The 144,179-nt window shown below is 47.6% G+C and overlaps 2 protein-coding genes across 2 annotated transcripts; one reads left to right on the forward strand and one right to left on the reverse strand.

Moving 5' to 3' along the window:
• Positions 1-5,153: 5,153 nt before the first annotated feature.
• Positions 5,154-87,403, forward strand: LOC306968370 (5-hydroxytryptamine receptor 2A-like; the record flags this gene model as incomplete). The annotated part of the gene is made up of 5 exons (XM_079563714.1): positions 5,154-5,472; positions 55,332-55,597; positions 55,648-56,082; positions 56,136-56,505; positions 86,596-87,403. The coding sequence occupies 5 exons, from the start codon at positions 5,154-5,156 to the stop codon at positions 87,393-87,395; spliced, it is 2,190 nt and encodes a 729-aa protein (XP_079419840.1). The 3' UTR covers positions 87,396-87,403.
• A 26,631-nt stretch (positions 87,404-114,034) lies between these two features.
• LOC306968371 (E3 ubiquitin/ISG15 ligase TRIM25-like) lies at positions 114,035-115,692 on the reverse strand (the record flags this gene model as incomplete). Its single annotated transcript, XM_079563715.1, has 1 exon — positions 114,035-115,692. One exon carries the CDS (start codon positions 115,690-115,692, stop codon positions 114,046-114,048), a length of 1,647 nt encoding a protein of 548 aa, XP_079419841.1. The 3' UTR covers positions 114,035-114,045.
• Positions 115,693-144,179: the final 28,487 nt, after the last annotated feature.

Genomic DNA, 144,179 nt, shown 5'->3' on the forward strand with positions numbered 1-144,179 from the left:
ACACCTCCTCCAGCTGTTCTGACCCCGAGGCCACACCTCCTCCAGCTGTTCTGAACCCGAGGCCACACCTCCTCCAGCTGTTCTGACCCCGAGGCCACACCTCCTCCAGCTGTTCTGACCCCGAGGCCACACCTCCTCCAGCTGTTCTGACCCGAGGCCACACCTCCTCCAGCTGTTCTGACCCCGAGGCCACACCTCCTCCAGCTGTTCTGACCCCGAGGCCACACCAGGCCAGCTCAGAGACATAGTCCCACCACCGTGTCCTGGGTCCACGAGGCCTTGTCCCACTAGGACATGCCTGGAACACCTCCCGCGGGAGGCGACCAGGAGGTATCCGGAACAGATGCCCGAGCCACCTCAGCTGCTCCTTTCCACGTGCAGGAGCAGCGACTCTACTCCGAGCTCCTCCCGGGTAACTGAGTTTCAGGTTTCAAGTGTAATGGTTTTGTAAAGCCCAATATCACAACAGAAATCCCTCACAGCTGCACCGAACATCAAGGCAATAAAACACAGCAATAAATATGACAATGAAAAGTTCAGGTGAATCCAGGCAAATATAATGTCCAAAGGTAGCGATGAGCGGCGTGGGCGTCCCCCGTCCTTAGACTCTCCAGTACGGCAAGGAAAAACTCCAAAACCCGGTAGGAGAAAAGAGAAACCTTGGGGAGAACCACAGAAGGAGAGATCCACTCCCATGGACGGACAGGCTATAGAGACCCAGGGCCGAAGGATCCCTCAGCAGACGGGCCAAGATCACAGACCGTCCAGTCCTCAGATTCCAGAATGCAGGTTCCTCCGTTCGATCTAGACAGGCACTCCCGAGGGGGGGGGGCAGGAGACAGGCACTCCCGAGGGGGGGGGGCCAGGAGACAGGCACTCCCGAGGGGGGGGGACAGGAGACAGGCACTCCCGAGGGGGGGGGGACAGGAGACACCATGTGAATAGTGATGAACAGACTACAGATAAATTAAGTATTGTATCATGATAAGACAAAGTCTGCAGTAAGAAGAAGAGGACAGCGCTCAGTGGACCGTACTTCCCACAGCAGTGTTTCTCCTGAGGCAGCTTTACTTCAGGCTGAGGGTCAGAGCTTTACTTCAGGCTGAGGGTCAGAGCTTTACTTCAGGCTGAGAGTCAGAGCTTTACTTCAGGCTGAGGGTCAGAGCTTTACTTCAGGCTGAGGGTCAGAGCTTTACTTCAGGCTGAGGGTCAGAGCTTTACTTCAGGCTGAGGGTCAGAGCTTTACTTCAGGCTGAGGGTCAGAGCTTTACTTCAGGCTGAGGGTCAGAGCTTTACTTCAGGCTGAGGGTCAGAGCTTTACTTCAGGCTGAGAGTCAGAGCTTTACTTCAGGCTGAGGGTCAGAGCTTTACTTCAGGCTGAGGGTCAGAGCTTTACTTCAGGCTGAGAGTCAGAGCTTTACTTCAGGCTGTGGGTCAGAGCTTTACTTCAGGCTGAGGGTCAGAGCTTTACTTAACTGACCTGATTATAAGCTCATTCTCAGAGGTACGTTTTGACTGAGCTCCTCACCCCCAGCCACCCTGCGAAGGAAACTCATTTCAGCCGCTTGTATTCGCGATCCTGTCCTTTCAGTCATGACCCAAATCTCATGACCATAGGTGAGGATCACATGACCATAGGTGAGGATCACATGACCATAGGTGAGGATCACATGACCATAGGTGAGGATCACATGACCATAGGTGAGGATCACATGACCATAGATGAGGATCACATGACCATAGGTGAGGATCACATGACCATAGGTGAGGATCACATGACCATAGGTGAGGATCACATGACCATAGGTGAGGATCACATGACCATAGGTGAGGATCACATGACCACAGGTGAGGATCACATGACCATAGGTGAGGATCACGTGACCATAGGTGAGGATCACGTGACCATAGGTGAGGATCACGTGACCATAGGTGAGGGTCACATGACCATAGGTGAGGATCACATGACCATAAGTGAGGGCGGGGCCGACTCAGCTCCCTCTTCACCACGACAGACCGATACAGCGACCGCATCACTGCTGACGCCGCACCGATCCGTCTGTCCATCTCACGCTCCATCCGTCCCTCACTGAGAACAAGACCTGAGATACTTGAACTCCTCCACTTGAGGTAAGGACTCCCCACCGACCTGTAGAGGGGAAGGAGAACCATGGCCTCAGATTTGGAGGTGCTGATCCTCATCCCGGCCGCTTCACACTCGGCTGCAAACCGCCCCAGGGCAGCTGAAGGTCCTGGTTTGATGAAGCCAACAGAACTGTATTGTCTGCTGTTGGTTCTGAAGCTGCGTCTGGAAGTCAGCTTGGTTCGTGTTGCCGGCGTTAGTCAGACCTGTTCAAGTGCAAGTCATTCCACACACTTAATATCGCGAGTTTTTTCATGCAGCCCTGGTTCATATTGTCTGTGGATGTGGATTTCACCCCTTCAGCAGCACATGGTGAAACCTGAGCAAGAAACCATGATCTTTGTCAGGAAAACCTTCCCTGAGGATGAACCTATTCCCATTGCTGCATTCAAAAGCCATAACGAGGAGTGGATTCAGTCTGTTATTAAATCTATATTCCTTGGATAATAATGTCATTCACTGTAAACTACAAAGAGAATCTGGTAACAGCACATTCACGTTCCTGTTGTTCGTTTTGCTTCTGAATATTGAATTTTCTTTCATCTGTTTGGAGGTTTGTGGATTTAGAAATGTAGTGTCTGGAGGAAATAGCATTAAGGAACATTACATTTGCCTTTTTGCTGCCGATTTAAGCTGTTATTACTGTATTGTGTCTTTGCTTAAAATATGCAAAAACCAAAACAACTCACGGCTCACACGGATCCGTCTGAAGCCGGAAGACCAAAGAGAGAGGAGAGAAGAAAGAGAAGAAAGAGGGGAGAGAGGAGAGAGAGAGGAGAGATGGAGGACAGAGAAGAGGAGAGAGAGATAAAAGAGAGAGGAGGGAGAGATGTGAGAGGAAAGGAGAGAGTGAGGGAGGAAGAGGACAGAGAAGAGAGAATGAGGAGAGAGGGCAAGAAACAAGAGTAAGAGAGGAGGAGAGAGAGAGGAAATGAAAGAGGGAGTGGAGAGAGAGAATGGTGAGGAGAACAAAGAGTGAGGGAGTAAGAGGAGACAAAAAGGACAGAGAGTGGGTGAATGAAGAGAGAGAGTGAGGGGATGAGAAATAGAAGAGAGAGAGAAAAAGACAGAGAAAGGAGAGGAGATGAGCAGAAGAAAGAGAGAGAGAGGGGAAAGGGAAGAGAGTTGAGAGAGAGGAGACAAGGAGGACAGATAAGAGAGAATGAGGAGAGAGAGGGAAGGAGTGAGCAACAGAAGAGAGAGAGGAGAGAGAAGAGTGAGGGAGAAAGAGAGGAGGGAAACAGGAGAGAGAAGAGGGAGAGAAATGAGAGTGTGAGGGAGGAAGAGGACAGAGAAGAGAGAATGAGGAGAGAGAGTGAAGGGGCAAGCAACAAGAGTAAGAGAGAGGAAATGAAAGAGGGAGTGGAGAGAGAGTATAGTGAGGAGAACAAAGAGTGAGGGAGTAAGAGGAGAGAAAGATGACAGACGAGAGAGTGAGGGAGAGAAATAAAAGAGAGAGAGAGAGTCAGAGAGAGGAGACAGAAGAGTGAGTGAGAAAGAGAGGAGAGATACAGGAGAGAGAAGAGGGATAGAAGAGAGAGAGGGGAGTGACAGAAGAGAGAGGGATGAGAGAGAAGAGTGAGGGCGAAAGAGGAGAGAGAGAGGACGGAGACGAGAGAGTGAGGGAGAGAAATAAGAGGGAGAGAGGGGAGAGAAAGGAGAGAGAGAGAGTCAGAGAGAGGAGACAGAAGAGTGAGTGAGAAAGAGAGGAGAGAAACAGGAGAGAGAAGAGAGAGAGAAGAGAGAGTGAGGGAGAGAGAGAGGATGGAGACGAGAGAGTTAGGGAGAGAAATAAGAGAGAGAGAGAGGGGAGAGAAAGGAGAGAGAGAGAGACGACTCGGAGGAAACTGGAGCCGCGGAAACAGAGGCAGTGAGGACACGCTGCCGTCCAGAGCTCTGGATACACATGTACCACTGAACGGCAAAGCTCTGCTACTTCTACTACTACTACTGCTACTTCTACTGCTACTACTACTGCTACTACTACTGCTACTACTACTGCAGACCGTGGATTAAAACTGCACTTTCTGAAGGCGAGGGGAGCAGGAGTCACAAAGACATGGCTATTTTTGGACGGACAGTGACGTGGAGCCGGGATTTCTTACCAACGTTTGCATCTTTCTCCAGTGACTAAAACCTGGATGTGGTAAAACCAGCTCGGACAAGGAAGGACGTGGCTCATGTGTTTAGTGAAGATTGAGAATTGCTGTGTTTTGCAAAATGTAGGAAATGAAAGACTTTGGCGGGAAAAGTGAATGAATCTTTGGACTCCTTAAGGACTGACAAGCTCCAGCACAAGTTGTAAAGACTCTGCCAGATCGCACGGTTTGTAACGACCTGAGACAGAGGATTTATATGAACAACATGGACGAGATGTGAAAGACAAGAAACCTGCCTCAGCTTTGGATCAATCGAACACAAAGAGAACATCGATAACTCAGTGGAGCACGAGAAACAACCTACCTCGTGGATGAAGCATCTCGATTCAAACGTTTACGCACAGATCCATCGAAGACTCTCGATCCGTTGACCTTCAAGCCCTGGCCTTTCTCCATAACGCGCTTTCCCTCCGCTCGAAATCCGCCGGGAAGCCTTCGATCGAGCCTTGGGAATTCCCGGCCCCGTGGCATTTCGAGGAGCCCGGCTTATTCCGTTATCCGTCTGAGGATCGGGGGAAAGGCTATTATTTACTTCTGGATCGACTCCGCTCCGCTCGGACATATCGAGCTTAGGCGGTGATTTATTTGCTTTCTTTTGAAGTTCCGCTTTGGGGAAAGGCGGCGTCTGGACCGGACTCTTCCTACTTCAGTCCAGGTTTGAAGAAATGTCAAGGCGATTCTCGTGTGGGTCAACATTTTGGATCAGAATGGATGGAAACGTACGTATTTGTTCACTTTTCTGCACAAATAATCCTCCTTCAAGACGAGGCGAAGTCTTGGTTTGGGGCTGGTGACAAAACGGTGCAGTTTTCCGTACTTCGCTTGCGTTTCTCTGTCTCTGACTCACCGACATGAGCTCGAGCGACCGTCCAGACTCGCCGAAAGACCCGCACAACGACACGGGTCCGCGGGTTTGCCACGGCGGTTTGGCGCTGACCAACGCGAGCTGGTACGGCCCGGCGTGCGGCGCGGTGGAGAAGAACTGGGCGGCGCTGCTGATCCTGGTGGTGATCGCGCTGACCGTGATGGGAAACATCCTGGTCATCCTCGCCGTGTCGCTGGAGAAGAAGCTGCAGAACGCCACCAACTACTTCCTGATGTCGCTGGCCGTCGCCGACATGCTGCTGGGGGTCCTGGTGATGCCCGTCTCCATGGTGACCATCCTCTACGGTGAGAGCGGGGAGTCGGTGTCTGACGTTTGTTTGGTTAAGCCCTTAACTCCCGCCTGAACAGAGCACATTACCTCTAGTTTGGCTTTACCCCAATCCAAAAGCTTCTGGGAAAAAGGTGTGAAAATAGCAACAAAACTGAGACGAAAACAATGATGGAAATGTGACAAAACAGTGAGAAAACATTGATGAAAAAGTTACAAAAATGTCAAAAGAAATTGACAAAAAAAATGACAAAAATGTGACAAAAATGTGATAAAATGTGACAAAAAAAGGACAAAAAAATGACAAAAATGTGATAAAAATGTGACAAAAATTTGATTAAAAAATGACAAAAAATGACAAAAAAATGACAAAAAAATAACAAAAAATGACAAAAATTTGATAAAAATGTGACAAAAATTTGATTAAAAATGACAAAAAAATAACAAAAAATGACAAAAATTTGATTAAAAAATAACAAAAAATGACAAAAATGTGACAAAAAAATGACAAAAAAATGACAAAAATGTGATAAAAAATGTGACAAAAATGTGATAAAAATGTGATAAAAATGTGATAAAAATGTGATAAAAATGTGATAAAAAAGGACAAAAAAATGACAAAAATTTGATAAAAATGTGACAAAAATTTGATTAAAAAATGACAAAAAAATGACAAAAAAATAACAAAAAATTACAAAAATTTGATACAAATGTGATAAAATGTGACAAAAAAATGACAAAAAAATGACAAAAATTTGATTAAAAAATGACAAAAAAATAACAAAAAATGACAAAAATGTGACAAAAAAATGACAAAAAAATGACAAAAATGTGATAAAAATGTGACAAAATAATGACCAAAAAATGACCAAAAAATGACAAAAGAGTTACAAAAATGAGTTGAACACCAACAAAAAAATGATGGAAAAAAAAAATGTGACGTGAGGAAAAAGATCCTCCCGGTTCAGGCGGGAGTTAAGAGGTTAAGCTATGTTTTGAGTGGAATATGGCTCTGGTAGAAGATGAATGCGATGAGGTCAGACGTCACAGTGTTGTACCTGCAGAGGTGGCGCAGTGGTTAGTGCGCCCTCCTCACAGCAAGAAGGTTCCTGGTTGGAAAAGAGTCTCTGAATTTCAACGGGATCCAGGAGCAACTGAAGGTCAAATCAACCTTTTTCTGCTGATCAACTATATCTGCTGATCTTAGAGTATTACCTGCTGTTCCCACTCATTTGTTTGTGTCGTTTCAGAGTAAACGAGTATATTTTGACCTTAAGGCGAGACACTTTAGGTGAAAGTATTGATGTTTCCCGCAGTGGTGGAAGTGGAGATTTGTATCTGTTTTCCTCCCTTTACATCTTAGTTTTCATGTCAGATATAAAAATGATGATGTTTATTTGATGATGTTTTGTCTGCGAGGTGGGGGCGACCCGGAAGTAGAAAGGCCGTCTTTCCCGCGGGTTTTCATTCATAAATATTGACAGATTTGACATCCACGTGTCCTGCTAAGGGGCCCCGTGATGACGCTTTCACCCAAATATGGTGTTTTTCCTCCTACGAGACGCTGGAGCGGAAAAGTGGAAGAACGGGCCGAGCATGCGCACTCGCTACAAAACTTCAGGGCTGGTTTTCTCTGAATGAGAGAAGCCGCACTCGGGCAGAGCCTGAGCCCTTATAGAAGCTCCCACAGACTCCACACTTTACAGGCTGAGACACAACAACATTCTGAAGGTTTTTGCAGAGGGATTTTTTAATATCTAATTCCTAGCCTGATTTATTCAGCTTTGAAACAAAAAAAACAGGCGGAATTTGAGTTTTTACAGAAATAAGTGAATAATTGGAACCGGACCGAGACCACCTGGAAAGTGGATCCCGCTCCGGTTCTTTGATCCGCACCAGGATTTGTTTGTTGTTTTCACACCTGCATAAAAGACCCAAACCTGAATACAGCCTTAGTTTGAGCTGTTTTAGATCTATCTATGTAAGACAGTGAAAAAGAATAACACGTTGCAATATCAAAGCTGACATTTCCACTGCCTCTGCGTGTTTCTTCTCGGCTGATCTGAACAGGTTTCGGGGCTTGTCTTGTTCCTTGGAGCAGTAGAACGACAGCATCATCAGCCACGTAGGAGAAACAGACGTTCCCGGCTGAGTCTAAACACGAGTTGGATTCCAGCGTGGGCGCCCGGGCTGTTTCGGGCTGTTTGTTTGGGGCTGTTTGGGGCTGTTTGGGGCTGTTTCGGGCTGTTTGTTTCGGGCTGTTTCGGGCTGTTTCGGGCTGTTTGGGGCTGTTTCGGGCTGTTTGGGGCTGTTTCGGGCTGTTTCGGGCTGGGCTGTTTCGGGCTGTTTCGGGCTGTTTGTTTCGGGCTGTTTCGGGCTGTTTCGGGCTGTTTCGGGCTGGGCTGTTTCGGGCTGTTTCGGGCTGTTTCCGGCTGTTTCTGGCTGTGTGTGGTTTGGGCAAATTGATTCAAAAAGCAGCGTCTTGAATTATGCATGGTACATGTTTCTGCAGTTACTGCGGCCCCGAGTTTGCCTTGGGCTCTGGGGACGTTCTGCTGTTGCTGTGAGAAATACTGACTGAGGAGCTTGTTTAATCAATGTTTTGGGGAAATTAGATTCGAAACATGTGAGTCCAGTGGAAATGAAGACAGAACCAACCAGGAGATCAGCCTCGACCTGTTTGAACGTCACGTTTTCTTTGGAGAATAAACCTAGTTGTCCTAAAGTCGTGAGCATGTAGCCAAACATCGCAAGTTATGAAAGATCCAGATGTTTGCAGCTGTTGTCAGTCCACCGACCACATTTAAGTGAGGTCAAAGCCTTGTTGGAAATCATTAGTGCAGCGATTCCCAAAGTCCAGGACATGGCGGCCCCCTTACCCACCCAAACATCTCTCAGGGCCCCCCAATAATAATATGTTTGTCATTATTTTACTGCTATAATTACATAAAGCAACATCTCGCAATGACTGTAAAGCAAATCCAAAGCTTTTTGTGGGTCAGATACAAATCCAATGGCCTGATTTAACCTTTGTCACGATTCGATATGTATTTCGATATGAAGGTCATGATTTTGATTGATGTCTCTGCCCCTCCTGGAGCCGCCTTAACGTGGTGGAGGGTTTGAGCCTGGATGATCCTGGAGCTCTGATGTCGTGGGGTCTGGTGCCCCTGTAGGGTCTCAGGGCAAACAGGTCCTATAGGTGACGGGTCAGACACAGAGCGGGTCAGAAGCTCCTCATGAGAGACCGACATCCTTCTGTGGACCCCCCATCTGCAGGGGGCGCATAGGGGCTGGTGCAACGTGATTTACGACCCGGCAACGGACAAGTGGAAGAAGATGGATGGATGGATGATGTCTCTGAGACCTGTGAAGATTAGTTTTCAGGTTAAGTCCAGTTAAGGGAGAAACTACTGAAAAAGGATGTTCCACTTTATTAAGCAGATCATCATTTTCAAGCAATAAGGGAAAGAAAAAGGATCTTTCTGCTGATGAAAAGCGTGAAATAGTTGAATGTCTTGGTCTAGGTATGAAAACCTTCGATATTTCAGTAAAGATGAAGCGTAATCATCGAACTGATCAGAGATTTGTGGATGATTCAGACACACTCGGGTTTGTGCAGATAAAGGAGATTTTAATGTAGATTTTAAAGAGTTCGGGATGAAAGTAACACTCTCAAAGTCTGTGGATTTGCTCTGCTCCTCGTGCCTCGTGCTCTGTTTCCTCGTCCGTCCGGGCTGAGAGGTAATTTGTTGTTGTCGGCAGGTCTCCGGCGCGTCCTCGTCTCCTCTCTGTCCTCATACATAAATCCACTTGACTCCACTGACCCCATCTCTGCCTCTCTCTCCACCTGTTCATTGTTTTCCACACGCTCACTTCAGTTTTAATAATGTCGCCGCGCAAACATCCAGGCAATATCAGCCACACGGCGCCCGAAATGCCCCGGCCGTCCGGTCCAAATGCCCCGGCCGTCCGGTCCGAACGCTCCGGTCCGAACGCCCCGGCCGTCCGGTCCGAACGCCCCGGCCGCCCGGTCCGAACGCCCCGGCCGTCCGGTCCAAACGCCCCGGCCGTCCGGTCCAAACGCCCCGGTCCAAACGCCCTGGCCGTCCGGTCCAAACGCCCCGGTCCAAACGCCCCGGTCCAAACGCCCTGGCCGTCCGGTCCAAACGCCCCGGTCCAAACGCCCCGGCCGTCCGGTCCAAACGCCCCGGTCCAAACGCCCTGGCCGTCCGGTCCAAACGCCCTGGCCGTCCGGTGCAAACGCCCCGGTCCAAACGCCCTGGCCGTCCGGTCCAAACGCCCTGGCCGTCCGGTCCAAACGCCCCGGTCCAAACGCCCTGGCCGTCCGGTCCAAACGCCCCGGTCCAAACGCCCCGGCCGTCCGGTCCAAACGCCCCGGTCCAAACGCCCTGGCCGTCCGGTCCAAACGCCCTGGCCGTCCGGTCCAAACGCCCCGGTCCAAACGCCCTGGCCGTCCGGTCCAAACGCCCTGGCCGTCCGGTCCAAACGCCCCGGTCCGAACGCCCCGGCCGTCCGGTCCAAACGCCCCGGCCGGTCCAAACGCCCTGGCCGTCCGGTCCAAACGCCCCGGTCCAAACGCCCTGGCCGTCCGGTCCAAACGCCCCGGTCCAAACGCCCCGGCCGTCCGGTCCAAACGCCCCGGTCCAAACGCCCTGGCCGTCCGGTCCAAACGCCCTGGCCGTCCGGTGCAAACGCCCTGGCCGTCCGGTGCAAACGCCCTGGCCGTCCGGTGCAAACGCCCCGGTCCAAACGCCCTGGCCGTCCGGTCCAAACGCCCTGGCCGTCCGGTGCAAACGCCCTGGCCGTCCGGTCCAAACGCCCTGGCCGTCCGGTCCAAACGCCCTGGCCGTCCGGTCCAAACGCCCCGGTCCAAACGCCCTGGCCGTCCGGTCCAAACGCCCCGGTCCAAACGCCCTGGCCGTCCGGTCCAAACGCCCCGGTCCAAACGCCCCGGCCGTCCGGTCCAAACGCCCCGGTCCAAACGCCCTGGCCGTCCGGTCCAAACGCCCTGGCCGTCCGGTGCAAACGCCCTGGCCGTCCGGTGCAAACGCCCTGGCCGTCCGGTGCAAACGCCCCGGTCCAAACGCCCTGGCCGTCCGGTCCAAACGCCCTGGCCGTCCGGTGCAAACGCCCTGGCCGTCCGGTCCAAACGCCCCGGTCCAAACGCCCTGGCCGTCCGGTCCAAACGCCCCGGTCCAAACGCCCTGGCCGTCCGGTCCAAACGCCCTGGTCCAAACGCCCCGGTCCAAACGCCCTGGCCGTCCGGTGCAAACGCCCCGGTCCAAACGCCCTGGCCGTCCGGTCCAAACGCCCTGGCCGTCCGGTCCAAACGCCCTGGCCGTCCGGTCCAAACGCCCCGGTCCAAACGCCCCGGTCCAAACGCCCCGGTCCAAACGCCCCGGCCGTCCGGTCCAAACGCCCCGGTCCAAACGCCCCGGCCGTCCGGTCCAAACGCCCCGGTCCAAACGCCCCGGCCGTCCGGTCCAAACGCCCCGGTCCAAACGCCCTGGCCGTCCGGTCCAAACGCCCCGGTCCAAACGCCCTGGCCGTCCGGTCCAAACGCCCCGGTCCAAACGCCCTGGCCGTCCGGTCCAAACGCCCCGGTCCAAACGCCCTGGCCGTCCGGTCCAAACGCCCCGGTCCAAACGCCCCGGTCCAAACGCCCCGGTCCAAACGCCCCGGTCCAAACGCCCCGGTCCAAACGCCCCGGCCGTCCGGTCCAAACGCCCCGGCCGTCCGGTCCAAACGCCCCGGCCGTCCGGTCCAAACGCCCTGGCCGTCCGGTCCAAACGCCCTGGCCGTCCGGTCCAAACGCCCCGGTCCAAACGCCCCGGCCGTCCGGTCCAAACGCCCCGGCCGTCCGGTCCAAACGCCCTGGCCGTCCGGTCCAAACGCCCCGGCCGTCCGGTCCAAACGCCCCGGCCGTCCGGTCCAAACGCCCTGGCCGTCCGGTCCAAACGCCCCGGCCGTCCGGTCCAAACGCCCCGGCCGTCCGGTCCAAACGCCCCGGCCGTCCGGTTCAAACGCCCCGGCAAAGTCAACGCTGAGATGATTGACTGATTAATCATGAATTGACCACAAAGCATCTCCTCATGCACTGCCTGACCCAGAAACAATAATGACAGATTGAGCTTAAGGTGTTTTTAAATCAAAGAGGGAGATTCTTTTGTAGAGTCAGTCTCATTCAGATCCACCACTTTTCTCTGTTTCAGCAGAACGGTCGCCTGCAGGTGCTTGTACAAAAGTGTGTTACCGGGGCTACATGGTCATTTTAAACTCACTACTGCCACCTCAGGTCGTGTGTGTAACTGCAGCTTCTGTATTAAAGGAACAGGCCACGGCTTTCACATACTGAGATGTTCTTACCTGAGCTTAGACGAGTTCATGTGTATCTGTCTGGTCTTCACGCGTGTCCTCAGTCACGTAAACACGGCACAGGCGGAGTTAACTGGATCAAAGCGTTTTGTCTTCCGGGTTTGAAAAATACCTCCAGAAAACACTTATATTTATCACATAAATGAGTGCTCCATAGTGGTAGAGGTACAATCATTCATATACATGCCTATACTTAACTTTGGAATGGCTAAAATAGCAGATACAGATCCTTTAAATCTTGATGAAAAGAAAACAGAGATGGCTTTATCTGGTCATTTTAAGGCTGCAGATGTTGCTCTGCTTGGCCCACTCGCTCCTTATGTTGGTCCATCTGTGAGGGATCTGGGCGTAATGCTGGACAGATCTTTTAAACTACACAAGCAAATCAGTTCAGTCCAAACCAGCTTTTTCCAGATGCACCTCTTAAGTAAAGTCAAATCCTACATTCCTCTAAACGAACTTGAAAAAGCAGCACATGCGCTCATTACCACTCGTTTAGACTACTGTAATGCTCTGTACTGTGGTTTGGACAAAGCATCCATTAAAAGGCTACAAATGGTCCAAAACGCAGCGGCCGCTTCCTGACCGGCACCATCACACCTGTGCTCGCCCGTCTGCACCGGCTTCCTGTCTGTCACACAATCAACTTTAAGATTCTTTCAATTGTTTTTAAATGTTTAAATGGCACCTTTGTATCTGTCTGAGCTGCTCTCTGTCCAGGCCCCGTCCAGAGCACTTCGCTCAGCTGACCTGCTCCTCCTGGATGTGCCCAAAACACACATGAAAACCAGAGGAGACAGAGCTTTTTCTGCTGCTGCCCCCGACTGTGGAACGGTCGCCCCTCAGCATCCGTTTGGCCCCGAGTTTTAAGTCCTCCCTTAAACCCACCTCTTTACACAGGCTTTTTAAGATGTTCAACTGTTCCTCCATTGTATTTTTGTTCATTGATTTTGACGTAAAGTCTTGTTTGTATTTGTATCATAGTTTAATCATCTGTTTGTGTTGGGAAGCACTTTGGGCAGCCGTGGTCGTTGTAAACGTGCTGTAGAAATAAACCTGACCTTGACCTTGCACTGTTACTGATCACATCGTCGCATCGTTGTTGTGAAAGCGTGTGGATAAAGGAGCAGCATTCACGTGAGTTGGCGAATTCAGAGCGAGCTGAGGCACAACAGCGAAAACAATGGAAAGAAAGGCCGGTCCTGCTAAGTATCCACAGCCTTTAACTAATAACATTGTACATACTCTCTGGTCCCGCACTGACCAGCGTGTTTGTCTGTCCCATGTAAATGTCAGCGATGGCGTCCCCAGAGCCGCAGATGTGTGCCAGGTCCCACAGCTGCTGCGTATGTGCACTGATCTAACAGACCCAGCACAGAGGGTTAGTGCAGGGCTGGAAGTTCATTTTCCTCTGAGTGAATCTGCAGCCTCACTGAGAGATGCACTGATCTAACAGACCCAGCACAGAGGGTTAGTGCAGGGCTGGAAGTGTAGAATCTGCAGCCTCACTGAGATGCTGAAGAGTCGTCACGTCGCGCTCACAGCGGGGACGGAGCGAGTCTAACGCCACAGACTGTGTCCCCCTCACACCCCACTGAGCGTGTGCAGAGAAGCCTCCAAACCAGAGCTAAACCAGAGCTAAACCAGACGAAACCCAGACTAAACCCAGACGAAACCCAGACGAAACCCAGACGAAACCCAGACGAAACCCAGACTAAACCCAGACGAAACCCAGACGAAACCCAGACGAAACCCAGACGAAACCCAGACTAAACCACCGGTCTCTCGTTTCCAGGGCACGTCCATCCACAGAGAGGAGACTCAGATTGTCAAACGCCCACAGTGCTTTGAGACGAGGTCAGGACAGGGCTCTGTGTCTGCGGTCCCTGCACTTCCATTTAGTCTCTTAACCTTCTGAAAAATGTGTATTTACTGCGAGAGGAGCAGGACAGACTTCAGAGGGAGAGGAGACACTGGGGACGTTATAAATATGGAGGTTTTCATGTGAGCAGCCAGAGCGATGTGCCCTGTGGTTCCTCTGGGTGATATCAGCTCTTTCACTTCTTTCAAGGCTGAGTCCACAATTCTGATACAAGTAAAAGCGTTTGTCATGATGTTTGTAGCACCACAGCGTGTTCTGTGTTACAGCTGTGGACTCAGGCTGTGGTGAGACTCTCAGCTCTCCAGAGGTGGAAACAGGTTCATTCTACGTCCGAGGTTCCTGAGAAATCTAAGCCAAACAGAAGCAAAATCACAGATTATTTTGTAGATTCTGAGATAATGAGTGTTTTATGAAACTCTCCTTTCTGACGGTGGCACAGCGGTTAGTGCTCTCGCTTCACAGCTGGAAGGTCCGGGTTCGATTCCCACCAGAGACGGGGCCTTTCTGTGGAGTTTGCATGTTCTCCCCGTGTCTGCGTAGGTTTCCTCCGGGTTCTCCGGTTTCCCCTAACACTAAAAACATGTACAATAGGCCAGGATGAATGATGTGAGTGAATGTATGGTGGTGTCAGAGGGTCCGTTGGCGCAGACGTGTGTAGTCGCGAAAGCGCCTCTGACAGTCTCCCCCAGGGGGCGCTGAAGATACAAACGTATTTTACACTGAGTGTGGAGTGAACGTACAACTGTCTCATGTAAAGCACTTTGTGACCATGTCTGTGAAAGGGGCTATATAAATAAAGATCTTCTTCTTCCTCTCTCCTCCTCTCTCCTCTCCTCCTCTCTCCTCTCTCCTCCTCTCTCCTCTTCTCTCTCTCCTCTTCTCTGGACGGACACTTTTGTTTTGTGAAAAGGGAAATGCATAAATATTTCTGTTTCAAGTACATTTTCAACGACATCATTGTTGACACGTTTTGAAACACGCGTGTTTTCGATCTCTTTTTTTAAGCTTTGATTAAAGACTTTAACAGGATGTTTCTCAGCCGTCTTTGGACTGATTTTAACCATTTAAAAACTCTCCACTGTTTGGATCTGTACATATGAACACTGGTCATAATGAGCGTCTCCTCTCACAGATATGATACAATGTGATGTAGAAACGTTTACACAAATGCTGAACAAATGTATCAGAGAAAATACGCTCTGTTGCCAGGTCCCAGAGCCGCATATGTGCGTTTATGTAAGGGACATATGGAGCTGTGGGGGCTCACATGTGCTCATCAGCACTAGCTCACATGTGCTCAACCATCAGCACTAAGACATGAAACACTTCCCTCACACTTACATTGTTCCCCCATGTCAGAGTAGGTGTAGTTACTTCTTGTTACCCTTGTTACCCTCTTGTTACTTACACCTGGAACGCGGGCTGTATTCTAAAGCGGTACCAGCTTTTCCTATAGCTAACATTTGTTTTAATGTAACATGTTATTTGCATAGATAGATTCACATAAACATGTATCGGCCACCAAAACATAACATAAAGTAACTATAACTATGCTAATAAAGTCATTATTATTTGCAGTGTTCACTGACATGGCTTTGTTTGGTCCGCGACTCTCGGGCACTTTTTCATTTTGGCCTCGGAGACGAACTGTTTGGGCCCCCTGCTTTAAAGGGACTATACGGAGTTTAAACGTGTTAACATTGTGTATGTTCCTCCCCCTACATGTTCCTCCATGTCCTAATGTGAGACCTGTTCACCACAACTGCCTCTAAATCCTGCTTACTTTGGGCCGTCATTCACGAGTTTAAAGGGATGTTTCAGGATGTTTGACATAGGGCCTCATTTCCTGATTTCTGGAGATATTTTTTTGTAATTCATGCAGTTCTTACATTTGAAGAGTTTCGTGGCGCTAGGCTAGTGCTAGGCTAGTGCATGTCTATGGTATCAGCTAGCCTGCATTAAAAACAGTGTGACCCACTCCACAGAGCACCTGAGTCACTGATAACACCAGACTAACCATATACATGTCTGTGTTAGTGATGCGCGGGTCGACCCGAAACCCGGGGGACTATTTTCTCTCAGATCACTCCGCCGCCGCGTAGCTTATACAACCACGAAGCTGCTGCTGCTCAAATATAAGGTCTTTTAAATGCAAAATGGTTAAAATTTTTAATGCAGGCTAGCTGATACCATAGACATGCACTAGCCTTGCACTAGCCTAGCGCCACGAAACTCTTCAAACATAAGAACTGCATGAATTACAAAAAAAACATCTCCAGAAATCATCAACGCTCTGGATAACGAGGAAATGAGGCCCTGTGTCAAACATCCTGAAACATCCCTTTAATATAGAAGGTGCAGTTACACGTAAGACCTGAGGTGGCAGTAGTGAGCATAAAATGATCAGCTTGTATCTAGTCCCTTTAAGTAAAGTTTTGAAGGACCTGCACTTAAAAGGCACCAAAGTAAAAAGTACATGTTTTTATTTCAAGCCCCTGATCATGTTCACTCCAGGGCAGTAGGTGGCGCTGTGCAGAGGAAAACGCCACTGACTCACAAGGAAGACAGTTTGCTCCCGTCGTTTTCTCATGTTTTTCAAGCCGCAAAGCAATGGATTTGTACTTTCTAATTCTATTTTACTGGAGTATCTGTACTTTTACTCCAGTGTAAGCTCCGCCCTTTACTCCAGTGTAAGCTCCGCCCCCCTCCTCGGCTCTGGTTTGTGGTTCATTTCTCTGACACTTCACCCGTGGCCTCTCCACTTCTATGTAAGTCCACCCCCGATCATGAGCGGATAAACCCCCGTGTTCCGCCCGCTAGGCGGCGGCGGCGGCGGCGGCGGCGGCGGCGGCGGCGGCGGCGGCGGCGGCGGCGGCCGGTCCCCCGTGCGCTCCTGTCGGTTCCGCTGGATGATGGAGGATAAGTGGTTGTTTGTGACAGCTCCAAACAGACGTGAAGCTCGGGGGAGTTCGTGTTTCCAGAGGAGGGTCTGCACAGAGAGGAGCAGGTGTTCTGCCGGCGCGGGGCCGTGGACGCCATTAGGGGGGGTTTAAGGCCTGAGTGATCATTATAAACATGGCACCTTTATAATAGAAAGGAATGTTGTAGTCAGATAGTAACGTGTCCGGATGTTTTCTTCGACTAAATGAAAATAGTCGAAGAGGGACTAAAACATTCCTAAGGCACAGTTTGAAGAGTCTTATATCGTTTGTATTTAACCCCAAAGGAACAGGTGTGTGTTTGATCGTAGCACATATTCACTGTGGCCTTGTTTCAATAAACTTCTGCGATGTCAAAGATCCAGAGCCAGATCTGGTGGTTCAGAGCGCAGGCTGTAGAGCAGACGACTGCGCAGACAGGGGCGCAGACGACTGCGCAGACAGGGGCGCAGACGAGGGTGCAGACGAGGGTGCAGACAGGGGCGCAGACGGGGGCGCAGACGAGGGTGCAGACAGGGGCGCTCATTGCAATCTTCAGTGTCATACCTAGAGCAAAAAGTGGGCAGGACAGGAGGGGGCACAGACTCGCGTTGCGATGATGTGGTGCCCCCTCCCCATGTTTCCCCAGACCTGTGGAGGGCGGTGGGTTTGCAAGGGGGGGTTTCTCTTGTACACGCGTAACATGCTGATGCAGCGCAATGTTTAATAAAGATGAAATAAATAAAAGTGTCCCTCCACTGCTGCAGATCCAGGTGAGCGGGCGGGACAGAGAGGCCTCGCCTGGACACCGCTCCAATGCACAAAGTTACAAAATGTACAGGATTTACCTGATCAGAAACTGTCATATCGGCTGTGGAGGAGTTACAGAGTCATGCAGCAGCTGTAAGAAAACTGTAGCGTTTTGGAACATTTGTGCTGCAGCTGCAGGATTCAGGAGCGACTGAAAAAAAAAGTTGCTCTGTCCCCTGTGAAATGTGCTTCTTTCTTTTGGACTGAGCTGTGGCTCCAGGAGCATCATCAGGAGGTGGAAACGTCTCCTTAAAACTCAGATCAGACCTGGTGTTGAGGCACTTGAGGCACGTGTGGTTTATTTATGGAAAACTGTTGTTGTTTTGGTGTGAGGGGTGTGTTTGGTGTGAGGGGTGTTCGTGTTGAGCCTGTGCGTAACCGACGCTCAAACAAGGCGATTTCGCTTTTGTTTTCAATCTGACGTCGATTCTAAGGAAGACGAGGCAGCGCGATGTGAAGAGGAACATCATGTGAAGGTTAACACAGAAGAGCTGCTCGTGATGAACCAGCCTCAGTCGCCTGTTTTTCTTAAATAACGCACCCTCCCGAGCGCAGCCTTTAGAGCAGAACCTGCCTGAAGATGAACATTAGTTTATTATTGAACGCACCTCATGATGAGCCCCACCCAGAAAAAATGATCAAGATTTGTATTTTTTTTTTCATAAATCGGTCTCGAAGCCTCAGCTGTTCCGAGTGCATTTGAACGTTCCGTCATCACACGGGAAAGACTGGACTTTTATCTCCGTGCACGTGGCCGACAGGTACATGTACTTTTATTAAGCGTGTTACCCGTGTTCAAAGCTGCTCTGAGCTCGGTGAGGATGAGGCGGAGGAGCGAAGTGACACATGACACAATATTCAGCATGAACTGCACGGTTTTATAAGCCACAAGGTTCAAAGAAAAATGATTCTTCAATGAAGGTGTTGGAGTCGTCTTCTGGACTCAGTGGTTGGAGTCTGGAATGTTTCGTCTCTCATCCAAAAGGCTTCGTCAGCAAACTACGGTTCTGTTCAGCCCGCAGCCTGGATAAAGACCAAAGGGGAGGAGTCTTGGTCGGCCCGGCTCCTCCCCAGAAACTGCCTTTACTCTCACCTGTGAGGAAACACCTGTGAAGTGGAGCGTCTCTAACGACCTACTCACTCAGAGTCTCGGTGTCCTGACACAGGAAAAAGATCCATTTAGTTTTGTAGGTCTTTCAAATGAGGCGTCACACTGGCCTACAGGATTTGGGTAAAGCTGAACTGGAGAAAATGCTCTTGGTTCAGGCGGGAGTTAAGAGGTTAATAAATAGGATTTCTGCACAGAGAAAGTATTTTGGGGGTGCATTTGTCCCTCAGCGCCCCCTAACTAAAACATCTTCCCGCGGCTCTGCCATTAACATCAGCCAAAACTTATCATGGATGAAGCAGTGGAGGATTTTTGCTCGTTCTGATCCTCGGCTCAGTCTCGGCACCGCGGACGCCCCCCTCCCTCGCATGTGAGCTGGGACTGTGCTCCTCCACGGTGCTAAAAACAGCCCGGCGCTCGCGTGGAGGCCGTGCATCGTCGTGTGTTTGGGTTATTTTGTGCTCGGCGCTCGCGTGGCGTGGAGGCAGTGCATCGTCGTGTGTTTGGGTTATTTTGTGCCCGGCGCTCGCGTGGCGTGGAGGCAGTGCATCGTCGCGTGTTTGGGTTATTTCGTGCTCGGCGCTCGCGTGGCGTTTGTAAAAGTCTGAAACAGGCTCCGTCCCTCTCACAGGGATGACTCACGATGCTTAAATCTGGCCCAGAAGCTTCAGACTTTACAAAGAAAAATAAAAGGCTTATGTCACACAGCTCCAGGTTCGTCTCAGGAGAAGAGGAGATGAAAAAAGGAAAAGAGAGAGTGTGGGCTCACATTATCCCATATGGACTTTAGACGCCTGTGAGTCTCATGAGGCGACAGAGTCAGGCTTTGAGCTTTGGGTTGGAGGATCTGCCCTGGGTTCACTTCTGGAACTGTTCGATGGAGGAGGAGCTACAAACAGCTACACATAGATACAGTATGAGCTAGTTAGTGAGTTAGTGTAAAGCTACGAAGAAAGCTCTGATTCGGACCGTTTTAACCGCTGGAAAGTTGATGATTTAAAGTGTTTTTGTCGTCGACGTGAAGCTTGTTACAGTATTAGCTTAAAGGGACTATGCGGAGTTTAAAAATGTTAGAATTCTGTATGTTCCTCCATGTCCTCATGTGTAGACTGAGCTCAGACCTGTTCACCACAACTGCCTCTAAATCCTGTCACTCAGAAAGCTGTTATTCGGGTCTGAAGTGCCGTCATGCACGAGCTTAATATAGAAGCTGCAGTTACACGCATGACCTGAGGTGGCAGTGGTGAGTAAAAAAATGGCAAACTTGCATCTAGCCCCTTTAAAGTCTATTTTTACAAGCAGGTCTGCGTACGAGACAGAAAACATGTGAAGAGATGCTTCAAAGTGACGCCCCGTCCTTTGAGAAAAACACTCGTCCTCTCGGGGAAACGACTCGGACGTTTTTTAAGTCCTCGTGTCAAACAGGAAGAGCCTGTGATGTAATGCCTTAAGGCTTAGTGTCCGCGCTGCCCCTGCGGAGAAAACAAACGCCCCTGAGTCTGAACTGACGTCATGTTTGCACTGAAGGATGTGAAGCTGGAGCTCTTTCTAACCTACTCTGGACACGCCTGTTCTTTATTCTTACCTAATGATGATGTCACGGAGTAAAGCGTGTTTGGCTGTGAGGGACAGGACTTTATTCACCAGGAGCTGGAATTTCTCTCCAGGATTCAGCGACTTTCACCAGAAAAGTGTTTTTCTGTCTCTGATGGAAGTTTGTGAAGCTTCACCTGAAGCAAAGTGGATTCACTTTAATAACTAACGCGAGTCTCATGATGTGAACACCTGATGGAGCGGCCAGGACAGAGCGGTGTGTCAATCAAAACACGTTAGCATGTGTATTAGCGTGTGTATTAGCATGTGTGTTAGTGTGTGTGTTAGTGTGTGTGTTAGTGTGTGTGTTAGCTTGTGTGCTAGCGTGTGTGTTAGTGTGTGTGCTAGCATGTGTGTTAGTGTGTGTGTGTTAGCTTGTGTGCTAGCATGTGTGTGTTAGCGTGTGTGCTAGCATGTGTGTTAGCCATACATGAAGCTGTGTTGCAGATGTTAACTCCTTATAGCTGCATAATGAAGTAACTGCATTTATTATACGGCTCTTCACAGCGTAAGTAGAAGCTCCGTTGATTTGAATGGGATTTCCCAACGTTCTCCCGGTCATTATTTCCTGATAAAGGACGTCTGAGTTGGTGTTTTCATATCACTCCACACGTACGTAGCAGCGACACTATCTGTCCCGTCACTGAGAGAGAAGTCGGGGAATCGTGAGTCTGACTTTCAACTTACCCAGAGATTCACCACCTCCTCCAACTGCACCTTCAGCTAAGTAGCTAGGCTAGCTGCTAGCCGTGCTGCTTCTAGCCTAGCCAAACGTTGCCGAGCAACGCGCAAACTTTTGGGAACTATTTGTCGCGGAAGTCATTAAATAAACCTTTCGACCTTCATAAAAGTGTACGAAGTTTATGTTGTGTGTTCAGTTGGAAAATGGCCGAATAATAAGCGGGAAAAGGCGAAACAAGACCCGGTTCGTCCTGGCGGTGCATATTTTACAGATAATGACCAGCGTTCTATACTTTATCCCTTACTTATTGCTGTGATATTTATATTTCTTTTACTGCTAATGTTGTATGGGCGGATCAACTCGGAGAGAGGGGGCGGAGTTAACTGAATCGAAGCGTTGTGTCTTCCGGGTTTGCAAAATACCCCCAGAAAATACTTATATTTCTCACAAAAAATAGTGCTCCATAGCGGCAGAGGTACAGTATATCATATAAATGCCTATACTTTACTTTGGGATGGCAGGATATAGATCCTTTAAACAGGAAGTGGCTTGAATGAAAAGCAGCAGAGAGAAGAGCCCCTTTTTACAGCTTTGCAATCACTTCACATCAGTTTGATCATTTAGTTTTATTTGCAGTGTTTACACTCGGCTGTGGCTCCATCTTTGCTCCACAGAACAACAGGAAACGTGCGTCTTGTCCCACGATGTCCTGCCTTTGAAAGACGCTCAGACGGCTCATGATCACATCAGTCACAGTCCTGATTATGAGGTGTGAGGTATCTGACATGTTCCTCTGTGTCTCCCCCGTCACCTGCCGCTCGCCGCCGCCGTGACGCCACTGAATGAAGAGCCCGTTAATGTAAACCGCGCCGCCCGGCCTGGTTACGGCGCCGCCCCGGGCTGTTTCAGGCACACTGTTTCAGTCCCTGAACGCACCGCCGCTCATTACAAACCAGTGATCGCCGTCTGAGGAGTTCTGCGCTCACGAGAACCAGCGAATCAGACGAGACGGCGAATAACGAGACACGAGACAGCTGTGGGAGAGCAGACATGTGTTTTAATGAGGAGACGACCGCGGGGGCTTCGCTTTTAGCTTCAATTATGTAAAACGAGGAGTGGAGGCTCTGGCTCTGTGTGTGCGGGTCGTGGGCGGACAGGGTTTGCTCTGGAGTTCATCAGAGCAACACTTCTGCAGATGTAAGATGTTTTATAGACCGGGTTTGGACGTGTGATCCAGGACGGAGGTTTGGACGTGTGATCCAGGGCGGAGGTTTGGACGTGTGATCCAGGACGGAGATGGTTTGGACGTGTGATCCAGGACGGAGATGGTTTGGACGTGTGATCCAGGACGGAGATGGTTTGGACGTGTGATCCAGGACGGAGATGGTTTGGACGTGTGATCCAGGACGGAGATGGTTTGGACGTGTGATCCAGGACGGAGATGGTTTGGACGTGTGATCCAGGACGGAGATGGTTTGGACGTGTGATCCAGGACGGAGATGGTTTGGACGTGTGATCCAGGGCGGAGGTTTGGACGTGTGACCCAGGGGTGCAGTGATTGTTTTCACGGTGCGGACGCCGTCAGCGCCGTGATATCGATCTGGAGCGGCTCCGGTTTGAAGACGATGGCTTTAGCGGCGCAGCTGATCGGATCAAACGCACACATTACAGTGAATTACAGCCGAGCCTCAGAACGACTGTGGCCACGTCCAGGCAGTGCTCAGGTGTTCTTCAGTGTGAGCAGTTTACAGTCTTCATCTTTACAGGATTCAGGAAGTAAGAAATCGCGTGTGCTCCTCCCTCCGTCCTTTCCAATCTAAAAATACTTTTATGCTAAAAACATTACACAACATGAGGACCGTGCAGACGATCACCCCGTCTGGGCCCAAACATGGATCTGCAGGAGGAAGAAGCTCCGGGACGAACTTCATTCACCAGGAGTGTCTGTCCAGCCCAGGTCCAGCCCCCGCTCACCCCCCTCACTGCGCCAGGTATGAAGCTGAAGAGAGACCCGTGCCATAGTCCAGAGGTCATTTAAGGGGGGGTTCTCGCTCCGGACCCGACCGTGAGCCCCCCCTGAGCGGCTGTGTGTGCTGTCCCGCTCTCTAACCCGGCTGAAGTACTCATCCTAACCCTAACCCATCCAGCGAATGGAAAACGGCGTCGAAGTTTTAAAACCGAGAAGACTCTGATTAAATATTATTATTACATTGGAAAAAATAATAAGAACAGGAGTCAATGAACTGCATTATTTTCAAATCACAGTCATTATTATTGGATTTAATAAACAACTGTGATTCAGCCCCGTAAGATCCAAACCTTTTGTATGACATTTGTTTGGACCTCCGTGAAATATAAAGCAGCACTAAGTAACGTGTTTACCTTAATAAACCCTCCCGTCGTCCCTGTGGGGGTGATACAAGTGTTAATGGGATGATTGGAGGGTCTTTCATCGCCCCCTGGTGTCTCTGGACAGAAAACCATGTTTGCAACTTCACTGCCACCGGACCGGAGTCACCAATACACAAGTGGGTTTGTCCCAGTGTGTGTGTTTGTTATTTTGCTTCTTTTGTTTCGTTTGCAATATACACCAGCCACAATAACCTCCGATTCATGTGTTAATAATTATATCATTTACCAGTATCACCTGGTGGGGAGAAAGGAAGGGGCGTGGTCTTTGTCGGCCATTTTGAAATCTTAGGCTGGACCATGTGGCCGGGGGGGAAACCGGTTTAACTTTGCTTTGTGTTTCCTTTTGTTTATGACGTTTGATTTGTATTTTGTCTTTGTTTTGATTTGAACACAGATCATTTCATGTTATGTAAGATGTGAATAACTTACCTGCTGAACTTTCATGTGGTTTCACCCATTGAGCTAATGGTACTTGCTGGTGGGAGGTCCTTTCCCGTTAGGAGGAAGTATCAAACCGGACTGCGGCTCAATCCGAAACCATCAAATTGTAGCCTCTAAGCACTAACACTAGCAACTAACTCCTTAACCTTTCATGGGTCGACTGTTAGATCTGTGCAGTTCGGGAACTAGAGCTTCAGCTGCATTTGCACAATCCGTCCTTAAACAGGGGAAAGGGAAGTGACATCACCAACAGCTGCTTTTCTTCTTCTTTAAAGTTATTGGTGGAGCGCAGGCCAAACAAAAGTGCATGTCGCCCCCTAGTGTCCAACAACAACATAGTGTCCAAACAAAGACATTTAAGGAGAAAAATAAATCCAAATGATCCAAACATTTCCCTTTAGTCTTATTCTATTTCAGCAGCTGTTTCTTAAAGCGACAGCAGCAAATGATCCATGTGGCTTAAATTTCTACTAAATGAAAACAAAAGCATTTAATCTGTTTCCTGAGTTTCCTCTTTAACACTGACATGTGACTGAGCTGTGGGGACGACAACATGGATTTATCACTTTATAAAGTTTGGCTTGTGCAGAATCTTATTATTTTAATATTATTATTTTTATTATTAAATGTGCTCCTGTCAATCAACAGTGGTTGTGCATGAATCACTCCAGGGTGGGGGCGAGGGGGGTGGGGGGATTTGGCGCAGTGGCTTGTGGGATGGCACATAGCTCCTAATCACTGGTTAGTTAGCATCAGAGGTCCCTATGCTAAAGTGGCTATGATAGTTAGCATCAGAGGTCCCTATGCTAAAGTGGCTATGATAGTTAGCATCAGAGGTCCCTATGCTAAAGTGGCTATGATAGTTAGCATCAGAGGTCCCTATGCTAAAGTGGCTATGATAGTTAGCATCAGAGGTCCCTATGCTAAAGTGGCTATGATAGTTAGCATCAGAGGTCCCTATGCTAAAGTGGCTATGATAGTTAGCATCAGAGGTCCCTATGCTAAAGTGGCTATGATAGTTAGCATCAGAGGTCCCTATGCTAAAGTGGCTATGATAGTTAGCATCAGAGGTCCCTATGCTAAAGTGGCTATGATAGTTAGCATCAGAGGTCCCTATGCTAAAGTTGCTATGATAGTTAGCATCAGAGGTCCCTATGCTAAAGTGGCTATGATAGTTAGCATCAGAGGTCCCTATGCTAAAGTTGCTATGATAGTTAGCATCAGAGGTCCCTATGCTAAAGTGGCTATGATAGTTAGCATCAGAGGTCCCTATGCTAAAGTTGCTATGATAGTTAGCATGAGAGGTCCCTATGCTAAAGTGGCCATGATAGTTAGCATCAAGGCTCCTTTTCCTAACTACTTCCTAACTGACTTACCAATTCGGAGGCAACTTGCCATGGCGGACGCTGACGCACATCCGGTTTGGCGTAAGAGCTCTTAGCAATCTGCCCGTTTCGGAAACAGCCTGCTTCTAGTCATGGGGGCCATTTTGTTTGTGACATGTTCACTGAGAGGTTCTGTTGGGCTCGCTCGTCAGGTGAGAACTCTACCTTTGTTAAGTCTGCCTGCCCATTTCAACCCCTCGTGGCCGGCTTCCTCACAAACGGGCTAACGGGCAAAGCTAACTGCGGGCTAGCGTCACTTAAACTGTATTTACAGCCAAGTTTGAGTGAAGAAAATGATCTCCATTGTATAAGTAAGGATTAAACAACGAGGAGCCGTGCATTAGACGGTTATAATGCACGACGCGGAGTCAAGAACACCACGACGCGCAGTGGACGCGTTACTCCGTGAAGTGCATTATAACCGTCTGATGTGGCTCCTCGTTGTTTAATCCGCTTATACCAGGGTCCCACAAACCTAACATTTATAATAAATGTGTTTTTCATTGACTAAAGTCACTAAATCTGCCAGACTACGGGACTATTTTGTGTGGGTTATTAGCCGGTCACTGAAGGCTGGTCTCAGAGCGAGTCATTCTCCGCAGCTATTACGAGGATCTCAGTCAGGCTCAACGACACAACATCAGCACAGAATCACAACACAACAGGACTAACCCGGAAACACTTTTCCCTGGAAGGAAACACCGATATGCGGCACTCGTGGGCAGGAGTTATTTACCTTTTACAAGGTTTAACCTGAAGCTAAAGCTAGCTCAACCAGCTCAACTGTTTATGGAAACAGCTGCGGTGGAGTCGCTCACACCTGGGCCCCCCCAACTCAAACTTTTATGTTTGACTTTACTAATCCAGACAAAGATGCTTCAATACAGGATCATTTTATGTACGCCTGAAAATGATGAATAGCCTTAACCGTTTCCAATAGAAATGTAAAGCTCATATGTTATTAACAGTAGCTAACCGAGCTGCTCACTCTCCTCTACAAACATTTAGCAAACACTAAATCCATCTCATACGTTCCTGTCAGTCACTAATTACGCCTTTATCTGACTCAGCTGTGTCAGGCGTTGCTATGGCGACGCCCACCACAGCGGAGTGACATCCCAGTGATTTAACTACCGGACTACGTGTGCGGTTACACCAAAATAATGCACCAGCCAATCAGAGTCCAGTATTCACCCAGACCATGGTATAATTGGATGTAAAATATCCCTCTGTCCCTTCGCCTTGTCTGTCAGCGTAGGATTTACTCTCACAGACAATTAATTTAATTTACAGGTCGTTCAATGCGGCTATGGCGGAGGGGACAAAACTTTTCCTGAAGCGTACCCGCTCCCACCGCGGCGTCCTGTCCCCGCGGCCTGATGGCAGCAGGACGACGTGAGTGTGGAGAGGGTGATCCGAGTCCATGGCTATCGTGCATGCGAGGCGTGTGACTGCTTTCTTATTGATGACAGAGGGGTCTGTGATGGGGAGATTAATCATTTTGGAGACTGTTTTTTTCTTGTTTTTGATGGTGAGCATGTTGAAGACGCAGGGGGAACAGTAGAGCAGGATGGGTTGGATGATGCTGTTGTGCAGGAGAAGCAGGAGGTGTGGGGAGACATGATGCTGTTGTACAGGAGGAGCAGGAGGTGTGGGGAGACATGATGCTGTTGTACAGGAGGAGCAGGAGGTGTGGGGGAGACACATAGAGCGCGGAGTTTGCGGATGACATAGAGTTTTTGTTGGGACCGTTTGTGAATGTCTGTAACATGTTGATCAAAGGTGAGCATGTTGTCCAGAGTGAGTCCAAGGTATTTAAACAAGCATCACAAAATGCACATTTGGGCTGCACTATTTTGCTCTGACATCAAAACGTAGATGTGAAGGTAGAAAACGAGCTACAAATGTCCACATTGACGACGGCCATGTTTTCACCTGCAGCGTCTGGATAAAAGTGCTCTGACTCAGCCGTCTCGCCGCTCACTCCAACTCAAACACGTGAACTCTCAGGACTAAATGTTCCTTTGCCTCTGACAGCCTCTGACAGCAGGAGGTTTCTCTGTATAGAAGTCCCGCCCTCTGACAGCAGGAGGTTTCTCTGTATAGAAGCAGAAGATTACAAAGACACGGCCATCTTGGTCAGGGCGGACGGATGATAATCAAACGGTGATTATAGATAATGAGGCAGAGCTGACATGGGGTAATTTACAGCCAGCTCTGAATGACTTATTCTTATCACAATGTTGGAGAACAGAGTGTCCACAGATTTAAATGTAGGGCTTTTATGTCAATATTTCACAGAACATTCCTGATCTTTGTCCACAGATTAAGCCCAGGTCTTTGTGGAGTTTGCGCCTCCTCCTCTGCTCAGCCCAGACTCCGGAACATCCAGGGTTCTGCCGCCTTCACTGCCTGGAAAAGCGGAGCTAAGATTCAAGGCGTTTTTGGTGAAATGTTATGCAAACATATGCACATATTTACTTTCGCTTCATGCAGATGAAATTTCGTTCCCAAATCCAGCCGCTATAATTAGACCTTTGCTCCAAATATAGCCTCTTCAGCTGCGTTTCTCATCCAGCGCCGTCTCCGAGGCCGACGACTTCCAAGAAACGCTTTTCAAGGACGGAAAAGGCGGAAAAAAGGGATTGAACCGGATTGAACCAGTGAAGGTGATTTGATGGACAAACAAAAAACAATGAGGCTTTATAAAGAAACACATGACTAAATTCATCACGTTTGCTTGGATGGAGCACGTCTGGACGAGTGAGAGCTTACAGAACATGACTCAAACAAAACAATAGATGTGCAGTCAAACCTACTGCTCACATTATTGTCGGAGTAAAAACAAAGAGTCGCCTTTACGATGCTTGTAATGGCTGGTGTTTTAGACGTCACTTCAGGGTTGCCAGATTCTCAAAACCAATATATCGTACCAAAGCTTCCAGAACTATCGTACACTATAAATATGCCAATAGCGCCGTAGCACCTGCGTTAAACATGGCTCAGATCATCAGCACTAACTACAACACAGGCTCACACACTGTCCCATTCCTTACATCACGCACACGCATGACATGACGACACAGGCCTCACCTCCTCGTCGGAGTCGTTCTCCTCAGTGCACGTGCGGACGCTCGTGTACAAGTTTGCTAAAGTCATCGGGCGCAACAACAAAGCTTTTGTAGGTTTGAAATACGAAACATCCCCCTCGTTCTTCACACTCTGATGCTGGATGAGCTCATTAAGGTGCAGGGATCAGTCGACACACACTGGAGAACACACACTGGAGAACACACACTCACGTGAGGAAAGATAATGATCGAAGCCGTAATAAAGATAAAGGGTAAATTACCAACTCACGAGAGGTGAGCCAGGGCTACGTCTCACTGACCAATCACAGGCCACGGCTGCAGCCGAGCCAGGAGGATGATGGGATAGTGGAACTGGAAAACCCATCCAGCAGATATTACACCTGTGTGAACACGGAGGCTCAGCCTGACTCCAGATCAGAGCAGAAGCAAAGCTCTGCTGAGAGAGGATTAACCAGACTTTATCTGCCGCTCTCAAATATCTACATTTTTTAGAATTATTGGTCGGACAGGGGTCAAAATGATCGTACAAATACGATAGTTATCGTACGTCTGGTGACCCTGCGTCACTGCAGACGTGGGGATTATAATCATGTGCCTGAACACGTCTCCACTGTGCCATGGTTGAAGTAGATACGTGTGTTTAGCTGTTCCCTCCTGGAGCCGCCCCCTTAACGTGGGGGAGGGTCTGAGCCTGGATGATCCTGGAGCTCTGGTGCCCCTGTAGGGTCTCCCAGGGCAGACAGGTCCTATAGGTGACGGGTCAGACAGAGAGCGGGTCAGAAGCTCCTCATGAGAGACCAACAGGCCTGGTTAGAACCTGAGGCCGTCCTTCTGTGGACCCACCACCTGCAGGGGGCGCCGTAGGGGCTGGTGCAGTGTGATCTGGGCTCCAACAGCCCCCACGACCCGGAGACGGAAAGGTGGAAGAACATGGATGGATGGATGGTGTGTAGCTGTGGCGACTGCTGCTAGCAGGATCTATTTGTGTGGAAAGTGCAGGGACAGCCCTGTGAAATGCGGAGTCGGACGCGCTCAGGCCTGGTCTCTGTTGCTGATGACTGAGAGGTCTGAGCTGCAGTGCGAGGAGGCTCACTCTGCGAAGTTATTGTTTCAAAACATCAGATTATGAGGATTTGATCACAGACTCACAGAGGAAACACGTGCACGCTCGCGCATGGCGACTCCCGGGATGGGAAGAACAGCCGTACACGGACCACGTGGTCTGAAGCAGTTTGATCGGCGGCTAAACGCAAATATCAACTGCAATCAACTGGATCAATGGAATAATCTCCCAAATGAATTAAATTACTGCACTCTTACCAGGGAGTTGAAAAAGTGGCGTCTGAGAGGGGCTGGTTTTAGGTCCTTCATTATTCTATGACAAAATGTAGTTTTTGCTTGTTCATTGTGAACCACTGGGGGCAGCACTGAATTATTTTAATGTATTTTTCTATGTCTTTAAATAGGAATGGCGATTATTTTGATGTTTCCAGGGACGACGGATGGAAACGAGTTATTTAGCTCTAATCTGGTGCAGACAGCTGTACATCTCTGTGTCTTTGAGCTTCATGTGTCTGTACATTTAGAGGAGTACTTTCTGCTCCACTTCAGTGCACTCTGCTGTGTTTGTATCTGTTAAACCATTAGTATACGCCCCCCCCCCCCCCCCCCCCCATGTGCTGTGTGAGATCTGTCTGTCCAAAGCTTGATACATCCGAGAACTTATCGACCGAAACTACTTACTAAAATGTGACAAGACTAAAAAGCCTTTTCTTCCAAAAGACTCAAAGTGAAACTAAGAGGGAGCTGCCAAACACTGCAGTGAGCCGGTAATTATAGCACAAAGTATAATCACACTTTCAAAGGTTAGAAAGAATCCGGCTGCGTCAATTTAATCAAAGTTCTGAGCAAAATTTGCTCTCAGAGTTTTCTAGTTAATCCTTTAGAAAATCAATCTAAAAAGTCTTTTGAACGGCTCCTTTACCTCCTAACCGCCTCAACCGAGCACAGTTTCTCCAGCTCGACTCTACCCAAATCTAAAAGCTTCTTGAGAAAAGCTTTAAAATAGCGACAGAAACCAGGGCATGAACAGACTAGTGACTTCTGCGTCAGAGTCGAATAGTCGTGTGTTTATCTCTTTCTCCCTCTCTCTCTCTGCCTAATTTCAACATTAATTGTTTTTAAATGCCTAAATTCACTGGCACCTCAGTATCTGCTGCAGCTCTACTGTCCTTCCAGAGCTCTGAGGTCTGACCAGCTCTACTGTCCTTCAGAGCTCTGAGGTCTGACCAGCTCCTTTTTGTCTGTTCCTAAATCCAGGTGTGTCCAGAGGTGACCGAGCCTCCTCCACATGTGCTCGGCTCAGTCTGTAGAGGAGTTTAAAACCAAATTAAAAACTCATCTTTTTGCTTTGGCCTTCGGTTCCATGTGGGTTCCATATCTGACCTGTGTTTAACTTTTATTGTGTTCATTGTACATATTGCTACTGTTCTTGTCCAGCACTTTGGTCGACTATGGTTGTTTTTAAATGTGCTTTATAAATAAAATTGACATTGACGTTGACAACATTAATGTCAAGGCGGAACCCTTTTCCGTGTTTCTGTGGGACAATAAACAGCGTTACACCATAGCAGACCAGCGGACAGTTGTTTTTACCGGTTAGCGTTCACTTTGTAGTGTCTACACAGAGTTTCTCCTGCGCAGCCGGAATCGAGAGTCTCCACCGGCAGCGGCGCCGCGGGATTTAAACTTTTCTCTCTCACGGACTTAGTCACGTGGAATCCACTACGAGCAAACACTCTGGGACCGAAAACTCGTTTACTTCAGACCTTGGATTTACAAGGAAGATGATCCTACAGAACAAAGGAGAACAGATGAGGCCAGGAGGAGAGAGACAAACGGAGCAGGAGAGAGGAGGAGAGAGGGGAGAGGACGCGGATCTGCACAGTAAACACTGAGCATTGCCTAAAAATAAAGTTAAAACCTAGGAAATATTGTACATTAGCTGTAGAGCTGCTCACATGTGAGCCGACGCTATGACGGATTTGGAAGTGAACACATTGTACTTGTTGTTAATTAGGCGTTTTTCCTCCGTTGTTAATATGATGACGTCATCACACGAGTCGACTCTACGTCGACTTTCTTCACTGTAAAGTCGACTTCTAAAAACCAGTCGTCGTTCAGGCCCAACAGACACGAGACGTAAATGAGGAAAAAGGCATCAAGAAAGAATCAAAAGAGCGACAGAAACAAAACAGGCGACAACGTGAGCAGAGCCGTGGGAAGATGTTTTAGTGAGGGGGCGCTGAGGGACAAATGTACCCCCAAAATACTTTTTCTATTTATTAACCTCTTAACTCCCGCCTGAACCGAGAGCATTTTCTCCAGTTCAGCTTTACCCAAATCCTGTCGGCCAGTGTAACGCCTCATTTGAAAGACCTACAAAACTAAACTGATCTTTTTCCTCACGGCAGATTTTTTTCCAGCACTTTTTTGTTGGGCAGACGTCTCATTTTTGACACATTTTTGTGACTTTTTTGTCAAATTTTTGTCCATTTTTGTCAATGTTTTCTCACTTTTTTCACATTTTCATCCTTGTTTTCGTCTCAGTTTTGTCACTATTTTCACACCATTTTCCAGAAGCTTTTGGATTGGGGTAAAGCTGGAGAAAATGTGCTCGGTTCAGGTGGGAGTTAAGGGATTAATATTGCTTTCAGTTCACAAACTATCCACCAGGGGGCGCTGCAGAGCCCTCAGCACCCTGGGTTCCCACGGCCTTGAACGTGAGGAAAAATCTTGGATCCGTTTTGTCTGTTTTTTCTGTTTAGATGCAGCTCCTGTTGAAGGTTCTGTCCCGGTTTACCCTGAAAGTGCTGAGCGGTTCCTCTCGTTTCTAAACGTGCTCAAATCGACGCCGACATGTTTCTAAACGTGTCAAACTCTCAAATTAATTAGCGCCTCCAAAGAGATGAAGAGCTCCGGCAGCGGCGGATGATTCCGTCTGAGAGCTGCCGACAAACATCTCTTTCTAAAATAGTAATTGCATTTATTAATATCCCTCTGTGTCTGTTATCTTCTGTTATCTCCTGGTGTCGGCGTCGGAGCGAGGGCGGCGTCAGACAGATGTTTATACAAACCAGAGACGATGGGTAATGTGTAAAAATAATCATGTAAACAAAAGCCCAGATTGACGGGAGGATTTGGAGGTTTGCGAGTGGAATTCACAGCCTTCCTTTGACTCGCGTTATTATGGTTTGTTTGGAAAGTTATAAAAATGATTTGGTTTTATTTGTGAAAAATCTGCTCCTGCATCGTCCAGTGTAACGGACACGGAACAGAGTTTACTCTGGTGTCAATAAGCACGGGCCGCTTTTAAAGGGATGTTTCAGGATTTTTGACATAGGGCCTCATTTCCTCATTATGCTAGTGCTAGGCTAGTGCATGTCTATGGTATCAGCTAGCCTGCATTAAACACAGTGTGACCCGCTCCACAGAGCACCTGAGTCACTGATAACACCAGACTAACCATATACATGTCTGTGTTTGGAACATAACTGACCTGCATCACATGAACGATCGCATTCTGAGGAACTATTTTCCAGCAGATCACTCCGCCGCTGCGTACAGTATATGTAGTTAACACAAGTGCTTTTCTCTCAAAGTGTGGCTCAGATACAGGAGTGAGTTTATGATTCATGAGGGTTTGATTCATGATTAATGCGCTCATAGTTGGTGAGTTAAAGCTTTAAACCTGATTGTTGTGTTGATTCTGTGTGTGTGTGTGTGTGTGTGTGTGTGTGTGTGTGTGTGTGTGTGTGTGTGTGTGTGTGTGTGTGTGTGTGTGTGTGTGTGTGTGTGTGTGTGTGTGTGTGTGTTTACTCGAGCGGCTGATGTTTCAAACTCACTAAATCGATGTTGTCAGGCCGTCGCTGAACAGTTTGGTTCCACTGAGACCGGCAGGTGCACAACAGCCAGAGGTGGACTCACAAAGACACACACACAGACACACACGGACTCACAAAGACACACACACACACACACACACACACACACACACACGGACACTCACACACACACACACGGACTCACAAAGACTCACACACGGACACACACACACACACACACACACACACACCTCCACCTGAACAGTAATACTGAGCAGAAGTCGCGCTGCCTTCATGTGTTCTTGTAATAATAGTGATATTTACTATAGTTCCATGAATGCCACAGCAGTAACACATTCATATGTTCAGCTGGTTGTTATGAAGCCGACACTTTGCATTTAGCTGTTTAGATTCTCAATTATAATTGTGTCTCTTTATCCTCTTATTGTCACGCAAAAAATAATAATAACGCCAAACTTTATACGCAGCCACACAGACAGAAGCAGAAGAGTTACTGTCATGTGTGTTCGTTTCAGCGATCAGATCGACATCAATGAAAGTCAGTGTAGAGTTTAGCTGCTGCCTTTCACTGCGTTCCAAGTTATTATGCAAATGACATTTTTCTCTGATTTTCTAAATTGTCGACTCAAATGAGAGTCAGCATCATTTTCAAGTCTTTACCTGGTAGAGGATCATTTAAATGTGGTGGAAAAAAATCTCCCAGTGAAAACAGTATTTTTTTCAAAAATAAATATAGTAAAAACCTCAAAATCCACTGTTCCAAGTTATTCTGCAACTCATCGTTTCAATACATTTTAAAGCTTGTAATTAACTGAAAATGGTTTTGTTGTATCTGTAGCATTAAGAGGTCACATTTACTGAAATCAAAAGTTATTTCAATCAAAAAAATATTAACAGGTCAAGTTATATTTGACCATAGGAGCCCTTGTGTGATAACGGCTTCAAAATTCTTAAATCCATTAAACTTGTGAGTTTTTGGACAGTTTCTGCTTGGATTTCTTTGCAGGATGTCAGAATAACCTCAGAGCTGCTGTTTGGATGAAAACTGCCTCCCACCCTCAGAGAAGTGTTTTTCTTGAGGCTCCAAAGGTTCTCAACAGGGCTGAGGTCAGGGGAGGAGGGGGTCCACATCATGAGTTTCTCTCCTTTTCTGCCCATAGCAGCCAGTGATGCAGAGGTTTTCTTTACAGCAGGACATGGTGCGTTGTCATGATGAAGAGGATTCTGTTCGGGAAAACACGGCTCTTCTTTTTGTAGCATAGAAGACAGTGGTCAGTCAGAAAGAGGTCATTTTCACACCTTCAGGGATCCTAAAAGGGCCTAAAGGGGCCGACCAGCTCTCTCACCATGACTCCGCCCCCTCCTTACTGACGTCACAGCCTTATTGGGACATTGTGGCCATTCACCTCCATCCATTTGACCATCCAGGGTCACACGGCCTCATCAGTGAACAAGACTGTTTGAAAATGAGTCTCATGTATTTCTGAGCCACTGCAGCCGTTTCTGCTTCAGCTTCAATGAACAGTTTAGGGGAGGCCGGAGAGAAGGTTTATGCACAACTGCAGCCTCTGGAGGGTCCTACACCTTCATGTTCGGGAGACTCCAGAGGCACCAGCAGCTTCAAATACCTGTATGCTGCTTTGTAGCATCTGTTCTCTTAATCTGATGTGTTTGTCTGGCAGAAACCGTCCTCATTGTGCCTTTATCTGCACAAACCCGAGTGTGTCTGAATCATCCACAAATCTCTGATCAGTTCGATGATTACGCTTCATCTTTCATGAAATATCGAAGGTTTTCACACCTAGACCAAGACATTCAACTATTTCACGCTTTTCATCAGCAGAAAGTCCCTTTTTCTTTCCCTTATTGCTTGAAAATGATGATCTGCTTAATAAAGTGGAACATCCTTTTTCAGTAGTTTTTCCTTTAACTGGGCTTAACCTGAAAACTGATCATCCCAGGTCTCAGAGATTAATGTCAGTGATTCAAACAGACCCAAGACACGACACCATCCATGAGTTTCATTATTTTTATTATTATTTTTTTTAACCTTTTTGACACAAAAATCCAATTTGCATAATAATTTGCAACGCAGTGTGTTAGTGTGGCCTTGTTTTAAAGAAAGGCATTTGGGGAAAGAGAGTAATAAAGCCTGCAGAGCGAGGCCCGAGTACAGAGCGAGGCCCGAGTACAGAGAGAGGCCCGAGTACAGAGAGAGGCCCGAGTACAGAGAGAGGCCCGAGTACAGAGAGAGTCCCGAGTACAGAGAGAGGCCCGAGTACAGAGAGAGTCCCGAGTACAGCTGCAGCTACAGCTCTGTGATCGTACTGGAAATGAAAGAGGAGGATGATGCGTCTGCTCGACTTTATGATTCAAAGTCAGTGTTGTTTTCTGGAAACCCTTTTAGCTTTAGTCACGTTTATGTGCTTGGAGTCAGGCATGTCTCCCCCGGAGCCTGGACTCTGGTGGTGAAGGAGACTCTGGTGGTGTAGGAGACCCTGGTGGTGTAGGAGACCCTGGTGGTGTAGGAGACCCTGGTGGTGTAGGAGACTCTGGTGGTGTAGGAGACCCTGGTGGTGTAGGAGACCCGTGAAGATGCAGCAGGGATTTAATGCCAGTTTGAATCCAGTTTAATGCTTCTTAATGACATCTAAGGCCCTGATTCTGGCTCCGCCTCTCTGCCTGTGCTTGATTCTGGCTCCGCCTCTCTGCCTGTGCTTGATTCTGGCTCCGCCTCTCTGCCTGTGCTTGATTCTGGCTCCGCCTCTCTGCCTGTGCTTGATTCTGGCTCCGCCTCTCTGCCTGTGCTTGATTCTGGCTCCGCCTCTCTGCCTGTGCTTGATTCTGGCTCCGCCTCTCTGCCTGTGCTGGCTCCGCCTCTCTGCCTGTGCTGGCTCCGCCTCTCTGCCTGTGCTGGCTCCGCCTCTCTGCCTGTGCTGGCTCCGCCTCTCTGCCTGTGCTTGATTCTGGCTCTGCCTCTCTGCCTGTGCTTGATTCTGGCTCCGCCTCTCTGCCTGTGCTGGCTCCGCCTCTCTGCCTGTGCTGGCTCCGCCTCTCTGCCTGTGCTGGCTCCGCCTCTCTGCCTGTGCTGGCTCCGCCTCTCTGCCTGTGCTTGATTCTGGCTCCGCCTCTCTGCCTGTGCTGGCTCCGCCTCTCTGCCTGTGCTTGATTCTGGCTCTGCCTCTCTGCCTGTGCTTGATTCTGGCTCCGCCTCTCTGCCTGTGCTTGATTCTGGCTCCGCCTCTCTGCCTGTGCTTGATTCTGGCTCCGCCTCTCTGCCTGTGCCAGCTGAAGGTCGGACATGATTCAGCTCTCGCTCCTGTGTGGTTTTTGTGACGGTTTTGAGAGCAGATAATGCGGTTCAGTTCCAGGTCAATGGCCCGGCCTCGGAGGAGCTCCCCGGAGAGAGACGCCATCTCCTCCCGGAGAGAGACGCCGTCTCCTCCCGGAGAGAGACGCCGTCTCCTCCCGGAGAGAGACGCCGTCTCCTCCCGGAGAGAGACGCCGTCTCCTCCCGGAGAGAGACGCCGTCTCCTCCCGGAGAGAGACGCCGTCTCCTCCCGGAGAGAGACGCCGTCTCCTCCCGGAGAGAGACGCCGTCTCCTCCCGGAGAGAGACGCCGTCTCCTCCCGGAGAGAGACGCCGTCTCCTCCCGGAGAGAGACGCCATCTCCTCCCGGAGAGAGACGCCATCTCCTCCCAAAAACAAAAGCTTCGTCTTATCAGGAACGCAGACGCCTCCGTGAGCTAATGTTTACTCAGGAGAGATTCAGACGCAGACAAGTGCTTTACTGAGCAGATAAACGTGTCAGCGATGTCACGAGGCGGAGGAATGTTAGAGGAAACATCTCCTCAGTGATGTCACGAGGCGATGGAATGTTAGAGGAAACATCTCCGCATGCACACGGGTGGTAGTGAAGAGGAGGAGCCTGAGGGGGCTGCAGGTCCTGAGGCCCCCTGCCTATCTCTCATGCTGATCAACCTGACAACACTATATCACCAAGACACAATGCGTATTTGACCCATTTTTTGGGACTTGACCTACTTGACCAAAGCTCCAAAAAGACTTGACTTGACTTGCTGTTTGTGACTCGAGACTTAACTTGGACTTGAGGCTAATGACTCTCAGTGACTCGCTGTGACTTTATAGTTATTATTTCAGTGAAACTGTCGAAAGATCAGGATTCATTTTGTAAAAGCGGCGCATCTTTGTTCACATTGAAGCTTATGCGCAAAGACCTGCCAGCTGTGTTCATTCATCACCTCATCACCGGCAGCTCATCCAATCATCCAATCACGGACCCCGATCAAGCCGCACCTTCACAACAGCCAATCACCGCAGCTGCTCATCCCCTCAGCAGCCTGTCATCGCTCAGGATCCCCTTGTTAAGCTTCCTGGTCAGTCAGCCGCTCGCCAGCCGTGCTACGACCCTCCTCCACCCCTTTTCTCCGCCCGGCTCCTCCTCAGCTCCGCTCATCAAGTGGCCGACCCAGGTCTCCCCCACCCCCACCAGGGTCCAGGCTCCGGGAAGGTCATGGCTGTCATTCGTCAAAGCCATGCATTCATATCGTTCAGTCTGAGCCCCAATAATAATTCATGTTCGTTAATAAACCCTCACACTGTCATTCTGTTTCTGTGAGTCTGTTCAGGTTGAAATGTCATTATCCACATGCGTGTTCGGTTTCCCCACGGAGCGTCTGATCAACACAGCGCTAAAGGCAGGAGGAAATACCACGTGTTTCTTTGGATGCATTAAAAGTTTTGTAAAGACGGTGAAGAGGAGGAGATTTACAGACAGGAAAACGTTTGAAACAATGGGCTGGACCTGCAGCACAGACGGAGCCTCCAGAACCACCATGTCAGAGCTGATTCATCTACAGGAAACTCTGGGCTTTTCCATGTTTTAAGGCAGGACTGAAGGCTACACGGAATCAATCTGTAATCCTTTGAGCAGGGGCGAATCCGAGTAGGGGCTGGGGCAGTACAGGGGAACCACTGACAGAAAAACTGCCAGAGACAAAAATAAAAATATTATTTATATTTATATTTCCGACTGCAGGGGAAGCAGCTCATGTTTAAAAGACTAGACACGCTGGCGTTTGTGACTTGAGGTGACTTGCCGGCTAAAGCAAGACTTGACTTGACAAAAGCTATGACTTGACTTGACTTGACTTGACCCATGACAGATTGACTTGGACTTATTGGGACTTGGACCTTCACGACCTGGACTTGACTTGAGACTTGCCTTTAGTGACTCACTCCCTCCTCATAGGACCCAAAATCAGTCGTTGCATTTCAGACGTGCATTCCTCCAGTGGTTTACAGTATGTTGACCAGTGGTTCTCAACCTTTTGGAGCCGCGACCCCCGTTATAACAGTTGGGGGGTTCGTGACCCTCCACCCGGGTCACACCGGGAGAATCGGAACATTAACCGACATCTTAAAAAACAAAGAAAAAAACAAATGGCAAAAATAAAATGAATCAAATTCCGAACATATAACGGCTCTCTGGTCAAATAGCGACACATGCAACAGTAAAATATTATAATATCCGGTAACAAAAAAAGTATATTTTATCTACATGATCTGGCGACCCCCCTAATTTGTCTCACCACCCCCTCGGGGGTCCCGACCCGAGGTTGAAAACCACTGCTGTAAACAACAACAGTCCAGACAGAGTCTGTGGGTCGGGTTTGGTGGCGGTCGGAGGCGCCGATGGCGCAGATTGGCAGCCTCGCTCCCGTCAGTCTGCCCCGGGGCGGCTGTGGCACCGAGTTTATATTTTTTCTTAAAAGTGCAAGAGCAGTTTTCAGTTTTCAGTGTAACTTTTAGTGCCTCTGTCACATCTATAACCTTTATTATTATAATGTTTACACAAAGTCGTGCTTGTTTTAGCTGAAACCGTAAAATCCTCGTAAATGATCCTCACTGTGTTTTATGCTCTGCTATAAAACAGGCTCATAACAGTGAGTGTTAGGCTCTCATTGGGTCTTCCCTGTGTAAATACAGAAACAGTCTGTGGTGGTGATGTAGGTTCTGGACTGTTTTGCTGTTTTTAGTAAAAGTCGACTTGGGCGTGTAGAGTTTAGCTGCTTCAGTGTTAGTGTGGCCTTGTTTTAAAGAAAGGCAGTAATAAAGCCTGCAGAGAGAGTCCCAGTACAGCTCTGTGATCGGACTGGAAATGAAAGAGGAGAAGGATGTGTCTGCTCTACTTTTTGATTCTGTCGTGTTGTTTTCTGGAAACCCTTTAAGCTTTAGTCACGTTTAAGTCATTTCTATGTGTGATCAGTTTGTCCAGTTTTATTTCATTATTTTAGATCAATAAACAAAGACTTATTGGAAATTGGGATTAAGGTTGAGGTTATATCAAGCTTTTGATACACGGACAATAGGCAGAAACTTTCTCCAGTTCGGTTTTACCCAAATCTAAAAGCTTCTCCACTGGAGCTCACAGCCCGATTTGAAAGCTAAGACCTAAAAACTCATCTAAGCTTCGTTTTTGGTTGTGTTTTCATCACATCTTTGTGGCTTGATCAGAGTTACGTTACACACACACACACACACACATACAATCTTGTACTTCTATCTTAGTGCGGACACTCATGGACATAATGTATCACCCAGACCCTATAGGGCCCCTAACCCTAAACTTAAGCCTAGCCCTAAAACCACGTCTTGACCCTCACACAGTCCTTCAAATAAGTGACGACCACCCACAATGTGCTCACTTTACAACAATGTCCCCACTCTGTTGGTTAGAAACTCAAACTGGTCCTCACAATGTCGTAAGTACAAGAACACACACACACACACACACACACACACACACACACACACACACACAAATGTGATCAAGGTCTTAGCTTTCAAATCAGGCATTACACTGGCCTACAGGCTGTAAGCTCTCCAGTCGAAAAGCGTTTTGATTTGGGTAAAGCTGGAGAAAACGTGACTCTGGTGTGCTTTATTGTCCCCGTAGGGAAATGTGTCTCTGCATTTGACCCGTCCTTCGACGCTGCTGGGGCGACACATATGGAGCAGTGGAGCGAACAGGAGTCGTTCGAAATCCGCACAGTAATCTTCACTTTACTGTGCGGATGCCAAATTACTACCCGCCTTACAATATAGTCCCCCTTTTATCCACTTAGAAAATCCGATACTGCTTGTACTTGTACTCATTCATGAGGTCCCGATACCAGAAACCGACACCATTGGAGAATAGTTTAGTGTAAACACAATAACCCACATAGAGCTGACTTTATTACAGACGACACTCCCTAAACCAGAGTCTGAGCTGGATTTAACCAGAGCTTAATGTTGTTAGAGCTGCAGCGTCTGCAGTGTTTACAACATACAGGCTAACGATGCTAACTCGCTGCAGCGTCTGCAGTGTTTACAACATACAGGCTAACAATGCTAACTCGCTGCAGCGTCTGCAGTGTTTACAACATACAGGCTAACAATGCTAACTCGCTGCAGCGTCTGCAGTGTTTACAACATACAGGCTAACGATGCTAACTCGCTGCAGCGTCTGCAGTGTTTACAACATACAGGCTAACGATGCTAACTCGCTGCAGCGTCTGCAGTGTTTACAACATACAGGCTAACGATGCTAACTCACTGCAGCGTCTGCAGTGTTTACAACATACAGGCTAACGATGCTAACTCGCTGCAGCGTCTGCAGTGTTTACAACATACAGGCTAACGATGCTAACTCGCTGCAGCGTCTGCAGTGTTTACAACATACAGGCTAACGATGCTAACTCGCTGCAGCGTCTGCAGTGTTTACAACATACAGGCTAACGTTGCTAACTCGCTGCAGCGTCTGCAGTGTTTACAACATACAGGCTAACGATGCTAACTCGCTGCAGCGTCTGCAGTGTTTACAACATACAGGCTAACGATGCTAACTCACTGCAGCGTCTGCAGTGTTTACAACATACAGGCTAACGATGCTAACTCGCTGCAGCGTCTGCAGTGTTTACAACATACAGGCTAACGATGCTAACTCGCTGCAGCGTCTGCAGTGTTTACAACATACAGGCTAACGATGCTAACTCGCTGCAGCGTCTGCAGTGTTTACAACATACAGGCTAACGATGCTAACTCGCTGCAGCGTCTGCAGTGTTTACAACATACAGGCTAACGATGCTAACTCGCTGCAGCGTCTGCAGTGTTTACAACATACAGGCTAACGATGCTAACTCACTGCAGCGTCTGCAGTGTTTACAACATACAGGCTAACGATGCTAACTCACTGCAGCGTCTGCAGTGTTTACAACATACAGGCTAACGATGCTAACTCACTGCAGTGTTTACAACATACAGGCTAACGATGCTAACTCGCTGCAGCGTCTGCAGTGTTTACAACATACAGGCTAACGATGCTAACTCGCTGCAGCGTCTGCAGTGTTTACAACATACAGGCTAACGATGCTAACTCGCTGCAGCGTCTGCAGTGTTTACAACATACAGGCTAACGTTGCTAACTCGCTGCAGCGTCTGCAGTGTTTACAACATACAGGCTAACGATGCTAACTCACTGCAGTGTTTACAACATACAGGCTAACGATGCTAACTCGCTGCAGCGTCTGCAGTGTTTACAACATACAGGCTAACGATGCTAACTCGCTGCAACGTCTGCAGTGTTTACAACATACAGGCTAACGTTGCTAACTCGCTGCAGCGTCTGCAGTGTTTACAACATACAGGCTAACGATGCTAACTCGCTGCAGCGTCTGCAGTGTTTACAACATACAGGCTAACGTTGCTAACTCGCTGCAGCGTCTGCAGTGTTTACAACATACAGGCTAACGATGCTAACTCGCTGCAGCGTCTGCAGTGTTTACAACATACAGGCTAACGATGCTAACTCGCTGCAGCGTCTGCAGTGTTTACAACATACAGGCTAACGATGCTAACTCGCTGCAGCGTCTGCAGTGTTTACAACATACAGGCTAACGTTGCTAACTCGCTGCAGCGTCTGCAGTGTTTACAACATACAGGCTAACGTTGCTAACTCGCTGCAGCGTCTGCAGTGTTTACAACATACAGGCTAACGATGCTAACTCGCTGCAGCGTCTGCAGTGTTTACAACATACAGGCTAACGTTGCTAACTCGCTGCAGCGTCTGCAGTGTTTACAACATACAGGCTAACGATGCTAACTCGCTGCAGCGTCTGCAGTGTTTACAACATACAGGCTAACGATGCTAACTCACTGCAGTGTTTACAACATACAGGCTAACGATGCTAACTCGCTGCAGCGTCTGCAGTGTTTACAACATACAGGCTAACGATGCTAACTCGCTGCAGCGTCTGCAGTGTTTACAACATACAGGCTAACGTTGCTAACTCGCGGCTAGCAGTTTTGGCCATTCTGAGGCCGTTTTATGCCCAGGGGTTTATTCATCTGAAAAACTAACCCAGCGACTAAAAAGTCCTCAGAAAATCCAGATTAAAGACATACAGCATGTTTATATTGAGGGAAAATGAGCTGCAGCAGAACAATGAAAACGCTGTAGCTTCTCGCTAAGTTACTACAAACACACGAGAAAATCTACAGGAGCTGAAGTAAAGACGAAAAGAGACCATTTAAGGAACATCTCAATACTATTGTTTAATAAAAACACATAAATGAATAAAGCTCAGGCATTGGGAGCTTTAGGACATGGGCTTTTCTGTCTATGATGGACAGAGACATAAAAATAAAAAATTATATTGAATAAAAATAAAATAAATAACTAAATGGCTTCATAACCAACGCGAGTCCCATAATGTGAACAGTGATGGACCAGAGCGGTGTTAGCTTGTGTGTTAGCCCTTATAACTTATAACCTTATAACAGATACAGATCCTTTAAAGAATCTCAAAAAAATGCGTCTGTAGACTTCAAAGTCCTTAAGATGTGGGTTACGTTTAGGGTTAGCTTGGATTAGTTGAAAGCTCGTAGAAACTTTCTTTTCTCAGTCCATTAAGTGTAAAGTGTTGCTAACCCTTATTGTTTGGTGTTTGTGTAGTATTGTATTGAACAGTGGTCAGTGTTTTACTGTGAGTGCGATAGTTTGTATTTGATTTAGTCTGAATAACTAAAGAGTGTGCAGTGTTAAAGGAAACATGTGGATTGTGCAAAAAGAGCTAAATTGAATCATCTTTAAACATTCAGGACCCAAAATATCCCCGAAGAACAAAATGATCATTACGGTTAATCAGTTCTGTCCGATTCCTCCAGCAGAGTAATGTCTCACATGGAAACCTCTCTCTTCACGCAGATTTACGACCGTGACCCGGAATAGAACGGAATGAATTAAAAATATGTCTGAGCGGGTCTGCGGCGCGGACGCATTAGCAGGAGAAATGTTGGATTGAGCTAAATGTGTTGGGGGGGATAATAAAAGGTCTTTGTGAAGAGGAGAGCGCTCGGGGTCGTTACAGAGACAAACGAGCGTCCGCAGAACTCGCACAGAAGAGGAAGACGAGGCCGTGTGAGATTCAAGAGGAAGAACAATATCATGACTTTGTAAACTGAACAGGAGGCGCAATTCAAGAACAAAGTGTCAGAGAGACCAAGGCTGCTTTCTATAGCCACACCAGGGGGCGCTGTGGCTGGATTGTGTCACTGAACATCAAGTCCATGAAAATATGCTGTCCGCAAATCTAAAAGCTTTTTGACTTTTTGCCTCTCGGTCTCATTTGAAAGCTAAGACTGCGTTGTTTTCACGGTGTCACTTTTGTTGCTTTTTTTGTCCCATTTTAGTCGCTTTATTGTCCCGTCTTTGCTGCTTTTATTGTCCATTTTTCTGCTGCTTTTTTCTCCATTTTTTTCCGTTTTTGTTGTTGTTAAAAAAAACAGTTTTTTGTACATTTTTTGCTACGTTTTTGTGACTATATAGCTAAGATAAGATAATCCTTTATTGATCTCACAAAGGAGAAATTCACTTGTTACAGTCGGCGTTGAAGACGATCACTCAGAGTTAATAAAGTGCAGCTGATCCAGAGATTATTGCACATGTTACTTCACAGTCTTATTGCACAGTCTGACAGCAGTGGGGATGAAGGCCCTGCTCCGTCCTGCACTGAGGTTGTCTCAGTCTGCCACTGAGAGAGCTGCTCAGCTCCTCTACAGTCCCGTGCAGTGGGTAGGAGGTGTTGTCCATGATGGAGGTGAGCTTGGCTAACACCCTCCTGTCCCCCAGGGGGCAGCCCAGGACGGAGCTGGCCCTCCTGACCAGCTTCAGTCTGTTCTTGTCCCGCTCTGTGCGGCCCGGGGCCCAGCACACGGCAGCGTAGTGGAGAGCAGAGGCCTGGTCACTCCGAAGGACCTCGGTCTGAAGGACCTCAGTCTCCTCAGAAGGACCTCAGTCTCCTCAGAAGGACCTCAGTCTCCTCAGAAGGACCTCAGTCTCCTCAGAAGGACCTCAGTCTGAAGGACCTCAGTCTCTTCAGAAGGACCTCAGTCTCTTCAGAAGGACCTCAGTCTCCTCAGAAGGACCTCAGTCTCCTCAGAAGGACCTCAGTCTGAAGGACCTCAGTCTCCTCAGAAGGACCTCAGTCTCCTCAGAAGGACCTCAGTCTGAAGGACCTCAGTCTCTTCAGAAGGACCTCAGTCTCCTCCGAAGGACCTCGGTCTGAAGGACCTCAGTCTCTTCAGAAGGACCTCAGTCTCCTCAGAAGGACCTCAGTCTCTTCAGAAGGACCTCAGTCTCCTCAGAAGGACCTCAGTCTCTTCAGAAGGAGCTCAGTCTCCTCAGAAGGAGCTCAGTCTCCTCAGAAGGAGCTCAGTCTCCTCAGAAGGACCTCAGTCTCCTCAGAAGGACCTCAGTCTCCTCAGAAGGAGCTCAGTCTCCTCAGAAGGAGCTCAGTCTCTTCAGAAGGACCTCAGTCTCCTCAGAAGGACCTCAGTCTCCTCAGAAGGACCTCAGTCTCCTCAGAAGGACCTCAGTCTCCTCAGAAGGACCTCAGTCTCCTCAGAAGGACCTCAGTCTCTTCAGAAGGACCTCAGTCTCCTCAGAAGGACCTCAGTCTCCTCAGAAGGACCTCAGTCTCTTCAGAAGGACCTCAGTCTCCTCAGAAGGACCTCAGTCTGAAGGACCTCAGTCTCCTCAGAAGGACCTCAGTCTCCTCAGAAGGACCTCAGTCTCCTCAGAAGGACCTCAGTCTCCTCAGAAGGACCTCAGTCTCTTCAGAAGGACCTCAGTCTCTTCAGAAGGACCTCAGTCTCCTCAGAAGGACCTCAGTCTGAAGGACCTCAGTCTCCTCAGAAGGACCTCAGTCTGAAGGACCTCAGTCTCCTCAGAAGGACCTCAGTCTGAAGGACCTCAGTCTCCTCAGAAGGACCTCAGTCTGAAGGACCTCAGTCTCCTCAGAAGGACCTCAGTCTCCTCTGAAGGACCTCAGTCTCTTCAGAAGGACCTCAGTCTCCTCTGAAGGACCTCAGTCTGAAGGACCTCAGTCTCTTCAGAAGGACCTCAGTCTCCTCTGAAGGACCTCAGTCTGAAGGACCTCAGTCTCTTCAGAAGGACCTCAGTCTCCTCTGAAGGTGGAGACACTTTGGCCCTTCTTGTACAGGGCGTTGGTCCAGTTTATTGTTGAGGTGAACACCCAGGTGCTTGAAACTGTCCACCTCCTCCATGTCCTCCCCCTGGATGTTCAGCGGTGTGTGCGGTAGTGGCTTCCTCGTGAAGTCCATCACCATCTCCTTCGTCTTCCTGATGTTCAAGCACAGGTGGTTGCGCTCACACCAGTCCACAAAGTCCATGATGACTGACCGGTTCTCCAGGTCGTTCCCCTCAGACACAAACATAATGTTTAAGCAAAACCGTGTCTGAACCTGTGATCTCACTGAAACATGACTTCTCCTCCAGATTTCCTTTATTAACTTTTGTTCTGACATAAATGATGGAGTGATGTTTCCTCCTCACAGCAGACCTCCATCATGGACCCGCCCCCCGTGGGGTCCAGAGCCATGTGACCCGCCCCCCCGTGGGGTCCAGAGCCATGTGACCCGCCCCCCGTGAGGTCCAGAGCCATGTGACCGTGCCGCCTCCATCATGAGTCTGGCCCTGGCCCCGCCCCCCCCGTGGGGTCCAGAGCCATGTGACCCGCCCCCCCGTGAGGTCCAGAGCCATGTGACCCGCCCCCCCCGTGGGGTCCAGAGCCATGTGACCCGCCCCCCCCGTGGGGTCCAGAGCCATGTGACCCACCCCCCCCGTGGGGTCCAGAGCCATGTGACCCGCCCCCCCCGTGGGGTCCAGAGCCATGTGACCCGCCCCCCCCGTGAGGTCCAGAGCCATGTGACCCGCCCCCCCGTGGGGTTCAGAGCCATGTGACCCACCCCCCCGTGGGGTCCAGAGCCATGTGACCCGCCCCCCCGTGAGGTCCAGAGCCATGTGACCCGCCCCCCCCCGTGGGGTTCAGAGCCATGTGACCCACCCCCCCGTGGGGTCCAGAGCCATGTGACCCGCCCCCCCCCCCGTGGGGTCCAGAGCCATGTGACCCGCCCCCCCCCCCCCGTGAGGTCCAGAGCCATGTGACCCGCCCCCCCCCCCCGTGGGGTCCAGAGCCATGTGACCCGCCCCCCCCCCGTGAGGTCCAGAGCCATGTGACCCGCCCCCCCCCCCCGTGAGGTCCAGAGCCATGTGACCCGCCCCCCCGTGAGGTCCAGAGCCATGTGACCCGCCCCCCCCGTGAGGTCCAGAGCCATGTGACCCGCCCCCCCCCCCGTGGGGTCAGACCCGCCCCCCCGTGGGGTCCAGAGCCATGTGACCCGCCCCCCCGTGGGGTCCAGAGCCATGTGACCCGCCCCCCCGTGAGGTCCAGAGCCATGTGACCCGCCCCCCCGTGAGGTCCAGAGCCATGTGACCCGCCCCCCCCCCGTGGGGTCAGACCCGCCCCCCCGTGGGGTCCAGAGCCATGTGACCCGCCCCCCCCGTGGGGTCCAGAGCCATGTGACCCGCCCCCCCCCCGTGAGGTCCAGAGCCATGTGACCCGCCGCCGCCGTGAGGTCCAGAGCCATGTGACCCGCCCCCCCCCCCGTGAGGTCCAGAGCCATGTGACCCGCCCCCCCGTGGGGTCCAGAGCCATGTGACCCGCCCCCCCGTGGGGTCCAGAGCCATGTGACCCGCCCCCCCCGTGGGGTCCAGAGCCATGTGACCCGCCCCCCCCGTGAGGTCCAGAGCCATGTGACCCGCCCCCCCCCGTGAGGTCCAGAGCCATGTGACCCGCCCCCCCCGTGAGGTCCAGAGCCATGTGACCCGCCCCCCCCCGTGAGGTCCAGAGCCATGTGACCCGCCCCCCCCCGTGAGGTCCAGAGCCATGTGACCCGCCCCCCCCCCGTGGGGTCAGACCCGCCCCCCCGTGGGGTCCAGAGCCATGTGACCCGCCCCCCCCGTGGGGTCCAGAGCCATGTGACCCGCCCCCCCCGTGAGGTCCAGAGCCATGTGACCCGCCCCCCCCGTGAGGTCCAGAGCCATGTGACCCGCCCCCCCCCCCGTGGGGTCAGACCCGCCCCCCCGTGGGGTCCAGAGCCATGTGACCCGCCCCCCCCGTGGGGTCCAGAGCCATGTGACCCGCCCCCCCCCGTGAGGTCCAGAGCCATGTGACCCGCCCCCCCCCCCGTGAGGTCCAGAGCCATGTGACCCGCCCCCCCCGTGAGGTCCAGAGCCATGTGACCCGCCCCCCCCCGTGAGGTCCAGAGCCATGTGACCCGCCCCCCCCGTGAGGTCCAGAGCCATGTGACCCGCCCCCCCCCGTGAGGTCCAGAGCCATGTGACCCGCCCCCCCCCGTGAGGTCCAGAGCCATGTGACCCGCCCCCCCCCGTGAGGTCCAGAGCCATGTGACCCGCCCCCCCGTGGGGTCCAGAGCCATGTGACCCGCTCCCCCATGAGGTCCAGAGCCATGTGACCCGCTCCCCCGTGAGGTCCAGAGCCATGTGACCCGCTCCCCCATGAGGTCCAGAGCCATGTGACCCGCCCCCCCCCGTGAGGTCCAGAGCCATGTGACCCGCCCCCCCCGTGAGGTCCAGAGCCATGTGACCCGCCCCCCCCCCGTGAGGTCCAGAGCCATGTGACCCGCCCCCCCCCCGTGAGGTCCAGAGCCATGTGACCCGCCCCCCCCCCGTGAGGTCCAGAGCCATGTGACCCGCCCCCCCGTGGGGTCCAGAGCCATGTGACCCGCTCCCCCATGAGGTCCAGAGCCATGTGACCCGCTCCCCCGTGAGGTCCAGAGCCATGTGACCCGCTCCCCCATGAGGTCCAGAGCCATGTGACCCGCCCCCCCCGTGAGGTCCAGAGCCATGTGACCCGCCCCCCCCCCCCGTGGGGTCCAGAGCCATGTGACCCGCCCCCCCCGTGAGGTCCAGAGCCATGTGACCCGCCCCCCCATGAGGTCCAGAGCCATGTGACCCGCCCCCCCCGTGAGGTCCAGAGCCATGTGACCCGCCCCCCCCCCCGTGAGGTCCAGAGCCATGTGACCCGCCCCCCCCGTGGGGTCCAGAGCCATGTGACCCGCCCCCCCCGTGAGGTCCAGAGCCATGTGACCCGCCCCCCCCCCCCCGTGAGGTCCAGAGCCATGTGACCCGCCCCCCCCCCGTGAGGTCCAGAGCCATGTGACCCGCCCCCCCCGTGGGGTCCAGAGCCATGTGACCCGCCCCCCCCGTGAGGTCCAGAGCCATGTGACCCGCCCCCCCCCCCCATGAGGTCCAGAGCCATGTGACCCGCTCCCCCATGAGGTCCAGAGCCATGTGACCCGCCCCCCCGTGAGGTCCAGAGCCATGTGACCCGCCCCCCCCCCCGTGAGGTCCAGAGCCATGTGACCCGCCCCCCCCGTGGGGTCCAGAGCCATGTGACCCGCCCCCCCCGTGAGGTCCAGAGCCATGTGACCCGCCCCCCCCCCCCGTGAGGTCCAGAGCCATGTGACCCGCCCCCCCCCGTGAGGTCCAGAGCCATGTGACCCGCCCCCCCGTGAGGTCCAGAGCCATGTGACCCACCCCCCCCCGTGAGGTCCAGAGCCATGTGACCCCCCCCCGTGAGGTCCAGAGCCATGTGACCCGCCCCCCCATGAGGTCCAGAGCCATGTGACCCGCCCCCCCCCGTGAGGTCCAGAGCCATGTGACCCACCCCCCCCCGTGAGGTCCAGAGCCATGTGACCCCCCCCCGTGAGGTCCAGAGCCATGTGACCCGCCCCCCCGTGGGGTCCAGAGCCATGTGACCCGCCCCCCCGTGAGGTCCAGAGCCATGTGACCCACCCCCCCCCCGTGAGGTCCAGAGCCATGTGACCCGCCCCCCCCCGTGAGGTCCAGAGCCATGTGACCCACCCCCCCGTGAGGTCCAGAGCCATGTGACCCCCCCCCCCCCCCGTGGGGTCCAGAGCCATGTGACCCGCCCCCCCGTGAGGTCCAGAGCCATGTGACCCGCCCCCCGTGAGGTCCAGAGCCATGTGACCCACCCCCCCCCCGTGAGGTCCAGAGCCATGTGACCCACCCCCCCGTGAGGTCCAGAGCCATGTGACCCGCCCCCCCCCCGTGGGGTCCAGAGCCATGTGACCCCCCCCCCCCCCGTGAGGTCCAGAGCCATGTGACCCACCCCCCCCCCGTGGGGTCCAGAGCCATGTGACCGTGCCGCCGCCGTGAGGTCCAGAGCCATGTGACCCACCCCCCCCCGTGAGGTCCAGAGCCATGTGACCCCCCCCCCGTGAGGTCCAGAGCCATGTGACCCGCCCCCCCCGTGGGGTCCAGAGCCATGTGACCCGCCCCCCCCGTGGGGTCCAGAGCCATGTGACCCACCCCCCCCCCGTGGGGTCCAGAGCCATGTGACCCGCCCCCCCCCCGTGAGGTCCAGAGCCATGTGACCCCCCCCCCGTGGGGTCCAGAGCCATGTGACCGTGCCGCCGCCGTTGTTCGCGCGGTCGCCGTTGGAAACCGCCTCCGTCGCCCTGGAGACCAGTGAGTCATCGGCAGCGATCCATGGCGGAAACGCGCTCGCCCATTCACAAAAATATCAGGAGAAAATCAATCTGCAGGTGCCCCCCCCCCGCGCCCCCCCCCGTGCAGACGAGGCGGAAACGAGCTCTGGGAATAGTTCCAGGGACAGAGGCTGGTGACGTCTGTGCGGTGAACGCTGCGAGTCAAACCTACAGGAAATGTACTCAGTCCGTTTAAAGCCACATCTGTGGGGGGGCATCGACCTGTGAAACTGTGTCTCTGTCGTTTATTCTCTGAGTGGCCCCCACCTCGAAGCACTGCTGTTTACAGATCATTAATGAGTTGAACTCCTTCCAAATGAATTGATTTTATGGCAAAATGAAATGAAAATGAACTTTCCTCTAAAAATGACAGCAGGCTTTTCCTCTTCAGCTCGTGTTTGAATCTTAAAGAGATGTTTCAGGATGTTTGACACAGGGCCTCATGTCCTCGTTATCCAGAGTGTTGCTGATTTATGGAGATATTTGTTTTGTAATTCATGCAGTTCTTATGTTTGAAGAGTTTCGTGGCGCTAGGCTAGTGCAAGGCTAGCACATGTCTATGGTATCAGCTAGCCTGCATTAAAAACAGTGTGACCCGCTCCACAGAGCACCTGAGGCAAATCACTGATAACACCAGACTAACCATATACATGTCTGTGTCCATAGAGTCATGTCTGGAATATAACTGACCTGCATCACATGAATGATCACATTCTGAGGGACTATTTTCTAGCAGATCACTCCGCCGCCGCGTAGCTTATACAACCACGAAGCTGATGCTCAAATATAAGGTATTTTAAATACAAAATGGTTGAAATGATTCATGTGTCCGGAGTTCATAAACCAAATGGCATCTAACCTCTTAACTTCCACCTTAACCGAGTGCATTTTCTCCAGCTCAGCTTAACCCAAATCTAAAAGTTTACACAGGCCAGAGAAACGCCTCATCTCAGTGGATCTTTGTCCTCACACTGCCGCCACATTTTCAACACTTTTTCATAACAATTTTTAAATTTACAATTCGATTCCCCCCCATTTAAAACAAAATAACTGCGAACTGTAAATATATTTGGAATATATATATTTGGTGTATTTAAAAAAAAGGCAAACCCTTTCTCTAAGTGAAAAGTCAGTGCAACAAATCCATCCAAATTATTTATACTGTGGAAAAAAAATCTTAAAAAAATGAAATGTATTAAAATAAAAAAGTAAATAATACATATAAAAAAAAACATTATTATTATTATTATTTTTAAGTATGAATCGATTTGACCAGCCGTGCTCTGCTGTTGCTCTGTGGTGGATCCTGGAGCTCTGTTGTTGCTCTGTGGTGGATCCTGGAGCTCTGTTGTTGCTCTGTGGTGGATCCTGGAGCTCTGCTGTTGCTCTGTGGTGGATCCTGGAGCTCTGCTGTTGCTCTGTGGTGGATCCTGGAGCTCTGTTGTTGCTCTGTGGTGGATCCTGGAGCTCTGCTGTTGCTCTGTGGTGGATCCTGGAGCTCTGTTGTTGCTCTGTGGTGGATCCTGGAGCTCTGCTGTTGCTCTGTGGTGGATCCTGGAGCTCTGTTGTTGCTCTGTGGTGGATCCTGGAGCTCTGTTGTTGCTCTGTGGTGGATCCTGGAGCTCTGCTGTTGCTCTGTGGTGGATCCTGGAGCTCTGTTGTTGCTCTGTGGTGGATCCTGGAGCTCTGTTGTTGCTCTGTGGTGGATCCTGGAGCTCTGTTGTTGCTCTGTGGTGGATCCTGGAGCTCTGTTGTTGCTCTGTGGTGGATCCTGGAGCTCTGTTGTTGCTCTGTGGTGGATCCTGGAGCTCTGTTGTTGCTCTGTGGTGGATCCTGGAGCTCTGTTGTTGCTCTGTGGTGGATCCTGGAGCTCTGTTGTTGCTCTGTGGTGGATCCTGGAGCTCTGTTGTTGCACTGTGGTGGATTCTGGAGCTCAGTTGTTGGTCTGTGGTGGATCCTGGAGCTCTGTTGTTGCTCTGTGGTGGATCCTGGAGCTCTGCTGTTGCTCTGTGGTGGATCCTGGAGCTCTGTTGTTGCTCTGTGGTGGATCCTGGAGCTCTGCTGTTGCTCTGTGGTGGATCCTGGAGCTCTGCTGTTGCTCTGTGGTGGATCCTGGAGCTCTGTTGTTGCTCTGTGGTGGATCCTGGAGCTCTGTTGTTGCTCTGTGGTGGATCCTGGAGCTCTGTGGTTGCTCTGTGGTGGATCCTGGAGCTCTGTTGTTGCTCTGTGGTGGATCCTGGAGCTCTGTTGTTGCTCTGTGGTGGATCCTGGAGCTCTGCTGTTGCTCTGTGGTGGATCCTGGAGCTCTGTTGTTGCTCTGTGGTGGATCCTGGAGCTCTGCTGTTGCTCTGTGGTGGATCCTGGAGCTCTGCTGTTGCACTGTGGTGGATCCTGGAGCTCTGCTGTTGCTCTGTGGTGGATCCTGGAGCTCTGTTGTTGCTCTGTGGTGGATCCTGGAGCTCTGCTGTTGCTCTGTGGTGGATCCTGGAGCTCTGTTGTTGCTCTGTGGTGGATCCTGGAGCTCTGTTGTTGCTCTGTGGTGGATCCTGGAGCTCTGTTGTTGCTCTGTGGTGGATCCTGGAGCTCTGTTGTTGCCTTGTGGTGGATCCTGGAGCTCTGCTGTTGCTCTGTGGTGGATCCTGGAGCTCTGCTGTTGCTCTGTGGTGGATCCTGGAGCTCTGCTGTTGCTCTGTGGTGGATCCTGGAGCTCTGTTGTTGCTCTGTGGTGGATCCTGGAGCTCTGCTGTTGCTCTGTGGTGGATCCTGGAGCTCTGCTGTTGCTCTGTGGTGGATCCTGGAGCTCTGCTGTTGCTCTGTGGTGGATCCTGGAGCTCTGCTGTTGCTCTGTGGTGGATCCTGGAGCTCTGTTGTTGCTCTGTGGTGGATCCTGGAGCTCTGCTGTTGCTCTGTGGTGGATCCTGGAGCTCTGTTGTTGCTCTGTGGTGGATCCTGGAGCTCTGTTGTTGCCTTGTGGTGGATCCTGGAGCTCTGCTGTTGCTCTGTGGTGGATCCTGGAGCTCTGTTGTTGCCTTGTGGTGGATCCTGGAGCTCTGTTGTTGCTCTGTGGTGGATCCTGGAGCTCTGCTGTTGCTCTGTGGTGGATCCTGGAGCTCTGTTGTTGCTCTGTGGTGGATCCTGGAGCTCTGCTGTTGCTCTGTGGTGGATCCTGGAGCTCTGCTGTGGGGGCTTCGTGCCCCTGCAGGGTCTCCCAGGGCAGGTGGTGACGGGTCAGAAGCTCCTTATGAGAGACCAACAGGCCTGAGACCTTCTGTGGACCCCCCACCTGCAGGAGGCGCCACAGGGGCTGGTGCAATGTCCTCATGACCCGGCAACAGACAAGAGAAAGAAGATGGATGGGTTTTCTACTCGTTTTACCAAGAAGCTTTTGGATTTAGGTAAAGCCAAACTGGAGAAAATGTGCTTGGTTCAGGTGTTTATTTGGTGAGGCAGATAGACAGACAGACAGACAGACAGACAGACAGACAGACAGACAGATAGATAGATAGATAGATACATAGATACATAGATAGATAGATAGATAGATAGATAGATAGATAGATAGATAGATAGATAGATAGATAGATAGATAGATAGATAGATAGATAGATAGATAGGGCCGGTTTCCTCCTCTGTGTTTCTGGGCTGACTGAAGATCAGGCTCCGCTCAGAGACTCCTCTGAATGTGGAGCAGGGGGAGGCGAGCGGTGTCTGTGTCCATGGAGACCCCCCAGTCACGAGCGAATAAACCCGGATTAAACTGTCCATCAATCTGAAGAGAGCGAGGAGAGACTGTTCACAGCAGAGTCTTCAGCTTTTATCCACGCTCCGTCAGACCCGTCTCCCGCTGAACCCGGCACCTGGACGAGCAGATGATCGATCTGTGGTTATCGTCCGTGATTAGGCCGGTGTGTCACAGTGTTTACCTGTCAGCATCAGCTTCCATTGTTTTCACTGTATCTGAGGGACAAAGGACAAAGATCTTTGTAATGTGTCACAGTGTTTACCTGTCAGCCTTCAGCTCCATCGTTTTCACTGTGTCTGAGGGACAAAGGACAAAGATCTTTGTAATGTGTCACAGTGTTTACCTGTCAGCCATCAGCTTCCATTGTTTTCACTGTATCTGAGGGACAAAGGACAAAGATCTTTGTAATGTGTCACAGTGTTTACCTGTCAGCCATCAGCTTCCATTGTTTTCACTGTATCTGAGGGACAAAGGAAACGATCTTTGTAACGTGTCACAGTGTTTACCTGTCAGCATCAGCTCCATCGTTTTCACTGTGTCTGAGGGACAAAGGAAACGATCTTTGTGACGTGAGGCCTCGGGGTTTCTTTTATTTCATTCAGACGTTAAAGTGACGTGTCAGCTCAGTTTGAATGAAAAGGAGCAGGAATAGAAGATCAGTCGGGTTCGGAGCTCAGTTACCCAGGCCTGTCCGAGTGGGACAAGGCCTCGTGGACCCAGGACACGCTGGAGGGACTATGTCTCTGTGGTGTGGCCTCGGGGTCAGAGCAGCTGGAGGAGGTGTGGCCTCGGGTCAGAACAGCTGGAGGAGGTGTGGCCTCGGGGTCAGAACAGCTGGAGGAGGTGTGGCCTCGGGGTCAGAACAGCTGGAGGAGGTGTGTGTGGATCAGACAGCTGCCCCCGCGACCCGGCCCCGGAAAAGCGGAAGAAAATGGATGGATGGTGTCTTTAATATGTTTATATGTTTATGTGTTTCTTTAATATGTTTGTGTGTTTCTTTAATATGTTTCTTGAACACCAGGACAGTTCTTGAATCTTTTGCTTCTTTCTGAAGTTTATCCCATAAACTAACTCGTGTCTCTGTGACGTTTGTTGCTTTGGAAATGAACCTGGTTTATAACAACGTCTGTTCCTTTTAAATCAGAATGACTTTCTCTGTTTGTTCATTCACAATATTTCTTTATTTCCTCAATATAAATTACTACTACTACTACTATTACTTTATGAACTTGTATCATAAAGGTTTAGTGACTTCATCTCCATAAACACTGGGTTTGATGGATGTTACAGAACCATTTACTCTTAGTAAATCAGCTCTGGGTTTTGTGAACTTCCTGAATGACCAGGTTATTCCATCAGTGGATTTCTTCTTCCAGGATGACAATGTCAGGCTTTATGAGGCTCACATTGTGAAAGAGTTGCTCAGATCTGAACCATGTTGAGAGTCTTTGGGATGTGCTGGAGACGGCTCTGCGCAGTGGTCCCACTCTCCCATCATCATGATGCCTGAGTGAATGGTTAACGCCTCTCGTTCCCTGTGTCTCCTCAGATTACAGCTGGCCCTTCCCCCTCGTGCTCTGTCCCATCTGGATCTACCTGGACGTGCTGTTCTCCACCGCCTCCATCATGCACCTGTGCGCCATCTCCCTGGACCGATACATCGCCATCAGGAGCCCCCTGCACCACAGCCGCTTCAACTCCCACACCAAGGCCCGCGTGAAGATCCTGGCCGTGTGGACCATCTCCATCGGTAAGTTCCTCCTCATCAGGAGCCCCCTGCACCACAGCCGCTTCAACTCCCACACCAAGGCCCGCGTGAAGATCCTGGCCGTGTGGACCATCTCCATCGGTAAGTTCCTCATCAGGAGCCCCTGCACCACAGCCGCTTCAACTCCCACACCAAGGCCCGCGTGAAGATCCTGGCCGTGTGGACCATCTCCATCGGTAAGTTCCTCATCAGGAGCCCCCTGCACCACAGCCGCTTCAACTCCCACACCAAGGCCCGCGTGAAGATCCTGGCTGTGTGGACCATCTCCATCGGTAAGTTCCTCATCATCAGGAGCCCCCTGCACCACAGCCGCTTCAACTCCCACACCAAGGCCCGCGTGAAGATCCTGGCCGTGTGGACCATCTCCATCGGTAAGTTCCTCCTCAGGAGCCCCCTGCACCACAGCCGCTTCAACTCCCACACCAAGGCCCGCGTGAAGATCCTGGCTGTGTGGACCATCTCCATCGGTAAGTTCCTCCTCATCAGGAGCCCCCTGCACCACAGCCGCTTCAACTCCCACACCAAGGCCCGCGTGAAGATCCTGGCCGTGTGGACCATCTCCATCGGTAAGTTCCTCCTCATCAGGAGCCCCTGCACCACAGCCGCTTCAACTCCCACACCAAGGCCCGCGTGAAGATCCTGGCCGTGTGGACCATCTCCATCGGTAAGTTCCTCCTCAGGAGCCCCCTGCACCACAGCCGCTTCAACTCCCACACCAAGGCCCGCGTGAAGATCCTGGCTGTGTGGACCATCTCCATCGGTAAGTTCCTCCTCAGGAGCCCCCTGCACCACAGCCGCTTCAACTCCCACACCAAGGCCTGCGTGAAGATCCTGGCTGTGTGGACCATCTCCATCGGTAAGTTCCTCATCATCAGGAGCCCCCTGCACCACAGCCGCTTCAACTCCCACACCAAGGCCCGCGTGAAGATCCTGGCTGTGTGGACCATCTCCATCGGTAAGTTCCTCATCACGTGTGTAACGTGTTCAGGAGATCCTGGCTGTGTGGACCATCTCCATCGGTAAGTTCCTCATCACGTGTGTAACGTGTTCATCCTGGCTGTGTGAACCATCTCCATCAGTTTGTACCTCTGTCATCACGTGTGGACCATCTCCATCGGTATGTTCCTCGTCACGCATGTAATGTGTTCATGAGATCCTGGCCGTGTGGACCATCTCCATGGGTTTGTACCTCTGTCATCACGTGTGGACCATCTCCATCGGTTTGTATCTCTGTCATCACGCGTGTAGCGTGTTCATGAGCTCAGGGCCGTGTGGACCATCTCCATGGGTCTGTACCTCATCACGTGTGTGGCGTGTTCATCATCACGTGTGGACCATCTCCATCTGTTTGTACCTCTGTCATCACGTGTGGACCATCTCCATCGGTATGTTCCTCGTCACGCATGTAATGTGTTCATGAGCTCAGGGCCGTGTGGACCATCTCCATCGGTCTGTATCTCTGTCATCATCACGTGTGGACCATCTCCATGGCTCTGTATCTTTGTCTAGTTAGTTCAGTTTATTCCAGGCAGTATCTTCACACAGACACGATTAACTACAGAACATGAAAACACAGAAACAACGACTGAAAAGGGTTTTGGCTGAAGTGAAACACTTTTCTAAAGACAAACCCTTCATAGTAACTCAGAGTCTACAGCAGTTTGATCATCTGCAACACGAGGACAAAATGATTATGTTTCTGTATCAATTAGTTAAGAAATTAATTCACACAAGTCACACATCAATCAATAATGTAAAGACAGAATATAGTGAACACAGGAGAGTTTATATGTGAGTTAGCGCTAGTGCCTTATACCTGCTAATTACATCAGATTTGAACATTTTTTTGAAAGTGTTTAAGGATGTTGAGTTTTTGAAGGTGTCATTCAGAATATTCCAGACGTTTCCTCCTGTGACTGAGACACATCTGGCTTTGGTGTTTGTTCCTCTGAGATTATAGCCGGTCTCTCTGGGTTTAAACCTTTCTTTAAACATTCAGGAAGCTCATGGTTATGCACCTCATACAGAACAACAGCTGTGCCAAGATCAACTAAGTCGTGTAGTTTTAGTATTTTTAATTTAATGAACAAAGGACATAATAATCTGCATATCTGACTCTTCTGACCGCTGCTTTTGTAGGATAAAAATGGGTTGGATTGTACTTTTATAATTATTCCCCCAGAGAACCACACCATCAGTTAGGCCTGGGAGAATGAGAGCGTTGATTTTACACAATATGACAATTATGTTTGATACTTTTGATTTCACATACTTTACCTGCACTTTCATCAACATGTGCTCCCAAGTGGTTGGTGTTATCTCATCATGTGTGTGGCGTGTTCATCGTCACGTGTGTGGCGTGTTCATGAGCGCATGGCTGTAATGTAATGAGGGAGATAAAGACCTGGAGTCAGCGGGACGATTAACTGATAACTATCACTAACGGCTGCTAATGCTGCTCCTGTGGTGATGCGGCTGCTACAAACAAGACCAGTCCAGCATCAGAAATATGAAGCATCGAAAGCAGGTGCTGAAAAATATATATATTTTAGATCCATTTAAGGAAGTGACGCTTCATTTTTTTTTCCAATTTTTTTTTTGCCCCATTTCTCCCTATTTTCTTTTACTTTTTTCTTTTTTTTCCCCCCAATTTCTTCTCATTTTCCAAACTTTTGCCCTCACTTGTGACCCATCACGAGAAAGGGGGACACACTGGGCTTTGGGGCGCTGTGGGCGGGACAGAGCTGTGAATGGAATCTGATCATATTTGGAGTTGAATTTAGGAGCTGGAAATATGTCAAAGGCTGTTCTCCCCTCGGGCTGGACGATACGGACCAAAACTCGTATCCCGATATATTTAGGTTGAATGTCGATATACGATACATATCGCAATGTTATTTCCGCAAAGTGATGAATGTGAAATGAAAGTCAAAGCCAAATACGAGTATTTGAGTAGTTTTATTGAAAACTCACTATAAAATGTAAACAGTATAACAATACAGCTGTATAACAAAGCTCCGTAAGGTGCTTATTATTATCTATATTCTATATTAAAGGGGGGGTATTCTGCAAAATGGACTTCTTCAAGCTTTCCATCATGTTATTCTGTCACTCCCTCATTAAAAACATGGCTGAAGTGTTGCCTTGGCACATTCACGTATTTCTGAGTCATCTGTAAAAACTCTGATGGCGGCCATTTTAGGGATAGGTTTGCCTGAGTCCTCCTAGGAACGCCCCCACCTCCTGGAGACGCCTCCGAGCTTTGGTCACCAGCCGAGTAACCAACCACTGCTCCTCAGCAGAACCCCCTCCCCACTGATGCCACAGACAGCGTGTGGAGGGGGCGTGTCTAAAGGCTCAGAGGTTCTTAAAGAGACAGAGGCCTATTTCAAGACATTCACTACAGCCATTTTGAGAGAGACATTTTATACAAGGCAGTTATTCTAATTTACTGCATTTACAGACCAGCAGAAGGTTTGTCATCATTGTAGTGAGATATAGACTGGTGCTGTGGGACTGACAAAAGCAGAATACCCGCTTGTTTATTGTTATTGTTATTATTGTAGAGGCAGATGTGGTGAACAGGTCTGAGCTCAGTCTACACATGAGGACATGGAGGAACATGTAAATACTTAATAAAGTCAGACGGGGGGGCTACACGCTGCACGACCATGTGGGGGCTCAGGGTTGGAAAATCCAGGGTTGGAACCAGGCCTTTAGCTTTTCCATTTGATCTGTTCCATCTCAGAGGCAGAAGCAGAATCAACAATGCTTTATATTTATATGATCAGCAACATCATATAGTTACATCATAAACATCTGGACACATCATCTGCTAAAAGGAACTGGTGAGAAATAAGTCACCGTAAAAGACGGTGCAGATTCAGATTGTCGCTCGTCTTTATTGGAAACATCTCCGGAGATGAGGCGAGCGCACACGTCCTGTTCGAGGATAATCATGTTCCTGATGGTTTCTCTGATCGGCTCCGTGTCTCTGCGCTCGTCACACCAGGCCAGATGTGCAGCAGCTGCTCCTCTGCCACAAACACCACAGGTTTAAACTGTTTAAACGTGAATACTGAACATTAAAACACCAATGCAAGAATCCCAGGCGTCTCAGAGCAGTTTGTAGAGGCTGAACTACAGGGTTAGTGTTACTCATCAGCTGCTTCTGTGTGAGTGAAGCTGCAGCTCAGAAACACAATAACAGGAAGTGAACCAGAGGTTCCGCTAGACTTTTTTTTTGTCGGCCACTTTGGCCGACTGGGTCGTAAAATGTCGGCCATTCGCAAGAATTACCGGCCATTAAAAAATATCTACATTATGAATGTGGCTTATTATCCATAACAATCTACATTTAGACAGAGCTACACGAGTGCTTTAGTTGATTCCAAAACACGGCTATTTCTAATTAAAGACTGACGTGAGAAAAATGTATCAACAGCTAAAATCCAAACATGAAGTTGTGCTCGTGGAGACGGTGGAGCAGCAGGTGTCACGCTGATATACACCACTCATATGCACTTAACTCAGACAGAAAGTAGCCGATATCTACGACCCTCACGCCGTCCTTATCCAGGTCTGACCAGCTGCTCAGCGAGGGCTGGGCTGCAGATGCCCTTCCACGCTTTTACGTGGCTTCAGGTGTAAAATAGTGATTAAGTCCCTCAGCACTGAAATATTGTGGAGAGACAAACCAACTGCATTAAAGTCACAACAGTCAGTCTCGAGCGATTCAAAACGGACCCAGCTCTGCTGCGCTTTAGAGCGGCTTTTTCTGCGCCGTTTTCTTGGAAAATGTGACGAAGCACGAAAAAAGAGCGTTACGTTTCCAGACAGCGATGATGGCGCTTCCACTGCGCTTTGTAAAACTAGCTAAAGGCGTAAATCTAAACTTTTTTGATAGAAATATTGAACCTTTTTTAATATTTAGGCCTGTCTCGAAAACACTTTGTTATGTTAGTCACTGACTTAGGTGACATGTTTAATATATTTTTCTATATTCCATCTATATGTCCATCGGCCAATTTGGCCGCCATTTGCTTTTCAAACCGGCCGCCATTTGCTTTTCAAACCGGCCAAAAGCAGACTACAGCCGGCTACCGGAAACCCTGAAGTGAAATAACGTTAGACTGAAACACACAGACTCAGCTCGGAGCAATAATGACTTAAAGCTTTGTTTTTTTCCTGCGTCAGAGTCTGAATAATGAAGCTGGATTTTAGTTCTTTGGATTGTGTTGCGGGGCCGTGTTCTTCCCTACCACTAAAAACATGTACAATAGGCTAGCGTGTGTCGAGAGGGCGGGACCACAGATGGAGCTACAATGGTGGTGAGTTTACATGAATGGGCGAGGAGAGCCCTTCTCTTTGGTCCTCATGGCGGAGCTCACACTGCTGTAATACCACCCCCTGGTGGTAAACACACTTGGTGAACAGTAGGGCTGCAACTAAAGATTATTTTGTTATTGATTAATCTATGGATTATTTTTACGATTAATCGATTAATCACTTGGCTGTGAATGGTGTGAATTCAATTTTTTGATCACATTATAGCCTAAGTGGCGCTGTAAGGATGTGTTGATGGAGGAAACTAAAGGGAAATATTTGTTTAAGGCTCTATTAATGAAATTTACAAAACACTATAGACCCTAAATATAAAATCAAAGTAGGTTTTCATCAAAAATACTACATTTTTCATGTCATTTTTGCTCCATTTTAGTCTGTGAGAACCAGAAAACGATTAATCGATCACTAAAGTAGTTGTCGACTCTTTCAATAATCGATTAGTCGTTTCAGCCCTAGTGAACAGAGTTCTCACGAGCACTTTGTCCTCCCTAACACGGCTGAAAAGCTCCAAAGAGTTTTTCTCTTTCTGAAAATTGCTTTGACCCATGTGACCACACTTTTTATTTTTTTATTGACCTTTATTTAACCAGGACAGTCCCACTGATTAAGAATCTCTTTTTCAGGGGAGTCCTGGCCCCAGAGGTGAATCTATTGTACATGTTTTAGTGGTACGCAGTGCCATGCAGACACGGGGAGAACCTGCAAAGTCCACACAGAAAGGCCCCGTCCAGGTGGGAATCGAACCCGGACCTTCTCGCTGTGAGGCGTGAGCACTAACCGCTGCGCCACCGCGCCGCCACACAGAGTCGGGTGTTTTGTACATCAGCACTAAAGAATCCCGCCTTTTTGGCCTTTTCAGGAACTTCGCAGGAGGAGATCGAGCAGCCGCCTTAAAGGGATGTTTCAGGATGTTTGACACAGGGCCTCATTTCCTCGTTATCCAGAGTGTTTCTGATTTATGGAGATATTTTTTTTGTAATTCATGCAGTTCTTATATTTGAAGAGTTTCGTGGTGCTAGGCTAGTGCATGTCTATGGTATCAGCTAGCCTGCATTAAAAACAGTGTGAGCCGCTCCACAGAGCACCTGAGGCAAATCACTGATAACACCAGACTAACCATATACATGTCTGTGTCCATAGAGTCATTTTAAGTATTTTGTATTTAAAATAACTTATGTTTGATCAGCTTCGTGGTTGTATAAGCTACACAGCGGCGGAGTGATCTGCTAGAAAATAGTCCCTCAGAATGTGATCGTTCATGTGATGCAGGTCAGTTATATTCCAAACATGACTCTATGGACACAGACATGTATATGGTTAGTCTGGTGTTATCAGTGATTTGCCTCTCTCTTTGTGTTTTCTGTCAGCGTAGTAGGAGTAGTAGTAGTAGTAGTAGTGTTAGTAGTAGTAGTAGTAGTAGTAGTAGTAGTAGTAGTAGTGTTAGTAGTAGTATTTACTCTCACGGAGGAGAACGTCCTCAGCTCCAGCTCCCCGGTCCAGTCGACAGTCGTGAGGGAACTAAAGGCCTCGATCTGGAGCTCGTTCTCCTTCACGACTGTGTTTTCCGGAGCTTCTCTCGTAAACGCTGTGTTTGCAGTTCAGCGCTAACGCTAACGCTAACGCTAACCGGAGCCGACAGGAGGAGCACTTTACCCAGGCTGCCCCGGGGCGGAGACGCACACCTCAGCCACAACTACATTACCCACAAACCCGCGCTGCGCCCGTGCTCCTGAGAGGGAGGGAGGGAGGGAGGGAGGAGGAAGTTAGTTCGACATTACCCAAATCTATAGCTTCTTGCCTGGAGCTTGAAGCCTATAGGCCAGTGTAACGGCTCATTTGAAAGCCTTTATCACGTTCTTTTTGTTCACTTTTTTAATTAGTTTTTGTGTTTTTTTTGTGTGGCCCGACAGATATGGATTTGTGGGTCCGATACCGATATGAAGGGGTTGGCACGGCCGATATTGGCCGATATTGAACACATTGAGTTCCAATATTCCAGACCATTTTTCATGATATTTGTGGCACCACAGTGTGTTCTGTGTTATAGTTATGAACCCAGGCTATGGCTCATTTGAAAGCTGAGACTCTCTGCTCTCCATGAGTGAAAACAGTTTCATTCAGAGATTTCATTTCACAGATTTCTTTTCTAGATTCGGAGATAAGGGCAACACTCTCCTTTCTGATTAACTCCTCTCTCCTCTCTCCTCCTCTCTCTTTTATGAAGAGGCAAATTCCTAAATATTTCCTTTTCAAGTCAATTTTCAACGACATCATTGTTGACACGTTTTGAAACACGCGTGTTCTCGATCGTGTGCGTTTAAACATCCTGGTTCTTAGAGGTTCTTAGATTGAAGACTTTAACAGGATGTTTCTCAGTCGTCCTTGGACCGATTTTAACCACGCCCCCTCAGACTAACACCACGCCCCCTCAGACTAACACCACGCCCCCTCAGACTAACACCACGCCCCCCAAATTCACACATAAGGTGTATTAGAGGGTTTAGTTTCATAATAATTTATTCACTCAATGTGTTTTTATTTGTTTTTTTCATTTCTTCATCAGCCTCTTGTTAAAACATTTGTTATTATAGTAAAGGTTTCAATCATAGAAATATATAGAACTATATTATATCTGAGAGGCCGATTTGCACCAACGATATTTTGGTCATATTTTCTAAAATGTCTGGTCTCTGATCCCGTGTGTGAAGCTTCGAAACGCTTCATATTCAGTAGATACTTCAGAGGGAGCTCGGCTGAAAGACAGAAAATCAGTAGATTCCACTTAGAAGTCTCGGTCTCTTATGATTTTGAAATTATTCACAAAAGTCTCCAACCTAAAAGATGTATAATAGGTGCACAAAGTTTAGGCTTTTCTCCCCTGAGGCTGAGGACGTCGTGTGAGGTTCATTTCAAAGCTCGGCCGATATATCGACCGGGCACGACTTTCAGGAAGAAGTCGTTTTTTTCTTCTTCTTCTTCTTCTTCTTCTTCTTCTTCTTCTTCTTCTTCTTCTTCTTCTTCTTCTTCTTCTTCTTCTTCTTCTTCTTCTTCTTCTTCTTCTTCTATTTGTTGTAGTCGTAGTAGTTTTGTGATGGGCATCACATGTACCACAGGAGGCTCTGGACCCTCTGTGTCCTGTAAACAACACTGTGGTGCCTCCTGTTCCACGCTTTATAAACAAAACACGCATTATTATTAAAGAGAATACTTTGAGGAGTAGTAATCGTAGTAGCAGTAGCAGTAGTAGTAGTAGTAGTAGTAGTAGTAGTAGCAGTAGTAGTAGTAGTAGTAGTAGCAGTAGTAGCAGTAGTAGTAGTAGTAGTAGTAGTAGCAGTAGTAGCAGTAGTAGTAGTAGTAGTAGTAGTAGTAGTAGTAGTAGTAGCGTGTGTGTGTGAGAAGGTGGAGACCTGACATTTCCCGGCGCTGGTGTTACTGTAACGACCGGCTCTTTCTGACCTCTATTCTCTCTGTGATTAGCTTTTCCTTTTCCGCAGACTCTTGTTTCTGGAGGAAAATGTCGGCGTAAATAAAAGCGATTCATCACAGTGACGGTCGGGTCAGGGGGGGGGTCGGGTCACAGTGACAGTCGGGTCAGGGGGGGGTCGGGTCAGGGGGGGGTTGGGTCACGGTGACAGTCGGGTCAGGGGGGGGTCGGGTCAGGGGGGGGTTGGGTCACGGTGACAGTCGGGTTGGGGGGGGGTCGGGTCACGGTGACAGTCGGGTCGCGGTGACGGTCGGGTCAGGGGGGGGTCGGGTCACGGTGACGGTCGGGTCAGGGGGGGGGGTCGGGTCGCGGTGACGGTCGTGTCGCGGCCGCGCGTCTTTGAACAGAAACTGAAATAATCCCAGACTCCTCTTCGACTCTGACATCGCTGCTGTCAGGAAGAACCACCGGCTCTTTCTTAAAACTATTCAAGCTTTTTAATCTGTTTTTAGACTGAAGCCTTGGTGTTTGTTTGACATCTTTTAAACACAAAAATACTTTGTTCTTGTTCTAGAGCAGGGGTGTCAAACATACACGTAGTACACGAGTAGTTACACGATCCACGTATAATTACACAACATTAAACCTGTCGATTTTCTAAGCAGATAAAAAGGAACTACATTGTGAGGCTCAATAACACCTCAATCAATTTAAATAAAGGGACATTTCCTGGTGTTTTGCTCTGACTGGGACAGCATTTGATTTAGTCATTAAAGGTCGAATACAGAGTGATCCTGACGGCGTCTCACTTTGAACGAGGTTTTCTTCAGATCCGGACTCTCCTTCATTGTGGAGCGATGGGAGCAGGTCTGTGGATCATTGCTCACGTATTTCAGAAGTCAGGAAACATTATGTAGAATCAGCAGTCGTTTGTTCTGGTTCTCTGTGAATGACTTGCAGAATGTTAGTGAAAGTTTGAAAGGCGCGAGCAGGAGGATTGTCCCTAATCGCTCCAAACTCCTGGGTAAATCGACGCCTCAGCCGCATCGATGCCACATTGATTTCTCTACAGCACAAACACTCGCAGCTAAAGTCCTGCTCTGGGCGGCACATTTCGAGTCGTGCATTTATTCAGAGGCTTTTGTAAAATTCCATTAGGAACAGTTCGGACTCACACTTCCCGCAGCTCCACAAAGGCCCATTACCTAAATCCCTCTTCTTTGCCTGATGGGGCTCCGTAAAAACCTTTTCTCCCTAAATGCTCCGTGTTGCCTCTGTGAGAGTCATGCATTATTAAGCCCACGCCGCCTCTGGACACGAACACGACCAGTGGACCAGCCCCGGCCCCGCGGTGCCGGTACCACCTGTGATCAGACGGTCCCGCCGCACAGAGGTGAGGATGTGGAGGAGCTCTGGGGCTGATCTGCTGTGAGGTTTTTAAAATACTGGACCAGGGTCAGGGGAACCTCAGCCTGGAGGTGAAAGAGACGGATCAGCCGAATGTCCTGATGAAACAGGAAACTGAGTGGATTTCTTAGTTTAGTTCATTTATTTGTCTGAGCAGAAGCAAAGCCGAAGCAAAAGCCCCCCCGAATCATATAATAAAAAATGTTCATGTCACAATAGTACACGTGACATATTACAACGTATATAGTACAAGGAACCTAAGAAAACAACACATACACATAAACAACACAAACACATAAAACAACACAAACACAAACCCGATTCTGATCTTTGTCCTAAAGAGAAAAACTTCGTACAATCATACTTTGATTTGCCTTCTTGGCTAAAGAGACCTGTTACACTTCAGAGTGGCTGTTCTAACTCAGACTAAAATTACAAGGCATTGTTAATATTTTGAACATTTCATAATAAAATGTTCAAAAAATTTACATTAACAGAAGCAAAGCACAACCATGAGGCACAGATACAGCCTCAGTCTGGATTCGTGAGCGATGTCTCGTATAAACAAGTAGCAAAGGCGATGCTAGTTCCTCTCAGATGGATCAAACATAGTTAACACCAAAGTCACTCGTTTAATGTTACAAAGGCACATTAAACCTGTGCCTTTGTAACATTAAACGATATATAATATATTATACATTCTAATATGTATAATATGTATACATGTTATACATATTATACATATTATAATTTTTGTACATGTTATACTCGTGAACTTGCTGCTATTAAAGAGCGAACTGCAAACTCCACATTGCAGGACCGTGATCAAACACCAGAGAGAGCACGTGTGTGATGAAGCAGCTAAAGTGGTGCAGACGGAGCAGCTCGGTCGATTTATAAAGATCTAAACTTCGTAACGTTCACTGTGTCGACTTCTAGTGTCACGTTTTAGGTTCGTTTTGTCAGACACTAAGGTTAGAGATGTTAAAGATCTGTCACCACATGTAAAGGTAAAAGATCTTTAACATCTCTAACCTTAGTGTCTGACAAAACAAACCTAAAACGTGATATTACTGAAGATCTGCTCAAGATGCTAGCATGCTACCGGTTAGCAATTGTACTTCAATCAACTGTCAATGTGAACACTGAGGAAATGCTACAGTTACAGCTCTGACCCACATGTTGTATCCAAGGCCAGATGTTTGGAGTGTGGGTCAGGGCTTTGTCTGGGAGAGGTCAGAGCTGAGCTGTTGAAGCTAAATGCTAACCGGTAGCATGCTAACCGGTAGCATGCTAACACTGACTCCTGCGTTTCTTCACATAAACGTGTGTTTTTACTGTTACTTCTGGAACAATGATTACGAGTCAGAATCAGTCGTCTTTCATTCATATCCTAAGTAGAAATATTGTTACATGTTGTAGTACTGCATAATTCTACTTCAGTATTCAAGATGGCCGCCATAACAACAAAAGTCACATGACTGAAAGGCAGGTATAGGCTCCGTTTCTTCTGGTCGACTTTTGCTTTTGTAATGACTTCCCTTGAAAGAGTTTGGATTAGATTCTCCTCATCCCTCCCTGTATATGGTGAGTCTGGTGTTATCAGTGATTTGCCTCAGGTGCTCTGTGGAGCGATTACTGTGTGAATAAGTAATAATATAATAAGCAGCTTATTATCTATACACGCATGCTATTCATGGCCTATTCATCATTCATGCTTATTAATGCCTGCATAATTAAAGAGTTCACCTGAATATAGTCACCAAAAGGTCTAATTTGGTGTTCACAGATCAATGAATCAGGCTTAAATTAAAAAGACTTCAAACCACTGTTAAACCCAAGCCTGTAAAGTTTGTAAACGAGAGTAAACGGCCCTAAAGTTTAATAACCCGCTTTTGTAATGACTTCCCTTGAAAGAGTTTGGATTAGTTTCTCCTCATCCCTCCACAAGAGGAAACATACAACGTGCCCGTGTTTGTGTTTGTGCTTTGAAATGGAAATAAAAAGCATTAAATTTGACTTAAAGGAACAGGCCACCGTTTTTACACACTGAGATATGTTCTTACCTAACCTTAGTCGAGTTAATATATCCCCGTCTGGTCTTTGTCCGTGCGCTCACACATACGCAGCCTCTCCCACATGTCACATAGCTCCAAAAAAGCTCACGATAGAAGCTACCAAGCTCTTCCACGTGTTCCCTATTTAAATAAAGTTACGTGAAGTGTTTTCATGCCAAGTATATTTACACAGAAATGTAGCATGTGGATTTTATAAGCAGATAAAAAGGGGGACTATATTGTGAGGCGTAATGATACAGGAGCAGTAACTCCTAAAGACTTCCCCGCTCACTTCCGTCAATAGAAGCTGCGTGACTTGTACAGAGCCTTTTACAACAAGCAGAAAATATATAGTGTAGTAATGTTTCACAGATTTCCAACTCACCCCGGACGACGACACAGGACTCAGGAGCTCCACCATGAGGTAGGAATGTGCAGCACTTTCCCCAAATATATTTTCTGCTTGTTGTAAAAGGCTCTGTACAAGTCACGCAGCTTCTACTGACGGAAGTGAGCGGGGGAAGTCTTTAGGAGTTACTGCGCGGACGCTGTGCTCCTGTATCATTACGCCTCACAATATAGTCCCCCTTTGGCTAAAGTGAGGTAAGAGCATATCTCAGTATGTAAAAACGGTGGCCTGTTCCTTTAAAGGCTGAAGCTTCTGCGGGAAATGACAGGAGATGCAGAGACGAGGAGGACGTGGCCTTCTTGATTAGAGTTGAAGAGGAAAACACTCATATCTTACCTAAGCAGCTTTGTGAAGAGCTGTTCTAATAAAAACACATCTCTGAAAGCTCCTCACTCTCTCTCTCACTCGCTGACCTGAAGTTCTGAGAGGGGAAGGCTTCGTTGCGTCACCGCGTCACGACTCGACCGCGCTGCAAAAAAAACAAAAACGAGGGACATTTTCTGTCTGTGGCTGTGACTCACTGTCGGAATCCAATGTCCTTTTAGCGACGAGATCCAGCCACAGATACGAGAGAGAGAGGGGAGAGAGGGAGAGAGAGAGAGAGAGAGAGAGAGGGGAGAGAGGGGGAGAGAGAGGGGGAGAGAGAGAGGCCCGCGGCTAAACTCCCCCATCCCAGAGAACGGCCGTGAAATGGGGACGCTCGCGAGGCTTTAGCTGGATCAGATCAGTAACTTGTCGAAGGCTGATAAAAAATCTAACTTATCGTTGTCCAAAAACGCCCTTGTCGCAGTTTTCATCTGTTTATCTCCCGCTCGGGAGCCGTTCGTTCGTCTCCAGCTCTTTCCAAGAAGCTCCCAAAGGCCTTTTCTCAAATCCTAAACTTTGAAGAGGCTCATTTGGAAACAAACAACACAGAAGGACATCATGGACAAACTGCAAACACTGAAGCAAATACAGTTTTGTTGTTTAACCCCTCACAGAGCACCTGAGGCAAATCACTGATAACACCAGACTCACCATATACATGTCTGTGTCCATAGAGTCATTTAAAACACCTTATGTTTGAGCAGCATCAGCTTCGTGGTTGTATAAGCTACGCGGCGGCGGAGTGATCTGCTAGAAAATAGTCCCTCAAAATGTGGAAATCCTTCATGTGATGCAGGTCAGTTATATTCCAAACTCTATGGACACAGACATGTATATGGTGAGTCTGGTGTTATCAGTGATTTGCCTCAGGTGCTCTGTGGAGCTATGACTGTGTGAATAAGTAATAATATAATAAGCAGCTTATTATCTATACATGCATACTATTCATGGCCTATTCATCATTCATGCTTATTAATGCCTGCATAATTAAAGAGTTCACCTGAATATAGTCACCAAAAGGTCTAATTAGGTGTTCACAGATCAATGAATCAGGCTTAAATTAAAAAGACTTCAAACCACTGTTAAATCCAAGCCTGTAAAGTTTGTAAAGCTAAACGAGAGTAAACGGCCCTAAAGTTTAGTAACCCGGGTTTATGCGGCGCGTTTCTGCCACAAAGGAAATGACCATATTTGGATTATATGTTGTAAATTAAAAAGTGTCTTAATTTTTGCAAACTTATTACAATTACAAAATCAGCTCCCGTGTCTTAATCAGGCCCAAATGAGGGTCAGAATGAGGGTCAGATTACCCCAAAGTTTCCTAAATGAAGCTCGTGTTCCGGTGGAGAATCGATTCTGACCCGACGCCTCACGTTGTTCAGTTTCTTAATTGGAGTCGAGGCGCCGCCTGTTTGAGGTTAATGATTCCACAGCACGGAGGTAAACACTTTAATTTCTCTGACACAGACGGTCACTTTGACCAGAGTCAGTTTAATAATAACGAGATGGAAAGATGTTATCAGGCAGTTTAATGTCTTTGTTATAATTGTCGTAAATACTGTGATATTTCAGCAACAGTTTTATATTTTCCTTTTAAGGCGAGACACTGCAGGTGAACAGGGAAAAAATGTATATTTACAGATATCAATTTGAAACTGTTGCTGTCGATCACTGGCATAAATGTGAGAAAAAAATACATGGCAAGTTTTCTGTTATTCTATCTTTTCATATCAGAACAAGGTGTTTTATGCCTAAAAATGCCCCAAATTTCACATCTTTTCGGCGACGAAATCTGAATAATGGACAGAGCTACATTCAAACTTATGGTTTCATTTTATTGATGAATGATTTACCAAGACTTTCTCAGAGGGGATTTAGGATTTCTTCTCTAAACTGTTTTTTAGTGGAAAATTTTGTAAAAAAATAATTTTTGCCTTATTTTGTGACATTCAAAACTCAATAAATGGGGCTTAAGGGATTAAATAATAAAAAATCCTTCTGAAAAAACCTTCCAAATCTTGTTCAGTCCGAGGCTGGAAAATGTGAAGTCTTTAGGTCCGACTGACGTGGACATAGTGTCGCCACAATGACAGAAACATGTGTTTGGAGAAAAAGGCCTTGAAATTGTGTTCTCCCATATAAGCCTATGGGGGAACTTTGAATCAGCGCAATATTTAAACATGTTATTGTGAAGATTAGGCATGTTTTCTGTTTCCGGGTGAAAGTTTATATGTGACAGATTTGGCCCAAAACCTGAAAACTGAAAACATTGAGTTTTGCCTGTAGTGTCTCTCCTTAAAAACTGATGGAGACGTTAAAGCTTGTCTCACACTGACATTTAAAGAGTTTATTGTTTCGGGGTAATGTCCATGTACCCAGCTTTCCTCTGGGTACCCACCACTAAAACATGTACAATAGGGAGGATGTGTCAGTGTCCCTAATGCTCAAAAGTCTGGGATCTGTTGACTCTGTGCATAACTTCAGATCATAACAACGCCGCCCAAGAAGCGACTTCCTGTTTCGATCCAGCTCGCCAAAATAAAAGCACAGCTCGTCTCATTGATCAGTTCTGCAGGTACTTTACAGGAATATAATGAAATACACACGTTTTAAGTGTTTTGTCTGTTAATAGTTTGGCAGAAAGAAAGTTGAACTAATGAATGACACGGTGCTTTTATTTTGGCGTGCTGGATCGAAACAGGAAGTCACTTCTTGGGCGGTTTGAGCTTTGAGCTTTGTTATGATTTGAAGTTATGCACAGAATGCTGATTAGAGAAGCTCTAGAACCGGCCCGGGGGACTCAGACTTTGGAACCGTGTTGTATCTGTAGCTCACCCACCGTGTGTGGAGTGAGGAACTCTCTGAGACACTGTGTTAGTTAGTTAGTTCTTCGGTCATTATGAACATTTAAATCACATGTCACATGTTTTCCAAAGATCTTAGACATTATACAATAAGAAAACACATACATTAAGAATTTAATCTAAATGATGCCTGACCGAGAGGGGTTTAGGCTGAAGCTGAGACTTATTCTGCCTAAACCCCTTTTACAAACTGTGACTCTGTGTCCAAAGAGACACATTATACACTTTCTTTAACACCAACGATGGAAACACTTCAGCACAAAACTTAAACTTCAACGATCAGAAATGATGCTTTGTTTCCTCGATCGACTTCTTTTCTAATGCTCTTCATTCAAGTGTTAATACTTCTCTATCATGTTTAACATTTTCTTAAATGCTTTAATAGTTTTGGAGCCTTAAGTTGAATAGATAAACCGTTCCATAGATCAACGCCTTTAACTGATAAACACCTCTTAGTATTACTGAGCGCCAGAGGTTTGTGTAGCAGATCAGTTCCTCTAAGGTTGTTTATAGATTCTCTAAAGATTCTCTGTGTGAAGTGCTGTAGGTGACTTGTTTCATGCCATTTTATTGAAACCATCTTTAAATGCTTGTTCTCGGCTTCGGGGATCCTGAGTTGGAACTACAGTGTTGGTACAGCGTTCCAGTCGAAACTTCCAGGTCGAAGCTCAGAAATTCTGACCTCCGATGATCAAGTGGAAGCAAAGTCAGACTTCAGCGAACAACCACCACAAAGTGTTGAGAGTTCATGTCTCCTGAACTGATGGTAAATAAAGGTCTGCCCTGCCTGTCTTTGCAGCTCTACATGAGGACGTCACAGGTCACGTCCTGAAACAGCCCTGTAACCAGATGTGACAGGATGTTCTGAGGACTCTTAACGTCCCTTTAATTAAAGTGTAAAAACAGGAACAAAGATAGTTTTTGGTAATTATCACGTTGTCACTGTGAACTGTACTTAATGAGAATCAAAAAGAACTCTCTCCAAATCTGAGCACACGGCTCTGCTTCTGTTTGAGCGACGGGCCCGGATAATGAATGTTTCTGCTTCTCTCCTTAAGAACGGCTGCTGTTCAGAGAAAACAGAGAAAACAGAGAAAACAGAGCTGGAGACAGTGTGGACAGAAGGACGAGGCAGATGGAACAAACTCAAACTGTCAATCTGGAAATAAAGAGGAGAGAGAGAGAAACGGGCAGAAAACAAGATGTTATTCAGCCAAAAGAGAAGATGCAGCTACAGCTTTGATCTGATCCACGGGATTGTACAAATAAACAAAAGAAGAATAGTTAGATGATCATAATCATAATTGAATAAAACTAGGCATTTCCAAAGTGTGACTACAAGGACTGGTTTAGCAAAACATGAAATCTGAACATGAAGAATCAAGTATAAAGAAGAATAAAGAGGCTTCTCACCGGAGAGAGTTGGATCTGCTGACTGGCAGCAACGTCTCCACAGCTCTGATTAATCGCACACATACAGCGCCGGTCTCGCCGTTCTAATAACCCTAACCCTATTTAAAGAGGAACAAAGTAATCACTTCACTGGGAAGAATAAAAATGAAAAAGGGCAGGGAAATCCCAAAAAGAGGAAAAAATCCGAGGCACTTCGATGCCTTGAAAGTGCTTAACTTGTGGGACGTGCCGAAACCTAGAAACTAGAGACTCGAGTCACCGCTGGTCAGGGAGACGTCTCAGAGATGTCTCAGAGACGTCTCCTGGCTCTAAGGCCAGTCTCCAGGTCGTCTCTCCAGGTTTCAGTGCAGTGTCCGCGTGGTCTCAGAGAAGTCTCCTGGTCTGAAGCAGCTGTGGCGCAGCTGTGGCGCAGCTGTGGCGCAGCTGTGGCGCAGCTGTGGCGCAGCTGTGGCGCAGCTGTGGCGCAGCTGTGGCGCAGCTGTGGCGCAGCTGTGGCGCAGCTGTGGCGATGCTAACACTCTCTGTTGTCCTCGACCTGAGACGTTTCTGTGACGTCCTCTAGTTTTGGGCGATTATCGAATTTCAATCGAATCGTGATTTTAATAAACGTCGATCACGATCATCGCGTGGTGCGTTTTAATCGAGGAGAATCTGTCGCTGCAGTGCCTGTCAGGTCAACCCCAGGGAAACACTCGGCCCAAACAAACAGGAAGCACAGGACGGCACATGCGGCACCAAGAGGACCTGGTGATTTTACTGTAAGACCAGCTACAAAGTTGTGTTAACTCGTCTAAAGAGCAAAACAGAAACACTCGGAGCCTCAAAAAATGACAAAAAATGACAAACAAATGACAAAAAAGTTACAAAAATGAGTTGAAACCCCCCCCAGAAAAAAAGATAGAAAAAAATCTGATGACGTGAGGAAAAAGATCCATTTAGATGAGTTTTGTAGATCTTAGCTTTCAAATGAGGCATTACACTGGCCTACAGGATTTGGGTAAAGCTGAGCTGGAGAAAATGCTCTGGGTTCAGGCAGGAGTTGAGATGTTAATGCTTAATTCCTCCCCACGATCCTCCAGTAAAGGCAAAGAAATAATATTTGTAAATTAAATTCACATCATAAAACTCTGATAATGAAGCCTCTCCATGAAACCTTCCCCTCATTTGAATCCGCTCAGAGTCGGCTCCTTGCATCATCCTCACGCTCGCTTTTCAACACGTGCTGAATTATTCAAACTCGCAAAACACATAACGCGGCTCCGTCCACAGTGGAAACGCGAGCGCACATTTCCAGCTTCATGTTTGGGTTTGAAAGTTCCTTTGAACGCCCGCATGCATAATTCATCCTCCCCGTAACGCTCTCCGCCGCGAACGCTTTTCATGATGAACCTCCCGTCGTGTTTGTACATCAGCGCGTGTAACACAGGTTCAGGAAACAAGCGTCCTTTCAAGTGGAGATGAGGCGCACCCGTAATGATCTCAGAGTCAGGCCCTCCACTGTCAGGATGAGGCTCACCTGTAATGATCTCAGAGTCAGACCCTCCACTGTCAGGATGAGACTCACCTGTAATGATCTCAGAGTCAGACCCTCCACTGTCAGGATGAGACTCACCTGTAATGATCTCAGAGTCAGACCCTCCACTGTCAGGATGAGACTCACCTGTAATGATCTCAGAGTCAGACCCTCCACTGTCAGGATGAGGCTGTAATGATCTCAGAGTCAGACCCTCCACTGTCAGGATGAGACTCACCTGTAATGATCTCAGAGTCAGACCCTCCACTGTCAGGATGAGGCTGTAATGATCTCAGAGTCAGACCCTCCACTGTCAGGATGAGACTCACCTGTAATGATCTCAGAGTCAGACCCTCCACTGTCAGGATGAGGCTGTAATGATCTCAGAGTCAGACCCTCCACTGTCAGGATGAGGCTGTAATGATCTCAGAGTCAGGCCCTCCACTGTCAGGATGAGGCTGTAATGATCTCAGAGTCAGACCCTCCACTGTCAGGATGAGGCTGTAATGATCTCAGAGTCAGGCCCTCCACTGTCAGGATGAGACTCACCTGTAATGATCTCAGAGTCAGGCCCTCCACTGTCAGGATGAGACTCACCTGTAATGATCTCAGAGTCAGGCCCTCCACTGTCAGGATGAGACGCACCTGTAATGATCTCAGAGTCAGGCCCTCCACTGTCAGGATGAGACTCACCTGTAATGATCTCAGAGTCAGGCCCTCCACTGTCAGGATGAGGCTGTAATGATCTCAGAGTCAGGCCCTCCACTGTCAGGATGAGACGCACCTGTAATGATCTCAGAGTCAGGCCCTCCACTGTCAGGATGAGGCTGTAATGATCTCAGAGTCAGACCCTCCACTGTCAGGATGAGGCTCACCTGTAATGATCTCAGAGTCAGACCCTCCACTGTCAGGATGAGGCTGTAATGATCTCAGAGTCAGACCCTCCTCTGTCAGGATGAGACGCACCTGTAATGATCTCAGAGTCAGGCCCTCCACTGTCAGGATGAGGCTCACCTGTAATGATCTCAGAGTCAGACCCTCCACTGTCAGGATGAGGCTGTAATGATCTCAGAGTCAGACCCTCCTCTGTCAGGATGAGACGCACCTGTAATGATCTCAGAGTCAGGCCCTCCACTGTCAGGATGAGGCTCACCTGTAATGATCTCAGAGTCAGACCCTCCACTGTCAGGATGAGGCTGTAATGATCTCAGAGTCAGACCCTCCACTGTCAGGATGAGACTCACCTGTAATGATCTCAGAGTCAGACCCTCCACTGTCAGGATGAGACTGTAATGATCTCAGAGTCAGGCCCTCCACTGTCAGGATGAGGCTGTAATGATCTCAGAGTCAGACCCTCCACTGTCAGGATGAGGCTCACCCGTAATGATCTCAGAGTCAGGCCCTCCACTGTCAGGATGAGGCTGTAATGATCTCAGAGTCAGGCCCTCCACTGTCAGGATGAGGCTCATCTGTAATGATCTCAGAGTCAGGCCCTCCACTGTCAGGATGAGGCTCACCCGTAATGATCTCAGAGTCAGGCCCTCCACTGTCAGGATGAGGCTCACCCGTAATGATCTCAGAGTCAGGCCCTCCACTGTCAGGATGAGGCTGTAATGATCTCAGAGTCAGACCCTCCACTGTCAGGATGAGGCTCACCTGTAATGATCTCAGAGTCAGACCCTCCACTGTCAGGATGAGGCTGTAATGATCTCAGAGTCAGACCCTCCTCTGTCAGGATGAGACGCACCTGTAATGATCTCAGAGTCAGGCCCTCCACTGTCAGGATGAGGCTCACCTGTAATGATCTCAGAGTCAGACCCTCCACTGTCAGGATGAGGCTGTAATGATCTCAGAGTCAGACCCTCCTCTGTCAGGATGAGACGCACCTGTAATGATCTCAGAGTCAGGCCCTCCACTGTCAGGATGAGGCTCACCTGTAATGATCTCAGAGTCAGACCCTCCACTGTCAGGATGAGGCTGTAATGATCTCAGAGTCAGACCCTCCACTGTCAGGATGAGACTCACCTGTAATGATCTCAGAGTCAGACCCTCCACTGTCAGGATGAGACTGTAATGATCTCAGAGTCAGGCCCTCCACTGTCAGGATGAGGCTGTAATGATCTCAGAGTCAGACCCTCCACTGTCAGGATGAGGCTCACCCGTAATGATCTCAGAGTCAGGCCCTCCACTGTCAGGATGAGGCTGTAATGATCTCAGAGTCAGGCCCTCCACTGTCAGGATGAGGCTGTAATGATCTCAGAGTCAGGCCCTCCACTGTCAGGATGAGGCTCACCCGTAATGATCTCAGAGTCAGGCCCTCCACTGTCAGGATGAGGCTCACCCGTAATGATCTCAGAGTCAGGCCCTCCACTGTCAGGATGAGGATCACCCGCAATGATCTCAGAGTCAGGCCCTCCACTGTCAGGATGAGGCTCACCCGTAATGATCTCAGAGTCAGGCCCTCCACTGTCAGGATGAGGCTCACCTGTAATGATCTCAGAGTCAGGCCCTCCACTGTCAGGATGAGGCTGTAATGATCTCAGAGTCAGGCCCTCCACTGTCAGGATGAGACTCACCTGTAATGATCTCAGAGTCAGACCCTCCACTGTCAGGATGAGGCTGTAATGATCTCAGAGTCAGACCCTCCACTGTCAGGATGAGGCTCACCTGTAATGATCTCAGAGTCAGACCCTCCACTGTCAGGATGAGGCTCACCCGTAATGATCTCAGAGTCAGGCCCTCCACTGTCAGGATGAGGCTGTAATGATCTCAGAGTCAGACCCTCCACTGTCAGGATGAGGCTGTAATGATCTCAGAGTCAGACCCTCCACTGTCAGGATGAGGCTGTAATGATCTCAGAGTCAGGCCCTCCACTGTCAGGATGAGGCTGTAATGATCTCAGAGTCAGGCCCTCCACTGTCAGGATGAGACTGTAATGATCTCAGAGTCAGGCCCTCCACTGTCAGGATGAGGCTGTAATGATCTCAGAGTCAGGCCCTCCACTGTCAGGATGAGACTCACCTGTAATGATCTCAGAGTCAGACCCTCCACTGTCAGGATGAGGCTGTAATGATCTCAGAGTCAGACCCTCCACTGTCAGGATGAGGCTGTAATGATCTCAGAGTCAGGCCCTCCACTGTCAGGATGAGGCTGTAATGATCTCAGAGTCAGGCCCTCCACTGTCAGGATGAGGCTGTAATGATCTCAGAGTCAGACCCTCCACTGTCAGGATGAGGCTGTAATGATCTCAGAGTCAGGCCCTCCACTGTCAGGATGAGGCTCACCTGTAATGATCTCAGAGTCAGGCCCTCCACTGTCAGGATGAGGCTCACCCGTAATGATCTCAGAGTCAGGCCCTCCACTGTGGAGATGAGACGTTTCATCAGAAGAGCCGAGAGGAGCAGATTCAGGCACAGGTTCTGATCGTAGTGGTAGTAGTGCTACACAGTAAAAAAAAACAATACGAGACGAGTTCTTGGCGTCTTGGCGACGATTAGGCCTGTCACGAATCGCACAATGACAAAATGGAAAGGTTGAATTGGAAGAAGGATCTTGTTGGAGCGTGTTCTAGTGTCGGATCCGGGTCCTGTGCCAGAGCTCTGTTTGTCAGATGGTCTCGTGTCGAGGGCCTGGTCTTTCACTCCAGACTAAATGCAGTAAAGCGGAGTTTATGTGGAGACAAACGCACATGGTATTTTCTGACACCAGCTTCACTGAAGACTCTGGAGGAGGTGGTTTGAAGTCGTTTCAGCCTCATGTGAGCGAGAGACTACGATTCTGCTCTGCGCTCTGAACACGGGCTGAACTCACCATTGGAAACAACAGCCTGAACATAATTTGCTGTGACTTACTTTAGCTAAAGAAAAACGTTGGTTTGAATGCGGAGTCTGTAAAGAAGGAGAACCCTCCATGAAGAGGACTGCAGGACTTCTGTCTCCAGTGTACAGAAAGGCTCTGTCATGTTGATGAGGCTGAAACTCAGCCCAGGACAGATCAATCAGCAGGTAATTAGCAGAGATCAGCTTAGGTGTGATACAGGTCGTTAGCACATTGAATTACAAAGACTTAAAGGTCCTATATCATGCTAAATCGACTTTTTGGAGCTTTTAACCCTGTTGTTTTGCTATTTTCTCATCAAAAACACCCCAGAGTGGTTTGTGGCTTCACCCCCACAGTTCTCAGTAATCCTCCTGGATCCTGCTCTCTGAGGCTCCGCCCTCTGCTGGAAATCACTGAGTTGTGACGCTCTACGTCAGGGGTAGGAAACGTAAGGCCCCCAGGTCACAAACCCGGCCCTCCAGCACAGACTCTCTGGTCCTCAAGATGATTTTAAGAAACATCATTACACAAATCAGAGAGAACTTTTAACATTACTAGAGTTAAATGGGAGAGAAAAAAAGGTAGAAATACTGTCAATGCACCAAGTTAGGTCATATATTATGTACAACACTGGCATTTGAAAGAAATAAAAGAATAATGGTTTTAAGGAAGAAATGACATACTTGAATCAAGAGATTAAATCTAAGGATTGGACAGATTTGGTCTGGTCTTAGATGAGATAAACCTACAGCTATTCTCTTCATTCAGATAATAAAAAACAATGATTTGTCTGATTTCTAGTGAGTTTTATTCTTGTTCCGTTGGTGCTTTAGCATTTGTATCTTGGATTAGTTCAAACCGACTCAAATTCAACATAGAAGAACTTTAACTCAAGCTATTTTAAGTCATTTATCTCATTTAAGATGGTAATTTTTCCAGTGTTGTGCTTTACTCTGGGTTAATAATCAGCAGTTTTGGCCCTCGGTCTATTTACAATAAAGAAAATCGGCCCCTCCATCAAGAAGACCAACAGGAAGAGCCCGACGTCTGTAATGTAGTGCTTTACGGCCTGATTTTAATTTATAAAACAGCTTTTTCATTATTTCTGTTGCGCTGCCCCTGTGGAGAAAACAAACTTACCCCTGAGTCTGAACAGACGTCATGTTTGCACTGAAGCTGTGAAGAAGGAGCTCTTTCTAACCTACTCTGGACACGCCTGTTCTTTATTCTTACTCATTATGCAAAGTAATGAAGTATTAGTATTTCAAATGAATCATTGGATGAGTTGTATCACAGGGATGAAGCTGACAGGCTGTGCTGAGCTTTCGAAGGCCACACGAGAGTCTAAAGCTTTGTGAACGTGACTCTTCTTCTGCTCGTCCTCTGATCACGGCTTTGAGAGGATGATTTTACCAACAGCCCTGTCTGAACATTCATCTACAACATGCTTCTGCGTCCACACTTCAGGAAAACGATAAAGTCCCTGTGACATCGCAGTGAGTCGCTCTGGGCGCAGACGTGTGTCATGTGACCTGACGCCGCCGCTCTGGGTAGCAGGCGTGTTCTCCCGCTCTGGGTGGCGTGTAGCAGGCGTGTTCTCCCGCTCTGGGTAGCGTGTAGCAGGCGTGTGCTCCCGCTCTGTGTGGCATGTAGCAGGCGTGTTCTCCCGCTCTGTGTAGCGTGTAGCAGGCGTGTTCTCCCGCTCTGGGTGGCGTGTAGCAGGCGTGTTCTCCCGCTCTGGGTAGCGTGTAGCAGGCGTGTTCTCCCGCTCTGGGTGGCGTGTAGCAGGCGTGTTCTCCCGCTCTGGGTAGCGTGTAGCAGGCGTGTTCTCCCGCTCTGGGTGGCGTGTAGCAGGCGTGTTCTCCCGCTCTGTGTAGCGTGTAGCGTGTGCTCCCGCTCTGCACAGCTGTTTTTACCTCTTCATTGTAAAGGTGCGTCGACATACATCGTCATCATCCCAGTCCTGACATTTGAAACAAAAGGCAAAGATGTAAAGGCTTAAATGTGCCACTGTTAAACCGAGTCACTGCAGGTCATAAATATAAAGTGTCCTCAAAAGTCCAGTCAATCCGTCTCTGCTTTTGTTTGACTTTGTTCGTCACTGGAATAAATGTCAGCAGCACCAAAATTAAATATCTCCATCTGCTCAGAGCGGCGAGAGGAAAGGTCGGCGTTTTCCTCCGGCGTAATTTACTCGCTCTCCTTTAAACGCTCTTCAAACGACTCGGGAGAGTCACACGTCTGTTTGGGATGAGTCTGGCAGGAGACGGCGCGGCGGACGAGTGGTGCATGTGAGAAGGTCCCAGGTTCGATTCCAGGTCAGGGCTTTATGTTTGGACTGTACAGTATAGGATCAACAGAGGACAAATAAACCTGTGCCTGTGTCTCATCCGGAGTCAAACCAAGATCAGGATCGTTGCCTTTTTTAAACCCCTAAGAGCACTTACAGCGGGAAGAACAAGTATTCCCACATTTCTGCCTAAATCCGTCACTAAATGTGGTCCGATCTTCATCAAAATCACAAGACAGATTAAACAGTGTCTGCCATTAACTAATTCCACCTGAAGAGACTCAGAAAGACGAGAGGTTTTGTTGAACATGAATTGGGGCTCGGACGCGGTGGAAGATTGCACTGACCGTATGGAAGACATGGCCAGAATCGTCCCCTGGAGCTCGGACACTGGTGGTGGTAGAACGAGATCCGGTCGACCCGATGGGCAGCCTGAGGAGAGGCCGGGCGGAGGAGGGGCGGAGGAGGGGCGGAGGAGGGGCGGAGGAGGAGCGGCGGAGGAGGGGCCAGGCGGAGGAGGGGCCAGGCGGAGGAGGGGCGGAGGAGGGGCGGAGGAGGGGCGGAGGAGGGACCGGAGGAGAGGCGGAGGAGGGGCGAAGGAGGGGTGGAGGAGGGGCGGAGGAGGGGCCAGGCGGAGGAGGGGCCAGGCGGAGGAGGGGCGGAGGAGGCGGAGGAGGGGCGCAGCGCGGCTGGGAAATGGTCGAGTGAGTGACCGGCGGCTTAAGAAGGGGATCCCGGCTGATGAATGGCTGAGGCAGAGAGAAGCAGCTGCGATGATTGGCTGACGCGAAGGTGAGGCTTGACCTGGGGCCTTGATTGGATGATTAGTAAAGGTCGCCGTTGATGAGGCTGTTATTTATGACACTGGGTCAGGCTGTACAGTCGTATTCTCTCTGTCATAGCCTTGACTGTGGTGCTCAGACTCTTGTGTCTCAGTCTGACGCTCTGAGAGGATATTTATCCCTCTCCTGTGGAAGCAAAGACAGACTTGAATGGTAGGACTAGCACAATGTCTCCAGTTCATGTCTCCGGGTCCCGCACCGATGGTAAATAAACTTCTCCTGCATAAAACATCCAGACTGCTGCCTGTTCTTCATCTACCCTCTCGAACACCATTGTTACTTCTCTAACAGAGGCGATGAATGAAGGCTGCAGGTGCGTCTCCCGGTTCAATTTGCGCCGAAGTTTCATCACTTTGATCATAGTTTGAATGGCTATAACATGTAAACATTCACAGGACAGCGTGGAATAAGTAAGTGCACCCCCTGAATCTCACTGAACTGCAGCAGTTTTGTAAAGAGGAATGATCCAAGATTCCTCCTGATCGTTGTGAGCGTCTGATCAGCAGATATTTAATACAGGGGGTTCACTTACTTATTCCACACTGTTGTGAATGTCTCAGGTTAAACTTGTGAATTAATTTTTCAATTGATGACATCACGTTGTCCAGACCCTGAGCCCCACCATGATGCTCCTGCTCCTTCACAGGGAGGAGAGGGTTTGATGTGGATGTGCTGTTCCATTTCTCCTCCACACATGATCAAAAAAGTCCACAGTATATTTTTCCTGCAGTGCTGTGGAGCATCCAAGAGCTCTTTCACAAACATGTTGAATAGTGGGACAATTATCTCAGTTTTATCTGTATTGAACTGGAGGAAGTTACTTTTCATCCACACTGATCTGTTTGATATAATGACACAGTGAACCTCCAGGCCCATGTTCCCCCACTGTCAGTGAAACATAGATCTGAGCATCGTCAGCGTAGTTTCGATGGGACACATTGGAAATCAATTGACCCAATGGAACCGTGTACAGATTGAACAAGAGGGGCCCTAGAATCGACCCCTGGGGAACCCCACAGGAAGAGCTTCCATTACTTTCGTTTCCGCCGCCATTGCCAAACAACAACAGGGTGGTATTAGTTTAAGCAGACTCTGGGCCGGATCTTGTGCATCAAAATGCAGACGATAGCGTGACATTTTGCCTCAGTAGCAGCATTTTGTGATCTCACTCCAGACTGAGTGCATTTAAGTGGGTGGAGACACACATTTTCCTCCAACCAGATGGACTCCGCCTCCAGGAGAGTGGTTGTGTGGGAGTGGGGGGTGAACATGTGCTTTTGTTTTGCTTCGCGTTCACGCCGAGCGCGGAGGCTAATGGCACATATAGCGCCGCCAAGAGCCAGTGCCGCCCCGTGCGCCGCCACAAGATCTGGCCCAAAGACTCATTCCTGTGATTTTAATAGAAGAAGAAGAAGATCTTTATTTATATAGCGCCTTTCACAGACATATAGTCACAAAGCGCTTTACATGAGACAATTGTACATTCACTCCATACTCAGTGGTGGAAAGCTACGTTTGTAGCTTCAGTTTCCCCTGGGGGAGACTGTCAGAAGTGCTTTCGCAACTACACATGTCTGCGCCAACGGACCCTCTGACACCACCGTACATTCACTCACACACATCATTCATCCTGGCCTATTGTACATGTTTTTAGTGGTAGGGGAAACCGGAGTGCCCGGAGGAAACCTACGCAGACACAGGGAGAACATACAAACTCCACACAGAAAGGCTCCGTCCAGGTGGGAATCGAACCCGGACTTTCTAGCTGTGAAGCGAGAGCACTAACCGCTGCGCTACCGTGCCGCCCATCTCAGACCACATTTAGTGACTGATTTAGGCAGAAATGCTAGAAATTCCAAACAGTGCACTTCCTTTTTCTTCCCACTGTAACTCTAAAACAGGCTGTGAAGTGCATTAAAGAGGAAATATAGTTCCAATCGAAGGAGCACAGTTCGTCATCTTGCCCTAAATTCTTTGCTAATGAACTTTGCACAAAAGCACAAGCCCCCGCTGTGCACTTTATTCTGCATATCACTGAAAATGCAAATACCAGGAGTCTTCTGGAGAGGCCCATGATTCAACGTGGCCTAGTTCTACCATTAACCCCAGAGAGGGACATAAAAGCACCGTGATAACTGCGGCTCGGCATAAAACAGAGGAAGTCAATGGCCCGCGGCACATTAAAGAGACGCTAATGCTAAAACATAAAGGTTAGACTTAGCTTTAGCAGCGCAGGATTAGCGTAGCGTCACTCTGCTTCTTGGCCGACAATTTCAGTCCCACAAACTGACCCGGACAGACGACAAACTGGAGTGAATGAGGGAGAGAAAAGGTTCAAAGGTTGTTTTTTAAAGGGATGTTTCAGGATGTTTGACACAGGGCCTCATGTCCTCGTTATCCAGAGTGTTGCTGATTTATGGAGATGTTTTTGTTGTAATTCATGCAGTTCTTATATTTGAAGAGTTTCGTGGCGCTAGGCTAGTGCAAGGCTAGTGCATGTCTATGGTATCAGCTAGCCTGCATTAAAAACAGTGTGACCCGCTCCACAGAGCACCTGAGTCACTGATAACACCAGACTAACCATATACATGTCTGTGTCCATAGAGTCATGTTTGTAATATAACTGACCTGCATCACATGAAAGATCATATTCTGAGGGACTATTTTCTAGCAGATCACTCCACCGCCGCGTAGCTTAAAATGGTTAAAATGACTCTAGACACAGACATGTATATGGTTAGTCTGGTGTTATAAGTGATTCTCCTCAGGTGCTCTGTGGAGCGGGTCACACTGTTTTTAATGCAGGCTAGCTGATACCATAGACATGTACTAGCCTTGCACTAGCCTAGCACCACGAAACTCTTCAAACATAAGAACTGCATAAATGACCAAGTCCTGAACTGTCCCTTTAAACAGGTTTGCCCCGCCCCTTCACACATGCCATCTAAATGACACATGAGGCAGTGCAGGAGGCCACAGGTCACACGACTGTCCCGTGTTTCAGGAGGTTGAAGCTGGTCAGTGCACGGACATGGAGCCTCATCACTTACAGTTGTGGCTTTATGCTTAGTTAAATGTGCATAAATGACCGTGCGGGGTCCGGACCCGGAGAGCCACACCAACTCCACCCGGGTCAAGGGTCACCGGGGGAGGCTGGGTTTAGACTCGACACATGAACAGTCTGATGTAAAGCCACCAACATGTGCAATGAAACGATGAACGGTCTCGACTGTCGCACTTTTCCACCCGTTCACACTCATTCTTACGCTGATACACAGACACTGGAGGCAAGGGGGGAAGTGTCTTGCCCAAGGACACAGCCACAGTGTGCATGTCTGGTGGTGTCCTGGAGAGACCGAGGACATGTTTAAAGACTCCCCGACAGAAGACAGAGACTCTCACCCCCGCCTTAACCAAGCTTTTTTCTCACCGTTTTGACGCGTTTTTGGTGTTTTTTAGTCTCGTTTTCATCACTTTTCTTCGTCTCTCTTTAGTCACTCTTTTCTTGCGTGTTCGTCACATTTTCATTGGTTTTCCATTGCTTTTCCGGCATGTTTTTGATGCCCTTTTGTTGATGTTGTGTTTTTTGCCTCGTTTTCGTTGCCATTTTGATGCTTTGTCCAAGAAGCTTTTAGATTTGGGTAAAGCCCAACTGGAGAAAAAAGTGTTCTGAGTTCAGGTTGAGGTTTAGAGGTTCAAAAGCTTAGAAAACTCACGTAATGAAAAAAAGCCAAATGAGAAACTCTTTCTGTTCCACATCCTGGACTAACTAAGTCCATGAAACTCTAAAACTTTACGTTCATGACGCAAACTCCCCGGACTGAGACAAATCCCCTAAAAATCCTTCAGTTTCCACATGACTCTTCATACACTGCAGCTCATCATCACATACATGACTCTTCATACACTGCAGCTCATCATCACATCATTCATGTTTACACATTCCAGCCGGGCTGCCATGTTTAGTAGTAGTAAGTAGTAGTATCACAATCTGCACATTCAGGGACAGGTTTATCAGACCCGGAGTCATCACGCCTGGACTGATGCCCTTCAGTTATTATTATTTTAAAGACTCTTTCTGTGATAATAGAACAACATAGTAGTTTAGTTTATTTGAGTATTTCACAATCATACAGTTAATGGAAGCTCAAACTGAAGGAGAAGCTTAGAAGTGTCATGATGTTACAGTTCGACATTACTTTTACATTTACATCAGATAAACAATACTTCCTGTGTATTCTGTCAGTTTCACAACACAACTATAAACCTGTACATGATTGTGAGTTCACTTTGATCCTAATGTACAATTGTCAACGTACAATCAGCAGCCCTGGCAAACAAGGAGCTTTTAGCTGCATTTCACATAATTTCACAGCAAGATAATAATAATTATCCATCCATTTTCTTCCACTTGTCCGTTTCCGGGTGGTGGGAGCAGCTGTTGGAGCCCTGATCACATTGCACCAGCCCTTATGGCGCCCCCTGCAGGTGGTGGATCCACAGAAGGACGGCCTCATGGTTCTAACCAGGCCTGTTGGTCTCTCATAAGGGTCTGAACCGCTCTGTGTCTGACCCGTCCTCTATGGGACCCTACAGGGGCCCGAAGCCCCGACCACAGAGCTCCAGGATCCGCTCGAACCCTCCACCACGTTATGGGGGCGGCTCCAGGAGGAATGAATAGCTATTGTTGTTGATCAAAACAATTATCCTCATTATCAATGAATGAACATCCGATTTCACATTATAGTCACATTATATTCTGTCACCTCGCCTTGTTGTCATTACTGTCCACTGTTTATTATCCTTATTATGATGATGACACGCCCACATGATACACCTTATCTAGTGAGTGGCCTGTGGGGGGTCGCCCTCGCCCAGCTGCCCTGACTATACTACAATAATAATAATAATAATAATAATAATAATAATAATAATAATAATAATAATACGTCAAACTTGTATACGCTTTTTTGGACACTCAGAGACGCTTCACACGGGGGAAACAACAAAACAAAAAAGGTGTTTAAGGAAAAGCTGGTTTGAACAGGTGGGTTTGGAGGCTGGGAGTCAGAGTTTCTATGTTGTGTGAAGAGTTAAAAAGTGCCTGTCGTGAGGGGAGCGTCCCTCGCCCACAGATCCATGTCTAAGTTACTGTTGTTTAGTTGGGTCGTTATAGCAACGCAGCACCAGCAGCAGCTACATTTCTTAATTCTATCATTTGGACTTGACGGTGCCCAATGGAAGTGTTTCCATCAGAAACATGGTTTTAACCTCCTCTCTCTCCTCTCTCCACAGGGATCTCCATGCCCATCCCCGTCCTGGGCCTCCGCGACCCCTCCAAGGTCTTCAAAGACGGCAGCTGCCTCCTGACGGACGACAGCTTCGTGCTGGTGGGCTCCTTCGTGGCGTTCTTCGTCCCGCTCACGATCATGGTGGTCACGTACTTCCTCACCATCCACGCGCTGCAGACCGAGGCCACCATGTGCTTGGACCAGCTGGTGCCGCGGCCCAAGTGGAGCTCCACCTTCACGCTCAGCTTCTTACCTCAGGCCTCCACCATCTCCTCCGAGAAGCTGTTCCGCCGCTCCATCTCGCGGGAGACTCGCAGCAACAGCGTGTCCGGGTCGCTGTTCGGGCGCCGCTCCATGCAGACCATCAGCAACGAGCAGAAGGCCTCCAAAGTGCTCGGGATCGTGTTTTTCCTCTTCGTGATCATGTGGTGCCCGTTTTTCATCACCAACGTCCTGGTGGTGGTCTGCGATCCGGAGGTCTGCGAGCCGAGCCTGATGGCGGGACTCCTGAACGTGTTCGTGTGGGTGGGGTACCTGTCGTCCGCCGTCAACCCGCTGGTGTACACGCTGTTCAACAAGACGTACCGCGCGGCGTTCCTGCGCTACGTGCGGTGCCGGTACCAGCCGGAGAAGAAGCCGCTGCAGCTGATCCTGGTCAACACCATCCCCCCGCTGGCGTACGGCTCCACCAGGCTCCCCCTGGGAGACTTCGGGAAGCTGCGCAACGGCGTCAACACGCTCGGCCACGCCAAGGCCTCGTTACCGGGGAAAAGTCAGGAGGACAAGGATGAAAGCAGGGTCTGAAGCGCCCGGGACAATCGGAAGACGGACAAAAGTGCCTCATGGGTTGGATTTTAAAGCCGCGCTGTGGAATATTCCAGGTTACTCTGGTTTTATGTCACAAAGTTACACGGGTGTAAATTTCACGACCAAAACATGCTCCTAATGGTGAGAGAAACTTCAGATGTTCGACATCACGCGTGGCTCTCTGAGTTTGTCAAAAACAGAAGTCAGTCTCAGGCCAGGGGAAGGTTTGCTCAGGGGAGGAACGATCTTCTTCATTGTAAAAAGCGCCATTTTCTACAAATACCAGCATTGTCTGTACATGATTATGTCCAGACCAGTCTGGTATCGGGGAAAAAGTTTAGGTTCTACTGATATTTAAAGCAGGTACCGAAAAACAGACAAAACAGGGACAACATTAAAAGAAGAGACTTTGTTGTTTCAGCTCAAATCAATCATTTGTTTTTCCCATTTTTTTCAATTTCATTTTTCAATGTTTGCCCCATTTAACTCAATCTTTTTATTTTCCTTATTTTTCCCATTTCTTTATTCCGTCTTACTAATTTTCCCAAATCGATTCCCTATTTTTTCCCTTTTTTTCCCCCAAAACAATTTTAACATGATTTTTCCTCATTTTTTAGCCACATTTCCCCCAAATTATTCCCCGAGTTTCCACATTTCCTGTCGATATTGTAAATGTGCAGATCCTCCACACTTTATTGTTCTGTTTTCTGGTTCTAGACGACACATATAGTATCGGTATCGGATAAAGCATCGTTCAGATATTGAACGTTACTCAGGCCTGTACATGACCTCACTGGGTGTTTTGTTTAGAAGTTTTGAAAGATTTGACTGTATTTTGGTCATTTTTAGAGTATTCAGGCATTTGACCTCTGATTTGTGTAATAACATCATCTTCAAAATCAAAATCCTGAGGGCCAGAGCTCCTACGCTGGAGGGCTGGATTTGGCCCTGGGGCCTGACGTTGCTCTAGCCCATTCCTGTGCAAAGTTATGCATTCTTAACAAATAACCAGTTTGCCCCTCCAGCCACTCCTATCAGTGAAGAGAATCTGTAAACAAACCAGAAAACCATCCTCGCTCCTCAGATCCAAAGCCGTTCCTTCGCCGTTAAAGACGCTGCCGTTTTGGGAGAAAGGAGCGGAGCTGATGCAATGGATTATATAAAAGCAGGCACAATGCGGCTGTTTTGGGGGCTGCCACCGGGACAATGGAAATGTCAGTGTTTTGGAAAAGGATTCGCTCAAATTGCGGTGATCTGGTTCAGCTTAAGATACAATGGGGTTTTATCGCAGGCAGCAGTGGGCGTCGTTTTTTTACAGCTGAATTTGGGTCAGCGTCTAAACGTCTCCTCCGCATCCTCAGCGAAACTTCCTGTCCTCTTTCACGACAGACACACACCTCGTCTCCAAACTCGCCTCATTACCAAGCATTTTATTCAGTTTTGTGTGGAAACAGCACAGTTTTCTTGTTATTTTAGGATTTCTTCTCATTTTAAAGTGACATTTCTTAGGCCCTGTCCATACGAAGTCAAGCTGAGGACCAAACGCAAAGATGTTTAATCAGTCCAGTGTATCGTCCATACAGGCCGGTGTTTTGAGGGTCAGTAAACCAACATTTTCCAAACTAGGTCCAAGAGGAAACATCTAAAAACGCCGTTTACGAGGCTCCATTGTTACGACGTCTCGATAATATCACAGCGATAATATCACCAGAGTCTGATCCATAATCTACTGACCTTAGAATGACTTTTCCTCATGGATCTAAGATGGTTTGTCTCATGGATCTGTGATGGTTTTCCTCATGGATCTATGATGGTTTTCCTCATGGATCTGTGATGGTTTGTCTCATGGATCTGTGATGGTTTTCCTCATGGATCTATGATGGTTTTCCTCATGGATCTGTGATGGTTTTCCTCATGGATCTGTGATGGTTTTCCTCATGGATCTGTGATGGTTTTCCTCATGGATCTATGATGGTTTTCCTCATGGATCTGTGATGGTTTTCCTCATGGATCTGTGATGGTTTTCCTCATGGATCTATGATGGTTTTCCTCATGGATCTGTGATGGTTTTCCTCATGGATCTGTGATGGTTTTCCTCATGGATCTGTGATGGTTTTCCTCATGGATCTATGATGGTTTTCCTCATGGATCTATGATGGTTTTCCTCATGGATCTGTGATGGTTTTCCTCATGGATCTATGATGGTTTTCCTCATGGATCTATGATGGTTTTCCTCATGGATCTATGATGGTTTTCCTCATGGATCTATGATGGTTTTCCTCATGGATCTATGATGGTTTTCCTCATGGATCTATGATGGTTTTCCTCATGGATCTGTGATGGTTTTCCTCATGGATCTGTGATGGTTTGTGTCATGGTCACTCAGTTTCGGCTAGAATTTTCTCTTGGCATTAAAATGACATTAAAAAGCATTACATTGAACCTGCTGCTGCCTGGATAAACCCTGGATAAACCATCATAATCTGATGTTGTGACGACACCCGTGCATTTATCTCTGTTTTTGTGCGACATCAATGCCGTTTTTCATTCGACTTCTTCTACGTAAACAGACCAGCATCATGTGGATGAGAACAAATAACCAGGATGTGCCTCATTTCGCCTCTGGTTTGAGCGTATATAAAGCACATATCTGCGCTGTTGTTGTTCAAATGGACCAATCATGGCTCCTCCGTATCTCCAGACTCCCGCAGCTCCACCTGTGTTTACCCCCAATATCTCTCTCCCAAACCATTACTTTTCCCATTTTGTGGCGCCGCAGTCATCAGCCTCCTGTGCGGGCTCTCCTCGCCTGACCCGCCGCTCGCTCCAGCACTGAAGCCACCGCGTCTCGTGGGATTAGGCCGACTCAAACACGCTCCTATCGCTCCGGAGCAAACAGGCAAATGTGGAGCGGCTGATGCACCTTTAAAGAAACTGTACCTCTGAGAAAAGTCTTATTGTGGTTATTTGAGAAGTGACGATGCTTTAACTTTGCTGGAACTTTTGGTAACTCTTGGTGAGTATGTGAGTGACAAAGAACAAGAAGTAGAAGTCAGAGTTAAAAAGTAGTAAGAGATTAGTCCTAAGGCGAGGTGAAAACAATGAGTTTTCAAGCCGTGGTTAGAGTTTTCTCCCTTAAAGCTTTTTTGGGCATTTTACAACATAATACTTCCATTTAGAACTAGGTTTACAGTGCAGAACTTTCCCCCCGCCTCACAGCCTCACAGCCTCACAGCCTCCCGGCAGGCCCCACACCCCTCAGTGCAAACCCTAACGCTAACCTATGACCCTAACCCTAAATCCCACAAAAACCCTAACCCTGCTCCTCCTACATGTTTCCCTCTGGGCCAGGTAGGGCGGGGCTTCTCCAGGTACACAGGACCATCACGACCATCTCACATGGTCAGTCATGCCGCAAAGTGAAGTCATTGACATGAAATTCAACGAATCACCTTTTCTTTTTTTCCCTTTAATTCTGAGGCCCTTGACTATGGTCGTCCTGGGCTCCAGCCCCTGATAGCCCATTGGTTAAAGGGGGGCTGTGTTAGCTGCTAATGCTAACTGTTGCGTCTGCTGCGTCAGACATTTACGATCCCTGCACATGTTTGTGTTTACATGGTGAGGGGTGAGGCGGGGGGTGTTCTGTGAGGCGGGGTGTGTTCTGTGAGGCGGGGGGTGCGGAGTGGGCACTGAATGGGTGCTGCTGCCGGATGCTCTCTCATCGAATGCAATTTCTCCATCTGTGAGATCAATAAAGTATCATCTTATCTTATCTTATCTCTTCTGTGAGGCGGGGTGTGTTCTGTGTGTTCTGTGAGGCGGGCAAATATCGATTCAATGTTCTATAGATCCTGCAAAACACTGTATTTTTCAGTAAACATTAAATAAACATATGCAGGTTAAGTTCTGATCAAAACAACAGTCATTTTACATTCAAATGCTTCAATACGTTTATATGAGAGGAATATGGATTTATTTAGCTTTGAACCATAAACATCTCATTCAAAAACGTCCTCCCAGTGTCTCTTCAGTATAAATTTCTCGTTTTCATGCAGACTCTCATGAAGTATTTCAGCTTCACTATGAAAAAGTTCTCTTTTTTTTCTGTCACTGTTTGTAAAAGTGCTAAACAAATACACGTGTGATATATAACCTGGAACACTCCGCAGCGTGGCTTTAAACGAGGGTAAAGTCTGTTTGATGAAGCTCGGTCTGAAACCAGGAGAAGAACCCCTGAATGTGACGCCTCGGCGGCAGAGACGCTCTTTCCCAGTGTCTGAGATGCTCTTTCCAAGTGTCTGAGACGCTCTTTCCCAGTGTCTGAGACGCTCTTTCCAAGTGTCTGAGACGCTCTTTCCCAGTGTCTGAGACGCTCTTTCCCAGTGTCTGAGACGCTCTTTCCCAGTGTCTGAGACGCTCTTTCCCAGTGTCTGAGACGCTTTTTCCCAGTGTCTGAGACGCTCTTTCCCAGTGTCTGAGACGCTCTTTCCCAGTGTCTGAGACGCTCTTTCCCAGTGTCTGAGACGCTCTTTCCCAGTGTCTGAGACGCTCTTTCCCAGTGTCTGAGACGCTCTTTCCCAGTGTCTGAGACGCTCTTTCCCAGTGTCTGAGACGCTCTTTCCCAGTGTCTGAGACGCTCTTTCCAAGTGTCTGAGACGCTCTTTCCCAGTGTCTGTGACGCTCTTTCCAAGTGTCTGAGACGCTCTTTCCCAGTGTCTGAGACGCTCTTTCCAAGTGTCTGAGACGCTCTTTCCCAGTGTCTGAGACGCTCTTTCCCAGTGTCTGAGACGCTCTTTCCCAGTGTCTGAGACGCTCTTTCCCATTGTCTGAGACGCTCTTTCCAAGTGTCTGAGACGCTCTTTCCCAGTGTCTGAGACGCTCTTTCCAAGTGTCTGAGACGCTCTTTCCCAGTGTCTGAGACGCTCTTTCCAAGTGTCTGAGACGCTCTTTCCAAGTGTCTGAGACGCTCTTTCCCAGTGTCTGAGACGCTCTTTCCCAGTGTCTGAGACGCTCTTTCCAAGTGTCTGAGACGCTCTTTCCCAGTGTCTGAGACGCTCTTTCCAAGTGTCTGAGACGCTCTTTCCCAGTGTCTGAGACGCTCTTTCCCAGTGTCAGAGACGCTCTTTCCCAGTGTCTGAGACGCTCTTTCCAAGTGTCTGAGACGCTCTTTCCCAGTGTCTGAGACGCTCTTTCCCAGTGTCAGAGACGCTCTTTCCCAGTGTCTGAGACGCTCTTTCCCAGTGTCTGAGACGCTCTTTCCCAGTGTCTGAGACGCTCTTTCCCAGTGTCTGAGACGCTCTTTCCAAGTGTCTGAGACGCTCTTTCCCAGTGTCTGAGACGCTCTTTCCAAGTGTCTGAGACGCTCTTTCCCAGTGTCTGAGACGCTCTTTCCCAGTGTCTGAGACGCTCTTTCCCAGTGTCTGAGACGCTCTTTCCCAGTGTCTGAGACGCTCTTTCCCAGTGTCTGAGACGCTCTTTCCAAGTGTCTGAGACGCTCTTTCCCAGTGTCTGAGACGCTCTTTCCCAGTGTCTGAGACGCTCTTTCCCAGTGTCTGAGACGCTCTTTCCCAGTGTCTGAGACGCTCTTTCCAAGTGTCTGAGACGCTCTTTCCCAGTGTCTGAGACGCTCTTTCCCAGTGTCAGAGACGCTCTTTCCCAGTGTCTGTGACGCTCTTTCCCAGTGTCAGAGACGCTCTTTCCCAGTGTCTGAGACGCTCTTTCCCAGTGTCTGAGACGCTCTTTCCCAGTGTCTGAGACGCTCTTTCCAAGTGTCTGAGACGCTCTTTCCCAGTGTCTGAGACGCTCTTTCCCAGTGTCTGAGACGCTCTTTCCAAGTGTCTGAGACGCTCTTTCCAAGTGTCTGAGACGCTCTTTCCCAGTGTCTGAGACGCTCTTTCCCAGTGTCTGAGACGCTCTTTCCCAGTGTCTGAGACGCTCTTTCCCAGTGTCTGAGACGCTCTTTCCAAGTGTCTGAGACGCTCTTTCCCAGTGTCTGTGACGCTCTTTCCAAGTGTCTGAGACGCTCTTTCCCAGTGTCTGAGACGCTCTTTCCAAGTGTCTGAGACGCTCTTTCCCAGTGTCTGAGACGCTCTTTCCCAGTGTCTGAGACGCTCTTTCCCAGTGTCTGAGACGCTCTTTCCCATTGTCTGAGACGCTCTTTCCCAGTGTCTGAGACGCTCTTTCCAAGTGTCTGAGACGCTCTTTCCCAGTGTCTGAGACGCTCTTTCCAAGTGTCTGAGACGCTCTTTCCCAGTGTCTGAGACGCTCTTTCCCAGTGTCTGAGACGCTCTTTCCCAGTGTCTGAGACGCTCTTTCCAAGTGTCTGAGACGCTCTTTCCAAGTGTCTGAGACGCTCTTTCCCAGTGTCTGAGACGCTCTTTCCCAGTGTCTGAGACGCTCTTTCCAAGTGTCTGAGACGCTCTTTCCCAGTGTCTGAGACGCTCTTTCCCAGTGTCAGAGACGCTCTTTCCCAGTGTCTGAGACGCTCTTTCCAAGTGTCTGAGACGCTCTTTCCCAGTGTCTGAGACGCTCTTTCCCAGTGTCAGAGACGCTCTTTCCCAGTGTCTGAGACGCTCTTTCCCAGTGTCTGAGACGCTCTTTCCAAGTGTCTGAGACGCTCTTTCCCAGTGTCTGAGACGCTCTTTCCCAGTGTCTGAGACGCTCTTTCCCAGTGTCTGAGACGCTCTTTCCCAGTGTCTGAGACGCTCTTTCCCAGTGTCAGAGACGCTCTTTCCCAGTGTCTGAGACGCTCTTTCCCAGTGTCTGAGACGCTCTTTCCAAGTGTCTGAGACGCTCTTTCCCAGTGTCTGAGACGCTCTTTCCCAGTGTCAGAGACGCTCTTTCCCAGTGTCTGTGACGCTCTTTCCCAGTGTCAGAGACGCTCTTTCCCAGTGTCTGAGACGCTCTTTCCCAGTGTCTGAGACGCTCTTTCCCAGTGTCTGAGACGCTCTTTCCCAGTGTCTGAGACGCTCTTTCCAAGTGTCTGAGACGCTCTTTCCCAGTGTCTGAGACGCTCTTTCCCAGTGTCAGAGACGCTCTTTCCCAGTGTCTGAGACGCTCTTTCCCAGTGTCTGAGACGCTCTTTCCCAGTGTCTGAGACGCTCTTTCCCAGTGTCTGAGACGCTCTTTCCCAGTGTCTGAGACGCTCTTTCCAAGTGTCTGAGACGCTCTTTCCCAGTGTCTGAGACGCTCTTTCCCAAGTGTCTGAGACGCTCTTTCCCAGTGTCTGAGACGCTCTTTCCCAGTGTCTGAGACGCTCTTTCCAAGTGTCTGAGACGCTCTTTCCCAGTGTCTGAGACGCTCTTTCCCAGTGTCAGAGACGCTCTTTCCCAGTGTCTGAGACGCTCTTTCCCAGTGTCTGAGACGCTCTTTCCCAGTGTCTGAGACGCTCTTTCCCAGTGTCTGAGACGCTCTTTCCCAGTGTCTGAGACGCTCTTTCCCAGTGTCTGTGAAGTTTCCACGTGGATGTTCCTCATGGACTTTTCTATCGTGGTTTTGGTGCAGACGTGACTGTCGTGTCCGTGGAGTCGTTCTGTTCCCACTTTTGCACATTTGCACTTGGAAAATCATGGTGTCTTTGCTCTTCACGGTGAGCGGCCGTGTCTGATTTCCCACGGGTTCGGAACGTTTTGTGAATCAGAACCAGAGACGGTGCAGTTTCCTCTTTCATTCCGGTTTAATTACACTGGTTTAGGACAATGTTGATGGAAAATCACTTTGTTTTTCCCACACTTTGCAGAAGGACATTGTCTTCATAATGTCCGTCCACAGTTAGGAGGAAACTGGGGCCGGTTGAAACATCATGTGCTTTTGTGCAGATTCAGGCCCGTCTGCAGTTTGGAAACACTTCTTATGTATCAGCTCTTCTTTATTTCCAACACTGTGATTCTCTTTGAAGACTTTAAACTAACACATGTGGTGATGTCGGAAACACAAAAGGATGAAATAACTCAAATACGTTTTATATTTTAAATTCTTTAAATTGACCACCTTTAATTCTCGGCCCTTTCTCTATAGAGACAGACTCTCTGGAATCGCCCATATATGGTCATGTTTGAAAACAGTTAACGGGGAAAACAATTTGGAGAAAAATCTAAACTTTCTCTAATTATTCAAAAACTACTGTAACAAAAGCTGAAATATGAATATAGTTTCTACTAAATAAAGATACAAAGACATGGGGAGGAGCAAAGTGGTTCATCAGCCCATAAACACATAAATAAAGGAGAATGCTAACTTGGATTTGGAAGAATTTAGTTTTTCAACTAAACCAGGGGTGCCCAACGTGTGGCCAGGGGCCCAAGTGCGGCCCTCAAAGAAAGTTTGAACACCCCTGGTTTAAACCATGATTCCAGATCTATCATTGATAAATCAGTGCCTTCAGTGAGAATCTACAATGTAAATATGAAATAACTGAAAAAACAAAACTGCAGACGGGTCCTGGTTTTGGTTTTCAGATTTATCGGAAAAAAGATTTTTTTTTTATCCACTGAGCACAAAAACCTGATGGAAAACAGAACAATGGAGGCCATTTTCAGATTCCACCAAAAAAAAATATATACAGTATATTGTAATCAAATGTTATGAACGGCTTGTTTCCCAGAAAGATCTAGGCCCCAGAAAAAAAACAAGACCGACCAGATCAATGGTTTTATGAAGCCCAGTAACAGTGGCACAGCGGTTAGTGCTTGTGCCTCACAGCTCGAAGGTCCCGGGTTCGATTCCCACCTGGCCGTTCTGTGTGGAGCATGTTCTCCTCATGACTGTGTAGGTTAGTGGTAAAAAACATGTACAACCTCCAGCCTGGCTCCACATCATGGAGACGGGTCCCCGAGCGCCGGTCCAGGCCCTACAGGTCCTACAGGTCCTACAGGTCCTACAGGTCCTACAGGTCCTACAGGTCCTACAGGTCCTACAGGTCCTACAGGCCCTACAGGTCCTACAGGTCCTACAGGTCCTACAGGCCCTACAGGTCCTACAGGTCCTACAGGCCCTACAGGTCCTACAGGTCCTACAGGTCCTACAGGCCCTACAGGTCCTACAGGTCCTACAGGTCCTACAGGTCCTACAGGTCCTACAGGCCCTACAGGTCCTACAGGTCCTACAGGTCCTACAGGTCCTACAGGTCCTACAGGTCCTACAGGTCCTACAGGCCCTACAGGTCCTACAGGCCCTACAGGTCCTACAGGTCCTACAGGTCCTACAGGTCCTACAGGTCCTACAGGTCCTACAGGTCCTACAGGTCCTACAGGTCCTACAGGCCCTACAGGTCCTACAGGTCCTACAGGCCCTACAGGCCCTACAGGCCCTACAGGCCCCAGTGATGCTGAGGACGGGTCAAATGCAGGGAACTCATTTCTCTACAGAGATTAATAAAGTATAACTTAAGGTAACAGTAGTTTCCTCACAGAGCTGCGCCAAACATGAAGACAAACAAAACAACAGTTAGAACATCGATATCAGAGGTTCTCGAATCTTGTATAAAAGCCTGACCAAAACCTAAACACTGTTCTGATCTGATGTTGCAGGTTCAGTAACACTCAGATACAGACGAGCAGAAACCCAACAGGCCACCATTTTTACAGACTGAGATATGTTCTTACCTGAGCTGAGACGAGTTCATGTGCACCTGTCTGGTCTTCACGCGTGTCCTCAGTCACGTAAACACAGCGCAGACGGCGTTAGCATTTAGCCTCTCCTCCTCTACAGCTCCAAACCAGGTGAAGATAGAAGCTACCGAGCAAGGCGGAGAAGCTAAATGCTAACGCCGGCGTCTGTGTTTACGTGACTGAGGACACGAGTAAAGACCAGACAGGTACACATGAACTCGTCTAAGTTTAAGTAAGAACATATCTCAGTCTGTAAAAACTGGCCCTTACGTTTGTGGTGACGTCCCAGCTCTACCTCTGGGTTCTCAGACGTGCGAGAAACTACAAGAAACTCTTTAAAACCACAATCAATATTTGTAAAACTCCACAGAGAGTGACTGAACAGACTTATTAATCAGGCCCATGAGCCAAAACGCTGAACCTGCTGCTATAAAAGTCATATTCACCAAAATCACTACATCCGGGTTAGCGGAGATAAATGCTAACGGCGCAGCAGCTACGCTAACCCCGGAAGTAGCGGGTTTTGCTTTACTTTTTGGCTCGTCTGAGAAATAAGTAGGTCCAGTCTCTCTCCGTCGAGTTTCAGAAATACTGATGGTTGTTTCTAAGAGTTTTTTATGATTTTTTCTCACATATTTGCCGGTCTGCTCGGACCCGGAAGCGGAAGTCGTGACGTCACACTTAACAAGCGTATTCCTTTAAAAAGGCAGGAAGTCCCGCCCCCTCACGGCCTCCACAGAGCTCCAGAGCCTGCCAATCCAAAAACTTAACCAGGTTACTAAAGTCATGAATGGATTTCTTCCTCCCTGATGGCACGGGCATATTCCAAGATGACAATGCCCGGATTCATCGGGATCAGGGAGATGATTCGGCCGCCACAGAGTCCAGACCTTCACCCCACGTTGAGAATCTGTGGGACGTTCTGGACACGTCTCAACACTAAGATCTCAGAGGAAAATGAAACAAAGCCAGAGCGAATGTGCCGATCAAATATTAAAACCTGTGACCTGTTTTTTAGTGGCGACTTTTCTCGTTGTCAGGCAGTGGGTTTGATTCTTTCCAAGTCCCGCCAGGCCTGGATCGAGAGCAGATCTGGACTAATCCGGGTTTAAATGCATCAAAACTAGAACTGGATTGGACTAAACTGTGGAAGCATCACTATAAGAACAACTAAAGCCACTAAACTGTGAGAGCTGCCAAAATATATCTTTGTATCTGCGCTCTTTCCAAGCATCTCCCCAAAGGCTTTTCCTTTTACAGAAGCCTCATTATTCCAATTTAATTACTGTTTTGGCGACAGCAGCTCCTCACGAGTCACATGTTGGATTCTGTTTCTCTTCGAACACAGTCTGCAAACGATTGGACACATTTAGTTTGAAATTTCTCAGGAATCGTCGGGGAGTTTTTGGATTCGCTCTTTGTTAATTTCTCAGTCCCTCAAACTCTAAACCCGTGTTGGAACGCTGACTCTAAACCCGTGTTGGAACGCTGACTCTAAACCCGTGTTGTTGAGCGCTGACTCTAAACCCGTGTTCGAGCGCTGACTCTAAACCCGTGTTGGAACGCTGACTCTGAACCCGTGTTCGAGCGCTGACTCTGAACCCGTGTTCGAGCGCTGACTCTGAAGCCGCTCCTGCATCAGACGCCGGTTCATCCTTGAGACGGTTACGTAACGTCAGCCTTGTGTTGTTTACATCCAGCTCTCGCCATTTCCACGGTTTCATTTCTCTCTGTGTTGTTAGAAAAGAGAGAAACAGATTCACAGACACATGTTCTTATGCAGTACTTTGTATTTCCCGTCCAGCTGAAGCTGCCGGATCAGAGATATTTTGTTCATGATGAAGTGTCTCATTGTTACAGAGTTGTATAAAAATGATTATTGTCTAACATTAAAGTAATGTTGGTAAAATGTGTGTCTGTGTTTTTGTCAAATATCGTCTGTTTTTAATCTGTAAAGCACTTTGTAGAACAGGGGTCTCCAACAGGCGGCACGCGGGCCAAATCCTGCCTGTGAGATGATTCAATCCGGCCCCTGACTTGTAGAGCATAACTCCCTGAGTGTCAAAAAGCAAAGTGAGTCTCCAGCCCAGGGGCGGCGAACACACGGCTCTCGAGCTGGATAACACAAAGCTGCTCTTCACCAGAGTATTGGTACATATTTCCCATAAACTGTAAAACAGTCTTAAAGAATCTTGATCAAAAATCCAGCCATGCTCCTACAGACCCGGTTTCCATCTCTACATGAGTGAGAGCCCGGATCACCCTCGTTTTCCAGGCGGCGTGTAAAGGTGCCCGTGCAGCCTCACTCACAGCAGGATGTGGGTTAAACCACAGGCAGATCGTGGCTCTGGGATCAGCTTCTGCTTTTCCTTCTGACTTTCCTTTCACATGTGACTGAAACTGTAACAAATGCAACTTAAAACAGACTCTCAGTCGTCCAGAGGCTCCTGATGAAACTTTATGAACTTTGTGCAGCCGAGAGTGTGTTCTCTGCACAGTCCAGTCAGGACCGAGCTGCACTGAGCCACAGGCCAGGGGCGGGTCAGAGGAGGGGCTCAGTGGGCAGGGCCCCCATACAAACATACTGTCCCAGTCAGAGCAGAACAAAATGTCAGTTTATTTCATATATATTTATTTCAATCTTGGTTAGGAGTAAAACCAATACATCGAATACAATTATTGAAAAAAGGCCATGCATAAAGTTATAGTTTATTGTGATTAAATATAACGGTCACATTCTATTTAATCACTATAAACCACCGCCCCTGGATCTCGTGAATGGTCGGTGCCTTTGTGGCTCTTCACAGGATCAAGGTTGAAAGTTTGGGCTCTTGGTCTCAGACTGGTTAGCCCCCCCTGCTCCAGCCCATCCTGTGTTATGAGTTAAAGGAATAGGCCACCGTTTTTATATACTAAGATATGTTCTTACCTCGCTTTAGTCGAGTTAATATATCCCCGTCTGGTCTTTGTCCGTGCGCTCACACATACGCAGCCTCTCCCATATGTGACATAGCTCCGAAAAAGCTCACGATAGAAGCTACCAAGCTCTTCCACGTGTTCCCTATTTAAATAAAGTTACGTGAAGTGTTTTCATGCGAAGTATATTTACACAGAAATGTAACGTGTCGATTTTATAAGCAAATAAAAAGGGGGACTATATTGTGAGGCGTAATGATACGAGGAGTAAAACGTCCGCGCAGTAACTCCTAAAGGTTATTGACGGAAGTGAGCGGGGGAAGTCTTTAGGAGTTACTGCGCGGACGCTGTGCTCCTCGTATCATTACGCCTCACAATATAGTCCCCCTTTTTATTTGCTTATAAAATCGACACGTTACATTTCTGTGTAAATATACTTCGCATGAAAACACTTCACGTAACTCTATTTAAATAGGGAACACGTGGAAGAGCTTGGTAGCTTCTATCGTGAGCTTTTTCGGAGCTATGTCACATATGGGAGAGGCTGCGTATGTGCTCCGTTTGCGTGACAGAGCGCGCGGACAATGACCAGACGGGGATATATTAACTCGACTAAAGTGAGGTAAGAACATATCTTAGTATATAAAAACGGTGGCCTATTCCTTTAAAGAAATATCCAGAATGCTCACTTCAGCCACTAGGGGGCAGCTTTAAGAAATAATTCCACATGAAGAATTCCACAAGAAGAGATCAGGATATAAACCACCCATTATAATCATGTGGTAAATGGACTCTGCCCCTGGGCGGCTGTGGCTGCAATAGTAGCTTACTGAGTGAGTGGATAATGACTTTTGCAGAGACTTGTGACACAGGGTTGTTAAGTGTACGTTGTACTGGAGCCCCCGCTGCAGACCAACTTCGTATGAACGATAAATAATCTCAGAAAAGAAGGCGAGACGATTCTTTACGACGGGGTCAAAGTTCACATCTTTAGCTTCCCTTAGTTCTCGATCAAACCCTTTTTACGAGGCTTATTTTACTACGTTTTGTCACTTGTGAGCTGCAGATATTCAGGACATAAATACAACATACAGAGTCCCACACGTACTGTATTATTCACATGTTTTGTATCAACATCCATGCATCCATTTTCTTTATCCGGGGCCGGGTCGCGGGGGCAGCATCACCTCAGGAAACTCATTTCGGCCGCTCGCCCGCTTGTCCTTTCATGTCGTCCACTTCAAAACAAGAAATACATCTTTCTTAAAGGTGAATTATGCAACTTTTTATGCAAGGAAAAAAGTTGACATTTGTGCCTGTTTAACCCTGTAGTGACCCAGGGCTGCATGAGCGTCCGCATGGTTCCTTTACTTCCATCACAGTGGCTCTACAACGCTCCAGGATCAAGTGTTTTGTAGGTTTTCTGGTGAGAGGCTCCGTCAGCGATAAAAACCTGCCAAGCAATTGATCCTGGAGGGAAAGTAAAGGCGCCATGCGGACCACTCATACAACCACTCACTCACTACAGGGTTCAACACGCACAAATGTCAACAATAATGCCGCTGAAGACGGAGTTAAAAAATGTTGAAATTAAAGGGGCTACATACAAGTTGGCCATGTTATGCTCACTACTGCCACCTCAGGTCATACATGTAACTGCACCTTCTATATTAAGCTCGTGCATGACGGCACTTCAGACCCAAAGTAACACCCAGGATTGTAGAGGCAGTTGTGGTGAACAGGTCTGAGCTCATTCTACACATCAGGACATGGAGGAACATGTGGGGGGAGGAAAATACATCATTTAAACATTTTTTAATTCCCTATAGTCCCTTTCAGTATGTTCCTCCCCTACATGTTCCTCCATGTCCTCATATGTAGAATGAGCTCAGACCTGTTCACCACAACTGCCTCTACAATCCTGTCACTCACAAAGCCGTTACTTCGGGTCTGAAGTGCCGTCATGCACGAGCTTAATATAGAAGCTGCAGTTACACGTATGGCCTGAGGTGGCAGCAGTGAGCATAAAAAATTACCAACTTGCATCTTTCTCAAAATTACGTTTTCATTCCACTCTTGCATCAACATCTCCGCTCAGCTCTTACAGACTCCACAGTCTGTACGTAACAATTCGTTTTTTCCCCCAGAGGGACACAGAGAAAAAGCAAACTCCACACAGAAAGGCCCGTCCGAGGTCGAACCTGGGACCCTCTCGTTGTGAAGCACGAGCACCAACAGCTACACCACTAAACAAGATCCAAAATCCATCTGAAGAAAATCAACAAATCAATTTAACACTGGTTCTCTCCATTATGTAGATGTTTCTGAAACTTGGCCCGACAGCTCGTTGTTTCTGGACGTGGAGAGTCTGAGTCACTGCTGGAAGTCGTGCCGGCTCTAATCCAGACTCTAATCCCACAGATGGTTCGGTGCCGCTCAGATTTGGAGGGTAAAAAAAAGCATCTTATTGATCAACAGTTACAATTCCCTTTCAATCCGGCGAGAGCGGCACGAAGCCCCGGCACAGCTGTCTGTGAGGGAAGGAAGTGTTACAGTTCCAAGAGCTTTCCCAGAGGCTTGTCCCATTTCCACAGAAGCTCCATTTTGTCTTCATTTGATAAAACGTCTCGTCAAAACAACTCATCAGCCGCATTCACAGACGCTTTTCCCTCGTGAGGAAAATGAACACTGTGGAAACCGCGAACACAGGCCAATAAAGTAACTCTGCTGAGCCAATAATGCAACGATTTACCGGCCGATAATGTAATAATTATTACTTTAATGGCCTGACAAGAGGAAAACTGTGCACAAATGTCATAAATAATAATATAATGTAATAATATGTGAAATGACCTGTGGTATGGACTTGTGGTGTCTCTTCAGGACTTTGTGTGTGTCCATGAAAGAGCTTGGTCGCTTCTAACTTCCCCCCTATTTGGAGCTATAGGAATATACTGGGAGAGGTGAGAACATCTTTGGTCGTTTTGCGTGACTGAGCGCACACACAAAGACCAGACAGTTACACATCAACTCGTCTAAGCTCAGGTAAGAACATATCTCAGTGTGGAAAAACGGTGGCCTGTTCCTTTAAGGGCCAGAGGTATAGAAAGGCATGTATAGAAAGCCTCTTCTTTTTGTCCATGAAAACACAAAATGGCCGACACATTAGACCTGTTCACCGTCTGCGTCTCTATTTGTGTCTATTTAGAATCTGTCCTGGTTGAAATAAAAGCTAAAATGCCCCAGAAAGAAGTGAATCCTTCTCCCTCTGATGACGAGTTGCTGCAGGTACAGAGGACGCACTGTTTTACGGCTGATTGTTTGAAATAAAAGTGGATCTTTTCCTCGGGTCTGAAAGCGGATTGCGTGAGCGCGAGCAGCGGGAGCAGCACTCAGCTCCCTCTCAGCTCCGTCTCGCGGCCGGCGAACAAAGACAAAATGACGGGGTTTAAAGCCGCGCTCGGGAAACGCTTGAAAGAGAAAAGTTTCAAATGGAGAAAAACATGTTTGATGGAATAAGGGCACGAGGGAAGGGCGGCTCGAACCGCTCTGCTGCAGTAATAAAACAAGGCGTTAAAACACGCATCGTCGCGCTGGGAATTGTTTTGGAAATGAATTTTGACACAAATTGCCGGGAAGCGGCTGCTGAGGGTTCTGAGCAGCCGGCGAACAACACACTGGATTTACAGAGATTTCCCGACAGGTTCAGCTCATCTTTGAGAATCTGTTGATGTTAAAATAATGTCTGAAGGAGGAAAGACTCCAGGGTAATTCATTCAGGGTTTTTACAAACGGAAGAAGCAAGTCCAGTCTGATGCTGTTTCAACGCACAAATACTACATTTGATCAAACAGAGACAAATCCTGTGTCGGCGAGAATAAAGCCTGGTTCCAGAGGCGTAGTTTGTCATAAGGCAAGGCAGGGCGGGGGCCCCAATGGTCAAGGGCAGAACCACCTTAACCAATGGAGCCCAAGGGCCTCAGGATTAAGGTTGATTTTCAATCACTTGACTTTGCGGCATGACTGACCGTGTGAGATGGTCGTGATCAGTTCCTGTGTACCTGGAGAAGCCCCGCCCTACCTGGCCCAGAGGGAAACATGTAGGAGGAACAGGGTTAGGGGTTTTGGGGGATTTAGGGTCAGGGTTAGGGGTTTTGGGGATTTAGGATCAGGGTCATAGGTTAGGGTAAGGGTTTGCGCTGAGGGGGGGGTGGGGGCCTACAGTTCTGTTTAAGCCCCGGGGCCTATGGGTACATCACATAAACATTCTTCCTAATGATTATGATGATGCAGTTACATCATCTCTCCACCAATACTCTGTGGCGCTGTTCGTCTCCTGCTGCTGCTTCAGTGAGTCACGGTTCCCTAATGTTCACTTATAATGAGATGTTTTTCCTCACGGCTCCAGATTATATTCCTAAAGTGAAACCAGTTTATTGTAACTCTTCATGACCTAAAGAACCTCAGCTTCTGTTCTGAGGAAAACCTTTGCAGAGAAGTGCATTATGGGAGTTGTCAGGTGACCCGCTCCTGTCCAAATGACGTCCTCTCTCCCAGTGCGCAGTACACCGAGCGGCCACCAGAGGGCCCCCACCCACATGGGCCCCTTGGTGCCCTTGCTACGCCCCTGCCTCGTTCACAGAGCGACACGACAGCAGCAAGAGGGAGGCGACAACTGGGAGAAACTGTGTAAAAAAATAAAAATGGGAAAAAACATTTTGAATCTTCAAACTTTATTTGGTCCGGCGGTGTACGTATAATGAATCCTCCCCATTAGTGCCTGCAGAGGGCGCTCCATCCTGCCCAGCCCCGTCTCTCACTTCTGTGGTTTTTCATCAGTGCTGTTCCACTAACAGAGTCAAAGTGATGAATCTGAATCAAACTCATATTTCAGAGGCTACAGTTCCTCTGAGTGACATTTGGGGTGAAAGTGTCGCGACCTCATCCGACCCTCGCTCATCACTTCCTCGTTTGTTTCCACGGCAACGCCCGACAGAGACGGCACTGCGGTGTTTCCAGAGGCTCGGGATGAGTCTCGGATCACAGCAGCAGCATCTCCTCCAGGGCTGACTGTGAGGCTCATTTTAAAACTCTCAGGCCTCGTGATCACAGACTGCTGGTCCTTCTGCCTGATATCATCTCCTGTCAGGTGTGTTTGGCCTCATGATCACAGACTGTCTGATATCATCTCCTGTCAGGTGTTTGGCCTCATGATCACAGACTGTCTGATATCATCTCCTGTCAGGTGTGTTTGGCCTCATGATCACAGACTGCCTGATATCATCTCCTGTCAGGTGTTTGGCCTCGTGATCACAGACTGTCTGATATCATCTCCTGTCAGGTGTTTGGCCTCATGATCACAGACTGTCTGATATCATCTCCTGTCAGGTGTTTGGCCTCATGATCACAGACTGCCTGATATCATCTCCTGTCAGGTGTTTGGCCTCGTGATCACAGACTGTCTGATATCATCTCCTGTCAGGTGTTTGGCCTCATGATCACAGACTGTCTGATATCATCTCCTGTCAGGTGTTTGGCCTCATGATCACAGACTGCCTGATATCATCTCCTGTCAGGTGTTTGGCCTCATGATCACAGACTGTTTGATATCATCTCCTGTCAGGTGTTTGGCCTCATGATCACAGACGGCCTGATATCATCTCCTGTCAGGTGTTTGGCCTCATGATCACAGACTGTCTGATATCATCTCCTGTCAGGTGTTTGGCCTCATGATCACAGACTGCCTGATATCATCTCCTGTCAGGTGTTTGGCCTCATGATCACAGACTGTCTGATATCATCTCCTGTCAGGTGTTTGGCCTCATGATCACAGACTGCCTGATATCATCTCCTGTCAGGTGTTTGGCCTCATGATCACAGACTGTTTGATATCATCTCCTGTCAGGTGTTTGGGCTCGTGATCACAGACGGCCTGATATCATCTCCTGTCAGGTGTGTTTGGGCTCATGATCACAGACTGCCTGATATCATCTCCTGTCAGGTGTTTGGCCTCATGATCACAGACTGTTTGATATCATCTCCTGTCAGGTGTTTGGGCTCATGATCACAGACGGCCTGATATCATCTCCTGTCAGGTGTGTTTGGGCTCATGATCACAGACTGCCTGATATCATCTCCTGTCAGGTGTGTTTGGGCTCATGATCACAGACTGCCTGATATCATCTCCTGTCAGGTGTGTTTGGCCTCATGATCACAGACGGTCTGATATCATCTCCTGTCAGGTGTTTGGCCTCATGATCACAGACTGCCTGATATCATCTCCTGTCAGGTGTTTGGCCTCATGATCACAGACGGCCTGATATCATCTCCTGTCAGGTGTGTTTACAGACTGTCTGATATCATCTCCTGTCAGGTGTTTGGGCTCATGATCACAGACGGCCTGATATCATCTCCTGTCAGGTGTTTGGCCTCATGATCACAGACTGCCTGATATCATCTCCTGTCAGGTGTTTGGCCTCATGATCACAGACGGCCTGATATCATCTCCTGTCAGGTGTGTTTACAGACTGTCTGATATCATCTCCTGTCAGGTGTTTGGGCTCATGATCACAGACGGCCTGATATCATCTCCTGTCAGGTGTTTGGCCTCATGATCACAGACTGCCTGATATCATCTCCTGTCAGGTGTTTGGCCTCATGATCACAGACGGCCTGATATCATCTCCTGTCAGGTGTTTGGCCTCATGATCACAGACGGCCTGATATCATCTCCTGTCAGGTGTTTGGCCTCATGATCACAGACGGCCTGATATCATCTCCTGTCAGGTGTTTGGCCTCATGATCACAGACGGCCTGATATCATCTCCTGTCAGGTGTTTGGGCTCGTGATCACAGACTGTCTGATATCATCTCCTGTCAGGTGTTTGGCCTCATGATCACAGACGGCCTGATATCATCTCCTGTCAGGTGTTTGGCCTCATGATCACAGACGGCCTGATATCATCTCCTGTCAGGTGTTTGGGCTCGTGATCACAGACTGTCTGATATCATCTCCTGTCAGGTGTTTGGCCTCATGATCACAGACGGCCTGATATCATCTCCTGTCAGGTGTTTGGCCTCATGATCACAGACTGCCTGATATCATCTCCTGTCAGGTGTTTGGGCTCGTGATCACAGACTGTCTGATATCATCTCCTGTCAGGTGTTTGGCCTCATGATCACAGACTGCCTGATATCATCTCCTGTCAGGTGTTTGGGCTCGTGATCACAGACTGTCTGATATCATCTCCTGTCAGGTGTTTGGCCTCATGATCACAGACTGTCTGATATCATCTCCTGTCAGGTGTTTGGGCTCAGATTTACATTTGAAAGGCCGGCCTCCTCTGGTGAGAGCTGTGTCTCAGTGAGGAGCAGATATGAGCCGAGGATTATCCAGAGGTTTGAGCTAATCCTCAAATGTCAGTCAGCAGGAGGCGCTCTGCCAGGTGTCCTCCTCCTGCTGCTGCTGCTGCTGCTGCTGCTGCTGATGATGATGATGATGAGGATGATGATGATGATGATGAGGATGATGATAATGACTCCAATAAACAGGACTTCTAGGTTGTTTTCTCCTCTCTCTCTCTCCTCTTTTTGCAGGAACAAACACACTTGTTTTTAGTGACCACGCGCTGCACGACAGGACGTTAACGTCTCTGAGGAGGCGAAATGCATCAGCTTTATATCATCGAGGCGCCTCCACCTGCCCCTCGTTCCCTTCCTGCTGCTGCAGTAAAGAGTTCCTCTCCAGGCACCCATTATTACTGGGCTGCAGGTGACGTCACAGCGTTCTAAAGGCCACACTATTATATAGACGAACAATTACTTTGTCTGTGAGGACATGTTTGCTCTTGTACAGAGAGATCATGGACCCAGTGACTGATGTTAATGATCTTTTTTCTAATCCATACATTTTCTTTTTAGCCACGACTTGTGAAAGTGTAATGCTGTTAATAGGAAAAACTGGCTCCTGCCCCCGCTGGGTCCGGTGACATCATCACATTCTAGAACCTGCAACCCAGCAATTACCTGGATCTGCCATATTATTCCCTGACCTGGGAGGTTACAAGGACCAAAGTCGCCTCCACCTCCCGAGGAGACTGAGGTCCTTCAGAGGAGACTGAGGTCCTTCAGAGGAGACTGAGGTCCTTCAGAGTGAGTAGGACTTGTTATGACCCTGTGGCCGCACAGAGCGGGACAGGAACAGACTGAACAAGCCGGTCAGGAGGGCCAGCTCCGTCCTGCCCCCTGGGGGACAGGAGGGTGTTAGCCAAGCTCACCTCCAGCATGGACAACACCTCCCACCCACCCACCCTGTAGAGGAGCTGAGCAGCTCTTTCAGTGGCAGGTCCTTCATCCCCCCTGCTGTCAGACTGAACAACAAGACTGTGAGCCAGGAGTCGGCTCACAGGGCCGATTTTCATCATTGCCAAAACACCGAGGGCCGAACCTCAACATTATAGCCTGAAGTTTTCTCAAGTGGCTTTGGCTTCGGGACCCACCATTACCCTCGGACGACGAGCCACGACCCAAATACAACTGTCATTTGTCATATACAATATAAAATATTGTATTTTAAACATTTTTTTAATAGAACAAGCAGTAGATCTGCTTTTAAGAGATCAAAACAATCCCATAATATTAACTTTAACAGCCTGTGGTGTTTCCATGAAGTTTCAGATGGAAAATATGGAAGAAAACAAAGGTTCCCTTGACCCACTGAAAATGGCTACACGACCCAAGGCAAGGCAAGGCAAGGCAAGTTTATTTGTAGAGCACAATTCATGCACAAGGCAATTCAAAGTGCTTCACAGTTGAAAACAAATAGAATCAATAAAAACATCAACATAAAATTAATCAATTACAGTAAAAGGCGAGAGTGCAGATAAATACTTTCAGTCATATGCATTGGTAAAAAGAACTGTTTTTAGTCTGGATTTGAACATTGTCAGAGTTGAGGCCTGTCTCACATCCTCGTGAAGACTGTTCCAGATTTTAGCTGCATGAAACTGAAGCGCAGCCTCACCGTGTTTATTATTGACTCTGGGAACCACCAGGAGGCCCCTCCCTGAAGTTCTCAGGGCCCGAGATGGTTCATACGGCTCTAACATGTCAGAGATGTACTTTGGAGCTAAACCATGAAAAGACTTGACCCACTGTTGGGTCACTGTTTAGGACATTTTAAAAATACTGCATTTACTGTATCATGTATTTGATCTCTCATTGGCATAATAATATTTCTCAAAATCATCTTAGGGGCCAGAGGTTCTGTCCTGGAGGGCCGGATTTGGCCCCCGGGCCTGACGTTGCCTGTATTTACATCATTGACCTGCATCACTTTATCAACACGAAACCTGCACTAACACTGACTTTAACATGTTTTAATCTGTTTACTGATTTATTTACTGTTTATACTTTTGTCCCACAGAGTCCTCTGCAGTCATTGTACAAAAGATCCCACTATTTTACTATTTCATTGTTTTTTGTTTCGCTCACAAGAACCACAACCTCAGGTATGATGTATGAAAAGATGTTTATTTTAGAACGTTGGCGTTGTCGTTTTGGGGCTTCAGATAGGAAAGCTCACGGGCTCTCGTCCCCATCTGTAGAAATAGCAGAAAAATTATTAGTAGAAGGGAGGGAGGGGCCGGAAACTCCGAACGAGAGGACGAGGTTAGTAGTCGGGGGCTTAAATAGGCCGGCGGGCGGAAGAGGCGTATAGGAGGTGTGGTCCGGCTCTCGAACCTAGATAAATATAAATACTTATCTCCATTTATTTTATCATATTTTCTGCCTATTTTTACAGCCTGAGTGTTTAAGAGCTGGATGTAAATACATTTCTCCATTGTGAGATCAATAAAGATCTTTTCTTACAACAAACATGACTCAAGATCATCCAGGATTAACCCTCCTGGTTAAATAAAGGATAAATAAATACAATAAAACCCTCAGTGGTCTCAGGTCAGGCCTAGAACTGATTTATTTTTTGTTTCCCATGTTTTCACATTTACGCTTCATTGTGGAACCTTCAGGGTCACGTTTACAGAAATGTGAGAACGTTAACTTGCAAGTTCATGCAGTTGATCTAAATTTGAATCAGTAACACAATGTTTATGTAATTTATAAAATGTCCTTCCACCACAAAGCCTTGTATTAAGTTTTGCTATAGCCGCGGCCCAGTGTTTTGGCTCTTCTTAACAGATAAACTGTGTTCATGCAGATATGATGAAGTCTATTCTCAACCAAAACCAAACACATGAATCCTGAGACTTCATTTGAAGGACGTTACGTTTATCAGCGGTCGAGGTTTGAGAGGGGCTTAATTAAAGAATTAGCCTAAACCCTTCAGCGCTGAGTCTTTTCATTATTATTCACAAAACAAAGTGTGGGTCGGCCGCGCGGGACCAAACCTTCAGCAACTCAAACAGGAATCACGTTTCAGGCTTTACTTTCAGCCTGTCGTTTATGGGGAATGTGAGTGATTTTCTATTCCATATTTACGTCGGTGATCTACGGGAAACGGAATCTATTCTCCCTGTTTTCACCTGCAGAGCTCATTTCATCAGGGCCGGTCTGGGACTGAAACACAGCCCTGGACTCTGACCAGCCTGGCCCAAACTAGCCTAATTGTGACTTCCACAAATACATATTTTAACCTCTGACCCCCCGCCTTAACAATTTCCCCCAGTTCGGCTTTTATTATTATTATTTTGATCAGCATCATCTGCAGAAAGAGCGGGAAAGGCGGTCGTAGAAACAGAAGCAAAATCATTCATATAAATAATAAATAACATACTCCACGGAATTCCTTTTAGATTCATGTTTTTTTATTATTTACTATTATCATTGACCTTTATTTAACCAGGATATATATAGTTATGTTCAGGTATTCATTGTTTCACATTTGTCCTTTTTTTTGCAATAACCGACTAAACCGTGAAGCTAAACTATCCCGGGTTTGTTTTGTTTCTTTGTTTGTTTGACATTTTCATTTAAGCATCACACTCTCTATTTGGTGTAAAATCTTTTGTGTGTGAAATGTTTAGTTTGTAAAGCAACACATCAAATGGGTAACACTCACCGCCTGGTCACACAGAGGAGGTGTGGCCTCGTTGGGCGGCCATTTTAAAATCTCGGGGCATCCCATGTGTCCATGTGCAGGGGGGGGGACTGGTGTTTCTTTAACATGTGTTTGCTTCTGTTCAGTATTGTGTGTTTGAGGGGGGGCAAAGCTTAGACACATTAGGGGAAGAACGCCACGAGTGAGAAAGTGTCTGTAAAAGAAACCTGTGAATGTAAAATGTAAACTTACCTCCAGGTAGAAGGACCTGCCAGGGGAGGGGCTTCCTGCTGTAAAAGGGTCGTGCCATGAAGAGGGAGACCGTGTAGCCTCGTGCATGGGGAGTTTTCCTGAGTTCAGTTAAGTTCTGTTGTATGATTTTGTTGAGTTTTTTTGACAGTTCTTTTGTAAATATGTACAGTTTGATTTTTCCCCCACGGTGCAATAAATTGGGCGACTACGGAAGTTTTGATTCTTCCTACTTAACCACATTGGTCAGCCCTTCCACAGTCACGTCGCCACATTTTTGTCATATTTTTGTTGTTTTTTTAATTATTTTTTCTATCATTTTTTGTTGTTTTTGTCATGTTTTTGTTGACTTTTCATCCTCTTTTTCTCGCTATTATTTCTTTTTAGCTTTAAGATTTGGGTAAAGCTCGGTTGAGGCGGGACCGGTGGCCCTTCTGTGCTCTTCCAGAATGGACATGTGGCCGGTCCGCCCCTGCAGACGATGAAACCAGACTCACTCTCTGGTTTGACTCCAGCAGGTGAGACGTGACGACTTGTTTCTCGTGGATCTCAGCGTTTTGCCTTTTCTAACCAGCAAAGTGTAAGATAATGTGTGACCATGATGACTTTTCCCACTGGAGCCGCCGTCCCCGCCTGGTTCACACCTGCCACGTCGGCTCAGCTCAGCGCTGGAGCTCAGGAGGAGCAGGTGGGCTGGAAAAGACAGGCGTGAAAGAGCTCAGAGCCACTGTCAGGTCCTGGCATGAGCAGGTACGTGTGAACAGACTCTAAGGCCTGGTTTTCAGACGAGGAATGACTGTGGGGACGCCTTGACATTGGTATTTTATGCATTTTTACTCAGCCTCCTGACATTTTAGAATTTGGGGACAGAAAATGGCACTTGGAAGCTCATGCCTTTAACCCTAGAACACTATTGCCGGGTGAGCAAATGCATTAACCCCTTAACTCCCACCTGAACCGAGCACATTTTCTCCAGTTTGGCTTTACCCCAATCCAAAAGCTTCTGGGAAAAAAAGCTGTGAAAATAGCAACAAAACAATGATGGAAACGTGACAAAAAAGTGAGAAAACATTGATGAAAAAGTGGCAAAATGTTTCAAAAAAAAAAAAAGATTAAAAATTTGACCAAAAAAATGACATATACCCAACAAAAAAATGATGGAAGAAAAAATCTGACGTGAGGAAAAATATCCTCTCGGTTCAGGAGTTAAGAGGCTAATGTGATTTTCATGATGCTGAGTTTATCTGAGTGTCCTGGGTCTCTGGGCTTCAGCTTTGTCTCTGACATCTTTGATGGCCTGGGTGTTTCCCTCCAGGCTCATGTTTGCAATAGTGATGAAGGCAGGGTTAGTGTATTTAATCAGGTAATCTAATCCCTTTCAAGGTTGACATTCAGGACTGACACATTTGTTTCTTTGCTCCGTCTCAGAGTTCGTATCTCTGGCCTCACAGTAAGCGAGAAACATTTCAAACATCTCATTTATACACATTCAAAGTCACATATTTAGTTTCTCTCTCCTGTGGCCGTTTATACCAAAGACACTGGAGCCTGAACCAGAGAAGTCTCACATCTCTTTGTTCCCAAATTCCTCATTTTCCAGTAATTTTGGATCATTTCTCTCTGGTCCTCTCATGATGCTTTTCTTTCACTTTATTAGACATGACACAGTTTAATATAAAAGAACACGACTCACATGTGTATTGTCATGTTTTGATAGATTTTGAATCACCCGCGTTAGTGATGGTGTTATGGATTTGTTAGGGTTAAACATGTATTGATTACTATTATTGCAAAGTCAAAGTAATGATCATGTTTGCTCAAATCAAATCCTTCCTGAAACATTGTCTGATTCTGAGAACCATGTTTTAAAAGTCTGAATTCAAAAACACATTCAAATATATTCATGACATTTTCCATAAGATTTTTAAGAAAAGTGACCTCTTAATACCTCGGTAATGCCGTCATTACAGTCAGTCATAAGAACCTGTCGCAACAACGTACATCAGGTTTGGGGAAAGAAATCACTGGACATCTTTTGCCTTTAAATATTTATTGATTATTATGATGCAAAGTTACAGTGTACAGATGATCATGTTTATACACAATATTTTAACATTACCAACTTTATTTATAAAGCACTTTAAAAACTGTACAGTCGGACAAAGTGCCGCACACAGAAACAGACACAAAATATTTACAGTAAAAAAGTACAACAACAGCTTTTAGCTATACGGCCTATGAGCATGGCATCGGTTACTGTAACAATGCTTCTTGTTCTGTCCCTATCAAATAAACATATAAATAAATAAAACAGCAGGCAATATCAATTTGTGTTAAACGCCAGAGAAAAAAGGTGCGTATTACATAAGACTTGCATAGCTTAAGAATTAAGAAATAAAAAACATATTTATGGTTGCAGATGTTTGTAAGCGACTCTCCTGCTTCCTTCAGACAGAGCCATGTGTGAACTGTGTCTGGTGGTATAATCAGTGACGCACATTAACTCCAGTCACTTTAGTGAGAGCCTGACAGACCAGAAGAACCGGAGTCACACCCAATGGACCTGAACAAAGGCTCATGATCATGTGTTTGTAGTGACTTGACTTTCTTTTCTTTTCTTTTTTTTTACGAAATACGATTGTCCAAACACGGCACAGATCAATTCCAAAACTTCAAACTTAATTCATTTGGTGTTAGTTGGCTTGGTTGGTCATCGTGTTTGGAAACAATGACCCCACTGACCTCTTGCTTCCTGCCTCCAGGTGATGTCACTCATGATGTAGGAAGTGAAAGAATCTGCATGTGATGAACAGACCTGCTATTTGAGTTTAGGGAAGTGTGCAGTGTCTCCAAAACACACTATTGATACAATCTCTGAGCCAAAGTTGACTCCAGCATGAAGCGGCTCAGTGAAGGTGGTCCGGACTCTGTAGATGAGAGTCATGGTTTCCCCCTGAACGCTGTAAAACGACAGAACCCCTGCGCTGTGGTCCAGGTAAACCCCGATTTTGTGCGACCAATCAGAGCCTGGGGCGGCGACTGAGTTAAAACGAAACACACATTCCCCGTGGTGGTCGTCGTCACAGTAAAGGACCCAGGATTGATCACTGTCCCCAAACTTACTCCCAGTCCTCAGAATATCTCTGTATGACACTGCAATATGAACACAGCCGCTCCAGTCCACTTCCCAGTAGCAGCGGCCCGTCAGACCTTCTCTGCTCAGGACCTGGTAAGGACCGATGAATCTGTCCGGATGATCTGGATAACTCTGAGGTTCACTCGCACATGTGACTCGTCTGTTTCCATCAGACAGAGACAGATCGATGTGAGCTGTGTTTGGGTCCAGAGTGATTTCTGTAGAGTATTGTAAGAACTCCTCTCGGGTGGTGGGTTCAGCTGCTGACGGTAAAACATGGACTGGAGTCCAGTCCTCCAGAGAAAGTTTTATTTTGTCTCTGAGCGCTGCCACGGCTGTGGTCACGTCTACAAAGTAGCGTCGCGGCTCAGTCTGGATCCTGGCTGGCTCTGTCCTCGGTGAGTCCATGGACAGTGAAGCATAGAGGAACTGGATGTGGTCCGGGGTGCTGGACAGTGTGCTCAGCTCAGAGATGTTCCTCTGCAGCTCAGTGAGCTCCCGCTGCAGTTGGTCCTGAAGCTCTTGGACTTGTTTCAGTTGGGTTTGCTCCTCAGACCGGATCTGTTGCTCCACCTCAGAGCGTCTTTTCTCCAGGAGAAGGGCCATCTCTCTGAAGGTGTCCCCACTGCGCTGCACTGCTGTCTGGGCAGAGCGGCTGATGTCCTGGGCCTCCTGTTGGAACCTCTCCAGCCATTTACTTTTTTTCATATACAGGTAACCCATGGCCTGCCTGGTCCTTTGAGCCGGCAGCTCTTCCTGCCTCTGGGCCCTCTCTGCTGCCGCCGTCGCTGTGCGGTGGCCCTGGTGTCGGTCCACAGAGCAGAAGGAGCAGATGAGCTGCTGGTCGGTCTGACAGAAGATCTCCTTCACCTTGTTGTGTTCAGAGCAGATATTTTCCTGGAGTTTGTTGAGCGCCACCAGCTGGTGTCTCTGAAACACTGCAGCTTCATGATGAGGCTGGAGGTGGCGCTCACAGAACGAAGCCACACACTGCAGACAGGACCTGACGGCTTTCAGCTTCCTCCCAGAGCAAACATCACAGGGAACATCCTGAGGTCCAGCAGGGGGCGCTGTGAGCCCAGTGGTCTTCAGCTGCTCCACTACATCAGCTAACACTGTGCTTTTGCCCAGAACAGGCCTGGGGCTGAAGCTCTCTCTGCACTGAGGACAGCTGTAGCTGAGGCTCTGCTGGTCCCAGTGCACTTTAATGCAGCTCATGCAGAAGCTGTGTCCACACGGAGTCGTCACCGGATCCTTCAGGAGATCCAGACAGATGTGACAGGACACAGAGTTCAGCTGAAGTCCTCTCTGAAGTCCTCTCTGAGCCATGTCTGCTGTGAGTGTGACAGGCTCCGCCTCAGACCAGGAGAGTCTGTGTCAGGTGGAACAGCCCGTGACGCACATTCATTCCAATCATTTTAACGAGAGCTCGACAAACCAGAAGAACCAGAGACACAAAACCCAACTGAACTGAACAAAGGCTCATGATCATGTTGCTCGCTGTGACTTTATATGTTTTGTTTAAGATGTAACTTTGTCCAAACATGTCACAGATAAATTACACAACTGTAATGTGCACATTACCAAAGTGTAAAGTTCCCAGAACTCTAATGTTCATCACACCAGGAAGGTGATGTTTCAGGTCAGACTCCGCCCTTCCTCAGACGGCAACACGACACACTGGCATTTGTATGTTTGGGTCACATGACCATTTATACCCAGGGTTGCATATTTTGCATTTACTTTGCACTGTGCTACTCGTGTGGCTGTAGTGAAGCTGCGAGTGTTGTTACTCTATGGATTAAGCCAAGCCCGTCCAACCTCGGCATGATGAGCTACTTTTACAAAACAAACACATCAGAGACCTGCTCAGGTCCTGTAGATTCACTGTGTCACTGTATTAAACAGATTAGTGTGTGGATGCAACAACTTATATACAGATAAAACTGAGATCATTGGTCATCTTGAGGCTCTTCACTAGAACCAATAAAATCAAGTTAGAAATCTCGGGCTAATCATGGACTCAGACCTGAGTTTTAACACTTAGTTTGGTGCATTACATCATTACCAGCTCAGAAACATCGGGGTCATTTACCAAGCGTTTGCTCATGTGCACAAGTGCATCAGCAGCAGAGCCCCTCGTGTGCTTCTTTACTCACGTTGTCTTATTTACATGTTGGATTTGGAGCCTTAATACTTCAGGCAAATGGTAAATGAAGTGCAACATGCCCACAAACAAGCATATTTTATTTCTTTAGCTCAGTACCCACTATTTAGCACCTGTGTCTGAACCAGATTAAGAGAGTCGGGTAGACGACTGTACCGGCTGCTCACTGGCCTCTAAACGAGCTGTCAGAGCTGCAGAACATCCAGAACGCTGCTGCTTCAGTCCTGACAAGAACCAGGAAATACGATCATATTAGTCCAGTGCTCTGGTCTCTGCACTGGCTTCCTGTCACTCAGAGAATAGAATTTAACCCCTTACCTCCCACCTGAACCGAGCACATTTTCTCCAGTTTGGCTTTACCCCAATCCAAAAGCTTCTGGAAAAAAGCTGTGAAAATAGCAACAAAACTGAGACGAAAACAATGATGGAAACGTGACAAAAAAATGACGAAAAATTGATGAAAAATTGACAAAAATTTGACAAAAAAATGACAAAAAAAGTTACAAAAATGAGTTGAATACCCAACAAAAAAATGATGGAAAAAAAATCGGATATGAGGAAAAAGATCCTCTCGGTTCAGGCGGGAGTTAAGAGGTTAAAACTGCCCTGCTTGTGTGTAAGTCCCTTCATGGTCGGGGCCCAAAGTCTATCTCTGACATGTTACAGCCGTATGAAGAGTCACCACCCAACACGGTGAGGCTGTGTTTCAGGTTCAGGCAGTAAAAGTCTGGAACAGCCTCCGTGAGGACGTGAGACAGGCCTCAGTCCAGGCTTAAAACATGCTTATATACTGCTGCCGATGGAAATTAACTGCATTTTAACAGATTTTAATATATCATTTTAACCCTTTAGGGGTTTGCTCAACCGTTTGGTAGAACACACTTCATCAAATCATGTGCTGTTTCTCATTCTGCCGATCGCTACCATGTGGTTCAAGTTTGTAATAGTATAGGTGGACGAGTATAGGTTGGGGTCGGACTAGTTTGCACCGCATTGAGTTGCCTTGAAATGAGCGGTATAAATAAAGGTGCCTTGCCTTTGGACTGGTTCATGCTGGTTCAGAGCAGTTTAAGACCGGTTTAGACCAGGTTTGGACTGGTTCATGCTGGTTTAGAGCAGGTCTAGGTCGGTTTGGACCGGTCCTGAGCAGTTTAAGAGTGTTTTAGAGCAGGTTTGGACTGGTTTATGCTGGTTTAGAGCAGGTTTGGACTGGTTTATGCTGGTTTAGACCAGGTTTGGACTGGTTTTGAGCAGTTTAAGACTGGTTTAGACCAGGTTTGGACTGGTTTATGCTGGTTTAGACCAGGTTTGGACTGGTTTATGCTGGTTTAGAGCAGGTTTGGACTGGTTTATGCTGGTTTAGAGCAGGTTTGGACTGGTTTATGCTGGTTTAGACCAGGTTTGGACTGGTTTTGAGCAGTTTAAGACTGGTTTAGACCAGGTTTGGACTGGTTCATGCTGGTTTAGACCAGGTTTGGACTGGTTTATGCTGGTTTAGAGCAGGTTTGGACTGGTTTATGCTGGTTTAGAGCAGGTTTGGACTGGTTTATGCTGGTTTAGATCAGGTTTAGGTGGGTTTGGACCGGTTCTGAGCAGTTTAAGACTGTTTTAGAGCAGGTTTAGACTGGTTCATGCTGGTTTAGACCAGGTTTGGACTGGTTCATGCTGGTTTTGACAGGTTTAGAGCTGTTTTTACCTGGTTTAGAGGAGGCTTTGATTGGTTTTGACCAGGTTTAGATCAGGTCTGGCTGGACAGGTTTGGACTGGTTTAAGGCAGGTAACCAAGAGGTCTATTTTTATAAAAGGGTGCAGGGTGTAACATTATAGGGTTAATACATATTTGTATTTTTCATATATTTTTCTGTTGTATTGATAGAGTTGTTTTATTGTGTTTTTATTGTGTTGCCGTGCGGCACATTGAGTTGTCTTGTGCATGAAATGAGCTGTATGAAAAAATTTGCCTTCATTGTTTTTAATACATTTTTATTTCACGTTTCATTGATTTCATCCACTTCTTGTAATTGAATGTAATTGTGAAGCACTTTGAATGTATGAATTGTGCTCTACAAATAAACTTGCCTTCAGAACCAAGATAAACCACTTCTAAAATGTGACTTCTTAAACGCAGCAGAAAAGAACAAAACCAGGAGTGCTGGTCGTAGATCCCTGTTTGAAGCCGTTCTACAATAATCCTTTAGTGTTTTGTCTTTTCTCTTTGCCTGTGTTTCTGACTGTGACGTTCATGACCCGCTGTGAATAACGGAGCCTTAGAACATAATGACGTTTCACACGTCTGTCCTTTATATCGAGTGTTTCCCGTGGCCTGGACTCGTGGTCAGACACACTCACTGTACGGAAACAAAACGACTTCAAACGTCAGCAGAAACTACAGTCAGGACAAACGAGTTCATGTGTTTTATGGGTTTAGCGGTTCATATAAGTCTGTGTTTAACCTCTTAACCTCCACCGGAACCAGCTCTGCTTCACCCAAATCTAAAAACTTCTCGACTTCTCGTGTTTTTGTTGTGTTTTGGTCACGTGGTCACTTTTTGTTGCTTTTAAGTGCCATCACTTTTTTATCACTTTTTAGTCCTGTCGTTTTGTTGCTTTTCCGGCACTTTTGTGTCACTTTTTTGCCACTTTTTGCTTTTAGATTTGGGTAATGCCGAACTGGAGAAAATGCTTGGTTCATGTCGGGATTTAGACTTGTTAATTTTTTGTCATTTCTTGTCACCTTTTTCACACCTTTTGGTCACTTTTTTGACACTTTTATTCCAATTTTTTTTCACATTTTTTGTTGCTTTTTTGTCCCATTTTCATCCATGTTTTTGCCTCATTTTTGTCACTATTTTGACGTTTAATTCAAGAAGCTTTTAGATTTGGGTAAAGCCTACTCGGGTCAGTGTGTGTGTTTGTGTTTGTGTTTGTGTTTGTGTGTGTGTGTGTCCTTGGTTCAGCCGTACAGAGAATTACACATAAAAAACAGAAACACTCTGGAAAATCCTGGATAAATAAAGGTGTGATGAACTGTGGGAAAAAATGTGACGTAAACACAACAACAAAAAAGCAACGGACTGACAAAAAAGTGACAATGAGAGGAAACAGATCAGTTAAGATGAGTTTTGTAAGTCTTAGCTTTCAAATGAAACATTACACTGGCCTATAGAGCTCCACAGTCCCGCCTCCTCTCCACAGTCCCGCCTCCTCTCCACAGTCCCGCCTCCTCTCCACAGTCCCGCCTCCTCTCCACAGTCCCGCCTCCTCTCCACAGTCCCGCCCCCTCTCCACAGTCCCGCCTCCTCTCCACAGTCCCGCCTCCTCTCCACAGTCCCGCCTCCTCTCCACAGTCCCGCCCCCTCTCCACAGTCCCGCCTCCTCTCCACAGTCCCGCCTCCTCTCCGGTCTGGATGTAAAACTCCCCTTGCTTTGAGACCGCATTGCTTTGGAATAAAGTCTTTAACTCCGTAACTCCGTCCCTCCCGAGCGGACGATCTAGCACTAACCACATAAGAACTGCATGAATTACAAAAAAAAACATCTCCAGAAATCGTTCTGAAGATAAACTCAAGATAAACCACATTGAAGCTCAAAGGTGGTGGAGCTAAATCACTTTTCTCGGCTGAATGGCCCACTTTGTTATAATGACAATAACACGTTTCAGAAGTTAAACAGGACAGAATAACATTGAAACGCCGACGTACAGGCTGTAAAAAAGTCTAATCTCTCAAGGTTTCTCTTCTCTTCACTTTGACATTTGCTGCATTTGTTTGTTCTGTTCGTCTGTCGCTCTGACACCAGATAAAGAGACTGACTTTCCGCACATTCAAACATGGGAATAAGCCGTGTCTCCGCTTGTGATAAAGCCTGAGAGCAAGGGCAGCGTTTGTGATAAATACCAGCGTGTGTGAGGTCCGTGTGTGACTGCAGCAGATCATCATGGATCGCTCCGTCCTCTGCCTCCTCATCGTCGTCCTCCTGGACCTGGACTCCGCTCAGTCAGGTCAGTTCAAACATGTACAAAGAAATAATCATTTAATATTGTTGACTCGTTGTACCATGTCCTATTTTTCATTCATCTCTTAACCCGCCTTAAAGGAACAGGCCAGCGTTTTTCCACACTGAGATATGTTCTTTAGCTGAGACGAGTTCATGTGCACCTGTCTGGTCTTCACCCGTGTCCTCAGTCACGTAAACACAGCGCAGACGGCGTTAGCATTTAGCCTCTCCCTCTCTATAGCTCCAAACCAGGTGAAGATAGAAGCTGCCAAGCTCTTCCACGTTCTCCCTTTTTAAACATGGTTACGTGAAGTGTTCCACGTTAAAGTAGTTCGACATCCGTGCAGTAAAGTGAAGATATTACTGCACGGACGTCGAACTACGTTATCTGTAGAGGAGGAGAGGCTAACACAGTGTTGGGCAAGATACTTTAGAATTGTAATATATTCTATATTAGTAAGTTCCAGCTTTAAGAAAGATATATATATTTACATATTACTGTTTCAAACATGTGGCTGAGTTAAACTACGTTGAGTTACTTTGAGTTACTTTGAGTTACTTTGACTTACTTTTGGCAAAATATAAACTGAAAATAGTCATAATAGGGTTAGGGTTAGGGTTAGGTTTTCTTTTCCTTCACTTCCCTCAGTCTCTCGTGTTTTGTTTGGACCACGTTAGGGTTAGGTTTCTGTTAGGGTTAGGTTTCCGTTAGGGTTAGGTTTCCTTTTCCTTCACTTTCCCTCAGTCTCATGTTTTGTTTGGACCACGTTAGTGTTAATGCAGATCTCGTTCCCCAGAGTCACACTGACCTGGTGCTGCGTTCGTTATATATTTGGGATTTGGCATTTTTTCGTTCCTACGTCAATACAAACATTTAAATGCATTTGGAACTTGAGTGGCTTAAACAGTAATGACTAATATATTCCCATATTTGTGTTAAATTAAAGGTGTATTATGCAGTTTATGTGTGTGACCTTGTAGTGGCCCAGCGGCTGAGTCAGGTCAGCATGAACATGTGGCCGGTTACAGGGGGGGTTCAGTCAGTGGGGACTGGCTCGTTCCTGAACTTGTTTGTGATCTGAACGTGTTTCTCCACAGATGTCTCCAAACCGGGGTCGTGTCCTCCTGATGACCTGTGTGTGGACTGTTCCTCAGACAGAGACTGTGGGTTAGGCCAGAAATGCTGCCCCACTGAGTGCACAGGGAAGACGTGTCGTTACACTTACGGAGGTAAGAACAGCCTCACCAACACGGCTTTAATAAACTTTATTATACTGGATTTACACTTACGGAGGTAAGAGCAGCCTCACCAACACGGCTTTAATAAACTTTATTATACTGGATTTACACTTACGGAGGTAAGAACAGCCTCACCAACACGGCTTTAATAAACTTTATTATACTGGATTTACACTTACGGAGGTAAGAACAGCCTCACCAACACAGCTTTAATAAACTTTATTATACTGGATTTACACTTACAGAGGTAAGAACAGCCTCACCAACACGGCTTTAATAAACTTTATTATACTGGATTTACACTTATACAGGTGAGAACTCGCTCTTACCAACACAGCTTTAATAAACTTTATTATACTGGATTTACACTTACAGAGGTAAGAACAGCCTCACCAACACGGCTTTAATAAACTTTATTATACTGGATTTACACATACGGAGGTAAGAGCAGCCTCACCAACACGGCTTTAATAAACTTTATTATACTGGATTTACACATACGGAGGTAAGAACAGCCTCACCAACACGGCTTTAATAAACTTTATTATACTGGATTTACACTTACACAGGTGAGAACTCGCTCTTACCAACACGGCTTTAATAAACTTTATTATACTGGATTTACACTTATACAGGTGAGAACTCGCTCTTACCAACACGGCTTTAATAAACTTTATTATACTGGATTTACACTTACAGAGGTAAGAACAGCCTCACCAACACGGCTTTAATAAACTTTATTATACTGGATTTACACTTACACAGGTGAGAACTCGCTCTTACCAACACGGCTTTAATAAACTTTATTATACTGGATTTACACTTACACAGGTGAGAACTCGCTTTTACCAACACAGCTTTAATAAACTTTATTATACTGGATTTACACTTACACAGGTGAGAACTCGCTCTTACCAACACGGCTTTAATAAACTTTATTATACTGGATTTACACTTATACAGGTGAGAACTCGCTCTTACCAACACGGCTTTAATAAACTTTATTATACTGGATTTGGGACAGCGCTCAAAAGAGTTAGAAGAGAAATAATTCTATCATTTGTTCAATGAAGGTTCTTGAGTCGTCGCCTGTACTCTGCAGTTGAAGTGTTGAACGTTTCACCTCTTCATCCAAAAGGCTTCATCAGCGACACTAAAGTTTAAAGGGATGTTTCAGGATGTTTGACACAGGGCCTCATTTCCTCGTTATCCAGAGTGTTGCTGATTTATGGAGATATGTTTTTTTTAATTCATGCAGTTCTTATGTTTGAAGAGTTCCGTGGTGCTAGGCTAGTGCAAGGCTAGTGCATGTCTATGGTATCAGCTAGCCTGCATTAAAAACAGTGTGACCCACAGAGCACCTGAGGCAAATCACTGATAACACCAGACTAACCATATACATGTCTGTGTCCATAGAGTCATTTAAAAGACCTTATATCTGAGCAGCATCAGCTTCGTGCTTGTATAAACTACGCTGACATTAGTTTATACTCGGATATTTTCTTTTGCCTCCCAAATGACCTGAACTCAAACTATTACACACTGTCTTTAAGAAATAAAGTGAGTTTCATCAAAAGTTTGGCCTAATCTTGTAATAAAAGGTGAGAGCGCCCCCTGTGGTCGACTGTAACTAACATGAACGTGTGTTTTTGTGAACAGGACTGTGTCCTCGAGTGCTCACTGCTGAGAAGTGTTTGAAGCCGTGTTTCTCTGACTGGCAGTGCATCGATGACCTGAAGTGCTGCTCCAAAGACTGCATAAAACAGTGTGTGGAACCTGAAGGTAAGAGAAGAATTATTAACACATTCTTAATGAGGGAGAGTTGGGATTAAGCGACTATACAATTATTTGTGATTATACTTTCCATTTGGGAAGTGTGGAGGCCACTTAAAGTGCACATGACAGGATAACATCTGTCGTAAGTCATTATTATCATTTTATTTCAGTGAAGCAGCAAATTAATGAATACGTTATTTTATTTGAATTTCACAATTGTTTTGCCTGTATCTATGTCAGTTCCTCTCAGTGTCCAGTCAGGAAATGAAACAAAAATGGTCAAACTAAAGAAAGCTCGGTAAAAATGTTAGCAAAATCTTAAATATTGTTAAATATATTTTTGCAAAAATTGTGTCTACGTGTCACATGTACTTTTAAATTAGAACAAAACCGAATGAGGCGACGCCTTCGAGCCACTTCTGTGTGAGAAAACCTTCCTTCAGTGTCAGAGGTGAAAAGGCAGAAGATCTGAACTGAAACTGTTTTAAAGGGGGGGTTTTCTGCAAAATGCATGTTATTCTGTCACTCCCTCATTAAAAACATGGCTGAAGTGTTGCCTTGGCACATTCACGTATTTCTGAGTAATCTGTAAAAACTCTGATGGCGGCCATTTTAGGGATAGGTTTGCCTGAGTCCTCCTAGGAACGCCCCCACCTCCTGGAGACGCCTCCGAGCTTTGGTCACCAGCCGAGTAACCAACCACTGCTCCTCAGCAGAACCCCCTCCCCACTGATGCCACAGACAGCGTGTGGAGGGGGCGTGTCTAAAGGCTCAGAGGTTCTTAAAGAGACAGAGGCCTATTTCAAGACATTCACTACAGCCATTTTGAGAGAGACATTTTATACAAGGCAGTTATTCTAATTTACTGCATTTACAGACCAACAGAAGGTTTATCATTGTAGTGAGATATAGACTGGTGTTATGGGGCTGAAAAAAGCACAATACCCCCTCTTTAAATTAGAAAACTGATCTAAAAGGTACTTTTAGAAAGACAGTGAGTGTAAAAGATAAGAGATTCCTCCTGCACGGCTGAGACGCCTCTGACGAAGTTAAACTCCCAGTGAGTCGAAACGCGTGAGGTTTTTAAACAAACATTTTAGTTACACCGAGTGTCTTTATAAAAGGACTTTTTAGAAAATGTAAGAAGATGTAATGAATGTAATCACAGAAATGTCTTACATTGAACTGTACATTGTCATTTGTCTTTGTCGAACCAGGGAAGCCGTGTCACGAATGTGTCTCGGACAGAAACTGTCGCCGTGGACAGAGATGCTGCTTCGATGGATGTGAGAAGCTGTGCCTGAACACAGGAGGTAAAAACATTACATGACACTCATGTTAGACACATTATACAATCCACTATATCTGACTGACAATGAATTATATCAAAAACAATTAAGGTGCTCAAGTCACTGCATTTTAATAACAATATTAAAGCTTTTTGTTGTTGAAAAGTACGTTTGTTTTTACCACCTCAGGGTGAGTTATAAACGCAGCAAAAAACAGATATGGTTAAATTGTCTTTACCTAATGATTTATTGAGCGATAGAAGACAGAAATACCATTAACATAGAACAATGTGGACATGCAGGAGGGATTGTGTGAGCTAGAAACGAGTTTGGGCCAAAAAAAAAGAAAAGTCAAAGTTGGTGTGGGAAAATTCAGGTACCTCAGCTTTAACTTTATCTTAAAACAATCACTTGTTATATTTTGGATTTAAAACATGAATCTAACAAAACTATACAAGCTTTTTCAATGTTTTTTGTGTGTGTTTCGGTCTCTTTTTTGGTCACGTTTTTTGTTGCTTTTTCAATGTTTTTTTATTTCCATCGCTTTGTTGTCATGGTTTTGTCACGTCTCTTGTCACTTTTTTGTTGCTTTTCCGGCACATTTTTGTTCCGTGAAACGCGTTGGCCTCGGTCCCGTTTTTTCCGTTCAGGCCATAAAGAACATTGTTTAAACGTAGCCTTACATGATGGTGTGTGTTTACCCCCACCAGGAGGCCTGTGTCCCCCCCCTCTGACGCGGCCCTGTTACGACCAGTGCCAAAATCACGACGACTGTGACAGATGTGAGCGATGCCAACGCTTAGGCTGCTGGAAACGATGTGTGAAGCCAGGTAATACAGAGTCACCATCACCGAGGGGTTCAGAAGCATCTATACCAGGCCGGATGCTCACTCCAACCACTAGGGGGCAGCCAAGCTTTACAAAAACTCCACAGGTGTCCAGCAGAGGGCACTGACGTAATATGAGATCGGGATATATCAAACTCTTAAAGGAAAAGTCTCCCGTTTTTACATACTGAGATATGTTCTTTAGCTTAGACGAGTTCATGTGTATCTGTCTGGTCTTCACGCGTGTCCTCAGTGAACTCGGCACAGACGGCGTTAGCATTTAGCCTCTATAGCTCCAAACCCGGTGGAGATAGAAGCTACCAAGCTCCAGGTATAGTTACACAAAACTAAAACATTGTTTAATGTTTTTCTGGGGGTATTTTGCAAACCCGGAAGACACGACGCTTCGATTCAGTTAGCTCCGCCCCCTCTCTCCGAGCTGATCCGTCCAAGCAACATTAGCAGTAAAAGAAACATAAATATCACAGCAATAAGTACTTAGTAAAAAGTCACTTCACAATACAGTTATAAGGAGTTGACACAGCTTCATAAATGGCTGGCACGCACGCTAACACACACGCTAACACACAAGCTAACACACATGCTAACACACAAGCTAACACACAAGCTAACACACATGCTAACACACAAGCTAACACACATGCTAACACACAAGCTAACACACATGCTAACACACAAGCTAACACACACGCTAACACACACACACACGCTAACACACACGCTAGCACACACGCTAACACACACGCTAACACACAAGCTAACACACATGCTAACACACAAGCTAACACACATGCTAACACACAAGCTAACATACATGCTAACACACAAGCTAACAAACATGCTAACACACAAGCTAACACACACGCTAACACACACGCTAACACACATGCTAACACACAAGCTAACACACAAGCTAACACACAAGCTAACACACATGCTAACACACAAGCTAACACACATGCTAACACACATGCTAACACACAAGCTAACACACAAGCTAACACACAAGCTAACACACAAGCTAACACACATGCTAACACACAAGCTAACACACAAGCTAACACACAAGCTAACACACATGCTAACACACAAGCTAACACACAAGCTAACACAAATGCTAACACACAAGCTAACACACAAGCTAACACACAAGCTAACACACATGCTAACACACAAGCTAACACACAAGCTAACACACAAGCTAACACACATGCTAACACACAAGCTAACACACATGCTAACACACAAGCTAACACACATGCTAACACACAAGCTAACACACACGCTAACACACACGCTAACACACACGCTAACACACACGCTAACACACAAGTTAACACACCCGCTAACACACACACGCTAACATACACGCTAACACACACGCTAACACACAAGCTAACACACAAGCTAACACACACGCTAACACACACGCTAACACACACGCTAACACACACGCTAACACACACGCTAACACACACGCTAACACACACGCTAACACACACGCTAACACACAAGCTAACACACAAGCTAACACACGCGCTAACACACGCGCTAACACACACGCTAACACACACGCTAACACACACGCTAACACACACGCTAACACACACGCTACCACACACGCTACCACACACGCTAACACACAAGCTACCACACACGCTAACACACACGCTAACACACACGCTAACACACACGCTAACACACACGCTACCACACACGCTAACACACACGCTAACACACACGCTAACACACACGCTAACACACACGCTAACACACACGCTACCACACACGCTAACACACGCTAACACACGTGCTAACACACGTGCTAACACACGCGCTAACACATGCGCTAACACACGTGCTACCACTCATGCTAACACACACGCTAACACACACGCTAACACACACGCTAACACACACGCTAACACACACGCTAACACACACGCTAACACACACGCTAACACACACGCTACCACACACGCTACCACACACGCTACCACACACGCTAACACACACGCTACCACAAACGCTACCACACACGCTAACACACACGCTACCACACACGCTAACACACACGCTAACACACACGCTAACACACACGCTACCACACACGCTAACACACACGCTAACACACACGCTACCACACACGCTACCACACACGCTAACACACACGCTAACACACACGCTACCACACACGCTAACACACACGCTAACACACACGCTAACACACACGCTAACACACGCGCTAACACACGCGCTACCACACGCGCTAACACACGCGCTAACACACGCGCTAACACACGTGCTAACACACACGCTAACACACACGCTAACACACACGCTAACACACGCGCTAACAAACGCGCTAACACACGCGCTACCACACACGCTACCACACACGCTAACACACACGCTAACACACACGCTAACACACACGCTAACACACACGCTAACACACACGCTAACACACACGCTAACACACACGCTAACACACACGCTACCACACACGCTAACACACACGCTAACACACACGCTACCACACACGCTAACACACACGCTAACACACACGCTAACACACACGCTAACACACGCGCTACCACACGCGCTAACACACGCGCTAACACACGCGCTAACACACACGCTAACACACACGCTACCACACACGCTACCACACACGCTAACACACACGCTAACACACACGCTACCACACACGCTAACACACACGCTAACACACACGCTAACACACACGCTAACACACACGCTAACACACGCGCTACCACACGCGCTAACACACGCGCTAACACACGCGCTAACACACGCGCTAACACACACGCTAACACACACGCTAACACACACGCTAACACACACGCTAACACACACGCTAACACACACGCTAACACACACGCTACCACACACGCTAACACACACGCTAACACACACGCTAACACACACGCTAACAAACGCGCTAACACACGCGCTACCACACACGCTACCACACACGCTAACACACACGCTAACACACACGCTAACACACACGCTAACACACACGCTAACACACACGCTAACACACACGCTAACACACACGCTAACACACACGCTACCACACACGCTACCACACACGCTAACACACGTGCTAACACACACGCTAACACACACGCTAACACACACGCTAACACACAAGCTAACACACACGCTACCACACACGCTAACACACACGCTAACACACACGCTAACACACACGCTAACACACAAGCTAACACACATGCTAACACACACGCTAACACACACGCTAACACACACGCTAACACACAAGCTAACACACATGCTAACACACATGCTACCACACACGCTAACACACACGCTAACACACACGCTAACACACAAGCTAACACACATGCTACCACACAAGCTAACACACACGCTAACACACACGCTAACACACACGCTAACACACACGCTAACACACACGCTAACACACACGCTAACACACACGCTACCACACACGCTACCACACACGCTAACACACGTGCTAACACACACGCTAACACACACGCTAACACACACGCTAACACACAAGCTAACACACACGCTACCACACACGCTAACACACACGCTAACACACACGCTAACACACACGCTAACACACAAGCTAACACACATGCTAACACACACGCTAACACACACGCTAACACACACGCTAACACACAAGCTAACACACATGCTAACACACATGCTACCACACACGCTAACACACACGCTAACACACACGCTAACACACAAGCTAACACACATGCTACCACACAAGCTAACACACACGCTAACACACACGCTAACACACACGCTAACACACACGCTACCACTCATGCTAACACACACGCTAACACACACGCTACCACTCATGCTAACACACACGCTAACACACACGCTAACACACACACTAACACACAAGCTAACACACACGCTAACACACACGCTAACACACACGCTAACACACACGCTAACACACACGCTAACACACACGCTACCACTCATGCTAACACACACGCTAACACACACGCTAACACACGTGCTAACACACGCGCTAACACACGTGCTAACACACACGTGCTAACACACACGCTAACACACACGCTAACACACACGCTAACACACACGCTAACACACACGCTAACACACACGCTACCACTCATGCTAACACACACGCTAACACACACGCTAACACACACGCTAACACACACGCTAACACACACGCTAACACACACGCTAACACACACGCTACCACTCATGCTAACACACACGCTAACACACATGCTAACACACATGCTAACACACACGCTAACACACACGCTAACACACACGCTAACACACACGCTAACACACACGCTACCACTCATGCTAACACACACGCTAACACACACGCTAACACACACGCTAACACACACGCTAACACACACGCTAACACACACGCTACCACTCATGCTAACACACACGCTAACACACACGCTAACACACACGCTAACACACACGCTAACACACACGCTAACACACAAGCTAACACACATGCTAACACACAAGCTAACACACATGCTAACACACATGCTAACACACATGCTAACACACAAGCTAACACACACGCTAACACACATGCTAACACACAAGCTAACACACACGCTAACACACACGCTAACACACACGCTAACACACAAGCTAACACACATGCTACCACACAAGCTAACACACACGCTAACACACACGCTAACACACACGCTAACACACACGCTACCACTCATGCTAACACACACGCTAACACACACGCTACCACTCATGCTAACACACACGCTAACACACACACTAACACACAAGCTAACACACACGCTAACACACACGCTAACACACACGCTAACACACACGCTAACACACACGCTAACACACACGCTACCACTCATGCTAACACACACGCTAACACACACGCTAACACACACGCTAACACACGTGCTAACACACACGCTAACACACGTGCTAACACACACGTGCTAACACACACGCTAACACACACGCTAACACACACGCTAACACACACGCTAACACACACGCTACCACTCATGCTAACACACACGCTAACACACACGCTAACACACACGCTAACACACACGCTAACACACACGCTAACACACACGCTACCACTCATGCTAACACACACGCTAACACACACGCTAACACACACGCTAACACACACGCTAACACACACGCTAACACACACGCTAACACACAAGCTAACACACATGCTAACACACAAGCTAACACACATGCTAACACACATGCTAACACACATGCTAACACACAAGCTAACACACACGCTAACACACAAGCTAACACACATGCTAACACACAAGCTAACACACATGCTAACACACACACACTCTGTCCTGGCCGCTCCATCACATTGGGGACTCGCGTTGGTTATAAAAGTGAATCCACGTTGGTTCTGGTGAAGCTTCACAAACATCCGTCAGTCACAGAAAAACATTATTTTGGTGAAAGTCGCTGAATCCTGGAGAGAAAAAACAACTCCGGGCGAGTGTCTCGTCTTTAGGAAGGTTGAATAAAGTCTTGAACGTCTCGCAGCCAAACACGCTTTTCTCCGTGACATCATCGTCAGGTGAGAAACCTCGCTCTGCATTTGATCTCTAGGCTCTTATGAAGTGTATGGACCTGTCTTGAAATAAAAGGTCACAGTTAAATGGGGTGAAAATGCAAATCGAATGTAAATAGTTTAAATTAACATATATATAGTTAATTTCCTTGTGTTTTACCCAAACCAGAAAAGCCTCCTCGCAAAAGGCCGTGTGACGACTGCGCCTGGCACTGCGACTGTGGAAAGGGAGAAAAATGCTGCTTTGACGGCTGTAAGTGGACGTGTGAGCGGACAACAGGTAAGTCAATTACAAAGTCATTTCCCCTCCTTCAGCTTTACCCAAATCCAAAATACTGATTATACCTTTTTGTTGTGTTTCGTCTCTTCTTTTGGCCCTTTTTACCTGTGTTTTCGTAGTTTCTTTTTTCTTTTTGTTGCTCTTTCTTTGCTTTTCCCTGAGGTTCAGTCTGTAATCCTGCTGTCACTGAGTCTGAGACCTCACAACGATAGACTAAAGAGCACGAGTTTGAAAGGCGTGTCTGATGTGAATGTAAACAACAGAAACAGATGTTTTTGTTTCCCTCAGGTGTCTGTCCTCCTCCTCGCTCGAGGTCGTCCTGTGACAAGTGCGAGGCTGACACAGACTGTCCAAGATGTCACACATGCAAATATAACGGCTGCTGGATGGACTGTGTGAAGAAAGGTAATACAGATACATAATGGTCACTCCACAAATCATAAAGCTATTGTACTTGGATATTTTGGGATGTTACTTGACCGATGCCGATATGCTCGGCCGATATTTTTGACCGATGTTTTCACAAAAGTCTGGTTTATAATCCTGTAAAAACAAATACTCGGCCGCTCCAGCAGTGGCTGATTTTATGTTTGTACTTTAGGTGATCCAATCATAGCTTCTGTCCCAGCTTAGATTAGCTGCCGTTAGCATTAGCATGTTGTTACTAGCTGCGGCGATCAAAAACACGATAGTGAAGGTTTAAACTAACTCAGCGATTGAATTCTCCAGATTCTGCACTTCGTCCATGATCTCGATCATTTTCGGTCCTGGAAATTGCTGGGTTGCAGGTTCTAGAATGTGATGATGTCACCGGGCCCACCGGGGGGCAGGAGCCCGTTTTTCCTATTAACAGCATTACACTTTCACATGTCGTAGCTAAAAAGAAAATGTATGAATTAGAAAAATTATCATTAATATCAGCCACTGGGTCCATGATCTCTCTGCGCAAGACCAAACATTTCCTTAAAAACAAAATAACTTTTCCTCTATATAATAGTATAGGCCTTTAGAACGTTGTGATGTCACCTGCAACCCAGCAATATCGGCTTTTTCGGCGCTAGATTGGCCGATAGCCGATATTGTAAAATCCCCAAATATCGGCTATCGGCCGGCCGATATGTTGGTTGTACTATTGTAATGATTTACATACATTGTTTTTTTCCTATACTCGATGACACCCAAGCACATCTTTTTATGTCAACTGAGTGACATTTTGTCATTTTTTATCCCATTGTAAACACTCATTTTAAAAAACCTCCCGTTTTAGGTGCTTCAATACAAAATGTGCTTGTAACTTTAGAAAGTGATTGTTTTTTAACATCCATATATATAATGCCCTTGTGCTATTTGGAATATTTATCAAAGTTATGTCACATCTGCACAAATAGAAAATTAACTTTACTCAGGTATGAAAACTTTGAGCAGTTTTAAAGCTGCCCTCAGGTTTTCCCACATTGCCCAATGGCTGCTGGTTCAGACCGCGAAACTAGGGGGCGCTGTTGTGCGCCATTGCTGCAGGTCCTCCATATGTGAGCGGCAAAACAAACTAGTTTTGTATAGCATTGCACTTTCCACACGTTCTAACCAACTGCTTTTGTTGCTCCATAACGCGGGGTTGGCTCCAGGTGAAGGGACCAGGCTGGTTTTCGTAAAGGAACGTTTTATAAATGTCATACTAACGAGGGCCGCACTGTGATTGACAGGCCGTTAGCATCAGAGCTAATGGTGCGGCTACGACGATGGCAGACACAGCAGCAGAGCCGGGTTCACTGCTCACACCTGCTGACAGAAACATTCACAAAGCTGAGGGCAGTTATTATATATTATTATTAGTCTTTGGAGCCGTCAGTTCATCCAGATTAACATTATCTCTCTTTGACTTTGTTTGTGATTGAACTAAAATAATGTTCCTTCTGCTCAGTGAAACCCGGAGTCTGTCCAGCCGTGGAGAGGATGTGCAAGCCGTGCTCCTCACGGAAAGACTGTCTCAAAGGCCAACAATGCTGCAACGACGGCTGTGGGTTTAACAGATGTGTGCGCCCACTCAATGGTATTTATTATACAAGTCACAATATCACATTTAACCTCTGACCTCCATGGAGCTCAGCTTTACCCACGTCGAAAAGCTTCTATTGTTACATTTTTAATAGAACCTTCTTTCTTTGGTTGACGTTGGGTGTGGTAGACTGAATGTTATTCTAAGGTTTAACCAGTAGAGGGCAAACTAGCCTTATGTTGCCTACTGAAAGCTATGTTCAGAGCTAGAAATAAAGAAGAAGATATACGGAAGCAATGTGCTTGTACTGTTCATACGTTGTGCAAACGCCCAGTAAAGATTTAACTAAACTTTGAGATGTTGTGCAAAGTTATTTCGGCCACGATGCAACGTTGGGTAAAAGTAACAAGACTTTTTACTTCAGTTGTTTTTGATGGTGATGAACGTCTTCTTTGTGTCTTTGCCTGAACCAGGAGACTGTCGTCAGGAAAGAAGTCCCTGTTGCTCAGACTGTCAGTGTAAAGGTTCCCTGAAATGCTGCTTTGATGGCTGTAAACATCGTTGTATGAAGCCGAAGGTAAAGTTATTACAGTGGGAGGTTTTGGTTACTCTTAGGTTACTCTTTATGGTTACTCTTACTGGTAAAACACTCTTCACTCAGTGTGGGTTTCCTTTGCCTGACGCGCCTCATCTGAAAGCTCAGTGCCTCCACTTCCACCTAACTGCTGACAGATGTGACAGATGTGACAGATGTGACAGATGTGACAGATGTGACAGATGTGACAGATGTGACATCACACACAATAATCAGCTACGTCCGGGTCCAAAGTGTTGACAGTTCCACAGTTGATCTGAATCTCCTGCTTAAATAAAAACAGATGTTTTACACCTGACTAGAATAATATATATTAATAATATATCATTTATGTGATGGCAGTTCTGTCTCTTTGCTCTGCCCGGACCCGTCAGACCGCGGCCTGGCAGGACTTGGATGGGACCGTTTAGAGACACCAGGAAGCCTGAGTGAATGTAGTGAGTGAGAGGCTGGTGGTGGTCGCAGACCTCGCTTCCATCAGTCTGCCCCAGGGCAGGTGTGGCTACAATAGTAGCTTACCACCGTCAAGTATGGAGTGAATGAATAGTGCAATGTAAAGCGTGTCCAGAAAAGCACTGTATAAAACATATAGACAGTGATGCAAAGTCACTTTTCTTCATTTCTGGATGAATCATCGTTACAACAGTTCTTCGTAAAACAAAAGCTTGATTTGAAAATGTTTCCGTCTCATCGAGGGACAATAATGTCATGACTGTGGTCAGGTTTGAAAAAGGAAACAGACAAAACACTGGATAGGGGGCCGTGGGATGTTTTCAGTTACTGATGTTTTAGATTGTTTTAGACAGTTCTTCCGTCCAGATGTGTGACACTAAAGGCTGAGTGAATCTGAAATACTGTTGTTTTAACTCTAAAGTTCAGACTCTCTCGTGTGATCCGGAGGACTTGGTTTTATTGACTCTGACTCTGTATCTCCACAGATCATCTCGCATGAAGAGCTTGTAGGTCCTGGAGGTTCTCCGTAAAACAGTTGTGGATCTACACGTCACACGAGCCTCAGTCTGAAGCTCCGTTTACAGCTGTCCTGTTTGAAACTAATAAAAACCAATGAAGCATCAATAACTTGTCATGATTTCTGTGATTTTAGTGACTGATCATAATTGTACATTATTGAAGTGTTTTGTTGCTTTTTCTGTCGCTCTTTTGTTCTGTTTTGATGCATTTTTTCAAGAGGCTAGATTTGGGTAAAGCCAAACTGGAGAAAATCTTCTTTTCTTATTTAAGTATCAATGCTATTCAACAGTTTTGTCGGTAAAACAGACACAGATCACAGACATTTCTAAGGAAATATAGAGAGTTTGTTTTATCGTCTGTGACCCAGAAAACACCTTTTCATGTGAGTGAAAACTAAAGTCAAACAAAAGTTAAAAGATGGATCTGAGTCTGAAACCTGAGCTCGGTTATTGTAGATCAGTTTCTCCGGCTTCTGTGCAGGCGACGCTTTAGTGACTTTACCAAAACGACCCTGTTAAAAGTTTACACGCCCAGTTCTTATAAGCCCTGGGTTTGATTCTTTTAGTCTCAGATCTTGGATCTTGGCGTCACATTTAAGCCCCGCCCACTCTGAGTCTCTGTGATCTGATTGGCTTCAGAGTTACACTGACAGTCAGACACCGTGAGTCACAGTATCATGAGGCTAAATACAGTGAGCTCTTTTCAGTAAAAAGGCTGAGGTCTCATTGCTCTTCAGGCACAGACTGAGAAGTGAAGAAGGAAGTCATGGAGCTTCTGCTGTAGACAGAACATCACACTTCTGTTTGATGCAACAATAAAAGTTTGAAATTCAAGGATTCATAATAAGTGTGAAGAATCCAATATAATTAGTGAATTATTAATGACTCTCATTCTACAGAAACAAACCCAGGTCATTAGTTTCTGCTGTAAAGTCATGTTTGTCCCAGTTCCTCTGAGTCGTGGAGCAGCAGGACTGATGTGGACAGATGTTACAGGACTGATGTGGACAGATGTTACAGGACTGATGTGGACAGATATTACAGGACTGATGTGGACAGATGTTACAGGACTGATGTGGACAGATGTTCTTCAACAGTTTCTATAGTAACTATTTTCTCCAAAGTAAAAGTACCACAGTCCAGTCCTCGTATTTCAGTTTTAATTATTGGGTCAAACCAACAAACGACATGGGAACCGCGGGACAATACAGACATGAGGGGGCGGGGCCTAGGTGTGACACGTCAGGCCCAGGTGTGACACGTCAGGCCCAGATGTGACACGTCAGGCCCAGATATGACACGTCAGGCCCAGGTGTGACACGTCAGGCCCAGATATGACACGTCAGGCCCAGATATGACACGTCAGGCCCAGATGTGACACTTCAGGCCCAGGTGTGACACGTCAGGCCCAGATATGACACGTCAGGCCCAGATATGACACGTCAGGCCCAGATATGACACGTCAGGCCCAGATGTGACACTTCAGGCCCAGGTGTGACACGTCAGGCCCAGGTGTGACACGTCAGGCCCAGGTGTGACACGTCAGGCCCAGGTGTGACACGTCAGGCCCAGGTGTGACACGTCAGGCCCAGATGTGACACGTCAGGCCCAGATATGACACGTCAGGCCCAGGTGTGACACGTCAGGCCCAGATATGACACGTCAGGCCCAGATATGACACGTCAGGCCCAGATATGACACGTCAGGCCCAGGTGTGACACTTCAGGGCGAGGCCGGCGATCAACACGGGGGGAGTAAAGCAAAAACACAACAAACCAAAACAGTGGAACAGAAAACAAAGCTCATTAAATGCTTTAGACACAGAAGCAAAAGAAAACACGTCTAAAATGTGACAAACGAAGGGCGGGACGGCTGATGGTTTAAACTGTGACTGGACAAACGAAGGGCGGGACGGCTGATGGTTTAAACTGTGACTGGACAAACGAAGGACGGGACGGCTGATGGTTTAAACTGTGACTGGACAAACGAAGGACGGGACGGCTGATGGTTTAACCTGTGACTGGACAAACGAAGGGCGGGACGGCTGATGGTTTAAACTGTGACTGGACAAACGAAGGGCAGGACGGCTGATGGTTTAAACTGTGACTGGACAAACGAAGGGCTGATGGTTTAAACTGTGACTGGACAAACAAAGGGCTGATGGTTTAAACTGTGACTGGACAAACGAAGGGCGGGACGGCTGATGGTTTAACCTGTACAATAAACACACAAACTGCCTTTGTTTCATTCCTCTGTTCAGGTTTCTTGTATGTTCTGACCTCCGTGCTGCCTCCACCACAAACAGGCCGTGTGTTTTTCCAGCACTGACTGTGACGTTCATGACCCGCTGTGAATAACGGAGCCTCTAGAGCAGGGGTCACCAACCTTATTTCAGCTGAGGGCGACTTTAAGAGCATTAAGTTGTTCGAGGGCGACCAGTTAAAAACAAATCCTAAAGACTTAAACGTACACTGTTCACTTATAGGATATTGACCCCATATTATATTAAAATAGCTTTATTTTAAACTCATACTGAGTCCATGCCTTTGTCTCCTCCAGGCTCGACTACTGCAACGCACTCCTCATCGGGATCCCTGGCAGGAGCCTGCAGAGATTGCAGTTCATTCAGAACTGCGCTGCCAGGGTCCTGATGAGGGTGCGTAAGTCTGAGCACATCACACCCATCCTTCATAAACTACACTGGCTTCCTGTTAGGTTCAGGATTGAGTACAAGATCTGCCTCCTGACCTATCAGTGTGTCCACGGCAGCGCACCAGTGTACCTTAAAGAACTTACCTTATTTTGTGCGGCTTATTCTTAGTGTGTTATTTTGTGTTTCTAACTGATAATATTCCTCGTGTTTTTACTATTGATATGTTCTGCCTGTTTCTGCTCTGTTTGTTTTTTGTGTAAATTGTAGCACTTTGAGATGTGTTCTTCATATGTAAAGTGCAATACAAATAAAATGTATTATTATTATTATTATTATTGAGTCACAAGAACCGAAATAACTGTAATTTTAAGAATTAGATTCAAGAAAATGAAGTGTTTTACACTTTAGAAAAAGTCCCAAGGGCTACTGGACATGCCCCAAAGGGCCCCTGGGTGCCCGCGGGCACCACGTTGGTGACCCCTGCTCTAGAACATAATGAGGTTTCACACGTCTCTACTTCATATCGAGTGTTTCCTGAGGCCTCGACTCGGGCTCAGCCACAATCATTCAAAAAGGTCAACAGAGAATCTACCTTTAGAGGAAGCTCCGCTCTTTTAATGTCCGTGACACAATTCTATGCGACTTTTACAATTCTTTTATCGAAAGTGTCTTGACATTTTCTTTCATTTGTCGGTTCAATGGGTCGTCTGTAAAAGACCGGGCTGCACTGAAATGATCCAGCTGAAGGACTTAAGTTCTCTCTGGAAGAAGCGACTGAAAAGGCCAAACAAATCCTGAGCCGACAGAGCACATTCTGTCCTGTTTCTGTTGACTCTGCACTTTTTCTTTGCATTTTTGTCACCTTTTTGTTGCTCTTTCGTGGATTTCTTGTTGACTTTTTGATGCTTTTTCATCTCTCTTTACTCACATTTTTGGTGCTCTTTTCCCGTAATGCCAAACCGAAGAGAATGTGCTCGGTTCATTTGGGGGTTAAGAGCTTAAAGGGATGTTTCAGGATGTTTGACATATGTTACAAAACAAAAATATCTCCATAAATCAGCAACGCTCTGGATAACGAGGAAATGAGGCCCTTTGTCAAACATCCTGAAACATCCCTTTAAATCTTGAACTGAATCTTCACAAATGAATGTAAGTTTAAAGCAAACATCAGCAAAATGACAAAAGGCTCTGTGCATGTAATGTTTTCAGCAACTTCCTGTTGACCAGTCCAGGGTAAAGACAACTTCCTGTCCACATTTTAACATAGAAAACAGAAGAAGAAGAAGTGTAAAACCTCTTACCATAGAAGTCATAGAAACGCCTTTAGCTCAAACGCTAACGTCAAAACTTCCCTCTGGGTCAGTGATTATCAGCAGTGTCAGGCTTTAGACGAGACGACTTTATCATAGTGTGTGTGTGTGTGTGCGTGTGTGTGTGTGTGTGTGTGTGTGTGTGTGTGTGTGTGTGTGTGTGTGTGTGTGTGTGTGTGTGTGTGTGTGTGTGTGTGTTTGCTGAAGGAAGCTGACAGTCGTAGTGAAGGACACTTCTCACATGACTCCAGTCAAACGTCAGCAGTGACTGTCCTCGGTTCAATTCTGTAAATAAAAAACAATGATTTGTTTTTCTAGTTGAAAACTCTCAGAGGAAACAGGTTTAGTAACTTCTTGTACGTGTAGCATCAGCCGAATGCCCATCACGGGTCGCCCGCTGCATTATGGGTAATGGGATCTCTTTCGGCCAAACAGTACTGAGAGTTAGCTTAAAGCAACAAAGAAAGCTCTGTTTTGGAGCGTTTTAACAGCTGGAAAGTTGATGATATAAAGTGCTTTTGACGTCGCTGTGGAGCTTGTTACGATATTAGCATAAAGTCTGTTTTTACACCAGGGCTGATACGGAGATACAGAAGCTGAAAGAACTGAACGTTCATATGTAGAGCTGCTTCATAGTGACACCAGGCCTTGTTCACACAGTTGGAAAAACATTTGTGAGCCTCGAAAGCGACTGTTGGACAAAGTGCAGGGTCTGAAACTGTGGCCTCAAGTCCCGACATTCAGGACATTTAAACTGGAGTGAGGTCAATAAGGAGGTGGACAGGAAATGAAATCTGTTTTTATTATTGTGACCAGAGATCCACGTACACATACAGGCGAGTCCATCTGGATTGACTTTATTTGTATTTTTTACGAGTGATCTGATGGAACAACATGACTGATCCATCACAGACGGAAATGTACCCACGACATTTAACATCAGCACCACTGTGGTCCACTGTGGTCCACTGTGGTCCACTGTAGTTTTTGAGAAGATCCAATTTACACAAAAGAGAAAGCCCGGTCCTGTTGAGCAGTGTCCAGAAAGTCAGAGTCCTTCAGAGCTCACACAGTATGAGCAGCTGAACTGTGCATTATACAGATACATTACACTGTAAATGTCCTGTTGAGCCAGATGTTGGACGGCTCCAGATGTTGGACGGCTCCAGATGTTGGACGGCTCCAGATGTTGGACGGCTCCAGATGTTGGACGGCTCCAGATGTTGGACGGCTCCAGATGTTGGGACGATCTGGACTCCTGATTCTCTGGGAGCCACAGGCCGGGACATTATCGGCCTTTGTACTGAAATAATGATCATCCTGCCAAACCTCTTAACCCCCACCTGAACCAAGAACATTTTCTCCAGTTCAGCTTCACCCAAATCTCCAAGCTTCTCGACAGGGGTTTACAGCCTAAAGGCCCGACGCCTCATTTGAAAGCTAAGACCTTCTACATATCGACCTGGATCGACTCAAGCAGACAAAAGCAGCGATTTGGAAGATTTATTGACATTAGGGCTGGAAAAAAATCGATTTGATTTAAAAATCGAGTTGGTCAAATCCATTCATATAAAAAAACGTTTTTTGTTGTTTTTTGTATTTATTTATATTTAGCTCTCTGACCTCTGCTTAGAGCAGGGGTGCCCAAAGTGGGGCCCGCGGGACACATTTGGCCCACCAGAAAGTGGCCTACTTTTCTCTCCCATTCATTCTCAATGGTAAATGTGCAGCACACTTTTTAAAGGAAACTCTGTTGTGGTGTCTTGGTGTTTATCAATCACAGAGCTTTATAGCATCAACTTTCTATGGAAGCCCATTTCCGCCATGTTGAAAAATAAAAGCCCAACGGGAAGTCGAAATTACAAAATTTCGAGTTTAAATCTCGAAATTACGACTTTTTAACTCGTACTACGAGTTAAAATATGATCACGGAGATTATAGAATAGAATAGAATAGAAAAACTTTATTATCCACCATGCACAATGATGGCAGAAATTTGTCTTTGGCTTCTCATACATTCCACTCATACATTCCAATACATTTAAAATCAGTTCATTATAAAATCGGTTCATTATAAAATCATTTCACTGCAGACACAGCAGCAGCAGGTTCACTTCATTACGAAAAGGAACAGACTGGCTGAACGACATTAATACTTACAACTTATTTAGCTCCTTGATGCAAAAGGAACAAAAGAATTCCTGTTCCATTTTTCTTGGCTCAAGGAAGTCTGTATCTGCCCTGATGGAAGGAGCTCAGAGTGACGGGACAGTGGATCGTCATCTGTGATCTTAACACAGACACGACTGCTTTACTAAAATGCTGAGATAAACTGGTTTGTTCTTGGCCTGTTATTTTACTGCCCTGTTTAACAACTCTGCCAAGTTTAGCTTTGTTTCTGACAGTTAAACGACCAAACCAAGAGACTCTGTTAAACATCAGCACGCTCTCAATTAAACACTGATTAACCCTTGATAAGATCTGGTCACTGACTTCAAAACCTCTCAGCGACGCAGCAGGAAAAGCCTTTGCTGAGCTTTCTTGTAAACACAGTCAACATTTAAACTCGAAATCTCGTAATTTCGACTTCCCGTTGGGCTTTTATTGTTTAACATGGTGGAAACATGGCGGCTTCCATAACTTTCCCATTTTTCCAACTTTTACTACTAAGGTCGACATCGACAAAGGTTAGTTTTGGTGATCAGACCTCGTAGACATCGATGTTTGAAAGTCAGTGTGGACGAGCAGCTTGGAGTCAGGCAGGTCTCCCCCGGAGCCTGGACACGGGTGGTGTAGGAGACCCTGGTGGTGTAGGAGACTCTGGTGGTGTAGGAGACCCTGGTGGTGTAGGAGACCCTGGTGGTGTAGGAGACCCTGGTGGTGTAGAAGACCCTGGTGGTGTAGAAGACCCTGGTGTAGGAGACCCTGGTGGTGTAGAAGACCCTGGTGGTGTAGAAGACCCTGGTGGTGTAGGAGACCCTGGTGGTGTAGGAGACCCTGGTGGTGTAGAAGACCCTGGTGGTGTAGAAGACCCTGGTGGTGTAGGAGACCCTGGTGGTGTAGAAGACCCTGGTGGTGTAGAAGACCCTGGTGGTGTAGAAGACCCTGGTGGTGTAGGAGACCCTGGTGGTGTAGGAGACTCTGGTGGTGTAGGAGACTCTGGTGGTGGTGTAGGAGACTCTGGTGGTGTAGGAGACTCTGGTGGTGTAGGAGACTCTGGTGGTGTAGGAGACCCTGGTGGTGTAGGAGACCCTGGTGGTGTAGAAGACCCTGGTGGTGTAGGAGACCCTGGTGGTGTAGGAGACCCTGGTGTAGGAGACCCTGGTGGTGTAGGAGACTCTGGTGGTGTAGGAGACTCTGGTGGTGTAGGAGACTCTGGTGGTGTAGGAGACCCTGGTGGTGTAGGAGACCCTGGTGGTGTAGGAGACTCTGGTGGTGGTGTAGGAGACCCTGGTGGTGTAGGAGACCCTGGTGGTGTAGGAGACTCTGGTGGTGGTGTAGGAGACTCTGGTGGTGTAGGAGACTCTGGTGGTGGTGTAGGAGACTCTGGTGGTGGTGTAGGAGACTCTGGTGGTGTAGGAGACCCTGGTGGTGTAGGAGACCCTGGTGGTGTAGGAGACTCTGGTGGTGTAGGAGACCCTGGTGGTGTAGGAGACTCTGGTGGTGTAGGAGACTCTGGTGGTGGTGTAGGAGACTCTGGTGGTGTAGGAGACCCTGGTGGTGTAGGAGACCCTGGTGGTGTAGGAGACCCTGGTGGTGTAGGAGACCCTGGTGGTGGTGTAGGAGACTCTGGTGGTGTAGGAGACCCTGGTGGTGTAGGAGACCCTGGTGGTGTAGGAGACCCTGGTGGTGTAGGAGACTCTGGTGGTGTAGGAGACCCTGGTGGTGTAGGAGACCCTGGTGGTGTAGGAGACCCTGGTGGTGTAGGAGACCCTGGTGGTGTAGGAGACCCTGGTGGTGTAGGAGACTCTGGTGTAGGAGACCCTGGTGTAGGAGACCCTGGTGGTGTAGGAGACCCTGGTGTAGGAGACCCTGGTGGTGTAGGAGACCCTGGTGTAGGAGACTCTGGTGTAGGAGACCCTGGTGTAGGAGACCCTGGTGGTGTAGGAGACCCTGGTGTAGGAGACCCTGGTGGTGTAGGAGACTCTGGTGGTGTAGGAGACCCTGGTGTAGGAGACTCTGGTGGTGTAGGAGACCCTGGTGGTGTAGGAGACTCTGGTGGTGGTGTAGGAGACCCTGGTGTAGGAGACCCTGGTGTAGGAGACCCTGGTGGTGTAGGAGACTCTGGTGGTGTAGGAGACTCTGGTGGTGTAGGAGACTCTGGTGGTGTAGGAGACTCTGGTGGTGTAGGAGACTCTGGTGGTGGTGTAGGAGACCCTGGTGTAGGAGACCCTGGTGTAGGAGACCCTGGTGGTGTAGGAGACCCTGGTGTAGGAGACCCTGGTGGTGTAGGAGACTCTGGTGGTGTAGGAGACTCTGGTGGTGTAGGAGACTCTGGTGGTGTAGGAGACCCTGGTGGTGTAGGAGACCCTGGTGGTGTAGGAGACCCTGGTGGTGTAGGAGACCCTGGTGGTGTAGGAGACTCTGGTGGTGTAGGAGACTCTGGTGGTGTAGGAGACTCTGGTGGTGTAGGAGACTCTGGTGGTGTAGGAGACCCTGGTGGTGTAGGAGACTCTGGTGGTGTAGGAGACCCTGGTGGTGTAGGAGACTCTGGTGGTGTAGGAGACCCTGGTGGTGTAGGAGACCCTGGTGGTGTAGGAGACTCTGGTGGTGTAGGAGACTCTGGTGGTGTAGGAGACCCTGGTGGTGTAGGAGACTCTGGTGGTGTAGGAGACTCTGGTGGTGTAGGAGACTCTGGTGGTGTAGGAGACCCTGGTGGTGTAGGAGACTCTGGTGGTGTAGGAGACTCTGGTGGTGGTGTAGGAGACTCTGGTGGTGTAGGAGACCCTGGTGGTGTAGGAGACTCTGGTGGTGGTGTAGGAGACTCTGGTGGTGTAGGAGACCCTGGTGGTGTAGGAGACCCTGGTGGTGGTGTAGGAGACC

The sequence above is a fragment of the Gobius niger genome (genome assembly GCF_951799975.1).
Source record: "Gobius niger genome assembly, chromosome: 9".
NCBI classification, from domain to species: Eukaryota; Metazoa; Chordata; class Actinopteri; order Gobiiformes; family Gobiidae; genus Gobius; species Gobius niger.